The sequence below is a fragment of the Nycticebus coucang genome, chromosome X, assembly GCF_027406575.1.
Source record: "Nycticebus coucang isolate mNycCou1 chromosome X, mNycCou1.pri, whole genome shotgun sequence".
Taxonomy (NCBI): Eukaryota; Metazoa; Chordata; class Mammalia; order Primates; family Lorisidae; genus Nycticebus; species Nycticebus coucang.
The window spans coordinates 31,004,145-31,148,323 of record NC_069804.1 but is presented as its reverse complement, the minus strand read 5'-3'; the positions used below and the strand labels follow the sequence as shown (position 1 = coordinate 31,148,323).

The 144,179-nt window shown below is 42.5% G+C and overlaps 2 protein-coding genes across 9 annotated transcripts; one reads left to right on the top strand and one right to left on the bottom strand.

Annotated features, from left to right (window-relative positions):
• Positions 1 to 40,459: 40,459 nt before the first annotated feature.
• Positions 40,460 to 123,142, top strand: TAB3 (TGF-beta activated kinase 1 (MAP3K7) binding protein 3). 8 transcript variants are annotated; one of them, XM_053579301.1, is made up of 10 exons: positions 40,634 to 41,044; positions 68,918 to 69,002; positions 77,636 to 77,746; positions 81,978 to 82,167; positions 87,443 to 88,889; positions 90,042 to 90,202; positions 99,649 to 99,742; positions 103,342 to 103,425; positions 110,567 to 110,668; positions 119,095 to 123,142. In XM_053579301.1, exons 4-10 carry the CDS (start codon positions 82,066 to 82,068, stop codon positions 119,241 to 119,243), a joined length of 2,139 nt encoding a protein of 712 aa, XP_053435276.1. In that variant the 5' UTR covers positions 40,634 to 41,044; positions 68,918 to 69,002; positions 77,636 to 77,746; positions 81,978 to 82,065; the 3' UTR covers positions 119,244 to 123,142. The 8 variants fall into 8 exon arrangements, with proteins under 8 accessions (XP_053435275.1, XP_053435274.1, XP_053435276.1 ...); XM_053579300.1 differs by lacking the exons at positions 40,634 to 41,044; positions 68,918 to 69,002 and adding an exon at positions 40,460 to 40,605; XM_053579302.1 differs by lacking the exon at positions 77,636 to 77,746 and having other exon boundaries at positions 40,634 to 40,896; positions 81,976 to 82,167.
• On the bottom strand, positions 114,047 to 115,004 carry LOC128577206 (protein SET-like). Its single transcript, XM_053579314.1, has one exon. The coding sequence runs from the start codon at positions 114,911 to 114,913 to the stop codon at positions 114,155 to 114,157; it is 759 nt and encodes a 252-aa protein (XP_053435289.1). The 5' UTR covers positions 114,914 to 115,004; the 3' UTR covers positions 114,047 to 114,154.
• Positions 123,143 to 144,179: the final 21,037 nt, after the last annotated feature.

Below are 144,179 nucleotides of genomic sequence, written 5' to 3'. Positions count from 1 at the left end.
ACCAAATAGAAATATTGACCTCAGTCTTGGCCAAACATTTCCAAACTGGAAAGCAAAAAAAAGAGAGAGAGAAAGGGGATCCACTTTAACTTCTTAGTCAATAAGTCTCTTAAAAAAAGTGTTGTTCCTTTAAAGTCTTCTATTACACAGCTCTGATTAAAAACATTTTATGGGGCCCATTTCTCCAACTCTAGTTCTATAGCACTTAATGTTCCTCCAAAATTGCTTTGGGAAAAGCAATCTCATGTCAGGGAAATGAATTCAAAGTTCTTCCCTACAAGGGGTGAGGGAAGTTCATACACTCATTCCACTACTTGGAAAATAGTAGGCTTTAGTTTGCTTTGGGAAGTTCACAAAATAAAGAAGCTCGATGCTGAGTGAAGTAATCTTTAGACAGTTCACATACGCATTTAGTTTATAAAATTATCATTACCAATATTCTTAAGCAGAATGTACTTGTTATCCAAGTGACTTATTTGAATAGCATGTTTTGTAAGCATTAGCTTTTTTTCTTTGAGACAGAGTCTCATTCTGTCACCTTATGTAGACTGTCCTGGCGTAGCTCACAGCAACCTCAAATTTTTGGGCTCAAGGAATCCTCTTGCCTCAGCCTCCTGAGCTGAAAAAACAGTTTGGCATTGTAGCAGGCTCCTGACAGGGACTACATTATTTCATTATTTTTTTTTTTTTTTTTCTTTTTTGAGACAAAGTCTCAAGCTGTTGCCCTGGGTAGAGTGCTATGGAGTCACAGCTCACAGCAACCTCCAACTCTTGGGCTTAAGCGATTCTCTTGCCTCAACCTTCCAAGTAGCTGGGCCTACAGGAGCCTGGCTATTTTTTGGTTGTAATTGTCATTGTAGTTTGGCAGGCCTGGGCTGGATTCGAATCTGACAGCTCTGGTGTATGTGGCTGGCACCCTAGCCGCTTGAGCTACAGGCACTGAGCCCTAACTGTTTTTAGAGACAGAGTCTCGGGGTCTCACTCTTGCTCAGGCTGGTCTCAAATTCCTGAGTGCATGTAATCCACCCACCTCAGCCTCCTAGAGTGCTAGGATGACAGGTGTGAGCCACCATGCCCAACTGCCTTGAGAAGTTTTGAACACTCTATGTATTTTAACTCCAAGCATGCATAACTTAGTACTCAGCCACAGAATGAAAGGGACTTCTATTTAGTTTTCTGGATCTTTTCTATCTTGTTCTCTCCCCTTCAATGCTTTGCCAAGTATACATATCTCCTTCCACTGGACAATCTTTCTGGACTCATGGACAATGAGGTGTGTTGGGATAACTTGCTTGGCCTTGTGTTCTCTTGGGAACAGACCCTCACAGCCTCTTGCACACATGGCTGTGTTGTTATTTCCTCCAAATGAATCCTTTAGCATAAACCATAGCTTAACACAATTTTAGGGAACACCATTCACACATGTGATCCAGGGTATACCACTCAGAGTTCTGTGATGTCCAGAGTTTATCTCACCCTTCATTTCTTATTTCTGATCACCTGAAATGAATACAGGTCACTTGTTTGTATTCCCCCTAAAGCTGTGGTCTCCATGCTTTATTGTTTTCCCCATCAGTAAGATTTTTTTATTATATTCTTCAATATATATGCATACTTTTATTTATAAAATATATGCACATACGTACATATATAATATATACATATACAGTAAAGAACTGTTTTTTAAAAATCTGTATTTATTTATTAATTTTTTTTAGAGACAGAGTCTCACTTTGTTGCCCTCAGTAGAGTGCTATAGCATCATAGCTCACAGCAACCTCCAACTCTTGGGCTTAGGTGATTTTCTTGTGTCCTGAGTAGCTGGGACCACCTGCCATGAAAGAAAATATTACCATGAGAATGTGACCACTTCTCACTCCCTACCTTAGGAATGTGACCTTTTGTAACTGTTCCAGGAGATAGCCCCAGGAGCTGCAGCAAATATTTGACTGTTAGTCTTGTCTTAAGACAGTTGAATAGTGAACTAGAGTTCTTCTTATCTAGTTAGAGTCCCAGGTGTGTGTATTCTCTCTTACTTTATTAGAGCCCCTGGCATGTCTGCTATTCCCGCCTACTTTGTAGTTTTTGCCTTTATAAGCTTGTAAAAAACTGCTGTGCGGGGCTTGACTTCTCGGCTCCTAAAAGAGTTGTGAGTCAAGTCCCAGTATACTGGAATAAAAATCATCTTGCGTTTTTGCATCAAGCGACGTCTCTTGCGGTTGATTGGGGTGGTCAGAGCTCCGGGCTGAGTGGGGGGTTCTGCCCCAAGTCTTTCAGCCACACCTGGCTTTTTTTTTTTTCTGCAGTTTTTGGTCGGGGCTGGGTTTGAACCTGCACCTCCAGCATATGGGGCCGGCGCCCTACTCCTTGGAGCCACAGGTGCTGCCCCACCTGGCTATTTTTTATTGCAGTTTGGCTGGGGCCGGGTTTGAACCCACAACCCTTGGTATATGGGGCCAGCGCCCTACCCATTGAACCACAGGCACTGCCCAAGAACTTTTATAAGTATGAAATAGAAACTAAATGTAACTTGTAATAATTTTTGAGATGATCAGATTGGATAAAAAAGCAATATATAAATATCCAACTTACAAGAAACCCACTTTGTATTTATAGATGAACATAGGTTAAAAATAAAAGCATGGAAAAAGGGCAGCTCCTGTGGCTCAGCGGGTAGGGCGCCGGCCCCATATACAGGAGGGTGGCGGGTTCAAACCCAGCCCCGGCCAGCTAAAACAGCAGTGGCAACTGCAACAACAACAAAAAAAGTAGCCAGGTGTTGTGGCAGGCACCTGTAGTCCCAGCTACTCAAGAGGCTGAGGCAAGAGAATCGCTTCAGCCTAAGAGTTGGAGGTTGCTGTGAGCTGTGACGCCACAGCACTCTATGGAGGGTGACAGAGTAAGACTCTGTCTCAAAAAAAAAAGCATGGAAAAAAGTATACCATACTAACAAGAGCCAAAATAAAGGTAGAAGCCAGGCGCAGTGGCTCATGCCTATAATCCCAGCACTCTGGGAGGCTGAGGCAGGTGGATTGCCTGAGCTCATCAATTTGAGACCAGCCTGACCAAGAGCTAGACCCTGTGTCTAAAAATAGCCAGGCATTGTGGCAGGTGCTTGTAGTCCCAGCTTCTCGGGAGGATGAGACAAGAGAATCACTTAAGGCCTAGAGATGAGGTTGCTGTGAGCTGTGAAGCCATAGCACTCTATCTACCCAGAGTGACAAATTGAGACTCTCCTCAGAAACAAAAACAAAATAACAAAATGAAGGTGGAGTAGCTTGTGGGGGTCGTGGCAAAACTCCTTTTCCCTTAGGTTGGTTCATTGAAAAGATCAACTCACGGTTATGGTAGATTAAGAAGAGAAAAGTTTATTTCCAAATACCATGTGCATGGGGGGAAGCACAAGAATGATTAAAGTTTCAGTGATGGTCAGTGGCTTATAAAGATGCCTTTTAGAAGGGAGGAGGGAGAGAGAAACTGGAAAGTATACCCTGTAGGGAGCGGTTGCTGGGAGGGGGGCAAGAGTGTAGCTGGGTGGAAACAGATTGATTTGTAAATTAACCTGAGAGACAGGTATTGTGCTTCAAATGATCTTGGAGCCAGGCCTATTAGCATATGACAAGGAGGCCAGCACCCCCTTCCCATTTTAGGGAAGGAAAGTCTTCTTCCAGTGTTTCCTGATCATGAATAGCCTTTAATTCAAAAATAATTTTTTTTTTTTGAGACGGAGTCTCACTATGTTACCTTCGGTAGAGTGCGGTGGCATCACAGCTCACAGGAACCTCAAACTCTTGGGCTTAAGCAGTTCTCTTGCCTCAGTCTCCCAAGTAGCTGGGACTACAGGCACCCTCCACAATGCCTGGCTATCAAAAATCATCTTTATACTAAGAAATCATATTTTGGGGCGAAATTTCCTTAGCTCCTTCAGGTTATATCATCATGAAAGTAGATTTCAGAACAATGAATAATGTCCGATCTATAGAAGGTCATTTCTTTCTTTTTTTTTTTTTTTGTAGAGACAGAGTCTCACTTTATAGCCCTTGGTAGAGTGCCGTGGCCTCACACAGCTCACAGCAACCTCCAACTCCTGGGCTTAAGCGATTCTCTTGCCTCAGCCTCCCGAGTAGCTGGGACCACAGGCGCCCACCACAACGCCCGGCTATTTTTTGGTTGCAGTTTGGCTGGGGCCAGGTCTGAACCCACCACCCTTGGTATATGGGGCCGGCGCCTTACTGACTGAGCCACAGGAGCCGCCCAGAAGGTCATTTCTTAATGATAAAGGAGTTGATTCATGAAGAGCATATAACAATCATAAATGTCTATAAACTTAACAATAGAGCTTCAAAATACATGAAGCAAAAACTGATAGAACTGTAAGGAGAAAAAAGATATTTCCATAATTGCAGTTGGAGATTTAAACATCTCTTTCTCAATAATGAAAAGAACAAGCAAGCAGAAAGTCATCAAGTATATAGGGAACTTGAACAATACTATCAACTAACATGACCTAATTAACATTTATAAATATTCTTTTTTTTTTTTTTTGGTTTTTGGCCGAGGCTGGGTTTGAACTCGCCACCTCCGGCATATGGGACCAGCACCCCACTCCTTGAGCCACAGGTGCCACCTTAACATTTATAAATATTCTGTCCACCAGGAGCAGAATACATTCTTCTCAGCTACTCGTGGAATATTCACCAAGGTAGACCATATTCTGGGCCATATACAAGTCTCAATACTTTTAAAAGGATTCATATTATGCAGTGTGTTCCATAACCACAATGGAATTAAATTAGAAAATAATAACAGAAAAAAAAACCTAAATAATACAACTCTAAATAATGCATGGGTTAAAGAAGAAATAAAAGGAGAAATTGGGAAAAAAATTTAACTGCATAAAACGAAAATATGAGAAACTAAAATTTGTGGAATGCACCTATAGCAGTGCCCAGAAGAAATGCTACAGCACTGTATACCTCTGAAAAAAAAGACAGGTCTTGGCTCCGCACCCATAGCTCAATGGTTAGGGCGCTGGCCACATACACCGGGGCTGGTGGTTCAAACCCAGCCCCGGCCTGCTAAAACAACAATGACAACTACAACAACAACAAATAGCCAGAGCATTCTGGTGGGTGCCTCTAGTCTCAGCTACTTGGGAGGCTGAGGCAAGAGAATTGCTTAAGCCCAGGTTGCTGTGAGCTGTGATGCCATAGTACTCTACTGAGGGGGACATAGTGAGACTCTGTCTCCAAAAAAGAAAAAAAAAGACAGGTCTCAAATCAATGATCTCAGCTTTCATGATGAGCTAGGTATGGCTCTATGTACAAGCCATTTGGATATCTAGTCCTCTGAATTTTCTTTTTAGAGATTCTTGGTCAGATTCTTTTTTTTTGAGAGAGAAAGCCTCAAGCTGTCGCCCTGGGAAGAGTGCTGTGGCATCACAGCTCACAGCAAACTCCAACTCCCAGGGTCAAGCGATCCTCCTGACTCCACCTCCCAAGTAGCTGGGACTATAGGCGCCTGCCACAATGCCCGGCTATTTTTTGGTTGCAGCCGTCAGTGTTGTTTGGCGGGCCCAGGCTGGATTTGAACCTACCAGCTCAGGTGTATGTGGCTGGGACCTTAGCCGCTTGAGCCACAGGTGCTGAGCCTTTTTTTTTTTTTTCTTTGAAACAGTGTCACTACGTCACCCTCAGTAGAGTACTGTGGCATCACAGCTCACAGCAACCTCAAACTCTTGGGCTTAAGCTATTCTCTTGCCTCAGCCTCCCAAGTAGCTGGGACTACAGGCGCCCACCACAATGCTTGGCTATTTTTTTTTTTTTTTTGGTTGTAGTTGTCATTGTTTGGCAGGCCCCCACTGGATTTGAACCCATCAGCTCCAGTGCATATGGCCAGTGCCCTAGCCGTTGAGCCTCTTGGTCAGATTCTTACTTTTTTTTTTTTTTGCAGTTTTTGGCCAGGGCTGGGTTTGAACCAGCCACCTCTGGTGCCTTTTTTTTTTTTTTTTTTTTAGACAGAGTTTCACTTTGTCACCCTTGGTAGAGTGCCGTAGCGTCATAGCTTACAGCAACCTCCAGCTCTTGGGCTTAGGTGATTCTCTTGCCTCAGCCTCCCAAGTAGCTGGGACTACAGGCGTCTGCCACAACGCCTGGCTATTTTTTTTGTGTGTGTGTGGTTTTTGGCCAGGTCTGGGTTTGAACCTGCCACCTCTGGCATATGGGACCCGTGCCCTACCCCTTTGAGACACAGATGCTGCTCTGCCTGGCTATGTTTTTTTTTTTTTTTTTTGAGACTGAGTCTCAAGCTGTTGCCCTGGGTGGAGTGCAGTAGCGTCACAGCTCACAGCAACCCCAAACTCTTGAGCTTAAGTGATCCTCTTGCCTCAGCCTCCCAAGTAGCTGGGACTACATGCTCCCACCACAACACCCAGCTAATTTTGGTTATAGTTGTCATTATTGTTTGGAGGGCCTGGGCTAGATTCGAACCCTCCAGCTCCAGTGTATGTGGCTGGTGCCTTACCCGCTTGAGATACAGGTGCCGAACCAACGCCCGGCTATTTTTTTGTTGCAGTTTGGCCAGGGCCAGGTTTGAACCCACCACCCTCCGTATCAGGGGCCAGCGCACTACTCAGTGAGCCACAGGCACCGCCCCGGATTCTTACTCTTAGCTTCTTTATGTGATTGGTAATGAGAAATGGGCCATATTCCTCCTTTACCTCACTTCCACCCTCTGCTGGAAAAAAAACCCCTACCCCCACTTGCATCCTCTTAGACCAGTGGTTCTCAACTTTCCTACTGCCTGGATGTATTTTCATTATTACAAAGGGGTTGCGACCCACAGGTTGAGAGCTGCTGTCTTAAACACGAGCAGAAACCAGGTTTCAGCTCAGGAGAAAGGCACAAGGGAAAAGCCACTTAGGCCAGTTTCTAGTCAAGGCAAAAATAGTGCTCACTGCTCACTAATGATCTAGTCTGTCTCACCTGGGTTGAGATGTCCATTTAGAGTTTTGGGGGGACAAAACAGTATAGAGAGTTACTTAGTCAGCCTGGGCTGTCATAACAACATACCACAGACTGGGTGGCTTTACAATAGAAATATATTTTCTCATAGCTCTGGAGGCTGAGAAGTCCAAGTCAGGGTGCCAGCTAATTTGGTTACTAGCAAGGACTCTCTTCTTGGGTTGCAGATGGCCAATTCTTGGCACGTCCTCACACAGCCTTTCTCAGTGTGTGCATGTGCAGACAAGTCTCTCTTACTCTTTCTCTCCTGCTGCTTCTTATAAAACCACTAATCCCATTATGAGAGCTCCTTTCTCATAATCTCATCCAGTCTTAATTGCCTCCCAAGGGCCCCATCACATTGAAAGTTAGGGCTTCAATGTATGAATGTTGGGGTTGCACATTCAGCTCAGAACATGGTTTTCTTGCTAAATAGCTCCCTCAGAAATCTGTGACACGGCAAGTTGTTAGTGAAGAATTCTGGACTTTGGTTCCAATCATCATTATTTCCTTCCTGAAGTTCTAGTAACCTGTTATACATTACCTTTCATACTCGAAAAAAAGCCCTTTTGTTAACTCAGAACACATAATGACATTATAGCATTAGTATAATATTCTTTTTTTTTTTTTTGTGAGACAAAGTCTCAGGCTGTCCCTCTGGGTAGGGTGCCTTGGCATCACAGCTCACAGCAACCTCCATCTCCTGGGCTTAAGCGATTCTTTTGCCTCAACCTCCCAAGTAGCTGGGCCTACAGGCGCCTGCCACAATGCCCAGCTATTTTTTAGTTGTAGTTGTCATTGTTGTTTGGCAGGCCTGGGCTGGATTCGAACCCACCAACTCTGGTGTATGTGGCTGGTGCCTTAGTTGCTTGAGCTACAGGCGCCGAGCCAGCATTAGTACAATATTCTTATTTTTTTTTTTTTGTAGAGACAGTCTCACTTTATGGCCCTCGGTAGAGTGCCTTGGCCTCACACAGCTCACAGCAACCTCCAACTCCTGGGCTTAAGCGATTCTCCTGCCTCAGCCTCCCGAGTAGCTGGGACTACAGGCACCCGCCACAACGCCCGGCTATTTTTTGGTTGCAGTTTGGCTGGGGCCGGGTTTGAACCCGCCACCCTCGGTATATGGGGACGCCGCCCTAGTACAATATTCTTAACAAGATCAAAGGGAGGTATGCTACAGAAGGGGATGAGAGGTAGAGAGAGAGCCACAGAGTAGCTGAATGCCAGCAGAGCAAAAATCTGACTTTTTTTATCCAACATGACCTTTATTGAAAAAGACCATTAAGGGCGCGTCTGTGGCTCAGTGAGTAGGGCGCCAGCCCCATATGCTGAGGGTAGCGGGTTCTAACCCAGCCCCGGCCAAACTAACAAAAAAATAGCCGGGCGTTGTGGCAGACGCCTGTAGTCCCAGCTGCTTGGGAGGCTGAGGCAAGAGAATCGCGTAAGCCCAAGAGTTAGAGGTTGCTGTGAGCCGTGTGACGCCACGGCACTCTACCCGAGGGCGGTACAGTGAGACTCTGTCTCTACAAAAAAAACTAAAATAAAATAGGGCGGCGCCTGTGGCTCAGCGGGTAGGGCGCCGGCCCCACATGCTGAGGGTGGTGGGTTCAAACCCGGCCCCGGCCAAAACTGCAACAATAGGCGGTGCCTGTGGCTCAAGTAGTTGGGCACCGGTCCCATATGCCGGAGGTGGCGGGTTCAAACCCAGCCCCGGCCAAAACCCACAAAAAAAAAAAAAAAAAAAACTGCAACAATAACAACAAAAAAATAGCTGGGTGTTGTGGCGGGCGCCTATAATCCCAGCTACTTGGGAGGCTGAGGCAAGAGAATCGCCTAAGCCTAGGAATTGGAGGTTGCTGTGAGCTGTGTGACGCCACGGCACTCTACCAAGGGCGATAAAGTGAGACTCTGTCTCTACAAAAAAAAAAAATAAAATAAATAAAATAAATAAAAGAAAATAAAGAAAAAGACCATCAAGTTTTGGCTCTACCAATCATTAGCTGTGCGACTTTGGTTAGCTTACTCATCTCTCCGAAGCTCAATTTCCACATTTGTAAATTAGGAATAATGATTGAAACCACTTCTCAAATTTATTGTAAGACCAGGAGACTATCTACATGAAGACCTGAAAATGCTTATTTCAGGGCGGCGCCTGTGGCTCAAGGAGTAGGGTGCCGGTCTCATATGCTGGAGGTGGCAGGTTCAAACCTAGCCCCGGCCAAAAAAAAAAAAAAAAAAAAAAAAGGAAAATGCTTATTTCAGGGAGGTGAGGGTGGTGGGTTCAAACCCCGCCTGGCCAAACTGCAACAAAAAAATATCCGAGCATTGTGGCAGGTGCCTATAATCCCAGCTACTTGGGAGGCTGAGGCAAGAGAATCGCCCAAGCCCAAGAGCTGGAGGTTGCTGTGAGCTGTGATGATACAGCACTCTACAGAGGGCTACAAAGTGAAACTCTGTCTTTAAAAAAAAAAAGAAAATACTTATTTCAATATGAACGTTGCCAATCATTTGAATCAGTGTCTTCTTAGCCGTCATCCCTTATCAGAGACACACATCTGAGACACTCTATCACATGATTGTGTTCTCACAGTTCGTGTCCCTCCTCCTTTCTCCGAGTGCACGTATGAATAATCAGACATTAAATTGAGGTGGAATGCCTTTTCACCCAGTAAGAATGCTTTTATGAACATTAATACTTTGAACTATGTAATCCCACCATGCTCTCTCCTTGTCAGAGTTGAAAAAAATAAAACTCTCTTTAGAGTGCTTTAGTCAGATATTTTCCTGTGTATTTTAGGATTAAAGGAAAAATCCATTAATTCATTAATTCTATAAATAATGAGTGTCCACCAAGTACTAGTCTAGACACCAGACATATAGCAGTGAACAAAATAGACAAAAGTCCCTTATATTTCATACTGATGTCAATAATTATAATAAATATAAACTTCTCAAAGTCTGTTGGCTTTGTTCCAGAACTTCTGCTTAGAATGGTCATTGCTTCCATTCTTAAATAAAATTGATGTTTAATTTGTATTTTGACAATGCAAACTAATGAAGATATCTTTAATGCTAGAGATGAAGGAATGTGGAGTGTTACCTCCTAACTCCACCTTGCTAAGGGCTTTCAACACTCCACCTTTAAGACAGGAAGCTCAGCTGAAAGAGTTTAGTAATAACTGCAAAAACCCAGCTGCCCCTTGTAAGCACTCCCCTTAACAGGTGTTGGCTCTTGTGAAATTGGGCTTGTGTTAAGGACTCCTCCTCCCCTACCTAAAGCCCCTTATAAAAGGTTTCCACCCCTGCTTCTAGCGGGGCCAGAGACTTTGGGGCATAAGCCCAGTTCTCAGCCTAGCCGATCAAGATCAATAAAGGACCCTTGCTTAACTTGGACTCGGTGTCCTGGTGTTTCTCTATTCCACTCGCTTCAGGAGTATATTTATCAGATGAAATGAACATCAAGTAAATGAGATATGATAATCAATATAAGAGTGGGAAAATCTCTTTGTGACAATCATTAATTTTTCATTCTCTTTAAAGGATTATTTTATAATGTAAGAAGGAAAGAAACATCATGAGGTATTTAGAATATGTTACAAGCTCCAAGTCCACATTTAATATATCTATAAGAAAATAAAGGAATTTTAGAAGTAATGTCAGCAATCTGACAACCACATTGAAAAACTATAATGGTGTGTGCATTTTCTCATCTTTATAGCTTTTAAAATCAGCAGATAGTGGGTTTGCTAGAATTTCAAAATTAAATTGTTCTTTAGTTTTAGACAAGGCCCAGACAGTTGGTTTTATTGCTAGTTATGAGATAATCCCTAGATATCTGTCCCAATCATATTGAAACTAGCAGAAGTTTAGCTACAACTTTTTTCGGGGGGGGGGGCAAGGGAGGTTTGTCTGGGTTTCCTTTCTATAACAAGTTCTTTTATACTGCACTGTATGGCAATCTGAGGGTGCCAGTTTTCTATTTCACTGGCCACATGCCTTCTACAAAGTTGCTGACTCACTGTATAAAGTAGAATTAAGAACTTGTCCGAATCAATAGGCATTTGTGGCAGAGTGCTAGTTCATCCCCAATATCCATTTTATCTTTCTTCCAAGGAGATAAAAAAATATATATGTGTGTATATATATATATATATATATATTTTTTTTTTTTTTTTTTGCAGTTTTTGGCCGGGGCTGGGTTTGAACCTACCACCTCTGGCATATGGGGCCAGCGCCCTACTCCTTTGAGCCACAGGTGCTACCATATATATATATGTATATATATATATTTTTTTTTTTTTTTGGTGGGGGGGGACAGAGTCTTATTTCCCTCTGTCAGCCTGGGTAGAATGCCATGACATCATTGTAGCTTACAGCAACCTCAAACTCTTGGGCTCAAGTGATCCTCTCACCTCAGTTTTTCTATTTTTTAGTAGAGACAGAATCTCCCTCTTGCTCAGGCTGGTCTGGAACTCCTGAGCTCAAGCTTCCACCTGCCTCGGCCTCCCAGAGTGCTGGGATTACAGGTGTGAGCCACCACACCCAGCAGGAAATAGAAATTTTAGATGGGCACAGCATTAACAGAGGTCAGCAAGATCTTGGAAGCCAACTTACCAGTTGGAAACAATAGCATTGGGATAAATGATGAGAAAGATTTAAGATGTTAGTGAAGTATATGTTGCATCTTAGCACTTCTAGCAACATCCTATAGATGGGGATGGACCCCAGTGAGAGATAGCCAGACAGCAACCAAAAGTGGAAAAGAACATAGCTCTACGAAGAGTACTTCGCCTGTACTTGCAAATTTCAACACAATTGAAAAAGCCATCTAAGCCTGGTGTTGTGGCTCACTCCTGTAATCCTAGCACTCTGGGAGGCTGAGGCAGGTGGATCGCCCAAGCTCATGGTTGGAGATCAGCCTGAGCAAGATGTAGACTCCTTCTCTAAAAATAGCCAAGCATGGGCGGCACCTGTGGCTCAAGGAGTAGGGCGCCGGTCCCATATGCCAGAGGTGGCGGGTTCAAACCCAGCCCCGGCCAAAAACCACAAAAAAAAAAAAAAATAGCCGGGCATTCTGGCCGGCGCCTGTAGTCCCAGCTACTTGGGAGGCTGAGGCAAGAGAATCCCTTGAGCCCAGGAGTCTAAGGTTGCTGTGAGATATGATGCCACAACACTCTACCTTGGGCACAAAGTGAGACTGTCTCAAAAAAAAAAAAAAATGGGCGGTGCCTGTGGCTCAAGGAGTAGGGTGCCGGTCCCATATGCCGGAGGTGGCAGGTTCAAACCCAGCCCCGGCCCAAAACCACACACACACACAAAAAAAAAAAAAAAGGAAGATTTGGCAAGAGATAACACTGTGGCTCCTGAAGCAACCTTCCTTCTTGACCAGTAAATGAATGACAGGAAGAACAGAGGTAAAGATCATATTAAGGATGTCAACTTGGGGTGGTGCCTTTAGCTCACCGAGTAGGACGGCGGCCACATAACCTGGAGCTGGAGGGTTCAAATCCAACCTGGGGCTGCCAAACAACAATGACGACTACAACCAAAAAATAGCCGGGCATTTTCTCAGGCGCCTGTAGTCCCAGCTACTTGGGAGGCTGAGGTGAGAGGATCACTTGAACCCAAGAGTTTGAGGTTGCTGTGAGCTAAGACACCACGTACTCTACCAGGCGTGACCAAGTGAGACTGTCTCAAAAAAAAAAAAAAGACCAGATGCCGATTGTTAGTGAAAGACTTGGGGCAGGACCCCCCACTCTGCCCTGAGCGACGACGACCCCAATCAACGGCAAGAGACGGCACTTGATGCAATCAGCAAGAGGATTTTATTCCAGCATGCTGGGGCTTAACTCGCAACTCTTTTAGGAGCCGAGGAGTCAAGCCCCGAACAGCAGGTTTTACAAGCTTATAAAGGCAAAAACCACAAAGTAGGGAGGGGTAGCAGACATAGCAGGGGCTTTAGGGAGGGGTAGCAGACATAGCAGGGGCTTTAGGGAGGAGTAGCAGACATAGCAGGGGCTTTAGGGAGGGGTAGCAGACATAGGGGCTTTTCCAGATAAGAAGAACTCTGGTTCATTACTCATCTGTCTTAAGACAAGATCAGCAGTTAAACATTTGCTTAGCTTTTTTCTTTCAGAACCAGTGACCGGTTATCTGCTTCAGCTCGGGGCCATTTCCTAGGACAGTTACAAAAGGTCACATTCTTATGGTAGGGGGCGAGAGGTGCTGCTACATGGCTGGTTCCCCCCCCCCCCTTTTTGGATTTGGTAGTACTTTCCTTCATTAGAGGGAATACAAAAAAACCCAAAGCCTAGCTTGAAAACGCCTATGAGGATTAGACCCTCAAGTAATGGTAGGATCCCCAAACTGCTCATAATGAAACATCCTGTAAAAGTTGAGCCGTCCCTAACACAGGCCCATTGCAGATATGGCCATAATAATCAAGGGAAATGAACCTTCCAGAGAGTAGAGATGAGGGCCATGAGGACAATGAACAAGGCACTCTCTTAAGAGAGTAGAGCGAAGGGCTGTCAGATGCAGCTAAGGAATTCAATCCAATGCTGAGGCAAGAAGCTTTTTGCATTTCCAAGTCCACTTCAGGATTTACCATGAAATAATGACTGCTGAGAGGTGCCACTTTTCCCTTTTTGGTGTCAGTGTTTCTGTTCTTGTTACCTTGCTCCTACTCCACCATTATGTTGTGAATGGGACTCAAAACTTGTCTCATTTTTTATAAATCACAGGATCACAAGGAGACACATCTGAACCTGAGATAGTGGGTCACCCATCATTCAGAGATCCTGAACTTGGAGCTGTATGTATAATAATAACAGGATTGTACTTTGGAGTTCTCTTCCTTGGTGAGTGGTGAGTGTATTCTGTATGTGGGAAGAAAGACACACATAGATGCTTGTGTGGCTGGGATAGCAGAATGACAGAATCAGTTTGCCACTTCTTTTATAATAATAGAATTTTAAGCTAAGTATATAGCCACCTAAAATAAAAACTTTATTTCCCAGTCTCCTTGTAATTAGATGTGTGGCACTAAATTCTGGCCAATGGTATGTGACGGGGTATGATGTGTACAACTTTCAGGTTGTGCCCTTAAAGAGAAATCACATCTTTTCCATCCTCCCTTTCTGTTAGCTGAAATGTGGAGGTGATAGAGAGTCATCTTGCATCAGGAGACCATGGCCACATCCTATGGAATAAGGATGAATAAGATAGAAGGAGCCTAATTTTCCTACACTATAGAACACTATACTAGTCCACACTTTTACAGCAGAAACTTTATTTATCTGTCATATACAGTTGCAGGAGCTAAGAAAAATTCACCCCAAAATATGATTCCTTTGTATAAAGAATATTTTCAGTGAAAAGGCCATTTTTGATTAGAAAGTACCAGCCTCTCCTCTATAAAACCTGAGTAACCTGATTTAGAATCAGAAAAGGGGCTTCTGGACTCCTTATCACATGCTAATAGACCTGGCCCTAGGCTCATCTGAAGCACAATACCTGTCTCTCAGGTTAAATTACTGATCAATCCGTTTCCCTCCATCTACCCATCCCCCCTTAGCAACCACTTGCTGCACATATACTTTCCAGTTTCTCTCCCTCCTCCCTTCTAAAAGGCATCTTTCAAAGCCACTGACTATCGCTGAAACTGCAGGAAATCATTCTTGTGTTCCCCCCATGCGTATGGTATTTGGAAATAAACCTTTCTCTTATTAATCTACTATAACTGTGAGTTGATCTTTTCAGCAAACCAAACTAGGGGAAAAGGGCAAGTTTCCCGAAGACTCCCCTTCACAGTCAAACTTATATCATCATTAATAAGTAATTATATTCTATATCAGGGCTGGGTGCAGTGACTCATGCCTATAATCCCACTCCTCCAGGAGGCCAAAGTGACAGGATCACTTGAGACCAGGAGTTCAAGAACAATCTGGGCAATATAGTGAGATTTCAATCTCTACAAATTAAAAAAAAATTATCTGGGTATGTTAAGCCAGGTGCAGTGGCTCACACCTCTAATCATAGCAGTCTGAGAGGCCAAGCCAGATGGATTGCTTGAACTCAGGAGTTCAAGACCAGCCTGAGGAGGAGCTAGACCCTGACTCACTAGAAAAGCCCTGTAGTCCCAGCTACTCGGGAGGCTGAGGCAAGAGAATCGCTTAAGCCCAGGAGATGGAGATTGCTGTGAGCTGTGCGAGGCCACGGCTCTACTGAGGGCCATAAAGTGAGACTCTGTCTCTACAAAAAAAAAAAAACTAGAAAAGCTAGCCGGGCATTGTGGTGGGCTCCCTGTAGTCACAGCTACTCAGAAGGCTGAGGCAAAAGGATTGCTTGAGCCCAAGAGTTTGAGGTTGCTGTGAACATGACACTGCATTCCAGTTTGGGCAACAGAGAGACACTTTGTCTCTAAAATATAAAATTTAAAAAAGATAATAAAATAAAATAATTAATGGTATATCATAATCTAATTCTACAAACCCAGAAGAAAATGGGTATTTTTCAGCTTTGTATGAGAAAGACAATTTATTTAGCTTTGAGCAATTGGAAATATAAAATGTGAAAGGCAGGAATTAATAACTATACCATATTAAGAAATCATTTAAATTTATTAGAAAGATATCTTTTTTTTTGAGATAGAGTCTCGCTATGTCGCCCTAGGTAGAGTACTGTGACTTCACAGCTCACAGCAAGCTTCAACTCTTTTTTTAGTTTCTTCATTTTCTTTTTTTTAATTAATATTAAATCATAGCTATGTACATTAATATGATCATGGGGCACCATACACTGGTTTTATAAACAGTTTCACACATTTTCATCACACTGGTTAACATAGCCTTCCTTGCGTTTTTTTAGTTATTGTATTAAGACAATTATATTCTACATTTACTAAGTTTCACATGTACCCTTGTACACCGCAGGTGTAATCCCACCAATCAGCCTCCCTCCACCAATCCTCCCCCCTCCCTCCCCTCCCTCTACCTCTTCCCCATATGTTTAGGTTATAACTAGGTTACAGCTTTCTTTTTTTTTTTTTTTTTGTAGAGACAGAGTCTCACTGTACCGCCCTCGGGTAGAGTGCCGTGGCGTCACACGGCTCACAGCAACCTCCAACTCTTGGGCTTACGCGATTCTCTTGCCTCAGCTTCCGGAGCAGCTGGGACTACAGGCGCCCGCCACAACGCCCGGCTATTTTTTTTTTTTTTTTTTGGTTGCAGTTTGGCCAGGGCTGGGTTTGAACCCACCACCCTCGGCATATGGGGCTGGCACCCTACTCACTGAGCCACAGGCGCCGCCTAGATTACAGCTTTCATATGAAAGCCATAAATTAGTTTCATAGTAGGGCTGAGTACATTGGATACTTTTTCTTCCATTCTTGAGATACTTTACTAAGAAGAATATGTTCCAGCTCCATCCATGTAAACAGGAAAGAGGTAAAGTCTCCATCTTTCTTTAAGGCTGCATAATATTCCATGGTGTACATATACCACAATTTATTAATCCATTCGTGGATCGATGGGCACTTGGGCTTTTTTCCATGACTTAGCAATTGTGAATTGGGCTGCAATAAACATTCTGGTACAAATATCTTCGTTATAATGTGATTTTTGGTCTTCTGGGTATATACCTAGTAGAGGAATTATAGGATTGAATAGTAGATCTATTTTTAGATCTCTAAGTGTTCTCCAAACATCTTTCCAAAAGGAATGTATTAATTTGCATTCCCACCAGCAGTGTAGAAGTGTTCCCTTTTCTCCACATCCACGCCAATATCTCTGGTCTTGGGATTTTGTGATATGGGCTAATCTTACTGGAGTTAGATGGTATCTCAAGGTAGTTTTGATTTGCATTTCTCTGCTGATTAAGGATGAGAAGCATTTTTTCATATGTCTGTAGGCCGTGCGCCTGTCTTCTTCAGAGAAGTTTCTCTTCAAGTCCCTTACCCAGCCTGCGATGGGATCACTTGTTCCTTTCTTGCTTATATGTTTGAGTTCTCTGTAGATTCTGGTTATTAAACCTTTGTTGGAGACATAACCTGCAAATATTTTCTCCCATTCTGAGGACTGTCTGCTTGCTTTACTTACTGTGTTCTTGGCTGTGCAGAAGCTTTTTAGTTTGATCAGGTCCCAGTAGTGTATTTTTGAAGCTGCTTCAATTGCCCCAGGGGGGTCCTCCTCATAAAATACTCGCCCAGACTGATTTCTTCGAGGGTTTTCCCTGCACTCTCTTAGTATTTTTATAGTTTCATGTCTTAAGTTTAAATCTTTAATCCAGTGAGAGTCTATCTTAGTTAATGGTGAAAGGTGTGGGTCTAGTTTCAGTCTTCTACAGGTTGCCAGCCAGTTCACCCAGCACCATTTTTTAAATAGGGAATCTTTTCTCCACTGGATGTTTTTAATTGGCTTGTCGAAGATCAAATAACGGTAAGTAGCTGGGTTCATCTCTTAGTTCGCTATTCTGTTCCAGACATCTACTTCGCTGTTTTTGTGCCAGTACCATGCTGTTTTGATCACTATCGATTTATAGTATAGTCTGAGGTCTGGTAGCATAATTCCTCCTGCTTCGTTTTTATTTATGAGTAATATCTTGGCTATTCGAGGTTTTTTCTGATTCCATATAAAACGAAATATTATTTTTTCAAGATCTTTAAAGCATGACAGTAGAGCTTTAATAGGGATTGCATTAAAATTGTATATTGCTTTGGGTAGTATGGACATTTTAACAATGTTGATTCTTCCCAGCCATGAGCATGGTATGTTTTTCCATTTGTTAACATTTTCAGCTATTTCTTTTTTTTAGAAACTTTTTTTTTGGCCAGGGCTGGGTTTGAACCGACCACCTCCGGCATATGGGACCAGCGCCCTACCCCTTTGAGCCACAGGTGCCGCCAGCTATTTCTTTTCTTAGAGTTTCATATTTCTCTTTATAGAGATCTTTCAGGTCCTTTGTTAGATAAACTCCCAAACATTTTATCTTCTTTGGCACTACTGTGAATGGAATAGAGTCCTTAACTGTTTTTTCAGGTTGACTATTGTTGGTATATATATATAAAGGCTATCAATTTATGAATGTTGATAGCCTTTATATATATATGTTGTAACCTGAGACGCTGCTGTATTCCTTGATCACTTCTAAGAGTTTTGTAGTAGAATCCCTAGTGTTTTCCAGATATACAATCATATCATCTGCAAAGAGTGAAAGTTTGATCTCTTCTGACCCTATATGGATACCCTTGATCACCTTTTCTTCCCTAATTGCGATGGCTAAAACTTCCATTACAATGTTAAACAGCAGTGGAGACAATGTGCAGCCTTGTCTGGTTCCTGATCTGAGTGGAAATGATTTCAATTTAACTCCATTCAACACGATGTTGGCTGTGGGTTTGCTGTAGATGGCCTCTATCAGTTTAAGAAATGTCCATTCTATACCAATTTTCTTAAGTGTTCTGATCATAAAGGGATGCTGGATATTATCAAAAGCTTTTTCTGCGTCAATTGAGAGAATCATATGGTCTTTGTTTTTTAATTTGTTTATGTGCTGAATTACATTTATAGATTTATGTATATTAAACCACACTTGAGACCCTTGGATAAAACTGACTTGGTCATGATGTATAATTTGTTTGATGTGTTGCTGGATTCTGTTTGATAGGATCTTGTTGAATATTTTTGCATCTATATTCATTAGTGATATTGGTCTATAATTTTTTTTTCTTGTTGGGTCTTTTCCTGGTTTGGGGATCAGGGTGATGTTTGCTTCATAGAACATGTTGGGTAGTCTTCCGTCTTTTTTTTTTTTTTTTGTAGAGACAGAGTCTCACTTTATGGCCCTCAGGTAGAGTGCCGTGGCATCACACGGCTCACAGCAACCTCTAACTCTTGGGCTTATGCAATTCTCTTGCCTCAGCCTCCCGAGCAGCTGGGACTACAGGCGCCCGCCACAATGCCCGGCTATTTTTTTGTTGTTGTTGCAGTTTGGCCGGGGCGGGTTTGAACCCGCCACCCTTGGCATATGGGGCCGGCGCCCTACTCACTGAGCCACAGGCGCTGCCCATAGTTTTCCTTCTTTTTCTACCTTTTGGAACAGGTTGAGTAATATAGGTACTAGTTTCTCTTTAAAGGTTTGGTAGAATTCTGACGTGAAGCCATCTGTTCCCGAGCTTTTCTTTTTAGGGAGATTTCGTATGATTGATGCTATTTCAGAACTTGATATTGGCCTATTCAACATTTCCACTTGATTCTGGCTAAGTCTTGGAAGGTGATGTGCTTCCAAGTATTGGTCAATTTCCTTTAGATTTTCATATTTCTGAGAATAAAGTTTCGTGTAATATTCATTAAGGACTTTTTGAATTTCTGAGGAGTCTGTTGTTATTTTGTCTTTGGCGTTTCTGATTGATGAAATTAGAGATTTTACTCTTTTTTTCCTGGTTAGGTTAGCCAAATGTTTATCTATTTTATTGACCTTTTCTTTTTTTTTTTTGGTTTTTGGCCAGGGCCAGGTTTGAACCCGCCATCTCCGGCTTATGGGACCGGCACCCTACTCCTTGAACCACAGGCACCGCCCTTATTGACCTTTTCAAAAAACCAACTTTTTAATTTATTGATCTGTTGTATAATTCTTTTGTTTTCAATTTCATTTAATTCTGCTCTAATTTTGGTTATTTCTTTTCTTCTACTGGGTTTGGGGTTGGAATGTTCTTCGTTTTCCAGTTGCTTGAGATAGCCCATTAAGTTGTTAACTTCCTCTCTTTCCGTTCTCTTGAGGAAGGCTTACAGTGCTATAACTTTCCCTCTTAGGACTGCCTTTGTGGTATCCCAGAGGTTCTGATAATTTGTGTCTTCATTGTTGTTTTGTTCCAAAAATTTGGCAATTTCCTTCTTGATCTCATCTTTGACCCAGTTATCATTCAGAATAAGGTTATTTAACTTCCATGTTTTTGTGTGAGTATGCAGATTCCTGTTGTTACTGAGTTCAACTTTTATTCCATGGTGTTCCAAGAAGATGCAAGGAATAATTTCTATTCCTTTAAATTTACTGAGGTTAGATTTGTGACCTAAGATGTGATCTATTTTGGAGTAAGTTCCATGGGCTGATGAGAAGTATGTGTACTCAGTTTTCTTTTTATTTTATTTTATTATTATTATTTTTTTTTGTAGAGACAGAGTTTCACTTTATTGCCCTCGGTAGAGTGCCGTGGCGTCACACAGCTCACAGCAACCTCCAACTCCTGGGCTTAGGCGATTCTCCAGCCTCAGCCTCCTGAGTAGCTGGGACTACAGGCGTACGCCACAACGCCCGGCTATTTTTTTGTTGCAGTTTGGCTGGGGCTGTGTTTGGACCCACCACCCTCGGTACATGGGGCCGGCGCCCTGCTCACTGAGCCACAGGCGCCACCCTATTCGGTTTTGTTGGGATGAAATGTTCTGTATATGTCTGCTAAATCCAAATGTTGGATGGTTAGGTTTAAATCTAAAGTTTCTTTGCTCAGCTTCTTATTGGAGGATCTATCCAACACTGCCAGAGGATGTTGAAATCTCCGACTATTATGGAGCTAGAGGAAATCAAGTTGCTCATGTCTGTTAGAGTTTCTCTTATAGATTGAGGCGCATTCTGGTTGGGTGCATAAATATTCATAATTGAAATCTCATCATATTGAGTATTACCCTTAACAAATATGAAGTGATCGTTCTTATCCTTCCTTACTTTTGTTGGTTTAAAGCCTATTGTGTCTGCAAATAGAATTGCAACGCCTGCTTTTTTCTGGCTACCATTTGCCTGAAATATGGACGACCATCCTTTCACCCTGAGTCTATATTTATCTTTTAAGGTAAGATGTGACTCTTATATTCAGCAAATATCTGGCCTGAGTTTTTGTATCCAGTCAGCTAACCTGTGTCTCTTTAGAGGATAGTTTAAGCCGTTCACATTAATGGAGAATATTGATAAGTCTGGTAAAATTTTGGGTATCGAGTTTTTCGAAAGTCCAGTGGACATTTTTAATCCTTTCACCACTGTGGAAATTGGAGTTTGATCAAAAGTTTCTGAGTGAGGGCGGTGCCTGTGGCTCAGTCGGTAGGGCGCCGGCCCCATATACCGAGGGTGGCGGGTTCAAGCCCAGCCCCGGCCAGACTGCAACCAAAAAATAGCCAGGCGTTGTGGCGGGCGCCTGTAGTCCCAGCTACTCGGGAGGCTGAGGCAAGAGAATCGCCTAAGCCCAGGAGTTGGAGGTTGCTGTGAGCTGTGTGAGGCTACAGCACTCTACCGAGGGCCATAGGATGAGACTCTGTCTCTACAAAAAAAAAAAAAAAAGTTTCTGAGTGAGTTTATTTATTTTTATTTTTGAGTTTTTTTTTTTTTTTATTGTTGGGGATTCATTGAGGGTACAATAAGCCAGGTTACACTGATTGCAATTGTTAGGTAAAGTCCCTCTTGCAATCATGTCTTGCACCCATAAAGTGTGACACACACCAAGGCTCCACCCCCTGAGTGAGTTTATTTTTGTGGTAGAGGATTGGGCTGGTCATTATGGAGGATAGGTCTGAGAATATCCTGAAGAGCTGGTTATGGCACATTTCTTCAACATATGAATGTCATTAAAGTATTTAATTTCTCCATCATAAATGAAACTCAGTTTAGCTGGATACAGGATCCAGGGTTGAAAGTTATTTTGTTTTAGGAGATTAAAAGTCGATGACCATCCTCTTCTGGCTTGAAAAGTTTCAACAGAGAGATCTGCAGTCATTCTAATATTCTTCCCTTCGTAGGTAATGAATTTCTTACGTCTGGCGCTTTCAGAATTTTCTCTTTCATATTAACACTAGTGAAGTTAATTATGATATGCCTGGGGGATGTCTTATTCGTATTGAGTCGTGCTGGGGTTCTGAAACTGTCTGCTATCTGAATTTCAAAATCTCTTGGCATGTCTGGAAAATTCTGTTTCATAATTTCATGGAGAAGGGCCTCTGTGATGTGCAAGGCCACTTCATCACTCTCAGGGATTCCAATGAGGCGGATATTAGCCTTCTTTGAATTATCCCAGAGCTCTCTGAGAGAATGATCTGTTTTTGGTCTCCATTTCTCTTCCTCTTTGAGAGTTTGGGAGTGTTCAAAGCTTTGTGTTCAATGTCAGAAATCCTTTCTTCTGCTTGCTCCACTCTGTTACTGAGGGATTCCACTGTATTTTTCAGATCTTTGAGGGCTGCAAATTGTTGCTTCAGTGCATCAAAATCTTTGGTGGTTTTGTCTTTAAATTCATTAAATTCTTGAGACAACTTTTGAATTTCTCCTCGAATTTCTTTTTTTTTTTTTGTAGAGACAGAGTCTCACTTTATGGCCCTCGGTAGAGTGCCATGGCCTCACACAGCTCACAGCAACTGCCAACTCCTGGGCTTAAGCGATTCTCTTGCCTCAGCCCCCCAAGTAGCTGGGACTACAGGCGCCTGCCACAACGCCCGGCTATTTTTTTGGTTGCAGTTTGGCCAGGGCCGGGTTTGAACCTGCCACCCTCGGTATATGGGACTGGCGCCCTACCGATTGAGCCACAGGTGCCGCCCTCTCCTCGAATTTCTAATTCCGCCTTTTGAATTGTTCTTTGAATTTCTACTTCCAAATATTCCTCCATTCTATTAATCTTGTTTGCAATCCAAATTCTGAATTCGATTTCCGACATCTCGGCCAGCTGCTTATGAATGGGATCTTCAGTTACATCTGCCATATCTTTCCTTTGGGGGGGGTTGATCTATTCTGGTTATTCATGTTACCAGAGTTTTTCCACTGATTCTGCCCCATTATTTTTTTACACCGTTTGACTTTTCCCCTGGAGCTTTGTTGATGACCCATACAGTGCTATGGCCTGAGAAACTGGGGACCTATTTGATGTGGTGAGGTTAAGTGGTTCTGTCTTGTTTTCAGCTGGTCTCTGTTCGACCCTAGTAAAACTGTTACTCTGGGTTGAAGTCTCAGCTGTGGAGAAATACTAGCAATTAAGTTACCCCGCCCCCCACAGACAACAATTGGAAAAGGGAAATCAAACCTTCCTTCAACCACACACCCAGGGCACGACTTGAATAGTCCTCAGGAGATTGGCTCAGGTCAAAAGGTCCAAATCAATTGTCTCAGTCAGCATCTGTGTCAGGTGTGAGAGTTTCAAAGGTCTCTGGAAACTGGATCGCAGTGGTCTGGTGACAACTCAAATATGACTTCTTCTGGTGCTCCATGGAGTCCGGAGGACCCACCCAGCAAATAGAGTAGTCTGGGAAGGTTGATGCCTCCTTCCCCACCTTGAACCTCTGTCACACCCAGTCACTGATAGCCCCACAGGGCTGTGACTCAGTTGCCTCCCGTGAGCAGATACTTCAGGACTTTGCATCTGCCTGAATCACAAGGACATCTGTATCTGCTCAGCCAAGCCACTGCTCTCTGCCTCTATCCAGCAGGGGGTGGTGAGGCCTGACAACCTCGGGCGCTTGATGGAGGCTGGGGGATGTTCACTCAGTTCCAGCCCCGCTCCTGATTGATGTTACTGACAGAACCGAACAACTTTGTGGGAATTGTTTCTGTCCATGCTAAATTCCTCTGCAGAAGAGAAGCTGTTTGGAGTTCTCAGAACCTGTGCCTCAGGCCCTGTCTTTACTCCTGCAGGTTTGTATTCGTAGCATGGTCAGCTCTAGCCTCTCACCTTCCTTTGTCTATAGGCTGATGATCCCTGAGGGCCTGAGGGCCGGGTGCATCTTAGGCTCATTAAAGCGTTCCTTTGGGTCAGCCCTGCCCTGGGAATTTCCTGGCTCTGTGCGTTTTCTAGTCCCCATGCTCTACCCAGGCCGGTACTGCTACAGGCAGACCCTTTACTCAGGAGATCTGTGTTTCAGTCCCAGATCTGTTCCGCAGTGGTTGCCTTCTGAGAAGATACCCAGCCTCCTCTGGTTGCCCAGGTTGACAGGGGTTGTGGCTTCGGAATATCCGGGGGTGGGTCGTATTGTTGCCAAAAACGGCTGCTGCTCTGCGCCTCAGGGCACTGCTGCTCCTGTGTGGTTCCCTCTCAGCCGACTGTCATCTCCTCACTCCAGTGCCGCAGAATCAGCACTGATCAGTTGCAGTCCAGGCCCTGTCCACACCCCTCAAGAAATCACCCAAGAATCTGGACTCCTGGGGGACAGGCCTCCAGACCTCAGAGTGAGAGTGGAGGGGAGTGCTGGGAGCTCAGAATTGCAAGTTGAAACACCAAACTCATTGAGACCAAATGAGCAAATAAACAGATAAAAAGGCTACCAGACACACAAGCCCACAAATGCACAAACATTCAGAAACACATAGACATACAGACAACAACAACAATAAACTACAATAAAAATAATGATAATCATAAAATAATTGAGAAAAAAGGGAAAAAAACATACAAACAAAACAAACAAACAAACAAAAAACCCTCTAGAAATCTGACATTAGCACTCTCAGAAACCATAGGAAGGGAAGAAAGGAAGACAGAAGGGAGGAAAAAATAAGTAGTGTTCATAAAAATGTTAGAAAAGAAGAAAGAAAAAATTAAAAATAGAGAAAATAAAAATAAAAAAATATTAAAAAAATAATAAAAATTGACGATAGTTCCTCCAAGAAAATGTGAAAAAAAGCACCCACCACAAAAATATTATTCTTGTATATATGTAGAAATATACATCTATATATATGACGTAGGGATCAACTTTTGTAGGATCGTATTTATAATGCAATATACTTTCTGGACACCAGGTGGTGTTGTGAGTGGTTCCCAGGCTTATACTTCATTCAAAGTTTATACTGTTACCACGGTAACTACCCTACCTGGCTTATGGCTATTTTGGAGTTTCTGTAAAAGTTTTTTTACCTAATTGTTGTGCAACCTCAGCTGCTCTGTTCCACACAGCACTCCTATCCAACCTCCCAACTCAGTTCAGGAGTCCACGCTTCACATATCTTTTCACTCTGCTCCCGCGTTCTGCAAACTGGCAACTGCAATTGGCTGTGGGGGAGGGTGCTGGCTGCCACAGGGTCATTGCCGCTGCAGGTGCGGTGGTGTGGAAACCTTATACTCAGTTTTTGTGGCTCTGGAGTTTTGAGTCCAGCCACCCACCAGTTTGCCGCATAGCCTGAACTGCCAGCCCACACCAATATTCGCCATCAGGAATGGTCCGGTCTATTTAATCACTCCTGTTGTTCTGGGGGAAGGTGCCCGTCATTTCGGATAATTCAAAATGTCTGTTTCCTGGGCGGGATCCCTTTCTTTCAATTTTCCATCAGGTTGCCTAGTACCTTTTGATTCTGAGTGGCTCCCCTTTCGGGTGCCAAACTCTGCTCAGGAATAAATTTTCATCAGTTGGGTTTTGCCAGGAATTGTAAACTGCTGTCCTCCCTGAGGGAGGGGCTGCTGGCCAGCACTGCCAAGCAGGGAAAATCTCTACAACAGAGTCCATGGTTTTAAATTACACCTCATATACAGCAATCCACAAATTCACTGCACGTCTCCAGCTGTCTGTCCACACCAATAATCCACATGGGGAAAAGGTCCAGACCCCCCTTCCTCTCACCTGATGACTTGGGAGAGGTGGGCTACATGTCCGTCCTGTCTGCCATCATGGTCTGTCTCACAACTCTTGGGCTTAAGCGATTCTCTTGCTTCAGCCTCCCTAGTACCTGGGACTACAGGCACCCGCCACAACGCCCTGCTATTTTTTTTTTTTTGTAGAGACAGAGTCTCACTTTATCGCCCTCAGTAGAGTGCCATGGCATCACACAGCTCACAGCAACCTCCAACTCCTGGGCTGAAGCGACTCTCTTGCCTCAGCCTCGCAAGTAGCTGGGACTACAGGCGCCTGCCACAACGCCCAGCTATTTTTTGGTTTGCAGTTCAGCCGGGGCTGGGTTTGAACCCGCCACCCTCGGTATATGGGGCTGACGCCTTACCGACTGAGCCACAGGCGCCGCCCCCAGCTATTTTTTTGTTGCAGTTGTCATTGTTGTTTTAGCTGGCCTAGGCCATGTTCGAACCCGCCACCCTCAGTGTATGTGGCTGGTGTCATAACCACTGTGCTACAGGCGCTGAGCCTATTAGAAAGATATCTAAACCCCACACTTAAGGGAATGAACAATTGTCTCTTGAGAAAATACATATGGCAAAATAAAATCATTTGGAAAATGTTTATCCTATATAGACATCAGTGGAGTGAAAATTAAACTAATCTAGAGATTTCATGTTACAGTGAGTGATTATATTAGCTACTGTTTATTGGAAACCTATTTTGTGTTAGGACCTATGCTATCATTTAATCTTCACAAAAGTTTGCATAGACAAATTGAGACCTTAGGTTAAACAACTTGCCCAAAGCCTTATAACTAGGAAGTGCTTAGATCAAAATTTTAAATCCAAGAATGCTTGACTTGAGTGTCAGTATTCTTAGCTACTAAACCATATTGTGTCTCATGCCAAAGGAGCAACATTTATTTATTTATTTCAGTTTTTATGGCCGGGGCTGGGTTTGAACCCACCACCTCCAGCATATGGGGCCAGTGCCCCACTCCTTTGAGCCACAGGTGCTGCCCAGGAGCAACATTTATAATGATGATAACACACAATGCTGGAAAGGCTGATAAAAGTAATTTACTCATGCCTTATAGTCCACTTTGCTCTCAAGTCCCTGGCTGCCCTTCTACTGTTTTGTCCTATCTCATATGAAACTACATTTCCCAGGTTCCTTTATTCTCTGGCTTCTGGAGAAGTTTGGCCAATGAATAGCTGTCTTAACTCATTTGTGCTGCTTTAATAAAATACCTTAGACTGGGTAATTTGTAAAGAACAGAAATGTATTTCTTTTTTTTTTTTTTTTTTTTTGGCCAGGACTGGGTTTGAACCCACCACCTCCAGCATATGGGACCAGCGCCCTACCCCTTTGAGCCACAGGCGCCGCCCCAGAAATGTATTTCTTACAATTTTGGAGGCTGGAAAGTCCAAGATCAAAGAGCTGGCATGATATCTAATGAAGGCCTTTCTGCTGCATCCTCACATGGTAGAAGGACAAAAGGGATAAACATTGGGTCTTCATATGGCAGAACATATGGAAGGACAAAAGCTAGTTAGATCTCTCCCTTAGTCTAGAGTTGCTAATCCCATTCATGAAGGCTCTGTCATCATGACTTAATCACCTTCTAAAGGCCTCATCTCTCTCTTTTCTTTTTTTGTTATTCAGACAGTGTCTCACTCTGTCACACTGGGTAGAGTGCTGTGGCATCATCGTAGCTCACAACATCCTCAAACTCATGGGCGCAAGGAATCCTTCTGCCTCAGCCTCACAAGTAGCTGGCCCAGCTAGTTTTTCTATTTTCAGTAGAGACAAGGTCTTGCTCTTGCTCTTGCTCAGGTTGGTCTCGAACTCCTGAGCTTAAGCAATCCACCCACCTTGGCCTCACAGAACACGAGGATTACAGTTGTGAGTCACTACGCCAGGCCCACCTCTTAATACTATTACATTGGGGGTAAATTCCAATATGAATTTTGGAGGGGATACAAACATTCGAACTATAGCAAGAGTCCTGGCAGAAGATTGGAGAGCAAGAGAGAAGAGTCTGAAGATTGGAGAGCAAGAGAGAAGAGTCCACAGTATTTTCTTCTCTCTTTCTCTGATTCTTTTTTTTTTTTTTTAAGAGACAGAGTCTCCCTTTGTTGCCCTTGGTAGAGTGCTGTAGTGTCACGGCTCACCTCAACCTTAAACTCTTGGGTTCCAGCTATTCTCTTGCCTCAGCCTTCCTAGTAGCTGGGACTATAGACACCCTCCACAATGCCCAGCTACTGTTGTTTGTTTGTTTATTTAGCAGGCCCAGGACTGGTTTTGAACCCACTAGCTTTGGAGCATGTGGCTGGCGCCCTAACCACTGAGCTACAGGCGCCCCCTTCTCTGTACCTTCTCATATCACATTATATTATACTTGTTTGTGTATTCATCCCCTCTAAAAAGAAAGCTATGGGCGATGCCTGTGGCTCAAAGGGGTAGGGCGCCGCCCCCATATGCCGGAGGTGGTGGGTTCAAACCCAGCCTCAGCCAAACCAAAAAAAAAAAGAAAGAAAGCTATAACCACAGCTCTTTGTTCACTCCTGTGACCCCAGCTTCTAGCATCAGACCTAGCATCACAGAGCCTCCCTACATATTTGTTGAATGAATGAATAAGTAAAAAGTAAAGGTCAGACACAGTGGCTCATGCCTATAAAAAGGTCTCGGAGACCAAGGCCAGAGGGTCTCTTGAGCTCAGGAGTTCAAGATTAGCCTGAGAAGTGAGACCCTATCTCTACTGAAAATAGAAAAATTAGATGGATGTTTGTGGTGGACACCTGTATTCCCAGCTACTCAGGTACCTGAGACAAGAGGATCACTTGAACTCAGGAGTCTGAGGTTGCTATGAGCAAGGCTGATGCCATGGCACTCTAGCCTAGGACAATAGAGTGAGACTTTGTCTCAAAAAAATAAAAATAAAGGCTTGGCGCCTGTAGCTCAAGTGGCTAGGGTGCCAGACACATACACCAGAGCTGGCAGGTTCAAATCCAGCCTGGGCCTGCCAAACAACAACGACAACTACAACCAAAAAATGGCCAGGCATTGTGGAGGGCACCTGTAGTCCCAGGTACTTGGGAGGCTGAGGCAAGAGAATCGCTTAAGCCCAGAAGTTGGAGGTTGTTGTGAGCTGTGATGCCACAGCACTCTACCCAGGGCAACAGCTAGAGGCTCTGAATCCAAAAATAAATAAATAAATAAAGGAAAATAATTTGGTCTCAATGGTAGAATGGCAATTTAATGTAATATTTTAAATAATTATCAACTGGGTGGTGCCTGTGGCTCAGAGAGTAGGGTGCCGGCCCCATATACTGAGGGTGGTGAGTTCAAGCCCAGCCCTGGCCAAACTGCAACAACAATAACAAAAAGTACAAAAATAAATAAACTTAATTAAAAAAAACAAACAAAACAAAACTAACTTTAAAAAAATAATAATTATCAACTTACTTTTGACTATAAATTAAAATGCTTCATTTATAATTTTCTTTTTTGTGTGTGTGGTTTTTTTTTGGCCGGGGCCTGGGTTTGAACCCACCACCTCCAGCATATGGGATCGGCGCCCTACTCCTTGAGCCACAGGCACCGCCCCATTTATAATTTTCTAATCAATATGCTAAAAGGAAGTATTTTCCACTATTATTCCTCAGCCCATCTTTTGGACATTACGCATGTCAACCATATTATGGGTTTCAAACTAGTTTTTGACCCATCCTAGTTCAAAAAATCTTTGTATGTAAGAAAGGAACAAGTGATCCCATCTCAGGGTGGGCAAGGGACTTGAAGAGAAACTTCTCTGAAGAAGACAGTCTCACGGCCTACAAACATGAAAAAATGCTCATCATTCTTAATCATCAGAGAAATGCAAATCAAAACTACTTTGAGGGCGGCGCCTGTGGCTCAAAGGGGTAGGGCACTGCCCCATATGCCGGAGGTGGGGGGTTCAAACCCAGCCCCGGCCAAAAACTGCAAAAAAAAAAAAGAAAACTACTTTGAGATATCATCTAACTCCAGTAAGATTAGCCCATATATCCCAAAACCAGAGATGTTGGTGTGGATGTGGAGAAAAGGGAACACTTCTATACTGCTGGTGGGAATGCAAACTAATACGTTCCTTTTGGAAAGATGTTTGGAAAACACTTAGACATCTAAAAATAGACCTGCCATTCGATCCTACAATTCCTCTACTAGGTACATATTCGGAAGACCAAAAATCACATTATAACAAAGATATTTGTACCAGAATGTTTATTGCAGCCCAATTCATAATTGCTAAGTCATGGAAGAAGCCCAAGTGCCCATTGACCCACGAATAAATGGATTAATAAATTGTGGCATATGTACACCATGGAATATTATGCAGCCTTAAAGAAAGATGGAGACTGGGTGGTGCCTGTGGCTCAAGGGGTAGGGTGCCGGTCCCATATGCCGGAGGTGGTGGGTTCAAACCCAGCCCTGGCCAAAAACCAAAAAAAAAAAAAAAAAAAAGAAAGACGGAGACTTTACCTCTTTCTTTTTTTTTTTTTTTTGTAGAGACAGAGTCTCACTTTATGGCCCTCAGTAGAGTGCCGTGGCCTCACACAGCTCACAGCAACCTCCAACTCCTGGGCTTAAGCGATTCTCTTGCCTCAGCCTCCCAAGTAGCTGGGACTACAGGCGCCCGCCACAACGCCCGGCTAGACTTTACCTCTTTCATGTTTACATGGATGGAGCTGGAACATATTCTACTTAGCAAAGTATCTCAAGAATGGAAGAAAAAGTATCCAATGTACTCAGCCATACTATGAAACTAATTTATAGCTTTCATATGAAAGCTGTAACCCAATTATAGCCCAAAAATATGGGTAAAGGGGAAACAGAGGTAAGGGGATGGGGGAGGATGGGTGGAGGAAGGGTAACTGGTGGGACCACACCTACGGTGCATCTTAGAAGGGTACATGTGAAACTTACTAAATGCAGAATATAAATGTCTTAACACAATAACTAATAAAATGCCATGAAGGCTATGTCAACCAGTTTGATGAAAATATTTCAAATTGTATATAAAACCTGCACATTTTACCCCATGATTACATTAATGTACACAGCTATGATTTAATAATAATAATAAAAAACCTTGGCATGTAATTTATTAGCCACCCCAAGACTATCCCTGTCCAAGGAACATAAAGAGGGTTTACTTTCATGCACAATGATTTAGCATCTCTCGACTATTCCCTTTCAGATCTCTGAGCTCATGAGAATGAGTCAGAAAATTGTAGAATAAGAAGTTTAGGCTGGGTGCCTGTAGCTCAGTGGTTAGGGTGCCAGCTATATGTTCTGGGGCTGATGGGTTTGATCCTGGCCTGGGCCTGCTAACAAACAAACAAACAAACAAAATAGCCGGGCATTGTGGAGGGTGCCTATAATCCCAGCTACTCGGGAGGCTAAGGCAAGACAATCGTTTGAGTGCAAGAGTTTGAGGTTGCTGTGAGCTATGACACCATGGCACTCTACTAAGGGTGACAAAGTGAGACTCTATCTCAATAAAAAAAGAAAAAGAAAAAGAAGAAGTTGTTTAAAAATAAAACAGTTGTTGAGTGTCATCACTTGCTGATTAAAAGCATGAGATTTGGGAGTAAGTAAATGATCCTATTATGTGCAGAAAGGAGAATTTTTTTTTTGCAGTTTTTGGCCGGTGTTGGGTTTGAACCCGCCACCTCCAGCATATGGGGCTAGCATATGGAGCTAGCACCCTACTCCATTGAGCCATAGGTGGCACCCAAGAAAGGAGAAATTTTTAAAAAATTCTTTATAGGGCTCGGCACTTATAGCTCAGTGGCTAGGGTGCCAGCCACATACACTGGAGCTGGTGGGTTTGAATCTAGCCCTGGCCTGCCAAACAACAATGACAACTACAACAGAAAAAAAAAAAATAGCCAGGCGTTGTGGCCAGTGCCTGTAGTCCCAGCTAATTGGAGGCTGAGGGAAGAGAATTGCTTAAGCCCAAGAGTTTGAGGTTGCTGTGAGCTGTGACAGCATAGCACTCTACTGAGGGTGACAGCTTGAGACTCTGTCTCAAAAAAAATATTCTTTATATATCCCAAGTAAAATTAGCCTCTTGGAAAAAAAACTTTGCATAATATCTGCATGGCAAAACTGAAATATTGATAAACTTTGATTTTGAATATTTATTGTCTTATTTATAACAACTGGACATACCTGTGCTCATATTTATTTATTTATTTATTTTTGAGACAGTGTCTTACTATTCCACCCTCAGTAGAGTGCCGTGGCGTCACAGCTCACAGAAACCTCCAACTCTTGGGCTTAAGCAATTCTCTTGCCTCAGCCTCCCAAGTAGCTGGGACTACAGGAAACAGCCACAACATCCGGCTATTTTTTTGTTGCAGTTGTCATTGTTGTTTAGCAGGCCCGGGCAGGTTTGAACTCACCAGCCTCAGTGTATGTGGCTGGCACCATAACCACTGTGCTACCAGCACAGAGCCATTTGTTCATTTTTTTTTTTTTTTTTTTTTAAAGACAGAGTCTTACTTTATCAACCTCAGTAGAGTGCCATGGCATCACAGCTCATAGCAACCTCCAACTCCTGGGCTTAGGCAATTCTCTTGCCCCAGCCTCCCAAGGAGCTGGGACTACAGGTGCCTGCCACAATGCCTGGCTATTTTTTGTTGCAATTTGGCTGGGGCTGGATTCGAACCCGCCACCCTTGGTATATGGGGCTGGCACCCTACCCACTGAGCCACAGGCACCATTTTATTTATTTATTTATTTATTTATTTATTTGTAGAAGACGGAGTTTCACTTTATCGCCCAATGTAGAGTGCTGTGGCATCACATAACTCACAGCAACCTCCAACTCCTGGGCTCAAGAGATCCTCTTGCCTCAGTTTTTTTTTTTTTTTTTTGAGACAGAGTCTCACTATGTTGCCCTTGGTAGGGTGCTGTAGCGTCACAGCTCACAGCAACTTTAAACTCTTGGGCTCAAGCAATTCTCTTGCCTCAGCCTTCCAAGTAGCTGGACTACAGGTGCCTGCCATAGCGCCCTGCCGTTGCAGTTGTCATTGTTGTTTAGCTGACTGGGTTGGGTTTGAACCCTCCAGCCTTGGTGTATATGGCTGGCGCTGTAACCACTGTGCTATGGGCGCAGAGTGGCTACATTCTATTATGCTTGTTTATTTGACATTTTTCTCTGATAAACTAGAAATACCTTGACGCTGGGGACTTTGCCCTATTCATCTCTGTATCCTCAGAATGTGACTCAGAAAATGTATGTTGAGCGATAAATGAATCCCTAAGGCTATGAATAAATGATGCTCACTGTTTGTGGTGTTTCCTGGCAGAGAGATCCTTGCATTTGGAAAGGGAAGGGCTGAATTCCCCTTTTTTTTTTTTGACAGAGCCTCAAGCTGTCACCCTGGGTAGAGTGCTGTGGCGTCACAGCTCACAGCACTCACAGCTCCAACTCCTGGGTTCAAGCAAGTCTCCTGCCTCCACCTCCCAAGTAGGTGGGACTACAGGAGCCCGCCACAACACCCGGCTATTTTTTGGTTGCAGCCGTCATTGTTGTTTGGTGGGCCAGGCTGGATTCGAACCCGCCAGCTCAGGTGTAAGTGGCTGGTGCCTTAGCCACTTGAGCCACAGGCGCCGAGCCTGAATTCCCATCTTGGCTGAACCAGTTACTTATTACCATGAGCAATTATCTTAACCTCAATTTCCATCTGTCAAATGTCTCATTGTACTATTACCTGTTTACTATGAAAAGGACATTCCAGGCGGCGCCTGTGGCTCAGTCAGTAAGGCGCTGGCCCCATATACCATATGGGGTGGTAGGTTCAAACCCAGCCCTGGCTGAACTGCAACCAAAAAATAGCTGGACGTTGTGGTGGGCGCCTGTAGTCCCAGCTACTCGGGAGGCTGAGGCAAGAGAATCGCTTAAGCCCAGGAGTTGGAGGTTGCTGTGAGCTGTGTGATGCCATGGCACTCTACTGAGGGCCATGAAGTGAGACTCTGTCTCTACAAAAAAAAAAAAAAAGAAAAGAAAAGGACATTCTGTGTTTCATTCAGAAAGGCCTCAAGACCAAAGAAAGCTGTTAAAGCAAGCCATTTTTTTCGCCTATTGAAGGGTTGCCTATAGTTTTCCCAAGAGCAAACAACACTCTCAGCTGCAATATATATATTTTTTATTGTTAAATCATAGCTGTGTACATTAGTGCAATCAAGGAGTACGATGTGCTGGTTTCATATACAATCTGAAATATTTTCATCAAACTGTTCAACGTAGCCTTCATGGCATTTTCTTAGTTACTGTATGTAGACATTTGTATTCTGCATTTAGTAAGTTTCGCCTGTACCCATTCTAAGGTGCACTGTAGGTGTGGCCCCACCCATTACCCTCCCTCCACCCTAACCTCCCCCCTCCCTTCCCCTTCCTTGGCCCTTTCCCCATATTCTTGTGCTATAGTTGGGTTATAGCCTTCATGTGAAAGCTATAAATTAGCTTCATAGTAGGGCTGAGTACACTGGATACTTTTTCTTCCATTCTCAGCTACAATATTTTGTAGGCAGTATTGAAACGTAACTCATTTACTTTTGGTGGAGAAGGGTTTATTTATTTTTATTTTTATTATTTTTTTTTTTTGCAGTTTTTGGCCAGGGCTGGGTTTGAACCCACCACCTCCGGCATATGGGGCTGGCGCCCTACCCCTTTGAGCCACAGGCACCACCCTGGAGAAGGGTTTAAATCCTGCTTCTGTCCAAATTCACTGAGTCACCTTAGGCTCAGGTTTCTTCTTAGGCTTGCATTGTAAGAAAGAAGAGCAGGGGGACATGGGACCCTCTCAATGGAACCCAGGGTCAACCTTCAGGCCCAGTGAGGCCTCTGTTAGGCTCAATTAGCTACTACTGGCCCAACCTAACAGGAGCAAGACCAACATTAAGCCCACGGTATGGCACCATTTCTCAAGGATACTGTAAGACAGTCACTTTGGCAGATTTATTACTTTGGATTCTTTGCACATAGGGTGTATGTGAGTGTGGGGCAGCAATTCGTTCTTTCCTGAATTGAAGCATACTCTCAATATGAGTTGGCCTTCCCTATCCAGTTTCCTTGCTAGCACCACCATTCAAAAGTGTAAAAATGGTCATCTAGTGACATGTTATCCCTTATTGCCTAAAACCCATTTTACTACAAAGGAGTGGCACATGACCATGTGAGCCCCTGATCTCATCATATACCTCATCACCCAGAAGCTGCCAGGATCATGTAATTGTCCATAAAGGCCCAGCTAACTTTTTGGTTTTTAGACGAGTGATTTTCAACTGGTGTGCCGCAGCACACTGGTGTGCTCTAAGAGGATCTTAGGTGTGCTGCAAAAATTTTTAAGTTTATTAATTAAATTATTTTTGAAAGAAGTTCAAAGCACAGTAAGAATATTCTTTTTTTTTTTTTTGAGATAGAGCCTCAAGCTGTCACCCTGGGTAGAATGCTGTGGCATCACAACTCACAGCAACCTCCAGCTCCTGGACTCAAGCGATTCTCCTGCCTCTGCCTCCCCAGTAGCTGGCACTACAGGCGCCTGCCACAACGCCTGGCTATTTTTCGGTTGCAGCCGTCATTGCTGTTGGGCTGGATTCGAACCTGCCAGCTCAGGTGTATGTGGCTGGTGCCTTAACCACTTGAGCCACAGGTGCAGAGCCAGAATATTCTTTTTTTAATATTGTTTTTTGATTAATGTAGTTTAAGTGTATTGCAGAAGTTTAACGATAGGTTCAAGTATGCTGTGAGATAAAAAAAGTTGAAAAACACTGTTTTAGATCATACCCTGTGGAGTAGGGGATGACACTGGATGTTGTCATGAAGAGTCTCTATTCTTGTCACCATGAGTGACCCCATGGGAGATCAGAAGAACTGCCCAGCTGAGGCTACCCCAAATTACTGACCTACTGCATAAGGAGCAAATAAACTGATTATTATTTTAGACTATTAGGTTTTCAGAAAGGTTCATCATATGACAAAGGGTTATTGATACAACAGGTGATACAATAGGCCAAAAATATCTCAAATGGCACATAAGATATGTCTGATACAGGTAAAGTCAGAATGCATACTAAGTTCCACCACATTCTAGACAGAGGCCCTTCCCTACAGAACTTGCTAAGAGGTGGCAAAACCAGTTCTATGACTATCACTCAAACACTTCCTCCAGCCTAAATAAGAAAAGACTTACAAGGAAGATGTTCGTTTATTCATCATAGTGTTTGAGGGAGTGTTGCAGATTTTCTCTCCCATTGGGAAAAGGGAAGCTGAGAGAGAGAGATGCCTGGGATTACAGATGCCCGCCACAATGCCCGGCTATTTTTTGTTGCAGTTGTCATTGTTGTTTAGCTGGCCCGGGCCGGGTTCGAACTACTGGTGCACGTGGCCAGCGCAGTAACCACTGTGCTACGGGCGCTGAGCCTTTTTTAAGACAGAGTCTCACTTTGTCACAGTTCACAGCAACCTCAAACTCTTGGGTTCAAGTGATTCTCTTGCCTAAGCCTGCAACGTTGCTGGGACTACAGGTGCCTGCCACAATGCCTGGATATTTTTGGAGATGGGGTCTTGCTCTTGCTCAGTCTGGTGTTGAACTCGTGAACTCGTGAGCTCAGGATTGTGAGCCACCACACCGGCTTTGGAGAGAGAGTTTTTTTTTTTTTTTTTTTGAGACAGAGTCTCACTATGTCACCCTCTGTAGGGTGCTGTTGCGTCACAGCTCACAGCAACCTCTAACTCTTGGGCTTAAGTGATTCTCTTGCCTCAGCCTCCCAAGTAGCTGGGACTACAGGTGCCTGCCACAAGGCCCGGCTATTTTTTTGTTGTAGTTGTCATTGTTATTTGGCAGGCCTGGCCCGGGTTTCCACCAGCCCTGATGTATGTGGCTGGTGCCCTAGCTGCTGAGCTACAGGTGCTGAGCAGGTGCCTGCCACAAGGCCCGGCTATTTTTTTGTTGTAGTTGTCATTGTTATTTGGCAGGCCTGGCCCGGGTTTCCACCAGCCCTGATGTATGTGGCTGGTGCCCTAGCTGCTGAGCTACAGGTGCTGAGCCTGGAGACAGAGTTTTATCTTTTTATTATTTTTTTGTGTGTGTGTGGTTTTTTTTTTTTTTTTTTGGCTGAGGCTAGGTTTGAACCTGCTACCTCTGGCATATGGGACCAGCGCCCTACTCTTTGAGCCACAGGCGCCGCCCAGAGTTTTCTTTTTATTTATTTATTTATTTTTGCAGTTTTTGGTCAGGGCTGGGTTTGAACCCACCACCTCCGGCATATGGGGCCGGCACCCTACTCCTCTAGCCACAGGCACTGCCCAGGAGACAGAGTTTTTTTTTTTTTTTTTGTAGAGACAGAGTCTCACTTTATGGCCCTTGGTAGAGTGCCATGGCATCACACAGCTCACAGCAACCTCCAACTCCTGGGCTGAAGCGATTCTCTTGCCTCAGCCTCCCGAGTAGCTGGGACTACAGGTGCCCGCCACAGCACCCGGCTATTTTTTTGTTGCAGTTTGGCCGGGGCTGGGTTTGAACCCGCCACCCTCGGCATATGGGGCCGGTGCCCTACTCACTGAGCCACAGGCGCCGCCCCAGGAGACAGAGTTTTAAAGAGAGCCCTATATGTCCTTGGAGTTTGGAGGCCTGTGTTACTATAGACACTGCTGTCTGTAGCTTGTCAGAATTCTGAAGGCAGGAAGCTGGCTGGAGCAGCAATGACAGGGCAGCATATCTGTTGTTCAGCATGGCAAGGATATGTAAGTTCCCCACGGATCAGGTGAGTGTCTCAGAAAGCCAAACAGTTTGAGCTGTTTGCCTGTATCCTGTCAAAAGTGCTGCCAAGAGGGTGAGGGGATCTTGGCAGTTAGGAAATGTGGGTGTTCCATAAAAGGCAGAGGCTGAGAAGAAATTAGAAAAGATTGAGTCCAAATCTAAGAATTGTGCAGTGAAGAGGGTCCTGAAGAATTACACCTACCTCATGAGAGCCAGCATTCGGATGCCAGTCACATAGAAGGCATTGACAAGCAAAAGAGGACTCATAGCAGTATTGAAAAGTAAGAGAGATCAGGGGTTGAGGAGATAGAGGCCAGACAGGGGAAAGAGCATCATTTGTGTCCTGGAATATACTATTGACTCTTCACGAGAGCCCATAGAAGAAATCACAAGACAGGCTCAGCACCTGTGGCTCAAGCAGCTAAGGTGCCAGCCACATACAGCTGAGCTGGCGGGTTCGAATCCAGCCTGGGCCTGCCAAACCACAATGACGGCTGCAACCAAAAAATAGCCAGGCGTTGTGGCAGGCGCCTGTAGTCCCGGCTACTTGGGAGGCAGAGGCAGGAGAATCGCTTGTGCCCAGCGATTGCTGTGAGTTGCTGTGAGCTGTGATGTCACAACACTCTACCCAGGGTGACAGCTTGAGGCTCTGTCTCAAAAGAAAAAAAAAAAAAAAGAAAAGAAAAGAAAAAAGAAATCACAGGACAAAGAGCCCATTTTAGGCATCTGCCATGTCCAGAGAGGACAATAACATGACAGGATCAGTAAAGCAATAACTCGCCCACTTTCATTCCTACTTTCTTCGCCCCTAGAGGAGAAGCTGTGGTTAGCAAGATAAAGGGAGAACTAGCAGCCCAAGGGACAGAAAGCCAACTTCCTCCTTGGTTCCAAGCTTCTCACTGGTGGCAGGACCCAACTGGGAGAGAGGACAAGATACCACTTAAAATCAAGTTTTGCATTTTGATTATTTTGTGGAGCTGCTGGTTGTTCCCCCAACCTTTTTTCCAATGTCAAAGAATTTTTAGCTAAGTATAGGACTGCTTAGAACAGTGGTTCTCGACCTTCCTAATGTCGTGACCCACAGGTTGAGAACCGCTGGCCTAGAATAAGGCTACATTGCCCAGTGTCCCTTGCAGGTAGATGCAATAATGTGATTACGTTCTGGCCAATGGGTTGTTAATCTAAGTGATGGGTCATGGCCTTAAAGGAAACTAGTAACTTTCCTCCTGATAACTGGAATGTGATGTGGTGCTGAGTCATCCTGGACTTTATAGATTAGGACAACACTCTAGGGATGGTGGAGCAAGAAGATAGAGGGAAACCAACCTTGGCTCCCTTTGTGGAGCACAACTGCTGTATTAGTCCACTTTTGCTGTATAATAAACAAAAGTCTCAGTGCTATACTATAATAAGCATGCATTTATTTCCCACTCATGGGTTTGTAAGTTGGTTGGGTCTGCTCTGCTTTGTACAAGACCCTGAACCTGAAATAGGCTTTCTACAAATGTTTTAGCACAGTGGTGCCAACTATGTGGGGTGACAGGAGTGAATGGCCCCCTTTCTGACCAACTTCCAAAATGGGTGGCTTTTGATGCTGGATCTGCTCTGCTTCAAGATGTGGATCACGTTTAGTTGTAGTCCGTATGTCATATTCTCATCCCTAGGGTGGAGGGAAATTGGAAGCTTCCAAGGAAAAGTGCACTTTCTTGCCAGAGCAGCAGTTGGCATCCAGTTTCTAGTTTTCCTACACCGGTTTATGAAGCACTTTGTGCAGCAGTGGATGCCACTCCCTTCTCAAAGTTTCGAGTTTTACCTCCACAAGGACCTCGCCCTCTAAATGTCTAAATTGTTTATCTAAATAATTGTATGAATAATCCCAACCTCTACCCTTCCTCTTCCTAGCTTTTGGCATAGTAACTGCTTCCTGTAGTCACTACCTCTGTGACACATTAATTCTTTTCTGGCATTTTCAGTTATCTAATACTCGATTTTTTTAATCTTAAATTGTATTGGTTGAAATAATAGGACTGGTTTGTTTCCAGATAACATCCTGATTCATTGGACTAAATCCTGTCTGTGAGGCGCCTTTCAAGAATTTCTTTGAAGTATTTCATGACATCCTCTTCCCCATATTTGTCACTCCTCCCTGTACTCACTTCTATCATAGAACTTACTGTACTAAACTGTCATTGTTTTTTCTCATCTATCTTCGTCCCAGGCTAATAGCTTCCCTGAAGTAAGAACATACCGTTTCCTTAGTATCTGGCACACAGGAAATTGAACAACACACATTTGAATGGATGAATGAATGAGCGAAGAAAAATAAAAACTGGAAAGGGAATTTATTACTATGGGATGTGGAAGTCTCACGTAGAACCAAAATGAAAGTTAGATGGTGATGTAAGAAACAGGATTGTGTCTGCCAGCTGTGAGTAATGTGAACCAACAACAGGATTAAAAGGGGCAGCTGAGGCTTTGCAAAGAAAACTCGCCGGCAGTGCAGGTAGGACACGCAAAGGATTGGCAGACTCCTGGGAACGCAAATGTGTGTTGGTCGTTAGGGTTCCTGAGGGATGACCAAGCTTTAAGGGACGCTTATCACTTTGACACCTGGTCCTGCCAAGCCCTTCACCGGGTTTCACTCCCAACTCCTCCGCCCTGCTTCTCTAGAGCAAACACTTTCAAAACCGGAGAACCGGGTCTTGAGAAGTTGTTCTGGGCATGCGTCATTCCCAGAGCGCGCAGGCGCAGCAAATTTTCTCGTAACTGGTACTGCCCATTTCCCATATGGGGCGTTGCTGAGGCTACCCTATTTTATCACCTTTCCTGTGAACGCCCGCCCTCCTGTTCCCGTGGGGGAAGCATCGCGAGATTGCCCTCGGCAGTCCCCGGCGACGCCATCTTTGTGCCTGGCGAGCGCCGGCGCCGGGCTGAAAACCTGAATCCGGAGTTTGCTTGGCAAGCTCTCGCCCAGACCGGATCCAGGAAATACGAGGCGGGCCTCGGTGGGAGGGACGCACTGAAGGAGGAGGGAGGGAAGGGGGGCGGCGGCGGCGGCGGCGGCGGCGGCGGCTCACACCGGATTCGGGTCCCGCGCGGCGCGCACCCGAGGGGGGGGTCGGGCAGGGAAGCGGCGCCGGCCCGGACCCCCCGCGGGAGTAGGCGACGGGCGTGAATACTAGGTGGCGGCGGCGGCGGCGGACAGAGAGCAGCAGCTGCCGGGTGAGTGTCCGCGAGGAGTACCCGCACCTGTCCGGGTCGGGACGTCGGAGTCGCTCCTGGGTTCGTCCCGGTGACCCTGCGCCTGGGACAGTGGGCGTGTGAGCTACTGCGGATGTCCCGTGGGTTCGGCTCGGCCTGGAGCTGCGGCGGACACAGAGAACTACCGGGCTGCTGGAGGTCTGCGCAGGGCCTGGCGCGTCCACGCCCGCCCTGGACGCCCTGGGAGGCCGAGGGGAGAGGGAGTGGCCGGGGCGGGGTGGTGTCTTGGTTGGCTTTCGCCCCCCCGGAACGGTGAGGATGATGTCCTTCCTCTCTGGACTCTGGTCATTGCGAAGAGTGAACCTGTGGACTGGCTTTATAAGCTCAGGAAGGTGTTTGGGGATGAGAACTAGCAGCACCAAGGTTGGGGCTGTTGAGCGTGTTGAGAGACGGAGAGAAGGTTAGTAGTGATACAGTAATAATTGTTGTAGCAGAGGTTTGCGGAGCCACTTTGTTGTTGGTGTTGAGTGTGGAAACATTGTCTACGTTCATTTAAAAGATCACATAAGTCCCCTAAGGTTCAACAACAAATAAGTTATTCCCAGTTGGGAGTTCTATAGTTTACTACCGTGTGCAAACTCGTAAGACGAGTAAAAGCAGTATTTGAGGTCTGGGGGCAAGGTGCAGTATAAAGTAAGCGGCATATAAAATCAGAAGTTTGTACTGTTGATGTGTTAGCTTTTTTGTCTTTACTAAAACATAACTTATTTAAATTCTTTAAGAAAACTTGCCACTTTTGGTCCAGACTGGGCTTGTCAGTTCGATGTGTTCTTCGTGACGTTCGTCAGACAGTAATTTTGGCATATATTTATTTATGGTTTGTAAGAGAACAAGAATCAATTGGGGGGGACCAATTTGAGAAGCTGTATTTCTTTCTTTTTTTTTTTTTTTGAGACAGAGCTGCAACCTGTCACCCTAGGTAAAGTGCTGTGGCATCACAGCTCACAGCAACCTCCAACAGCTGGGCTCAAGAGATTCTCTTGCCTCTGCCTCCAAGTAGCTGGGACTACAGGCACCTGCCACAACGGCTGGCTATTTTTTGGTTGCAGCCATCATTGTTGTTCAGTGGGCCCAGGCTGGATTCGAACCTGCCAGCTCAGGTGTATGTGGCTGGTGCCTTAGCCGCTTGAGCCACAGGCGCCGAGCTGAGAAGCTGTATTTCCTTTGCACATTTTTTCATTTTGGAAGGATAAGAGAATTTACTTTTTTCTTTATTTTAGAGACGATTTGCAGTAGTGTCTGAGAACATGTGTAAGAAGAAAAGCCTTTTGATCATGAAACGGTTTTTGAAATAAGTTTAATTTTGCACAGTGTTAAGTTAGAAATGCATTATCACCATGTTAAGTTTTGTGATGGTGGTTTTTCATAAACACTGGGAGAATGCAAGCATATTCGTATGTGTAACTTTAAATAAGCATATGATGTGAATTTTTATGACTTTAGGGATTCCCCCCCTTTTGCTTACAACTAGCTTGCTTAATCAAGGGAAAGTGAGACTTCAGTGAAGGTAAATATTAAATATGATTTTTATCTTTACATCTGCAGAACATAATCTATGTTCAGTCACCCCGAACTTTCTTTCGTATGTTTATTTGAAACCGTCTTCTCCTTAATTATAGATACCATACTGTGCACACTTTGTTTTGGAGCAAACAGCGCTAACATTGATTATATATGGGCACTGGGCTTGGTGGGTAAGGTATGTTTGCATTTAATTCTCATAGCTGCCCTGTGCTAAAGATAATGTTATCCCTATCACACAGGTAACAACACTAACCTCTAGTATTCTTCAGTAACTTCCCAGAGGTTGTAGAGCTGGTAAATTGCAGAGGTAGAAATCAAACTCATGCTTGTTTGATTCTACAGCATGTGTTCTTTCTACCACACTCGGCGTAAGTTTATGTGCTGACTGATAAAAATTCTATGAAAATGAACATTTTTCTTACAAAGAAACCTTTCAGTTCTGTTGGTTATATTGAAAGCGTTCAGTGTGCTTGGCTCAAGACATCTCAGTTTTTTTTTCTTTTCACATGTGTACATTTTCTAGCCAGAGGTAACAGTTGAGCAGTAGTCTGCTGATCCGCTAGTGAACTGTCTGAAATACAGATGTTTTCAGTAACTTTGCCTCCTGTTTTGGCATGCCAAAGACACTTCAAAGATCAAATATTTTGTTTATTTTAGTCCTGAATATACTTCAAATTGCATTATTAAAATGGCAACTGTTTATAGGGTTTGATTTTGCTTTATCAGAGCTTGGAGGTATACACATAAACTTTGACAGCTGACCCTGTTTGCTTCCCTTTAATTTGGTATGAAGGTTTTGGACCCAGTTAATGGTTTGCATAAAATACAGCAGTTATTGTGGGATCCAGCATAATCTCCTGTGAGGCTAGAGACTTAAAAGACCATAGATTCCCAGGCAGTATCTGAGGTGTTAGTGTAACAGCAGGAACATCTTTCCAGTGGTCATTTTTGTCTCCCACTGGTCTCTGCTGTTCTATCTCTGATACACCACTGTCTGCTATCCTGGCCCTTTCCTCTGCTCAAGAGAAAGGCTCTACATCTGGGTAGAGTTCAACTGGAAGAACAACTGCAGAAATCAGGAAAAAAAAGATGCGAAATGCCTGCCATTCATCCTCTAGCAGGTCATTCGGTCAGGTTTACCTGTCTAATTAATTATCTCTAGCTGAAAGTTCTAGAAAGTTACAAAATTTGGGATTTGGGGTTCCATCTTTTAAGAAGTAAATTGTTTGGGGGGGGTCTCCATTTAAGTAGTCATAAGTTCATGGAAATGGAAAAAGAAGTCTGGTGTTGCTCAGTATACATCAGCATGTGTGTGTATTATGTGGCTTGTGGGACTGTGTTTTAAATAATACCTTAGTCTTGAAGGGCAATCTTTGGTCTGAACGAGCAAGTTTTTGATTATGGTTGTACTCCCTAGAGAGATTCAAATATACTTCCTTATGAAGGTAATTACTCATGGTATTTGTGCTAGGTGAAAAAATTGACAAATGATAATGTAACCGAGTGTTTACCAGAAAAAAAAGCCTTTCTGAAATGATTTATATTGCCACTATATAAAGATAAAAACACCAGGAAATTGGCCATTTTGTCGAGACAAGGGGACTGTTTGCTGTCTGTGACGAACATATCTTGCTCTCTAAGCCTCCGTCTTGGTCTTGCTCTGTAAACCTATTTTTCTCTTCCTCAATAAGCCTTATGTCATGCTTGCAAAAAAAAACCCGGGAAATTATCTCAAGTATTTCAAAGTTTATTTTCATACCTTCTTCATAATAAACCTTTAATTAATACCATGGCCACAGATTTTGTCTAAAAGTGAAATGGACCTGATGAAACATTTGGAACTGTCAAACAGATTAATCCTAAATAAGTTATTATAGTTTAATTCATTGACATTTCTACTTATTTGTCCAACTTTGCAATATTCTGCTTCCTACCCTGATTCAAATTTCTCTCCTTCCCTTCCTTCCTCTCTGATGCTGTTCTGCCATTATCTGGAGCCTTTCCTTACTTCTCAGTTGACACCCTATCTTTGACAAGGTGGACACTGACAAGGAGGGCACCAAAACTCTTACAAGTTCATTCTACTTTCTTGAATTCCTTTGCTCTAGGATAGTGTTTTTCTTTCTTTCTTTCTTCTTCTTTTTTTTTTTTTAGAGACAGACTCTCACTTTGTTGCCCTTGGTAGAGTGCCATGGCATCACAGCTCATAGCAACCTCCAGCTCTAGGGCTTAGGCAATTCTCTTGCCTCAGCCTCCCAAGTAGTTGGGACCACAGGTGCCCCCCGCAACGCCTGGCTATTTTTTGTTGTTGTTGTTGCAATTTGGCTGGGGCCGTGTTTGAACCTGCCACCTTCGGTATATGGGGCCGGCACCCTACTCACTGAGCCACAGGTGCCACCCACTTTCCTTTCTTTTAATTGAGACAGAGTTTCACTTTGTTGCCCTCTATAGAGCGCTGTGATGTCATAGCTCGCAGCAACCTCAAACTCTTGGGCTCAAGCAATTCTCTTGCCTCAGCCTCCCAAGTAACTGGGATTACAGACGCCCACCGGAATGCCTGGCTATTTTTTTTTTTTTTTTTTGAGACAGAGTCTCATTATGTTGCTCTGGGTAGAGTGCTGTCACGTCACAGCTCACAGCAACGTCAAACTCTTGGGCTTAAGTGATTCTCTTGCCTCAGCCTCCCAAGTAGCTGGGACTACAGGCACCTGCCACAATGCCCAGCTGTTTTTTGTTGCAGTTGTCATTGTTGTTTAGCTGGCCCAGGCTGGGTTCAAACCCGCTAGCCTGGGTGTATGTGGCTGGCGCTATAACCCTTTTTTTTTTTTTTTTTTGGCAGGCCTGGGCTGCATTCGAACCCACCAGCCCTGGTGCATGTGGCTGGTGCCCTAACCGCTGAGCTAGGGGCGCCCAGCCTAGGATAGTGTTTTTCAACTTTTTTTTTTTTTTTTTTTTGTGGTTTTTGGCTGGGGCTGAGTTTGAACCCGCCACCTCCAGCATATGGGACCGGCGCCTTACTCCTTGAGCCACAGGCGCCGCCCTTCAACCTTTTTTTATCTCATGGTACACTTGAACCTATAGATAAACTTCCACGACACACTTAAATTATGTTGATTAAAAAAAGGAGTGAAAATAGCCGGATGTTGTGGTGGGCACCTGTAATCCCAGCTACTAGGAGGCCTAGGCAAGAGAATCGCTTAAGCCCAAGAGCTGGAGGTTGCTGTGAGCTGTGATGCCCCGACACTCTACCGAGGGCAACAAAGTGAGACTCTGTCTCAAAAAAAAAAAAAAAAAAAAAAGAGTGAAAAAATATATACTTACTGTGCTATGAACTTCTTTCAAAAATAATTTAATTAATGGTCTTAAATTTTTCGGGGTCACCTAAAATCCTCTCACGGCACATCAGTGTGCCACAGCACATTGGTTGAAAATCACTGCTCTAGGAGGTCAAGAGGGATGCAGAAAAAAAACCCTTTGACCCACCCCATTCTGTCTTGAAAAGGAGAATGAGAATAGCAAAAGTGTGGGAGGCAGTGTCAAAAACCTTCCACAGTTTCTTTGTCCTTTCCTCTCTCCTTAAGCATCAAGGAGGGAAGTTTGTAAAAGCCTGAATGCTGCAGGAACAGGCACTGTTCTTTCATCTTCTTTAGCAACTCCTCTGCCCTCCCCCCCACATTTTCCTTGCTCCTTTCAGGTGCCATCTCACCCTCCATCCTTCTCTCCGAAGAAGATCTTGCCACTTTTTTTTTGTTTTGTTTTGTTTTGTTTAGCAGGCCCTAGCCAGGTTCGAACCCACCACACCCGGTGCACGGGGCTGATGCTCTAAGCATTGAGCCGTGGGCACCCAGCCAGATCTTACCTTCTTCATCCCTGATTTTCCTGCCTAGCTGGCCTTGAAGCCCTGGTTGGTGCCTTTCCTCCTGCTCTGCCTTGATCTTAGTAGCCAAGGCCTGTGGTCCAAAGGAAGCTCAGATTCCCTGTTGGGAAGGGGGTGTTTGCATTTCGTATTTCCGGAGCTGAGTTGGGCAGGGGTACTTTACTGTTCTCCTAAGTTAGAATGCTAAATGAATCTTCTCATAGAAACATTACCATGCAGGTTCTGTGTTTTGTTTTACTTCTGTAACTTTATGGACCTTTAGCCTTTTGTGGGCCTGCTTGGAAACCTAGAACATTGATCACTGTTACCTGGGAAGGCAAGTTCTTCCCAGGTTCAGATAGATGATTTAAAAAACAGCTTGTGCTCCAGAAATTGTTGGGGGGGGGGTTACCTGCTTTTTGTTAATTACTCAGTGAGATGGTAGGTAGTACGCTTTTAGCTATCTGAAATTAGATTTGTTATGTGAATCAGATGGCTTTTTTGGGAGATAAACTGATAGGCTTTTTTGATTGTTAATGATGAATTTCTGAATTTAGGCACATTTTTGAACTAAAATTTAAATTGTCCATCTCAGCTTAATGTCTGCCATTAAGGCAGGTCTTACAGTGTTGTTGAAAGAGCAGAGTTTTGGTTTGTCATAAAAGGAAAATCTTGTTCCCAACATTTTTTGCTGCTGATTTGAAACTTCAAAGGTCTTAGAGTTGTTTCAGTTATTTTCCCCTCATTTACTCAGTGATAAACATGGGGAGTATACTTTGTTTTACCTGAAGATTTTATTTTATTTTTTAGAGACAGGGTCTTACAGCCATCCTTCCACATCAGCCTTCCAAAGCAGTGGTTCTTAACCTGTGGGTTGTGACCCACAGGAACTGTATTAAAGGGCCATAGCATTTCTTAGAAAGGTTGAGAACCACCACTTCCAAAGTGCTGAGATTATAGGTGCGAGCCACCACATCCAGTCACCTGAAGATTTTAAAATAAAGTTTTATTAGTCTGTTGAAGTTACTGATGTTTGTGGTGGTCAGTTGTGAGGGATTTGAAAGTGATGTAAGCACAATGAAATACATTTTATTTATTTATTTATGTTTGAGACAGAGTCTCACTATGTCGTCCTTGGTAGAGTGCTGTGGCATTGTAGCTCACAGCAACCTCAAACTCTTGGGCTTAAGCGATTCTCTTGCCGCAGCCTACCAAGTAGCTGGGACTACAGGCGCCTGCCACAACGCCTTTCTATTTTTTTGTTTTTTTTTGGTTGCAGCCGTCATTGTTGTTTGGCAGGCCCGGGCTGGATTCAAACCCACCAGCTCAGGTGTATGTGATTGGCACCTTAGCTGCCTGAGCCACAGGCACTGAGCCTTTTTTTTTAGAGACAGAGTCTCACTTTGTCGCCTTCGGTAGAGTGCTATGGCGTCACAGCTCACAGCAACCTCCAACTCCTGGACTCAAGTGATTCTCTTGCCTCAGCCTCCAGAGGAGCTGGGACTACAGGTGCCAGCCATAACGCCCAGCTATTTTTTTGTTGTGGTTTGGCTGGGGCTGGGTTTGAACACGCTGCCCTTGGTATATGGAGCCGGTCGGTGCCCTACTCACTGAGCCGGCACCACCTTCTCTTTTTTTTTTTTTGTAGAGAGAGTCTTGTTTTGTTGCCCTCGGTAGAGTGCTGTGGCATCACACAGCTCACAGCAACCTTAAACTCTTGGGCTTAAGTGATTCTCTTGCCTTAGCCTCCAGAGGAGCTGGGACCATAGGCGCCCGCCACAAGGCCCAGCTATTTTTTTTTTTTTTTTTTTTGTAGAGACAGAGTCTCACTTTATGGCCCTCGGTAGAGTGCCATGGCCTCACTTAGCTCACAGCAACCTCCAACTCCTGGGCTTAAGCGATTCTCTTGCCTCAGCCTCCCAAGTAGCTGGGACTATAGGCGCCTGCCACAAGGCCCAGCTATTTTTTTGTTGCAGTTTTTTTTTTTTTTTTTTTTTTGAGATAGAGCCTCAAGCTGTCGCCCGGGATAGAGTGCTGTGGCATCACAGCTCAAGCAACCTTTTTTTGTTGCAGTTTGGCTGGGGCCAGGTTGGAGCCCACCACCCTCGGTATATGGGGCCAGTGCCCTACCCCCTGAGCCATAGACACGGCCTGATGATACCTCTTCTGTTCTAGAGGTGGAGGCATGCAAGATATATTTGTTTAATTGATAGTAATTTTTTATTTTTATTTAAATTGACAGTAATTTTTTATTTTTATTTTATTTTATTATTATTTTTTTTTTTTGCTGTTTTGGCTGGGGCTGGGTTTGAACCCGCCACCTCTGGCATATGGGGCCGGCGCCCTACTCTTTTGAGCCACAGACTCTGCCTGATAGTAATTTTTTAATGTAGGGCTTATTGAAGGAGACAGGGAGAACAGTATATTAACTGCTGGATATGCATGCCCACAATTGGTCCTACTTCAGGAAATGCATAGAATATTAAGCTAATTTTTTCCTGCAGTAACACCATTCCTATCATGTTGAGTATAAAGAGCTATACTGCTTTGTTGCATCAATGGAAAAAAAAACCAACTGTAAAATAATTTTAAGAAGGTTTATTTTGAACGGAATATGTGGGACTGTCTGTAGCCTGGAGAGCCACACACGAGAAGCCTTGAACAGGTACTTTCACTGTGGTTGGCTTCCAATTTGATTTTATACATTTCAGGGAGACAAGAATTACATGTAAAGTGGTAAATCAAGACATAGAAGGTGTACATTGGTTTGGCCAAAAAAAGACAGGACATCTCGAAGTAGGGCATTACAGGTTATAGGTGGGTTTAAAGATTCTTTGATTTGTAATAGGATAAAGAAATAGAGCTTTGTCTAAAGCAGTGGTTCTCAACCTTCCTAATGCTGTGGCCCTTTAATACAGTTCCTGTGGGTTGTGACTTAACAGGTTGAGAACTGCTGGTCTAAAGGCTTGGATTGTCTTAAGAAAGTCTGTTAAACAGAGAGAGGCCACTAAACATATATGGATATGTACCCAGACTCAAATGATCTGTTCAGTGAATCGATGACCTGAAGGTGTGATTTAAGCTTTGCCTTGTATAGCTTTAGGCATGTTATTAAGTTCCCAAGGATATCTTTAAGAAAGGGTGGGGGGTGGCGTCTGTGGATCAAGAAGTAGGGCGCTGGCCCCATATACCGGAGGTGGTGGGTTCAAATCCGGCCCTGGCAAAAAACTGCAAAAAAAAAGGGGGGGGGCATGAAGAGGAATGTCTGACCTCCCTTCTCAGGGCCAGCAACTCTGTTTTGGGGTCTTTCTGGGGTCCACTTGGCCAAGAGGGGGGATCCATTCAGTCAGCTGGAAGGGTGCTTAAGATTTTATTTTAGTTCACAGATGTATGAACAAAACTGGATTATATGTGTAACTGTGATGTTTTTAATTATGGTAGCATCTGTAAGTCTAGAATCTACTTGGAGCCTTTTTTTTTTTTTTTTTAGAGACAGAGTCTCACTTTATCACCCTTGTTAGAGTACACAGCTCACAGCAACTTGCAACTTCCAACTCCTGGGTTTAGGCAATTCTCTTGCCTCAGCCTCCCCAGTAGCTGGGACTACAGGTGCCTGCCACAACGCCCGGCTATTTTTTTTTTGTTGTTGTTGCAGTTTGGCCGGGGCTGGGCTTGAACCCACCACCATCGGTATATGGGGCTGGCGCCCTGCTCACTGAGCCACAAGGCGCCACCCCCGCTTTTTTTTTTTTTTTTTTTTTTGATCAGCACCATTTTCCCACAGAAGAATGTTGCATGTGGTGTTCAGATACCCACGCCAGCCCAATGGATCTGAATTTGAATACTGGTAGTACTATAAAAACTAACTTCTATAGCCTGGCGTTGTGGCAGGCACCTGTAGTCCCAGCTACTTGGGAGGCTGAGGCAAGAGAATCGCTTGGGGGCGGCGCCTGTGGCTCAGTGAGTAGGGCGCCAGCCCCATATGCCGAGGGTGGCGGGTTCAAACCCAGCCCCGGCCAAACTGCAACCAAAAAATAGCCGGGCATTGTGGCGGGCGCCTGTAGTCCCAGCTACTTGGGAGGCTGAGGCAAGAGAATCGCATAAGCCCAAGAGTTAGAGGTTGCTGTGAGCTGTGTGATGCCACGGCACTCTACCTGAGGGCGGTACGTGAGACTCTGTCTCTACAAAAAAAAAAAAAAAAAAAAAAAAAAAGAGAATCGCTTGGGCCCAGGAGTTTGAGGTTGTTGTGAGCTGTGAATCCATGGCATTCTACCCAAGGCAACAGCTTGAGACTGTGTCTCAAAAAAAAAAAGTCTTTTCTGCCACAGAAATAACTTTTGGCTATTAGTTATGGATGGCAAAGAAATTAATTTTGAGTTGCTTGTATGAAAATGTTTCGGTTGAATATAATGTGTGTTGAGGGACACTGCCAGTAAACAACCTCTTTTGGTAGGTGGAAATCCCCTAGAAGTTACAGAAAATTGGGAGGGGGTGAACTTAATTAAATAACTTCTATTGTTTGTACTTACTCAGAGCGTCTTATGACCTTGGACAAATCACTCAACTTCAAAGAACCTTAGTTTCTTCATTTGTAAAATTAGGGGGTTTGATTAGATGTATGAATCTCTTTATTAGTTAATTTCAAAGATTTAAAAATCTTCTTGTTTACCAAAAAACCTAACATCAAGTTGCTTGCCTGAAATCTTTAAGAATCAGCACTCCTCACTAAATCTAAACAGTGCCAATTTATCCTATTGGTGGGTTCAAATAGTTTCAAAGCAATGTTCCTGTAAGTTTGAGAATCACTAGTCGATTTGCCAGCTCTTTGAATATTTATAATAATTAGCATATTGCTTTTAAGATTTTTGTTATTTGATTTTGTGCTTTGATCTGAGGCAGTGAACTTCAAACGTTGTTCTTATATTTCCTGAACAATTTTGAAAAATATACTCCTTCATTACTTAGAACAAAAACAAAAAACCTTTAACTGAAGTTGTTCTACCTTGTTGTCCTTTGGAAGCATCTTGGCTATTTTTGGCCCTTTAAACATTTATTTGATTTTAGAATCATCTTGTCACCTTCCTCACCAAAAAAAAAAAAAAAACAAAACAAAAAAAACCCTTATTTTGAATGGAATTGCATAGACTCTGTAGAGCAATTCGGGGAGCATTGATATCTTTATTATTTTCTAGTTCACGAACATATGCTATTTTATTTAGGTCCTCTTTAATTCTTTCAGTAATATTTATGATTTTCTGAAGAAAAACTCACAACTTTTGAGAGTTTATTCCTAGGTATTTGATATTTTTTCATATTGTAAATGTTTATAGACTTTGTTGTTGGTTTTTATATTGACCTTGTATCTAGCAGTTGTACTAAACCAGTGGTTCTCAACCTTCCTAATGCTGCGACCCTTTAATGCAGTTCCTGTGGGTCTTGACCCACAGGTTGAGAACCGCTATACTAAATGTTTATTAATTTTGGTGATATATCTTTACAATTTTTTGCTATGTATTCAACCTTATCTGTTAATAAAATTTTATTCCTTCATTTCGAAATGTTGACTTATAGTTTCTTCTCTTACTATGCTAGCTAGTACTTTGATTAGAATATATATTGAATAGAAGTGATAATAGCAGGCACCACTGTCTTGTTCTTTTTCTCAAAGAGAAACTTTCAACATTTTACTATAATGTTTGCTTTAACTTTTTTCTAGATATTATCAAATTAAGTTTCATTCTGTTCTTAGTTTGCTGGGAGCTTATATCATGAATGCATATTGGATTTTATTAATATTTTTCGTATATTATACACATGTGATTTTATTCTTTAAAGCAAATTATATTGATTTCCTAATGCTAAATCAATTTTGCATTTGAGGAATAAACTCAGCTTGGTCAATATCACATTTTCCTTTTATTTTACTTTGGAATCTTGTGTCTTTGTTCATGAGTGAGATTGGCCCCTAATTTTGTGTTCTTGCACTTCTTGTCAAGTTTTAGTAGCCTTGTAAAATGAGTTAAGTAATATACTGTTTTTTTTTTTTTTTCTTTTTTTCTTGAGACAGAGTCTCACTATATCGCCCTGGGTAGAGGGCTGTGGCGTCACAGCTCACAGTTACCTCAAACTCTTGGGCTTAAGTGGTTCTCTTGCCTCAGCCTCCCCAGTAGCTGGGACTACAGGCGCCCATCACAATGCCCGGCTATTTTTTGTTGCAGTTGTCACTGTTGTTTAGCTGGTCTGGGCCTGGTTTGAACTCTCCACCCTCGGTGTATATGGCTGGTGCTGTAACCACTGTGCTAGGGGTGCCGAGCCATGAATATACCTGTTTTTTAGTTCTCTGGAAGAATTTAGGTTAAGATTGGTTTTATTTCTTCTTTAAATGCATGGTAGAAAGGAGCAGTGAAGCCACTTAGGCCTAGCCTAGGCCTACAGAGGTGTTCAACCTTTTTTCTTCTTTGCTGTAAATTGGAAGAATAAAAGTTGCCTTGGACCACACATTAAATACACAAACACTGACAAAGCTGATGAGCAAAGTAAAAGGTCTGTGCATACTTTTCTTTTTTTTAATTTTATTTTATTTTTGTTTTTATTTATTTATTTATTTTTTGTGTTTTGTGGTTTTTGGCCAGGGCTGGGTTTGAACCCGCCACCTCCGGCATATGGGACCAGCGTCCTACTCCTTGAGCCACAGGCGCCGCCCTGTGCATACTTTTCAAGATATCTGATGCCATAGATAAGCTAAACAGTCCTCAAAAAAAAAAATCAGCTTGTGGCCCATGGGCCAATAGGTTGGATACCCTGGCTAGAGTTTCTTTGTGGGAAAGCATTTAGTTTATGGGTCCAGTTTTTAGAATAATAGTCTTAGTCAGGTTTTTCTATTTTGTTAATATCTGCATTTGTATTTATTATATTGCTCTTTTTCTTTTTTCTTTTTTTTTTTTGCAGTTTTTGGCCGGGGCTGGGTTCGAACCCACCATCTCCGGCATATGGGGCTGGCGCCCCACTCCTTTGAGCCACAGGCGCTGTCCCATATTGCTCTTTTTCTAACTACCTTTTTTTTTTCTTTTGAGACAGAGTCTATGTGGACCTTGGTAGAGTGCAGTGGCATCACAACTCACAGCAACCTCAAACTCTTGGGCTTAAGCGATTCTCTTGCCTCAGCCTCCCAAGTAGCTGGGACTACAGGAGCCCGCCACAACACCTGGCTATTTTTTTGTTGCAGTTGTCATTGTTGTTTAGCTGGCCCGTCTGTGTTCTAACCACTAGGCCTTGGTGTATGTGGCCAGTGCCGGAGCCGGTGCCGGTGCCGTAACCATTGTGCTGCGGACGCCGAGCCTGCCTTATGTATTCTTAATGAGGGCTCACAAAGATATGATTATATACTCTTTTATTTGTCCAAGTCCGTATTTTAGTTCTATTCTTGAAGAATATTTTCTCCTTAGTGGAATACTAGGTTGGCAGTTTTGTTCTTTCTGTTCCTTGGAAGTGTAGAGTCTTTTTAGCTTCCATTTTTGTTGTTGAGAAACACAGCTAACAGTCTAAATGTTGCTTTTTGAAATGGTCTTTCTCCCCCTAGGATGCTTTCAGTTTTCCTTTTTCTGTTGATTTTCAGTGAGGAATTCATTTAGATTTTTAAATCTGTGGTTTGACATTTTTCATCAGTTTTGAAACATTTTCCAAAAATTTGGAACATTTATGCAAATATTGCCTCTGCCCTATTCTCTCTTTCTGGGATCCCAGTTAATTGCTGGATATTAGACCTTCTCGCTGTATCCTTCATGTTTCTTACCCTTTCTTTAGTCTGAGCCCTGCCCTCCACCTACCTTCTGGTTTACTATCTCAGCTGTGTCTACTGGCTTTTAAACCTGTTCATTGATTTCTTAATTTCAGTTTTCGCATTTTTCTTTTCTTTTTTTTTTGAGACAGTCTCACTTTATTGTGAGTGTTGAGGCGTCACAGCTCACAGCAACCTCCAACTCCTGGGCTTAGGTGATTCTCTTGCCTCAGCCTCCCAAGTAGCTGGGATTCCAGGCGCCCACCACAACGCCCAGCTTTTTTTTTTTTTTGTTGTTGTTGTTGTTGCAGTATTTTTGGCAGGGGCCGAGTTTGAACATGTCACCCTCTGTATATGGGGCCAGCGCCCTACTCACTGATCCACAGGCACCACCCAGTTTTCACATTTTTCTTTTTTTTTTTTTTTTGTAGAGACAGAGTCTTGCTTTATGGCCCTCGGTAGAGTGCCATGGCCTCACACAGCTCACAGCAACCTCCAGCTCTTGGGCTTAAGCAATTCTCTTGCCTCAGCCTCCCAAGTAGCCGGGACTGCAGGCGCCCGCCACAACGCCTGGCTATTTTTTGGTTGCAGTTTGGCAGGGGCCGGGTTTGAACCCGCCACCCTCCGTATATGGGGCCGGCACCTTACCGACTGAGCTGCAGGCGCCGCCCAGTTTTCACATTTTTCAATAACAGAATTACTCTGTTGCTTTAAAAAATCTGTTTCCTGGCTCCGTACCTGGGGCTCAAGTGGCTAAGGTGCCAGCCACATACATCTGAGCTGGTGGGTTTGAATCCAGCCCGGGCCCCGCCAAACAACAGTGATGGCTACAACTAAAAAATAGTTGGGTGTGGGCGGCGCCTGTGGCTCAAGGAGTAGGGCGCCGGTCCCATATGCTGGAGGTGGTGGGTTCAAACCTAGCCCCAGCCAAAATAAAAAAAAAAAAAAAATAGTTGGGTGTTGTGGTGTGCACTTGTGGTCCTAGCTACTTGGGAGGTGGAGGCAGGAGAATTGCTTGAGCCCAGGACTTGGAGGTTGCTGTGAGCCGTGATTTCACAGCACTCTACTCAGGGAGACAGCTTGAGGCCCTGTCTCAAAAAAAAAAAAAAAAAAAATCTGTTTCCTTTCTTATGGCTTCTAGGTCATTGCCAAGCTTTTTAAGCTTGGCTTTCATCTCTTTGAACATAGTAAGCATGATATAAAATCTGTGTCTGATATGGGCGGCGCCTGTGGCTCAGAGGGGTAGGGCACCTGCCCCATATGCTGGAGGTGGCAGGTTCAAACCTAGCCCTGGCCAAAAACTGCAAAAAAGAAAATCTGTGTCTGATAATTCTAATACTTGGAGTCCCTGTGAGTCTGTTTTTGTTGTTTGTATGGCTTTTGCTCATCTTTTCTTGTCTCATGTGCCTGGTTGTCTTTAATTGTATGCTGAACATTGTATTTGAAAACTTAATTGAGAAACTATTTGAGACCAAAGAGTATATCTTTCTTTCTTTTTCTTTTGAGACAGAATCTCACTCTGTTGCTCCAGGCTAGAGTTCCCATGATATCTTAGCTCACAGCAGCCTCAAATTCTTGGGCTTAAGCGATCCTCTTGCCTCAGCTTCCCAAGTAGCTGGGACTACAGGCATGTACCACCATGCCCAGCTAGTTTTTCTATTTAGTAATGATGAGGTCTTTTTCTTGCTTTGGCTGGTCTTGAACTCCTGAGCTCAGGCAATCCACCTGCCTCAGCCTCCCCAAATGCTAGGATTACCAGTATGAGCCACTAGTGCCTGGCAAGAATTATATCTTCCACACAGGACTTTTTTGTGTGGTGTTGTGCATCTGTTTGAGGGAATCCAGGATGACGTAATCAAATGTCAGCTTTGGAGATTTTCCTGGACCAACCAGATGACTCAGGTCACATTGCATTCAGTGTATGAATTGATTAATTTCTTTTGTTTTGTTTTTGCAGTTTTTGGGTGGGGCTGGGTTTGAACCTGCCACCTCTAGCATATGGGGCTAGCGCCCTACTCCTTTGAGCCACAGGCGCTGTCCTGAATTGATTAATTTCTTATTCACCCTTATTTCTAAAGTGTTAGCTTTCAGGGTCTTACCTGAAGGTGGAGGAAGAGTGTTTCCCCATTTTTCCTTCTCGCTTATCTGGCTATTGGGTACAGTATAACCTCTATCTTCCCTCTTACCAATTTCTAGCCCACCCCCCCACCCCCCGAATTCCAGTCTTTTAGTGGATCTGAAAGCATTATCCTGTTAGCTCTTTGACACTTTAAAAAAAGTCATTTCTTATATTTTGTTCTGTGGGAGGGTTGGGCCATATTATTTAATGTGCCACAACTGAAATAGGGAGGTCTCTTGGCTCTTTATGGGCAGAATTTACTTACAGGTGATAGTAATTGCCATTTTTTGTCTAATACTGCAGATTCAGCCCCTGTTTAAAGCTCTGTTTTAAGCTACTCGGGAGGCTGAGGCAGGAGAATCACCTAAGCCTAGGAGTTGGAGGTTGCTGTGAGCTGTGTGAGGCCACAGCACTCTACCCGAGGGCCATAAAGTGAGACTCTGTCTCTACAAAAAAAAAAAAAAGCTCTGTTTTATATAGCTGTTCTCACTTGTATAATTATGTGCTTTTTGTAATTAATAGATTGCATTCTCTGTGTGTGTGTGTGCGTAAATATTTTAAGTCTCTTCAACTTGGGTAATTTCTTTCTTTTCTTTGCTTTTTTTTTTTTTTCGAGACAGAGTCTCACTTTGTCATTTTCAGTAGAGTGCTATGGCATCATAGCTCACAGCCTCAAACTCTTGGGCTCGGGTGATCCCCTTGCCTCAGCCTCCCAAGTAGCCAGGAGTATAGGCACCTGCCACAATGCCCGGCTATATTTTTAGGAGATGGGGTTTCGCTGTAGCTCAGGCTAGCCTCAGACTCCTGAGCTCAAGGGATCTATCCACCTTGGCTTGGGCAATTTCTCCAGGGGACCTCAAACTGCGGCCTGCGGGCCACATGAGGCAGTGTGATTGTATTTGTTCCTGTTTTGTTTTTTTACTTTAAAATAAGATATGTGCAGTGTGCATAGTAATTTGTTCATAGTTTTTTTTTTTTAAACTATAGTCCGGCCATCCAGTGGTCTGAGGGACAGTGATCTGACCCCCTGTTTAAAAAGTTTGAGGACCCCTGAAATAGACATGTTGATTGCATTTAAGTTTCAGTTAAAAATAGTGTCTGGAATGACTCTGAGAATATGAAATCCTTCTTAATTGCCATTGAAATTGGGATGCATGAGTGGCTCCTGTGGCTCAGTAAGTAGAGCGCCGACCCCATATACCGAGGGTGACGGGTTCAAACCCGGCCCCAGCCAAACTGCAACAAAAAATAGCTGGACGTTGTGGAGGGCGCCTGTGGTCCCAGCTACTCGGGAGGCTGAGGCAAGAGAATTGCCTAAGACCAAGAGCTGGAGGTTGCTATGAGCTGTGACGTCATGGCACTCTACTGAGGGTGACAAAGTGAGACTCTTTCTCAAAAAAAAAAAAAAAAATGGGTAGCGCCTGTGGCTCAGTGGGTAGAGCACTGGCCCCATATACTGAGGGTGGCAGGTTTGAACCTGGCCCCAGCCAAACTACAACAAAATATAGCTGGGCATTGTGGCGGGTGCCTGTAGTCCCAGCTACTCCGGAGGCTGAGGCAGGAGAATCACCTAAGCCCAGGTGTTGGAGGTTGCTGTGAGCTGTGACGCTACGGCACTCTACCAAGGGTGACAAAGTGAGAGTCTGTCTCAAAAAAAAAAAAGGCTCAGCGCCAATAGCTCAAGCAGCTAAGGCACCAGCCACATACACCAGAGCTGGCAGGTTCGAATGCAGGCTGGGCCTGCCAAACAACAATGACAACTACAACCAAAAAATGCCAGACGTTATGGCGGGCGCCTGTAGTCCCAGCTACTTGGGAGGCTGAGGCAAGAGAATCCCTTAGGCCCAGGATTTGGAGGTTGCTGTGAGCTGTGATGTCATGGCACTACCCAGGGCAACAGCTTGAGGCTCTGTCTCCAAAAAAAAAAAAAATTGGGATGCGTGATATCAACTAGTTAGACTTTTATTTACTATCACATCTTTTGCCTTATATACTATACCAACATATGGGTACTATCTGCCCATAAGAAGAGAAAAAAATGAGGCAGTTCTGCCAAGATTTCTAGATTTACTGTCTTACGAGAGTTATCAAATAACCTAACAAATGAACATGGTGCTTTACCAATTACAGATTTTTTCCATGTGTGTAAATTAATTCCCACATAGCCTTGTGAGGTAAGTATGTGTTAGGTGTGATATTAAGCAAAGGATTATGAAACAGGGCTTAAGAAAGTTTAGGTAACTTGTTTGTAGTCTCACACCTGGTGAATGGTGTATGTTCTTTGTCTATTACTATTACAACATTTTGTTTCAGCTGTTAGGGCCAATTAATTCTTGCCTATAGATGCTCTCTCACTTCCCACTTTTATCATGCTTTGCTTTTTTCTTTCTGTACATTGTATAATATCATGACCCCATGACTCCTGAGGATTGAGACAGTTGTGAGATTATGCCTTCATATCCCATCCTCACTTCCTCCCATCCCTCTCCATTTCTAGAACATGGACCCACTAGCTCTGGAATTTGCCAGCCTCACTGCCCTATTGGAAAGCATGCTCTAGTCCTTTCTTATCCCTATGTGTACAATCCCTTTCCCTTTCTTTAGACATGCCTCGATTTTTTTCAGTTTTAAAAAAGACGCCTTTAAAAAGAAACATAACAATTCATTTGCCATCTTTCTTGACATTGTTAGGACTAAACTCAAACTTCTTTACTAACTCCCTTACTGGATATCTTCTGTAAGACTTCCTTTCTTCTCTAATCACTCTTGATGAAATCCTAGCCAAAATCTTGTTTGCTTTCTCCTTCTGACTGAAGGCAAAGAATTTATCTGCCTTTTGTAATACCTCTTTACCTATACTCTGGTGGTGATTCTGTTTCCCAGTATTCCTCATATCTTGTTTTTGGCATCCTTGTTTCAACATTCAGTAATATCCTGGCTACTCACTTGTAATAATAGCCTTGAACAATGAACCTTACATTAGGTCTATGAATGTCAAATGCCCTTGTTTTTTTTTTTTTTTTTGCAGTTTTTGGCCGGGGCTGGGTTTGAACCCACCACTTCCGGCATATGGGGCTGGCGCCCTACTCCTTTGAGCCACAGGCACCACCCAAATGCCCTTGTTTATTTGTAGTATATTCACTTAGGTGGTATTCCTTCATGTTTTTTGGGTATGAGCATGCCTTCTCCTCAAACTTAGAATTATTCCATTTCTCTTAAGAAATATATATTTTTTTTAGTCTCCATCTAAGGATTCTTTTCTTGAAAGTTCATTCATTAGGTCCCCCCCACTAATCTGTCATGATTTAAAACCAAAAAGACTTTTTTTTTTATGAGACAGAGTCTTACTTTATCGTCCTCAATAGAGTGCTGTGACGTCACAGCTCACAGCAACCTCCAACTCCTGGGCTTAGGCTATTCTCTTGCCTCAGCCTCCTGAGTAGCTGAGACTACAGGCACCCTCCACAATGCCTGGCTATTTTTTTGTTGCAGTTTGGCTTGGGCCAGGTTCGAACCCACCACCCTCGGTATATGGGGCTGGTGCCCTACCCACTGAGCCATAGGCACCCCCCAAAACCAAAATTGTAAAGATTTTTTTCAGGACACTTGTATTCCCCTCTCCCCCTTTTTTGTGGTTTTTGGCCAGAGCTGGGCTTGAACCCGCCACCTCCGGCATGTGGGACTGGCACCCTACTCCTTTGAGCCACAGGTGCTGCCCCTTCTTTTTTTTTTATAGAGACAGAGTCTCACTTTGTTGCCCTGGGTACAGTGCTGTGGCCTCACAGCTCACAGCAACCTCCAGCTCTTGGGCTTACGCAGTTCTCTTACCTCAGCCTCCTGTGTAGCTGGGACTACAGGTACCTGCCACAGCGCCTGGCTTTTTCGTTGTTGTTGCAGTTTGGCTGGGGCTGGGTTTGAACCCGCTACCCTCAGTATATGGGGCTAGCGCCCTACTCACTGAGCCATGGAGCCACCTACCATTTTTCCCCTTCTTTATCTCTTAATCTTACATCTTTTCTGTTGCCTACCTTCATTATTTTTCTTCCATACAATTGCTTTACCTGACCCCACCTCTCCCTTCTTTGTTATCAGGATATAGGGTGTGGTTTATTTTTCCCCCCACTGGCTCAAGAGGAAGAAGCTTCAGGATAGGGCACGGACTTCATATTTTTATGCTTTATTACTTATTAGTTTTCAAGGGTATTTAAAAATAATGGTTTGAGCTTTTTAAAGATTTGCCATAAAGAACAATCATCTGAATTGCCCCTCAGTAGTTTTATATCTGTAGCTGCTTTTTTCTGTGATCTGCACAAAATAATTAAAATCATTATCTTTTTTTTTTTTTTTTTTTTGAGACAGAGTTTCACTTTGTTGCCCTCGGTATAGTGCTGTGGCGTCACAGCTCACAGCAATGTCCAGCTCTTGGACTTAGGCAATTCTGTTGCCTCAGCCTTCTGTGTAGCTGGAACTATAGGCGCCCGCCACAACGCCCTCTATTTTTTGTTTCAATTTGTCCAGGGCCGTGTTTGAACTCACCACCCTCGGTATATGGGGCTGGCACCCTACTCACAGAGCCACAGGCGCTGCCCAAAATCATTAACTTTAAAGTAGTTTTTTTTTTTTTTTTTTAAGAGACAGAGTCTCACTTTGTTGCCCTTGGTAGAATGCTGTGGCATCACAGCTCACAGCAACCTCCAACTTCTGGGCTTAGGCAATTCCCTTGCCTCAGCCTCCCAAGTAGCTGGGTTTAAAGTAGTTTTTTTTTGTTGTTGTTTTGAGACATAGTGTCACTGTGTTGCCCTTGGTAGAGTACCATGGTGTCATAGCTCACAGCAAATTCAAACTCTTGGGCTTAAGTGATTCTCTTGCCTCAGCCTCCCAGTAGCTGGGACTACAGGTGCCGGCTACAACTCCAGGCTATTTTTTTGTTATTGTTGTTGTTTAGCAGGTCCTGGCCGGGTTTGAATCCACCAGCTCCGGTACATGTGGCCAGTGCCCTAACCACTGATCTGTGGGCGTCAAGCCAGTAATATTTTGAATATATTACTTTTTTCTCCTTAAGTCATCTTAATGACTCGTAGTTGATTATTTTTAACTTTATTTGTGAACATTTCCAAATGTATCTGAACGAAAAGTTCCATGAATATGGATGCTACAGTTATCAATGTTTTACTGTACTTGTTTCTTCTCCTTAACCCTCTTTTTTGTTGAGAATTTAAAGCATATCCATAATTTTACCTCTAATTAATGTCACTAAAACACATTTTCTTACGTAATTGTAATTCCATTATCATGTACCACATATCTAATAATAATTCCTTCTTAACATACACAATACAGGCTTGGTGCCTGTAGCTCAGCGGCTAGGGCGCGAGGTTCATACACTGGGGCTGGTGGGTTCAAACCTGGTACTGGTCTGCCAAACAACATCAACTACAACAACAACAACAACAAAAAATAGCCAGATGTGGCAGGCGCCTGTAGTCCCAGCTACTTGGAAGGTTCGAACCTGGTACTGGTCTGCCAAACAACATCAACTACAACAACAACAACAACAAAAAATAGCCAGATGTTGTGGCGGGCGCCTGTAGTCCCAGCTACTTGGAAGGAAGTAAGAATTTTGCTTAAGCCCAAGAGTTTGAGGTTGCTGTGAGCTGTGACTCCATGGCACTCTACTAAAGGTGACATAGTGAGAGTCTGTCTCAGAAGAAAAAAAAACAGGGGCTGCACCTGTGGCTCAGTGAGTATGGCGCCGGCCCCATATATTGGAGGCGGAGGGTTTAAACCCACCCCGGCCAAAACTGCAAACAAACAAAAACAAAAAGAATACACAATACAAATGGCCCTTGAACCGTGCAGGGATTAGAGGTGCTGACCCCACTCTCCCCCCACACACACATAGTCAAAATCCATGTATAGGCCAGGTGTTAGGTCACAAAACTTACCTTATCTCCTTGTCCCAGTTACAGGCTGAAAATTTCAAACTTATGGCCTGCTCCTTAGGGTTCTTCCCGGCAGAGCAGTAACTCCTTATTGGCTATTCTACCATCCCGTCACCATTCTAAGACTTCCCCTAACCAAACCTATATAAAGATACACCTCTCTCTCTCACCCTCTCTCCCTCCCCCCCTCTTGCTCTCTCACTCTCTCTTGCTCTCTTTTTTCTCCCTCCTCCTCGTTTCTCTCTCCTCCTCCGTGCTGCTCTGCAGCATCCCTCCCTCGCCAATAAAGACCTTTCCTACAAGCCTTGGTGGTCTGTGACATCTCTGCCGGTTGAGTGCCCCCCTTTCACCGGGTGCGATGGCTCACGCCTGTAACCCCAGCACTTGGGAGGCTGAGGCAGGTGGGTTGTCTGAGCTCACAGGTTCAAGACCAGCCTAAACCAGAGCGAGACCCCCTTCTCTAAAAAATAGCTGTGTATTGTGGTGTGGTGTGCGCCTGTAGTCCCAGCTGCTTGTGAGGTTGAGGCAAGATGATCACTTTAACCCAAGAGTTTGAAGTTGCTGTGAGGTAAGACACCACAGTACTCTACCGCCCGTGACCAAGTGAGATGTCTCAAAAAAAAAAAAAAAAATCCATGTATAACTTTTCACTCCCCCAAAACTTAATTATTATTAGTCTGTTGACCAATAGCCTTACTGATAATGTGAATGGTCAATTAACATATTTTGTATGTATTATGTATTCTTATAATAAAGTAAGCTAGAGAAAAGGAAATATTAAGAAAATCAAAAGAGACTTGGTGCCTGTACTTCAGCAGCTAAGGGTGCCAGCCACATACACTGGAGCTGGCGGGTTTGAATCCAGCCTGGGCCTGCCAAACAACAATGACAACTGCAACCAAAAAAATAGCCAGGTGTTGTGGCGGGCGCCTGTAGTCCCAGCTACTTGGGAGGCTGAGGCAAGAGAATCGCTTGGAGGTTGCTGTGAGCCGTGACATCACAGCACTCTACTGAGGGCGACAGCTTGAGACTGTGTCTCGAAAAAATCATAAGAAAAATATATTTACTGTTAAGTGGGAGTGGATCATCATAAAGGTCTTTATCTTTATCATCTTAACATTGAGTAGGCTGTGGAGGAAGAAGAGGAGGTATTGGTTTTGCTGTGTCAGGGGTGGTGGAGGAGATAGAAGAGGGGATAGGAGAGGCAGGCACAGGCACACTTGGTGTGACTTTTTTTAGAGACAGAGTCTCACTTTGTCACCCTTGGTAGAGTGCTGCGGCATCACAGCTCACAGCAACCTCCAGCTCTTGGGCTTAGGCGATTCTCTTGCCTCAGCCTTTCGAGTAGCTGGGACTACAGGCGCCCGACTATTTTTTTGTTGCAGTTTGGCTGGGTCCAGGTTTGAACCCTCCACCCTCAGTATATGGGGCTGGCGCCCTACTCACTGAGCCGCAGGCGCCACCCTGCCCTAGTTGTCTTAAAAACATTTTTTTTTTGGGTGGTGCCTGTGGCTCAAGGAGTAGGGCACTAGCCCTACATACAGGAGGTGGCGGGTTCAAACCCTGCCTTGACAAGAATTGCAAAACAAAACAAAACATTTTTTTGATAGTTGGTTTGTTTAAAACAGGGTCTACTCATTGTATTTGGTTATGCCTCTTAAGTCTTTTAGTTCTCTTTTAATTTAAATTTTCATGCTCAGAATTTCTCATTCTGGTGGGATATTGTTAAACTTGTTTCTTTATCCTTTATATTTTATAGAGGCTGGAAATAACAACTATATGCTTAATTAGATTCAGAATGTAACTTGGAGGCATGGGCAAGAGTACTTGCTGTTACTTCATTTTATATCATATCTGGAGGTACATGTCAGGTCATTTCCCTTTAAACATTGTAATAATTGATCTGAGGGTTCTGGTGGTGACAGCTTGATCCCTTCATGAAGGCCAACTTTTCACCTAAAGCTTTTATCATCTGTTGATTATCTGTACATGAATTAGTTATGTAATTAAGCTTTGCAAAATTATGTTCTAATTTGGTCAGTTCTGCCACTATTGGCTTAAATTTTTCTATATGGAAGAACTTTTTCCTCTTTCACTAGGGCTGTTTGGTTAACTGAAATAAATAGTCACTTCTTGAGTTGTTAAAAAAATCCCTAGCTGGGAGCCAGGTACAGTGGCTCACACATATAATCTTAGCACTTTGGGGGGGCTGGGGTGAGAGGATCACTTAAGACTAGAAATTCAAGACCACCCTGGGCAACATAGTGAGACCCCAACTCTACAAAATTTTTTTTAATTAGCTAAGTGTGGTGGTGTGTCCCAGTTATTTGGGAGGCTGAGGTAGGGGGATCCCTTGAGCCCAGGAGTTCTGGATTATAGTGAGCTATGGTTGGGCCACTGTACTCCGGCCTGGGTGACAGAGCAAGACCCTATCTGTTACAAAAAAAAAAAAAAAAATCCCCGTGCGGTGCCTGTGGCTCAGTCGGTAAGGCGCCGGCCCCATATACCGAGGGTGGCGGGTTCAAACCCGGCCCCAGCCAAACTGCAACCAAAAAATAGCCGGGCGTTGTGGCGGGCGCCTGTAGTCCCAGCTACTCGGGAGGCTGAGGCAAGAGAATCACTTAAGCTCAACTCCCTAGGAGTTGGAGGTTGCTGTGAGCTGTGTGAGGCTACAGCACTCTACAGAGGGCCATAAAGTGAGACTCTGTCTCTACAAAAAAAAAAAAAAAATCCCCAATTGTGGAACCAAAGACTCTGCTTCCTTCTTCTTCTTCTTTTTTTTTTTTTTTTTGAGACAGAGCCTCAAGCTTTCTCCCTGGGTAGAGTGCTGTGACATCACAGCTCACAGCAACCTCCAGCTATTTTTTTTGGTTGCAGCTGTTGTTGTTTGGTGGGCCCTGGGCTGGATTTGAATCTGCCAGCTCAGGTGTATGTGGCTGGTGCCTTAGCCACTTGAGCCACAGGTGCTGGAGCCACTCTGCTTTCTTCTTTAACAAAAACTTGTGCTATTGTTTTACTAAGTTTTTTTTTTTAGAGACAGAGTTTTTGTTGTCCTCAGTAGAGTGCTGTAGTGTCACAGCTCACAGCAACCTCTAGTTCTTGGGCTTTGGTGATTCTCTTGCCTCAGCCTCCTCAGTTGCTGGGACTACAGGCGTCCGTCACATTGCCCGTGTATTTTTTTTTTTGCAGTTTTTGGCCGGGGCTATTTTTTTGTTGTTGTTGCAGTTTGGCCGGGGCCAGGTTTGAACCTTCCACCCTCGGTATATGGGGCCGGCGCCTTACCGACTGAGCCACGGGCGCTGCCCTGTTTTACTAAGGTTTATGATAAAGTGATATTTTTCCTTTTTGAGCAAGTTAAAGTTATTCTTGAGTGATGGGTTAGTGATTTCTCCCAGTCTTCAATGAGTAGGTCTAATTCTTTTGAGAATAGGTAAGGTAGCAGGGAAAACAACAACAACAACAAAAAAAACCAGAAAAAAGACCACATATTCCTTCACTGCTGCAAGATTGCAATGAGGGTATGGTGCTTGCTTTTTATGTGGGAATTTTAAAAGTTCTTCTTCTTTACCAGAGTCTAAATTAGACTCACCATGGAGTCCTTTAAATTTTAAAGACCTAAGGCCCTAAAAGGGCCTCAGCACAGTTTTGTAATCAAATTCATTAAATTTTAATGACTAGTATATCTTGGGAAGCTACAGGGACTCCTGATGGTTTGCCACGGATGCAACTTAAGCTCTTCTTGCTAGCTTTCTCTGAAGCCAAAATGTCAGGAAAGCTTGGTTCCTCCCTTCTACTTTTGTGAGTTCTGCCTTAGGCACTAGAGGTGCTTGAGGAGGGAGTAGGGTGGCTCAGGCCATCAGGAGAACTTTCTCTTATATTAATTAAACATCAGCTTCATTTACTGAGATTTCATGTAGTAATGGACTACATGCTTTTTCATGACCTTTTACTCATACACTGTATTACATGCTCACACTATCTTCTTTAAACACCTCCCGGTTTGAATCTTACCTCTCCGACCTTTCTTTTTTTTTTTTTTTTTTTGTAGAGGCAGAGTCTCACTTTATTGCCCTCGGTAGAGTGCCGTGGCATCACACAGCTCACAGCAACCTCCAACTCCTGGGCTTAGGCGATTCTCTTGCCTCAGCCTCCCGAATAGCTGGGACTACAAGCATCCGCCACAACACCCGGCTATTTTTTGTTGCAGTTTGGCCGGGGCTGGGCTTGAACCCACCACCCTAGGCATATGGGGCTGGCGCCCTACCCACTGAGCCACAGGTGCCGCCTCCGGCCTTTCATTTTTTAAGGACAGTGTCTTCAGCCTTTTTCAAGTTTTTCACTGTGAATTGTAGTGTGTCAAACTGGGCACGGTATCTTAGTTGAAGTTTCACCAGTTGAAAAATTGGAGGTAAGGAGTGTGTTTCTGTTTTGAAAACAAATCTGTATTGCTGTTAACATCTTTATCCCATGCCCTCAGTGCATTTTTTTTTTTTTTTTTTTTGGTGGTTTTTGGCCGGGGCTGGGTTTGAACCCGCCACCTCCAGCATATGGGACCAGCGCCCTACTCCTTGAGCCACAGGTGCACCCTCAGTGCATTTAAGAGCAAAGATGAGAAAATAAAAGCTGTCCAGGTGATTTTTACCTGTTTATTGGGTTTAGGCTCTAAATCTAGACCCTAAGGAGCTACTATTAGCTGTTAGCAGTGGGAGTTGCAAGTTCTTGGGATAATCCATTTGCTGTTAGAAACCTCACTTGTGGCTCGGCGCCTGTGGCTCAAGCGGCTAAGGTGCCAGCCACATACACCTGAGGTAGCAGTTTCAAATCCAGCCCAGGCCTGCCAAACAACCAGGGCTGCAACCAAAATATAGCCGGGCGTTGTGGCAGGCGCCTGTAGTCCCAGCTACTTGGGAGGTAGAGGCAGGAGAATCGCTTGAGTCCAGGAGTTGGAGGTTGCTGTGAGCTGTCATGCCAGGGTACCCTACCCAGAGTGACAGCTTGAGGCTCTGTCTCAAAAAAATAAAAAAACCCCAAAAACCTCACTAGTGAAAGGAAAGGTAAATTACCAGTTGACTGGAATAAAAGGGGCTAATGCTATCCATGTGCCAGATCCTTAGGACTGGAGCTGGTAGAGATCGAAAGACCTGCCCCAAGGAGTAACTAGATATGTGTGGATATGCAGTTTTTTATAATTTTTCTCATTCTCAAATCCATGTTTAATAACTGAGTTGTACAGTTGGTAAATCTAGTATTATGAGCAAATAAAGGTACATTTTAAAAAATGGTATTGTAGCCATAATTCTTGCTTTGAGCCATTGGTAGACTATATCAAGAAAAACTATATATTAATATCAGCTTCGATCTTCAGATAATTTGTCTTTCTGTCTTATGAGCATGTTCCCACTTTTTTGAACATGTCTCCTAGGATAACAACATATGGTGAATGTGGTGTTGTAAATTGAACAGTGGACAAGATATGAGGCCTGTTTAAAATCTTTAACACTTTTAGCCTTCAATTCTTGGGTAAAACAAGGGTTTATATTGGGTTGAGTTTAGGTTCCTCAGCTTCTGCACTATTGGCATCTTGGCCTGGATAATTTTTTGTTGTCAAGGGCTGTCTGGTGCACTGTAGGATGTTTAGTAGCGTCTCTAGCCCCTGCCCACGGATGTCAATAGCACCTCTCCTTAATATGACAACCTGACATGTCTCCAAATGTTGCCAAATGTTCTTTGTAGGGCAAAATTGCCCCCAGATGAAAATCAACCAGTCATTCCAGAAAAGATTTCCAAAATTGCTTTGAAGGGTGGACTAGGTGCTAGCGTCAGTGCTTAGCTTCTAAGGGGAGTACTTCAAAGGTGACTGTAGTGATACTTGGCAGTGAGGTATGTAGGACTTTTTCTAGGATGAATTCACGATCTTAATTGTCAGACCTCATATAAATAGCCCTTCCTAGAACAGAAGTAGGTTATACGATGGTCAGCATTTAAAAAAACATTATATATACTATTTTCAGCTATGCAATTAAAACTTAGATGCATGCTTCATAGGCCCCAGCTTAGTTCTTTTTTCTCTAAATAGAATGGAGGGCTCAGGATGGCAAATCATGACAAGGTGTACTACAAGAGCCCTAAGAAAATAGCAGTGGACTATCTTTTTGTCTTTTTGAACTGCTGCTCTCTTCTGTGGAATAATGTAGAATTTAATTACCGTTTTTTATATATATGTAATTTTTTTTTTTTTTTTGAGACGGAGTCTCACTTTGTTACCCCTAGTTGAGTGCTGTGGCGTCATAGCTAACAGCAACCTCAGGCTCTTGGGTTCAAGCGATTCTTTTGCCTCAGCCTCCCAAGTAGCTGCCATAACGCCTGGCTACTTTTAGAGGTGGAGTCTTGCTCTAGCTCAGTCTGGTCTCAAACTCATGAGCTTAACCCATCTGCCTGCCTTAGCCTCCCAGAGTGCTGGGATTACAGGCATGAGCCACTGTCCCTGGCCATAGAATATATTTTTGATCTAAAAGTAAAGAAGAGGGCAGCGCCAGTTGCTCAGTGGGTAGAGCACTGGCCCATATACCGAGGGTGGCGGGTTCAAACCCAGCCCCAGCCAAATTGCAACAAAAAGATAGCCAGGTGTTGTGGCGGGCATCTGTATTTGCAGCTACTCAGGAGGCTGAGGAAAGAAAATCTTCTAAGCCCAGGAGTTGGAGGTTGCTGTGAGCTGCGTGACACCACGGCACTCTACTGAGGGCAATAAAGTGAGACTCTGTTTCTACAAAATAATAATAATAATAAAAGTAAAGAAGATTCAGCTTAGGAAAGAGTACCCTGCCTTAAAAGTGTGGTCAGAGAGACCACACAAGATGTCAATGGCACCTGTCCTTAATATGACAACCTGAAGTATCTCCAAACGTTGCTAAATGTTCTTTGTAGGGTAAAATTTCCCCCGATTGAAATCACAGCTACCCTTATTCCTCCAAGGCACTAGAAGTCTACTACTTTTTGTCACTTTCCTTTAAGTTGGAAAATTAGCAAAAGGATAACCATCTTTTCATTTTTCTCAGATTTCTGGGCTACTGAAAAGAAGGTACTTTCAGAATTGGAGATGTGAATAAAACTCCTGTGCCAGGGCTTATAAACCATCTTGAGGTATTTTTTTTTCTTCTAATTTTAAATGGACATTATTTTTTAGAATGGTTTTAGTTTTGTAGAATAATTGAGAAGACAGTATAGAGTCCCTGTGTATGTGCCTTGCTCCCAAGTTTCCCGTGTTATTAACAGCTTACGTTAGCATGAGGCATTTGTTGCAATTAATGAATTAATATTGAAGCATTATTATTCATATTAACTGAGGTCCATAGTTTATTCAGATTGCCTTAGTTTTTTTTTTTTTCTTTTGAGACAGAGTCTCAAGCTGTCACCCTGGGTAGAGTGCTCTGGCGTCACAGCTCACAGCAACCTCCAACTTTTGGGCTTAGGTGATTCTCTTGCCTCAGCCTCCCGAGTAGCTGTGACAACAGGTGCCTGCCACAATGCCTGGCTATTTTTTTTTTTGTTGCAGTTTGGCTGGGGCCAGGTTTGAACCCGCCACCCTCGGTATATGGGGTTGCTGCCCTACTCACTGAGCCAGAGGCGCCGCCCCACATCATGTTTTATTGTTATGTCTCCTTAGGCTCCTCTTGGTGGTGACAGTTTCTGACTTTCCTTGCTGTTGATGACCTTGACAGTTTTGAGGAATGCTGATGGGGTATTTTATAGACTGTCACTCACTTGGGATTTGTCAGATATTTTTCTTATGGTTAGGCTGGGGTTATGGATTTTTGAGAGGAAGATTGCAAACATAAAGTGCTATTCTAAGATTCTCATCACCTTATAACAAGAGTACATACTATCACTGTTGAAGTTGAGCTTGATCACCTAGCTGAGAAGGTGTTTGTCAAGTTTCTCCACTGTAATCTTTTTTTTTGTTTTTGTGACAGTCTTACTTTGTTGCCCTCTGTAGAGTGCAGTAGCGTCATAGCTCACAGCAGCCTCAAACTCTTGGGCTCAAGTGATTCTCTTGCCTCAGCCTCCCAAGTAGCTGGGACTACAGGCGCCTGCCACAACACCCAATTATTTTTAGAGACGAGGTCTTGCTCTGGCTCAGGCTGGTCTTGAACCTGCGTGATTGCCCAGGCAATCCACCTGCCTCGGCTTCCCAGAGTACTAGGATTACAGGTGTGAGCCACCATGCCTGGCCTTCCACTGTAATCTTTTTTTATTCCCCTTTCTGTACTGCGATGTTTGGAAAGAAGTCATTATCTGCAGGCCACATTTAAGAAGTAGGAGGTTATACTCCATTTCCTTGAGAGTGAATCATCTACATAAATTATTTGGGATTCTTCTGCATGGGAGATTTGTTCCCCCTCTTTATTTATTTATTCATTCAGTCATTTCTTTATATCAGTATGTGCTCATGGATATTCATTTTATACTTTAGGTCATAAGATCATAATCCAGTACTTTTTTTTTTTTATTTTGGTGTTCAAATTTTTTCAGCCTTGGCCATTAGAAGATCTCTAAGTTGGTTCCTCACATGTGTCATTTTCACATGGGCCCATCATCATGGGATATTTTTGTTTGAGTACTTCCTTACTTTCTGGCACTATAAGATGCCCCAGGTTCATCCTGTGTGTTCCCTTCCCCAGTTCTAGAATCAGCTATTTCTTCATAGGGCCCTAGTTCCTTATATTAAAGAAAGAAGAATGCTATTAGAAATCAAGATTGAGGCTCGGTGCCTGTGGCTCAAGTGGCTAAGGTGCCAGCCATAGTATACAACTGAGCTGGCAGGTTTAAATCCAGCCCAGCCTGCCAAACAACGAGGGCTGCAGCCAAAAAATAGCTGGGCGTTGTGGTGGGCACCTGTAGTCCTAGCTACTTGGGAGGCGGAGGCAGGAGAATTGCTTGAGCCCAGGAGTTGGAGGTTGCTGTGAGCTGTGATGCCATAGCACTCTACCCAGGGTGAGAGCTTGAGGCTCTGTCTCAATAAAAAAAAAAAAAGAAAAGAAATCAAGATTGAATGCTAGTTGTGCTTATTGATTGCTATTGGGATGTCGTTGATTCTGGGCCCTCTCATCTGAAATTCTGTGTATGTGGTCTCTATGTATTTATGTGAATTTATAAATATTTCTGTGTATAGGGGGCAGCTGACAAACATTCTTTGGGAGGATGTTAAGTTTAAATTAAATACGAGTATGCTTCTGTTTGTTTCTAGGGGCTATATTTAACTTGAAAATATTTTTGATTATTTTAATATATTGTTTTGATCGCTCTCTCGCTCTCTTTTTTTTTTTTTTTTTTAATAGAGATAGAGTCTCACTTTAACGGCCTGGGTAAAGTGTTATGGTGTCACAGCTCACAGCAACCTCCAGCTCTTGGGCTTAGGCGATTCTCTTGCCTCAGCCTCCTGAGTAGCTGGGACTATAGGCACCTGCCACAACACCCGGCTATTTATTTTATTTGTTTTTTGGATTTTATTTATTTATTTATTTTTCAGTTTTGGCCGGGGCTGGGTTTGAACCCACCACCTCCAGCATACAGGGCTGGTGCCCTACTCCTTTGAGCCACTGGCGCCGCCCACGTCTGGCTATTTTTTGTTGCAGTTTGGCCGGGGCCGGGTTTGAACCCGCCACCCTCGGTATATGGGGCCATTGCCCTACTCGCTGAGCCACAGGCGCCGCCCTGATCTCTTAGTATATTTTTCAAGACTGTAACAGACCATGAGATAGATGGAGTTAATATGTGGCTATTTAAAAGTGGTTTCCACTTAACAAAAATCCTGTAGCATGATTGTTCTATAAATTATTTGGAAAGTTCATTTAGGGGAAATAATAACTATCATATTCCTATCTTTTCCTTGTTATTTAGTAGCACTTTTTTTTTTTTTTTTTTGAGACAGAGTTTCATTATGTCGCCCTTTGTAGCATGTCCTGGCATCATAGCTCATAGCAACCACAATCTCTTGGGCTTAAATGATTCTCTTGCCTTAGCCTCCAAAGTAGCTGGGACTACAGGCGCTGACAATGCCCAGCTATTTTTTTGTTATAATTGTCATTGTTGTTTTGCAGGCCCAGCTGGGTTCGAACCCGCCAGCTCCAGTATATGTGGCTAGCGCCCTAGCCACTGAGCTACAAGCACCAAGCCTACTAGCACTTTTCTATATGTGAATGAAAAATCCTGAAACTGGTACTCTTACCTCTGCCAGTAGATCATTTGTTATGTTCTAATATCAGTCACTTCTTGTTGCCGTTTAGCTTGAAGAATTCACACTCTAGTACAAAAACTTTTCTGTTTTATTATTATTTTTATTTTTTATTTATTTTTTTTTTTTTTGTAGAGACAGAGTCTCACTTTATGGCCCTCGGTAGAGTGCCGTGGCCTCACACAGCTCACAGCAACCTCCAACTCCTGGGCCTAGGCGATTCTCTTGCCTCAGCCTCCCAAGTAGCTGGGACTACAGGCGCCCGCCACAACGCCCGGCTATTTTTTGGTTGCAGTTTGGCCGGGGCAGGGTTTGAACCCACCACCCTCGGCATATGGGGCCGGCGCCCTACCCGCTGAGCCACAGGCGCCGCCCAAAACTTTTCTGTTTTAAAAGCAAGGTTTGCTTTAAGCTGTTAGGCGTTATATCATCATATCTTCAGAGCCTGAACCAGTACCCGGCAGTACAGGATAGTAATGATTGAGAGCATAGACTTCAAGTTTGTCTCCTCGCTTTGCCACTTGTTAACTGTGTGACTGTTAACTGTGTGACTGTAAGCAAATGCTTTACCCTCTCTAAAGTTTCCTCATTTGTAAAATGTGTGTGATAATATCTCTCATGGGATTATTTTGGAGATTAAATATGGCTCAATAAATATCTAAAATCAAAACCTCCAAAGCATTAAGAAAATGGATGAAAGTTCCAAAGCTTTATGCTGACATACATACTTTTTGTTCAACAGTTATTACTGTCAGACCAGTCAGAAAAATGAGTACTTCCTTTATTTTTTAATTTTAAAAGTCCTTTTAAGACTTGTCTAACTTTCTTCAAACCTGGGAAATGCTCAACTTCACCAGTCTGAACATGCTAGCCGTGACTGGCAGCCTGAGATAGTATTGTCTTTCTAGAGGTTGCTTGGGGGTGGTGGTGGTGCAGAATGCTAAATACCTTTCTTGCCTGGGACAATCTTACATGAAGAAAAATTATTGTACCTCATATTACTGAATCAATGGTATGCCATTGAAACACAATAGAGTAGACTGATACTTAGGGCAACTATCTTTAGACCTCTTTCTAGAACCCATTTTAGGTGTCTCAAACCCAGCAGACATTTAAATAAGTGAAGCCTGGCTGGGCCTCAGTAACTGGGACCCCCTCCAGAGTGTAGAAGAACTAGGCAAACTGTCCCTTCTAAAAGGAGAATGGTACTTTAGCTTCAGCCAGTTGTTGCCTAGATCATCCGATTTTCAGAGAAAATGTAGTTATTAATATCTAAAATTTTATGTGAATTCTCCCTATTTTAAATGTAGTTAAGCTTTTTTTTCTTTAAACACTGCTTAGGCCAAAACAAGCAGATTTGTGGGCTGGATTCAGCCCACAGACCAGTGGTTTGCAACCTCTGATATCATTATTTTAGGAAGTAAGCTAAAATTCTGGCAGAGGTAAAATGCTCTAGGCCATAAAGGTACCACCCTGTATAATTTGCTGAACTCAGAAAAGACTGTGGAAACAAAACAGTAGGTGTCACTTTCTAGAGTGTGGGGAATTGTGGCATCAAAGCAGAGCTCTACAGGAACTTTTCTCTGATTGGGAGGAAGAATTCTATTGAGAGGAATCCTAGCAGCTGCTTTTTCAGGAACAGAACCCACTGTGCCTTGTGGTGTCAGCACTCCTGAATTAAGGAGGTAGCTGCGCCACTGAAGGAAGCCTCAGTGATTCCACTTCTAAGCATAGCATTTGGGCCCCTTAGTCACTGTCTTATCTTTAAAAGAGGAGTCCTCACAAAGCTGACAGGCAGTAAAGGCTTCACACTAGAGTTTCCTGGTTCATGTGGCCCCTGGCCTTATGTGATTGTAGGGTTTATACCTTCAGTATTTATTCTTTCTTAATCTAAGGTTACTGCCTACACAATTCCACAATCCACAGCTGTGGCCATCTGGGCTGTAGTGGGGGAGTTTCAAGGGTGTCCCAGGAGTTTGGTCACATCTGAGCCTAGCCTGTACAGCTAGTACAACTTAGATATTCCTTGAGTCCTCTGTCTGGTTTTATTTTATTTTATTTTTGAGACAAGAGTTTCACTCTGTCGCCCTGGGTATAGTGCTGAGTCGTCATAGCTTACAGCAACCTCAAACTCCTGGGCTCAAGCAATTCACTTGCCTCAGTCTCCCGAGTAGCTGGGACTATTGGAACCTGCCACAACACCTGGCTTTTTTTTTTTAACATCTGGCTATTTTTTAGGGATGGGGTCTCACTCTTGCTCAGGCTGGAGAACTAAGCAGTCCATCTACCTTGGCCTCTTGGAGTGCTAGTATTACAGGTGTGAGCCACTGTGCCCGGTTTCTGTCTGGTTTTAAAATGTCAAAAAATTGGGCGGCGCCTATGACTCAGTCGGTAAGGCGCCGGCCCCATATACCGAGGGTGGCGGGTTCAAACCCGGCCCCGGCTGAACTGCAACCAAAAAATAGCCGGGCGTTGTGGCGGGCACCTGTAGTCCCAGCTACTCGGGAGGCTGAGGCAAGAGAATCGCTTAAGCCCAGGAGTTGGAGGTTGCTGTGAGCTGTGTGATGCCATGGCACTCTACCGAGGGCCATAAAGTGAGACTCTGTCTCTACAAAAAAAAAAAAAATGTCAAATCATTAGGGTGGTGCCTGTCGCTCAGTGGGTAGAGCGCCGGCCCCGTATACCGAGGGTGGTGGGTTCAAACTCAGCCCTGGCCAAACTGCAACAAAAAAATAGCCATGTGTTTTGGTGGGTGCCTGTAGTCCCAGCTACTCGGGAGGCTGAGGCAAGAGAATCGCCCTAAGCCCAGGAGTTGGAGGTTGCTGTGAGCTGTGTGACGCCACGGCACTCTACCGAGGGCGATAAAATGAGACTCTGTCTCTACAAAAAAAAAAAAAAGTCAAATCATCATTCAGTACCTTAATATTGTATAAAAAGTAGCAGCCCTGGGTGGTGCCCTTTAGCTCAGTGGGTAGGGCGCTGGCCACATGCACTGAGGCTGGTGGGTTTGAATCCAGCCCCGGCCAGCTAAAACAACGACAACTGCAACAACAACAAAAAATACCTGGGTGTTGTGTGGGCGCCTGTAGTCCCAGCTACTTGGGAGGCTGAGGCAAGAGAATCACTTCTGCCCAAGAGTTGGAGGTTGCTGTGAGCTGTGACGCTACAGCACTCTATCCAGGGTGACAGCTTGAGACTCTGTCTCAAAAAAAAAAAAAAAAAAATAGCAGCCCATTATAATATAGTAAAACCCCCATAATTGACCACCTCCTTAACTTGACCTAATTTTCATAGACCGGACATGTACTACGTGTACATACCAGTACAGTAGCCTAGTCCCTTATGTTGATTACCTCCATATGTTGATCAGTTTACAGATGTTCTACTGTAATTCTCAAGAAATGAAGTCATTGTATATTTTGCATAGTAGTTGCATACATTGATATATATGGACAAGAATAGAGTGTATGTTTTGAACTGCATTATAGCTACATTTATAATATGATACGACAGTATATGGCAATGTTTTTATTTTATTTGTTTTCTATGGGATTAAATACAAAAATACATTATAGTACTTTAAGTGTTTTTAAAAGAAACTGACTAACCTCATTGGCTAGAATATTTTCTGTTTGTAAACTATCTATTGGCTTAGCCTTCCAGTGAGCAAAAGGGAAATTGCTTTTTTTGTTTTTTTTTTTCCTTTTTCGGTTTTTGGCTGGGGCTGGGTTTGAACCCGCCACCTCCAGCATCTGGGGCCGGCGCCCTATTCCTTTGAGCCATAGGCGCCGCCTGGGAAATTGCTTTTCTTAAAAGAAATATTTTAATATTATTACTATGAAATACTGAATGATTTTCCTCGTCAATTATTGCTCACGTGAGTGAATATTTGTAAAGCACAGAGTGCTCACCACTATTAAAATTACATGTGTAGGGCAGCCCCTGTAGCTCAGTGAGTAGGGCCCCGGCCCCATATACCAAGGGTGGCAGGTTCAAACCCAGCCCCGGCCAAACTGCAACAACAACAATAAAAAATAGCCTGGTGTTGTGACGGGCGCCTGTAATCCCAGCTACTCGGGAGGGTAAGGCAAGAGAATCGCCTAAGCCCAAGAGCTGGAGGTTGCTGTGAGCTGTGATATCACAGCACTCTACCAAGGGCAAGAAAGTGAGACTCTGTCTCAAAAAAAAAAAAAAATTACATGTGTAATCCCTTAAAGAGAATTATGATTTTATCAGTTTAGATTTCTTTTTGTTGTGATAAGTTGGTCCACCATTAATCATCTTTTTGGATGGTAGCCATTTTGGAGGGGGTGGAAGCTATTGGCTTCGTTGTTTTTTTGTTTGTTTGTTTTTTCAGAGACAGAGTCTCACTTTGTTGCCCTTGGTAGAGTGCCGTGATGTCACACCTCACAGCAACCTCCAGCTCTTGGGCTTAGGCGATTCTCTTGCCTCCGGAACAGCTGGGACTACAGGCGCCTGCCACAATACCTGGCTGTTTTTTATTGCAGTTTGGCTGGGGTCAGGTTCGAACCCACCACCCTAGGTATATGGGGCCAGCACCCTACTCACTGAGCCACAGGCGCTGCCCTAGCTGTTGGCTTCTATTTGAAAGATGCTTTAATCTGTTTCTTCAGAGGCAAGCATTTATAACCATTAAAGGGGGGTGGTGGGGACTTTTTCCATCTAGCTTTGCTTCTTGTGTGTTCTAAAACCGCTAACTTATTTATACAAGGATTCTTTTCCCCCCATAGTCCTTCACCTCACACACCTTTAGCTCCCTCTTTGAATGATAAACTGGATGAGGGTTTGCTGTCTTTTTTCTTAGCCAAAGAAAGGCACTCATCACTAGGATTATCTCCCAGGAATGTCCTTGGTACCTACCAGCGACACAGTGGAAAGAAGACAGACCTTGGAGAAGGCAGGCTTGGATTTGAGTCACAAAATTCTGCCATATGCTCATTTTTTCAGTTCATTTTATTTATAAAATGGAGATAATCATAACTACTTTTGAGGGCATTTTCGTTAAATGGTAGCTAATAATAGTGGTAGAATTTGGTGATAGCTTTGAACTCAATAGCACCTGAGGTCTCTAAAGGCTAACAAAACTAGCCGAGAACTGGCAGCTCCAAAAAGCACTTGAAATATATGAATGCCCATGCTCTTTATATCTGAAACCTGTCTGTTCTTGTTGATCCTTGTTGCTTTTTCTTCTGTCTCATAGAAAGATAATTGTATTGCCCTCTTATTTTAAAGACTTATAATTGGGGTGGGAAAACAAAACCATGTTTTGAGCCACTAGAAAAGTTGGAATTAAAATTTTAGGTGCTTCAGTGTTGGGTTCAAACCCAGCCCCGGCCAAACTGCAACAAAAAAATAGCTGGGCGTTGTGGCGGGTGCCTGTAGTCCCAGCTGCTCGGGAGGTTGAGGTAAGAGAATCGCCTAAGCCCAAGGATTTGGAGGTTGCTATGAGCTGTGACACCACAGCACTCTATCGAGGGCCATAAAGTGAGATTCTGTCTCAAAAAAATTTTTTTTCTTTTAGGTGCTTCAAAAGCTCTTTATTGAAGAGTGATTAGCCGTGAAGTGTTCTGAATGTAGCCTCTCAAATATTAAGGGATCATTTCCTGGTAGAAAGCTGCCACCATTTCTTTAAGTACTAGCAGATTTGATTAGTTAAGGTCATCTCTACCATTAAATTTTTTTTTTTTTTTTTTTTTTTGAGACACAGTCTCACTTGGTCACCCTTGGTAGAGTGCCATGGCGTCTTAACTCACAGCAACCTCAAACTCTAGGGTTCAAGTGATCCTCTTGTCTCAGACTCCCATGCAGTTGGGACTACAGGCACCTGCCACAATGTGTGCCTGGCTATTTCTTTAGAGATGGGGGTCTTGCTCTGGCTCAAGCAGTCCACCCGCTTTAGCTTCCCAAGTGCTGGGATTATAGGCATGAGTCTCCACGCCAGGCCTTTTACCGTTAAATTGAATGAATTCCTTTGTTTTCCCCCTGTTTCCCCTAATGAGTATTGAACATCTATTCTGTGCTAAGCAGTGTGCCTAGTCAGTTGTATACCCTCAAAGGAGATACGGAATTAAGGAATCTAGGAGTTGCAGATCTTAGACTGTTAGTTAAACACAGATCCTAAGGCTTACAGTTCATTGTCTACTAAAGTAGCTACTATGGGTAGACTACTGAGCACTGGTGATGGGGTCAGTCTGAATTGAGATGTACTGTCAGAATAAAATATACACTGGATTTCAATTGAAAAAATATGTAAAATAAAAAAAATTTAAAAAAGGCCAGGCGTGGTAGCTCACGCCTGTAATCCCAGCACTGTGGGATGCTGAGGCTGGAGGATTGCTTGAGCTCAGGAGTTTGATGCTTATCTGAGCGAGAGTGAGATCCCGACTCATGAAAAAAATTGACAAACCCAGCCAGGCCCCGCGGCTTCAGAGGCTGAGGCAGCAGGATGTCCATAGCCTGAGTCTTGAGGTTGCGGTGAGCTACGATGCCAGTGTACTCTATGCTCAGAGCATAGGGTAGAACTCTGTCTCGACAAAAATAAATAAATAAATAAAAATTAAAATTAAAACATAAAGAAAGGAAAAATATGTAAAATAGCAATGATTTTTATATTGATTACATGTTAATATTTTTGATGTGTTGGGTTAAATAAAATATGTTAAAATTAATTTTACCTGTTTCTTTTTACTATTTAATGTGGCCACTGGAATATTTAAAATTATACATATGACTTGCATTATTTTTATTGGACAGTGCTGCCTAAGAGCTTTAGTGACTTATAAGATTAGTCATATGCTAGGGCTCCTTTGGCTAGTGTAATTTGTAGATAGCTTTACTGTGAAAATGGCAGGTAATGTTTGTTTTGATTATAAAAAGATGGATAATTCAAATCTTGTTTCAGAAAAAAGTTAAATTACCGGGCGGCGCCTGTGGCTCAAGGAATAGGGTGCTGGACCCACATACCGGAGGTGGTGGGTTCAAACCCAGCCCAACCAAAAACTGCAAAAAAAAAAAAAAAAAGTTACCACTAAGGGCTTTGAAATAATTTACATTTTAAATTAAGGCCTAAATTGTTAATCTGGTAGAATCTCTTAGCATTTGAAATTTGGGGTATTTTCAAAGGGACAAATTGGAAAACTGTACCTATTGATTTAATAACCTAAATCTATTTTTCTTTCGTAAGTATTCACAAGTTGCACTTATAGGCGATCTCTGCTTACCCAATATATGTGGGGGTAGGGGACTGGAAGAAGGTAGGGAGGACAAGATTCATCTAAAAGGTGTATCAGGCTTGGTGCCTGTAGCACAGTGGTTGCACTGGCCACATGCACCGAAGCTGGCGGGCCAGCTAAACAACGATGACAACTGCAAAGCAACAACAACAAAAAAATAGCTGGGTGTTATGGCTGGTGCCTGTAGTCCCGGCTACTTGGGAGGCTGAGGCAAGAGAATTGCTTAAGCCCAAGGGTTTGAGATTGCTGTGAGCTGTGACGCCACAGCTTTCTACTGAGGGCAACATAGTGAGACTCTGTCTCAAATAAATAAATGGTGTATCTATTTTTATGAATATGAATAGTGTTTTGTCCAAATCTATCTAATTAGGTGATTGGCTCAGCATAGTAAAATTGATTCATCATTTAACAGATATTTGAGCAGACACCAGCTTAAGGCTCTGGAAATGCAGTGGTGAATGAGGCATAGACCTTGAATAAAGCTACAGGCTTTTGTTTGGTCAGTTGGTTTTTGGTTTTATTTTTACTTTTTGTTTGGAAATAATTTCAAACTTACAGAAATTGCAAGAATAAAAACAGGACAAAGAACACTATATACCCTTTATTCCAATTCACCTACTGTTAACATTTTTCTGTTTGCTTTCTAGTTTGCTCCCTGTATTCCCTGTATACACACATAGGTATGCATGTACATGCATGTTTGTGTGTACACAAACATATATATAGATATTTTTTCCTCACCTATTTTAAAGTAAGTTGCATGCCCTTTACCCCAAAGTGCTACATCATATAATTCCTAAAAATAGGAACATTCTTGTGTGTAACCACAATTCAGTAAACTTACTAGATTCACTACACTAAACATTAATGAAATACTTCTAATCTATCTTCTACATTTCATTTTTGTGATTTGATCCATTGATTTCTTTTATAGCATTTCCCTGCTTTAGGATCAAATTTAGGATCAGGTATAAGATTTAGGTGTTGGCTTGGCACCATGGCTCAAGCCAGCCATGGGTAAGGTGCCAGCTACATACACCTGAGCTGGCGGGTTCGAATCCAGCCCGGGCCCACGAAACAACAATGACAGCTGCAACCAGAAAAAATAATCGGGCGTTGTGGCGGGCACCTGTAATCCCAGCTACTTGGGAGGCTGAGGCAAGAGAATCGCTTAAGCCAGGAGTTGGAGGTTGTTGTGAGTTGTGATGCCACAGCACTCTACCCCGGGTGACAGTTGAGGCTCCTGTCTCAAAAAAAAAAATAAAAGAAGATTTGGGTGTTATGGCTCTATCTCCTTTAACCTGGAACATTTTTCTAGCCTTTGTCTTAATAAAACATTGACATTTCTAAAGACGATATTCCTTTTCCCCCCCCATCCCCCCTTTTTTGAGACAGAGCCTCAACCTGTCACTTTGGGTGGCACCTTAGCCGCTTGAGCCACATGCGCCGAGCCCTTTTGCTCCCTTTTTAATAGGACATTTCTCATTTAGGGTTTGTCTATTTCCTTATGATTAGTTTCAGTTTATTCATTCCTGATTGTAATTTGTAAAGCAGTGCTTCTCAACCTGTGGGTCACGACCCCTTTGAGGGTCGAACGTGACTCTTTCACAGGGATCGCCTAAATACATCCTGCATATCAGATATTTACATTACTATTCATAACAGTAGCAAAATTACAGTTATGAAGTAGCAACGAAAATAATTTTACGGTTGGGAGGTCACCACAACATGAGGAACTGTATTAAATGATTGCGGTATTAGGAAGGTTGAGAACCACTGTTAGAGTGATGTGTACTTCTCAGGGTATCATATCTGTAGCTGTATACAGTTCCTCTGTCCCTCTTGGGTGATGTTCATCTTGATCACTCAGTTAAGGTGATGTTTGGTTTATCCACTGTATAGTTAAATTTTTCCACCTTGCAACTAATAAGCTTTGAGGAGACACTTGTAAGACCATGCATATATCCTACTCTTCATCCAGATTGCCCCCTAGGTTTAGTATCCATTGATGATACTAACTTGAAACAGTCTGTACAATGATGGTTGCAAAATGATTTTCCCAGCTCCAGTGTTCCCTGCACATTGACCAGTTAGATTGTACCGCAAGAAGGGGACCCTCTTCTTCTGTCCCAGTTTTGTTTGTATGTATTTAGGTATTTATTATCGGTATGGGCACATGACTTCCTCTTTTCTACTGGCTTATAATTCATTACTGATGTTTATTATTTTGGTGTTCAAATTATTGCACATTTGGGCAATGTGAACCTCTTTGACTCCACTCCCAGGTCCTTATAACATCTTAACTTCAGTACTTCCTCACTCTGCCTAATAATGACATGTTCCACGTAGAGCTAGAGGTTTTTATATGAGAGACCTTCAGGTACACATATGGTTTCAGTATAGTGTCTTTAGTGTTCCCATAAGGGTAAGTATAGCCTGCTGTGGCAGCATAGTGGAGGGTCCTCTAGCCTATGTAGGTGGAGGAGAGCCAGGGCCGAAGGACTAAGTGGGAGGATGTCAGTGGGAACCTCCTTAGAGGAGACACTACCAATATTGACATGTATAGGATCAATAGGAATAAAGTAAAATACATAATTAGACTTAACCATACTTTAATTTCTTTTGATAGAAAATGACTGTGATGTTAGAAGATTGTTACTCTTGGAAGGCTGGTTAACATTCATTTCCTAAGAGAAACTTGACCACCATTTGCTCTGGCATGGCGCAAAGCAATCCACAACTTGATATTCAGGTTCTCCATGATCTTCGACAACGTTTCCCTGAAATTCCAGAGAGTGTGGTGTCTCAGTGCATGTTACAGGTAAGTTATCGGCCAGTGATAGGGATATTAAGTTATAGTTTTGTTTTTATTTGTTTTTTTATTAAATCGTAAAGAGGTAGATCATGTAGACGTTAATGCATTTATGGGGTACAATGTGTTGATTTCATATACAATTTGAAATGCTTACATCATACTGACTGGTTAATATATCCCTCACCCCATATACAGTTTTTATTAGAGCTGGGTTTGTGTTGTAACTAGAACTCAGTTACATTTGCATGTGTGTGGCATGGGGGAACTTTTAGAGCAAGATTTCTCAACCTAGGCACTGTCCCATATTTGGGACTGGATAATTCTTTGTTGTGGGAGTCTGCCGAGTGCATTGTAGGATGTTTAGCAGCATTCCTGGCCTCGACCCACTAGATACAAATAGCATCCCTGCAGTTGTGGCAACTGAAAATGTCTCTAGACATTGCCAAATGTCCCATGGGAAGCAAAATCTGTCCCCATTTAGAACCACGGATTTTAAGAAAAGAGTAAAGACCTGTAGCAAAAAGAGAAAAAGATTCTCCTTACATTTTCAATTTTTGAAAGTTTTTGGATTCTGTCATCAGTCCCTAAATCCTTATAGTTGAATTATGAATCTCAATTTTATCATTTTAACTTAACTACACTACACTTTTTTTGAGACAGTTGCATTATGTCACCCTCGGTAGAGTGCTGTGGCGTCACAGCTCACAGCAACCTCAAATTCTTGGGCTTGAGCAGTTCTCTTGCCTCAGCCTCCCAAGTAGCTGGGACTATAGGCGCCCACTACAATGCCCAGCTATTTTTTTGCTACAGTTGTCATTGTTGTTTACCTGGCCTGGGTCGGGTTCGAACCCGCCACCCTCCGTGTATGTGTCTGGAGCCATAACCACTGTGCTACAGGCACCAAGCCTACACTATACTTTTAAACCTCTTTTTAAAAGTCTGTAGGTCATCCACTCCCTTTCTTTACTGTTTTTCTGGTTGGGAAAGCCTTACTAATATCCAATTTTTTTTTTTTTTTTTTTTTTGAGGCAAAGCCTCAAGCTGTCGCCCTGGGTAGAGTGCCGTGGCATCACAGCTCTCAGCAACCTTCAACTCCTGGGCTTAAGCAATTCTCTTGCCTTAGCCGCCCAAGTAGCTGGGACCATAGGCGTTAGCCACAAGGCCTGGCTATTTTTTGGTTGTAGTTGGCATTGTTGTTTGGCAGGCCCGGGCTGCATTTAAACCCATCAGCTCTGGCATATGTGGTTGGCGCCTTAACTGCTTGAGCTATTGGCACCGAGCCAATATCCAATTTTAAGTGTAAGCCCACCTTCTTTAGTTCAGTCACATTCCCTTTTTGTCTTGTCTTACATTGAAATAAATACTTCATCTCTGAGAGAGAATGTGTCTTGCTACTCAAGAGGTAACAGGCCTGTCACTCCTCCTGTTATTTTTTGGATTATAGCACTTTTCTATCTGGTTCACTTTTCAGAGCAGTACTTCTACCTTGCCCACTGGTCATCCTCACACACAGTAGTGTTCATGTTCAAACTCTACCTTACTGCAGTGTGAGCAGCTCAGTATATAACCTAAACCTATATGCAGGTGAGGTTAATTACAAATAGAGACTGACAGAGCAATGGTGGTAACAGGTACTACTAGGTCTAGACCTCTGGGTTTATGGAATGTGAGTTATAGTTTGCCTTTGTTTTCTCTAACTCCACATTCCCAATCTGAATCTCAGCTCTTTACTTTGGCCCCATTTTGGTCTCTGGTAGAGCAAATGTACTAGAGGGGAACCAAACAGAAGTGAGGCTCTTAGTTTCAAGCACTTCCCAGTCACTTGCCTCACCTATCCTAGGGTGCCCCCTAGCTCTGACCTTGTTTTATTTTGCTTAGCCCTTTATTACCTACATTTTTTCATGGCTACTTAACTAAACTGAAAGAATCCTTTAGCTCAATAAACATTTGTTGATACTTACATTGTTTTAAGTCTTTCACTCTTTTCTTCTTTTGGGATTTAACAGAGTATATTGGTATGGAGACTTAACACCTACTGGCTCTGGAAAGTTTCTTTGTTCACATGAAAATATATGAGACTCAGTAGTTAGCATTTAATGGATAAGCCATAAGCCTCTTTGTGGCCTGTCATCCCTCAATTTAGGATTACTTTTTAGGAGTATGATGTTTTTTTGCCTTTGTCCTTGTGAGAGTGTTCATTATATGTCTTCTTCTTTTTTTTTTGTAGAGACAGAGTCTCATTTTATGGCCCTCGGTAGAGTGCCGTGGCCTCACACAGCTCACAGCAACCTCCAACTCCTGGGCTTAAGCGATTCTCTTGCCTCAGCCTCCCGAGTAGCTGGGACTACAGGCACCCGCCACAACGCCCGGCTATTTTTTGGTTGCAGTTTGGCCGGGGCTGGGCTTGAACCCGCCACCCTCGGTATATGGGGCTGGCGCCCTACCGACCGAGCCACAGGCGCCGCCCCATTATTTGTCCTCATAAAAAAATTTTTTTTTTTTTAGACAGAGTCTCAAGCTGTCAACCTGGGTAGAGTGTTGTGACATCATAGTTCACAGCAAACTTAAACTGCTGGGCTTAAGCAATTTTCTTGCCTCAGCCTCCCAAGTAGCTGGGACTACAGGCGCCTGACAATGCCCAGCTATTTTTTGGTTGTAGTTGTCATTGTTGTTTGGCAGGCCTGGGCTGGATTTGAACCCACCAGCTCTGGTGTACGTGGCTAGTGCCCTAGCCACTGAACTATAGGCGCTGAGCCTGTCTTCTTAAAAATTTTGACCTCTTTATCCAGCCAAATTTTGATTTCTTTAACTATTCCTTATTTTGACTGTTAAATAATTTTATGCTGCAGTCTGTTAAGTGTTCAATTTTTTTTTTCTTTTTAAGACATTTATCAGGTCAGATATGACACTTGAATCTATTCTAGTGGGATATTTACAATACTTTTATAAAGACAATCATTTATTATCTTGTATTTGTGGTTTAAAGTTTTTTTCATGGGAAAATTTACTTGTCACCATAGACATGCTGACAAATCCAACTTTTAAATCATTTTAATTTGGATCTTTTTTGTGATGATGCTAAATAAGCTACCTAATTCAATGTTAAAAACATGAAATTTCAGGATTATTAATAAAAATATCAAATGGCAAAGTGTCTGTGACTGTTTTAGTTTTCAAATAAAACTATAGAGTTTTTGTTCTTCCCTATTCCCTAGGTTTATAAAAACCTTGAAGGAGATATTTTATTTTCACTTTGCATGGCTTTTTCCTTCAGATATCTGTCAGTAACACATTCTAGTTGGCATTTTATCTCAGTCTTTTGGTTCCAAATTTGCTTTCGGTAGCTAGCTTCCTTGCTCAGCATGATTTCCAAGTAGGATAAGAAAAATTGGAGTTCTAATTTTCTTCTTAAGCTTCAAATAATACTTGTTTCTGTGACTCACAGTATTTTTTAAAGTTATCTGAATTTTAGTATCAAACTTTCTATAAGGAAAAGGATAAAAATTATCTATAGAGTTTTGATAAAGCCAGTTATTTAAATTTCTGAAAATTCATTTTGCAAAGGTTTGCTTGAGTGAATGTTTTTTTACTTCCTAAAGCTCCAGTTTAGTAATGTCCTTTTGGCCAAACATCCTCTTTCTTGAAATTACTGTGTGGAAAGAGCACTGGGACTCAGGAGACCAAGAATCTAGAACTGACTCTTCAGTTAACTAGTTAAGTGCCTGTTGTCAAGCCATGTAACTTCCCAGGCATCTCTTTGCTCATCTGTAAATGTGAGTTGAGTTGGAGTAGATGAACTCTAATAAGAGTTCTCCTGACTCTAAGATTATAACATTTTATGCTGTTTTTCGGTTTAACCTATTTGGTTCTCAGAAGTGAAGTGTTTCCTTTCAGTCTTATATAAAATATACTTTTCCCTAAAATAAATATATAGTAATATGTATATATGTGCACATCTCTAGGTGTATTTATGAGCTACAAAGAAAGTCACAATAATTGAGAAAATTTCATGGATTGTTTCAAAAGCAGTGAATAATGTGTGCTTTATGCTAACAAAATAGTTTAGGATTCTGTATTTTGATAGAAAACTGCTTTATGATGTCTTAAAATTTTAAAAAGGGAGACCCTTTTAGTTAATTACTATCAGTTATAATTTCTAAAATGTCAATTTGCTGCTACTGTTTTTGTGTGTGTATAACTCAAAAAATTCAAATCCTTCAGTGATCTTTTTTTTTTTTTTAATTAGAGACAGAGTCTCACTTTGTCACCCTTGGTAGAGTGTCGGGGCATCACAGCTCACAGTAACCTCCAGCTCTTGGGCTTAGGCGATTTTCTTGCCTCAGCCTCCCAAGTAGCTGGGACTACAGGCACCTGCCACAGGGCCCGGCTATTTTTTTGTTGTTGTTGTTGCAGTTTGGCCAGGGCTGGGTTTGAACCCGCCACCCTCGGTATATGGGACCAGTGCCCTACTCACTGAGCCACAGGCACCGCCCAATCCTTCAGTGATTTTGGAAATATACTAAGCCATCTTTCAGTGAGTAAAAACTTTTGAGGCTGGGCATGTGAATTAATTGTATTAAGGCAGTTTGAGACCATGTTTTTTAGTTAAGTTATTATAGTGTGTGAATTAATTGTATTAAGGCAGTTTGAGACCTTTTTTTTTGGTTAAGTTATAACGCTACCAAAATCATGGAGTCAATAGTTCAAAATGTGGACTCATTTTTTTCCTCATTTGTTTCATTTAAACAGTTGATATTATATAGGGATAAATTTGGGTAAAAAAAAAGTGAAGGCTGCTTTAGAATTGTTTTAACTCTTTAGGAATTTTAATTTTTCTTCTCCTTTTGTGGTTTCAGTGTGTTTTGAAAATGAAAGCATTTTCATATTATCAGCTTAAATATTAATGATGGATATTACTTTATATATTGCAGCAATTGTGGTGAATTCAAGATTAGCCCAACATTTTAATTTGTTGAGCTGCAACAAGTAGAAAATGAGTCCTCGATTTGGAGTGAGAAAACTTGGGGTTGAGTCACAATGTTCATTAGTAGGTACTTTACATTTCTGTAGCAGTAGCAGTAGTGGTAGTACTAGTATGTAAGCTAAATGTTTATAAAATAACGTGAATTGTTTGGGATCTTTTCAGGATAAATGATCATGAAACTTTTTTGGTTAAAATACCACTCTTTAGTCTGTAACAGTAGTATGTAACTCTCAAAGCCTTCCACTGTTAGTGTTTGTTCATTTTGCCAATATTACTTTTATCATTTTTCTCCCCTAGAATAACAACAATCTTGAAGCCTGTTGCCGAGCCCTTTCCCAGGAGAGTAGTAAATACTTATATATGGAATACCACAGTCCAGATGACAGTAGGATGAATAGAAATCGCCTTTTGCATATTAACCTGGGTATCCATTCTCCTAGTAGCTACCACCCAGGAGATGGAGCTCAACTTAATGGTGGTCGAACACTGGTCCATAGTTCAAGTGATGGACATATCGATCCACAGCATACAGCAGGTAAACAGCTGATATGTTTAGTTCAGGAACCACACTCAGCTCCAGCTGTTGTGGCTGCCACTCCCAACTACAATCCATTTTTTATGAATGAACAGAACAGAAGTGCAGCTACTCCTTCACAGCCACCTCAACAACCATCTTCCATGCAAACAGGAATGAATCCGTCTGCTATGCAAGGGCCTTCACCACCACCACCGCCACCTCCTTCATACATGCACATACCTCGGTATAGTACAAATCCAATTACTGTTACAGTATCCCAGAACCTCCCTTCTGGACAGACTGTACCAAGAGCTTTACAGATTCTTCCACAAATTCCAGGCAATCTCTATGGGTCTCCTGGCTCTATTTATATTAGACAGACATCTCAGAGTTCATCAGGAAGACAGACTCCTCAGAGTACACCATGGCAGTCCTCACCACAGGGCCCAGTGCCTCATTATAGCCAACGTCCTTTACCTGTTTATCCACACCAACAGAACTATCAACCTTCTCAGTATTCTCCCAAACAACAGCAGATCCCACAATCTGCATACCATTCACCACCTCCTTCTCAATGTCCTTCACCCTTCAGCTCTCCACAGCATCAAGTGCAACCTTCTCAGTTGGGCCACGTCTTTATGCCACCTAGTCCTTCAACTACTCCACCCCATCCATATCAACAAGGACCTCCTAGCTATCAGAAACAGGGAAGCCACTCAGTAGCCTATCTCCCATACACAACATCAAGCTTACCCAAAGGTTCCATGAAGAAGATAGAAATTACAGTTGAACCTTCTCAAAGACCTGGGACAGCAATTACTAGGAGTCCTTCACCCATCAGTAGTCAACCATCTCCACGGAATCAGCACTCACTGTACACAGCTACCACACCACCTTCAAGTTCTCCTTCAAGAGGGATATCTACTCAACCAAAACCTCCATTTAGTGTTAATCCTGTGTATATTACATATACACAGCCAACTGGACCTTCATGCGCTCCTTCACCATCTCCTCGGGTGATACCAAACCCAGCTACAGTTTTTAAAATTACTGTAGGCCGAGCTACAACTGAAAATCTTTTAAATTTAGTGGACCAAGAAGAGCGCTCTGCTGCACCAGAACCTATTCAGCCCATTTCAGTGATACCAGGCTCTGGGGGAGAAAAGGGAAGCCACAAATATCAGAGGAGTTCTAGTTCTGGATCAGATGACTATGCCTATACGCAAGGTAAATTTTAACCCTTTTATGAAAGTTAATCTGTGCAGTGAGGCCGCAATCTTTTATTCAAAATAAAAAATATTAGCTATTTAGTTTTACAAAATGTTTAGTATTTATTAAATGTTGGGCAGTAGTACTACTATTGAGAATAAGACTTCAGAATTGGGTGGCGCCTATGGCTCAAGGAGTAGGGCGCCGGTCCCATATGCCGGAGGTGGTGGGTTCAAACCCAGCCCTGACCAAAAACCACAAAAAAAAAAAAAAAGACTTCAGAATTATCTACAGACTTTGTTTTAAAATATGAAAGTATAGCTTCTCAGTCTTTTGGCTTAGATCAAGTGTAAAATATGAAAGTGTAGACATGATGATAGTGACCTAATAATACTTTTTAAAGAAAAAACATTCCTTGCATTAGGAGAAAAATACAAGCAAAATGGATACTATCAAAAATACAAACTACAGAGTAGGGAAAAGAGATTCATAGAGGGTAGACTAAAAGTTCATCAAATGAAAGAATTTGAATCTTTTCTATTCTAAAGATAGCCCAAAGGGCATATTTATAAGTAATATATAAGAAGTAGAATTAGTAATGAAGAATGTTGTTAGATTAGTTAATAGTAGACTAGTATAAAGGAGAATAAAGTTTTTGTTTTTATTTTTATTGTTGGGGAATCATTGAGGGTACAGAGAAACAGGATACACTGTTTGCATTTGTTAGGTCAAGTCCCTCTTATAATTGTGACCTGCCCTCAAGAGGTGTGTCACACACAAGAATAAAGTTTTTTAAGCGTCTATTCAGATTATTTCATTATACCTGAGAATTTTGTATTCTTTCAATATATAAGAAGGGACATAATTATAATTGTAATTCAGTATGTCTGGTAATGAGCCTGTTCAGGGCACATACGCAAGTATAAAGAGGATCTTAGGGAAACTAAGGATGACAGAATAAGAGGGATGTACATGTGATATCACTTTGGGTACCAGTTAAAAGAGCCAAATTAAAGCAGATATGGAGGCAGTATAGCATTAGAAAGGTGAGAGAGAGAGTAAATGCCAATCTCCAAGTTGGATGAGTGTTCTATATATTAGTAATACATACAGAAATTTTCCAATAACTTAATGTTATTTTCTGCAACAACTTTATCTGTAATGCCATAGCCTTGCTGTTACATCAGCGAGCAAGGATGGAGAGGTTAGCAAAGCAACTGAAACTTGAGAAAGAGGAGCTAGAGCACTTGAAGGCTGAAGTTAACGGTATGGAGCATGACCTGATGCAAAGACGGCTCAGAAGAGTCAGCTGCACCACTGCGATCCCCACGGTAAGTGATCTGTTAGGATGTGTTGATAGGGGGTTTGGACACAGCTGTCTAGACCATTTGTTTTTCTTTTAGGTTCTGTTCCTGGCAGAATTTGGGGGTTTTTTGTTTGTTTGTTATTTTTTTTTTAAACAATGGATGAAGAACTTTTGCCTTCAGTAGTTCTCATCAGAATAATTTTTTTTTTTTTATTAAATCATAGCTGTGTACATCGATATAATCATGGGGCATCATTCACTAGCTTCACAGACCGTTTACCAAGTTTCACATATACCCTTGTAAGATGCACCACTGGTGTAATCCCACTAATTCCCTTCCCTCTACCCACCTCCCTCATCAGAATAATTTGATGCATTATTTATTCCTATGTACAAATTCCATAGGCTCATCAGTATTTTAAAATGCTGACAACATAATCAAGGTATAGCATCTCATTTATTATAAACTGCTAACTGTCAAAATGGAAATGAAAAGTATACATTGACCAAAAGTTTTATAGGCTGTTATTCTCTGTATTTTTTTTTTTTTTTTTTTTTTATTGTTGGGGATCCATTGAGGGTACAATAAGCCAGGTTACACTGATTGCAATTGTTAGGTAAAGTCCCTCTTGCATATTCTCTGTATTTATTCTTTTAAGCACATGATATATAATTTTTAAACATTTAAAATGATTTTTCTAAGTACATTAATTCAAATGAGTTAAAATAACATAAGTATGATATTTGGGCACATGTCGAGTCTAGAATATTTTAAGGCAGAGCAGTTTCATTAAGTATAAGTAATTTTAGAAACTGAAATAACAGTATTAACCAATAGCGGTCGTAAAGGGGGAACTGCCGTAATGAAAAGTTTCAGATAAAAAACAAAAAAGAAAAGTTTCAGATAATACATTTTTTTTTTTTTTTTTTTTAGAGACAGAGTCTCACTTTATCACCCTTGGTACAGCGCCATGACATCACAGCTCACAGCAACCTCCAACTCCTGGGTTTAGGCGATTCTCTTGCCTCAGCCTCCCCAGTAGCTGAGACTACAGGCACCTGCCACAACGCCCGGCTATTTTATTTGTTGTTGCAGTTTGGCCGGGGCTGGGTTTGAACCCACCACCATCGGTATATGGGGCCGGCGCCTTGTTCACTGAGCCACAGGCGCCACCCCAGATAATACATTTTTTAACACGTTTATTAACGTACCTGAGTTCTAACGATCTGAAACAACTGTGAAAATTTTGAAACACATTTCCTAAAATCTTTTGACTTCACAAGCTTTCTATGATCCATTGTATCGTTTTACCTTTCAACATTTATGTATTCAAGAAGCATTTCTTTTGTGTAGTTTATGAACATGACACTTTTTTTTGTAGAGACAGAGTCTCACTTCATGGCCCTCGGTAGAGTGCCGTGGCCTCACACAGCTCACAGCAACCTCCAACTCCTGGGCTTAAGCGATTCTCTTGCCTCAGCCTCCCAAGTAGCTGGGACTACAGGCGCCTGCCACAACGCCCGGCTATTTTTTGGTTGCAGTTTGGCCGGGGCCGGGCTCAAACCCACCACCCTCGGTATATAGGGCCGGCGCCTTACCGACTGAGCCACAGGCGCTACCCTGAACATGACACTCTTGATAGGTGCTTAGTACATACCTACCAGTAAGAAAAACAGGTCAACAGATAATTATAACAGAGAGTGGTAAGTTCTATATATGCTAACAGATAATGAGAGAACTTTTTTATCAACTAGTTTCTGTATAGATTCAGCACACTTCTACATTCTTATATTGTCCTTCTGCCGGAATGCCTTTCTATAAGCTCTGCATGTATAAATCCTATCTGTTCAAGGCTCGGCTTAATCTCTACTTTTTCCATGAAGCCTTTCCACATTGTCCTGCTGTTTCTAAACTCAGGGTAATCTCTCTGAGTTTACAGGTTTAGAGAAATGGGTATAATTGTCTGTTCCCTACAGTCAGCATGTCTGCAGCTACTTCTTCTTAGAGAATTTTTTTACTTGGGATTCCTGGGTCTGTGAATTCAATGAAATGATGTGCAGAGTTTTCATGTGTGTTTGTATGGGAAGCAGATCTATCATAGCTTTCATCTGATTTTCATGAGGTTATTAGATTAACCTCATGAAAATCAGGGTAAGGAATCACTCCCTAAATGGTAGGCAGAGAGGAAAGATGAAGGCATTTTTAGAAGGTAAAGCTGGGGTAACAAAGGCTTGAAATCAAGACAGAAATTGACTTTCAGGAGACAATAAATTTAGTTCCCTGTTGTGAGCATGAGATTTCTGATGAGTTAACACAGGTTAATGTGCATAGGGAGAGTACGACTTAGACTTTGAATGCTAGGTTAAGGTTTTCAAACTTTATTCTGCTGTTACCAGATAACCAGTGGAAATTTTTGAGAAATAGGCATATCAATAATTTAATGAAATTTTCTAATACCGTCTATATTTTTCAGTTTACCCAATATTAGAAGAATTTTAATTACTTAAAAAACTTCAAAGATTGCATAGCCAAGCGTTGTGGTGGTGGGCGCCTGTAGTCCCAGCTACTTGGGAGGCAAGAGAATCGCTTGAGCCCAGGAGTTGAAGGTTGCTGGGAGCTGTGATGCCACGGCACTCTACCCAGGGCGACAGCTTGAGGCTCTGTCTCAAAAAAAACAAAACAAAAAAAACTTAAAAGATTGCAAAGTTATCTTTTTTTTTTTTTTTAGACACAGAGTCTCACTTTGTCACCCTCCGTAGAGTGCTATGGTATCACAGCTCACAGCAACCTCCAGCTCTTGGGCTTAGGCGATTCTCTTGCCTTAGCCTCCTGAGTAGCTGGGATTACAGCTGCCCGCCACAATGCCCGGCTATTTTTTGGTTGCAGTTTAGCTGGAGCTGGGTTCGAACCTGCCACCCTAGGTATATGGGGCTGGTGCCTTACTCACTGAGCCACAGGCGCCGCCCAAGATCGCAAAGTTATCTTTAACTGAAAGATGACAAATATAAATTGAATTTCTGCTGTATTTTTTCCATTTGAAACCTGAATGGAATCTTGTGATTGAGGAAGATATTAAAGGCTGTAATCCATATGGGAATCCAGCTGTGGTAATTGGGCACTTTGGAGTCCTTTAGGTCCCTGTAAAGTACAAACAAATCTTCTTAGCATAGAAGTCATTTTCTTTAGAATAACTATGTAAGTTTTATTTAGCAACTACTTGCTATGTGATAATGCCTGCCAAGTAAAGCCTTAATGATTTTTCTTTTTATTGGATGTAGAGAACTGTCTGATAAAGTATGGGCTAGTGTTCCAAAAAAAGGCGTAGATTTTAGATCACTTTTATTAATGAGTCTTCTTTAGAAAGGAAAAAAAGAGAAGTTGGTGAAACTGCTGCCCTGTGGTTTAACATATTATAGAAAATTTCAAAGATACATAAAGTAGGTAGAATAGTAAAATGAATCCCCAAGTAGCCATCCCCCAGTTTCAGAAATTGGTAGTTCATACAGGTGATAATATCTGAGAGAGCAGACGTTTGAGTGTGATTTCCATGTGTTTTCACTGCCAGGCCTAGAGTAAAATGGAGGACAGTTGAGAGTGGACAGCGAAGGGACAGGTATACATGGTGTTGAAGGCAGTGAGTGGACTTTCAAGTCAGGTGCAAATTTGAATCCTACTTCTGCTATTTGTGTTACTCATGCATCCTTGGATAAGTAACTTTCTCTATGCTTGTTTTCTTATCCATAAATTGTGTAGTAGAGTACCCATCATATGGGATTTTTATTACGATTATATAAGATAATAGATGTGAAATAATTTACACAATGCCCAACAATTAGTATTTTTTCCTTTTTTTATTAAATCATAGCTGTGTACTTTGATATATTCATGGGGCATCAATAGTAAGTATTTTTAAAAAATAAATGTTGGTTGTGAAATACTGGAAAATTTGCCGATATATAAATACCAACACAAATCTGAAGCATTTTTTAGAATTTTGATTTCCCTTTAACTTTAGGAACATAAACATGATATAAAGGTATACTTAATGTAGGAAATTAAGAAATTATCATTTAGGGCGGCGCCTGTGGCTCAGTGAGTAGGGCACTGGCCCCATATGCTGAGGGTGGCGGGTTCAAACCCTGCCCCAGCCAAAACTGCAACAAAAAAATAGCCGGGCGTTGTGGTGGGCGCCTGTAGTCCCAGCTGCTCGGAAGGCTGAGGCAAGAGAATCGCGTAGGCCCAAGAGTTAGAGGTTGCTGTGAGCCGTGTGACACCACGGCACTCTACCCTAGTGCGGTACAGTGAGACTCTTTTTTTTTCAAAAAAAGAAATTATCATTTAGTGAGAATTCTCCTTTTGTTCATTGAGCCATGACATAGGGGAAAGGTTTGGGAGTGAGAACACCTGGCATTCACTGGCTTTTCTCTGTATTTGATTTTTCCTGCATGTAAAAGAGAATTATAGCAGGTACCTGATATTGTCATCAAGATAAAAAGACAGTGTATGTAATGTACCTGGCGTAGAGTAGGTGCTCAGTAAGCAGCTGTCCTTATCTTGCTCCACGTGTGTGTAGGAATACCTAGTAGAGAATTGATTTTTTTGCTACTGAGCACATACTGCTATGTTCAGATTTTCAAACAAATCAATTTCTTCTCTTTTTTTTTTTTTTTTTGAGACAGAGTCTCACTTATTAACCCTCGGTAGAATGCCAGGTTGTCACAGCTCACAGCAACCTCCAAATCCTTGGGCTTAGGCGATTCTCTTGCCTCAGCCTCCCGAGTAGCTGGGATTACAGGTGCCCACCACAAGGCCTGGCTGTTTTTTTTGTTGCAGTTTGGCCGGGGCCGGGTTTGAACCCATCACCCTTGGTATATGGAGCCGGCGCCCTACCCACTGAGCCATCGGTGCCGCCCCAAATTAATTTCTTATTAAGCAATGTGTAAAACTTGTATAAGGGTACTTGCCCAAAGATAATAGAATGTACATTTGTGACTAGCTTTGTGTGCAGTTGCAGAAACTTGGAGTAGCAGTGAAATAACCTTTTTCTAAGGAGAACAGAAGTACAAGATTAATGATGGTGTCTTTTCCTTCAATCATCTCTTAAAGAGATCTATATGTAAAAATATGTATTATCTGTCTGTGAATTTACATGTATTTGTGTGTGAGAGAGAAAAAGATAATGTAAGATAATAAAGTATAAATGTTGACCAGCTAAATGATACCAATCAATATTAAATATTTTAAGAATTCTCAACATAGAAATGTTAGCTTTTTCCCCGTAGGATTTGCAGATGAAAGTTTCATGGAGGAGTGGGAAATTTAAATTTGACCTTGAACATAAGTAAGATTTTAATAGGCAGAGAGCTGCCAGTTGTCCCCTTCCCCAGTTCTTCCTGTTCTAACTGGGATTTTGGACTACCCGACAGCTTGTCTAGGTGCATAATTGGGCCCAAGTCCCCTAAAACATCAGAGGTCTTTGATGTTGATCTCTATCAGACAACTTTTTAAGGAGCCAAAACCGTTGACTTAAGGTGTTTCTGCCACTTTTTCGAAAAAGCCTAGAATTTTTCATTGTGAAGCATCAGAAACAAATATCCTGTTATCTTAGAAACAATTCTAAATTATACATAGCCATTCTTGAATCGCTCCTCTATGAAAACAGTATACTTTTGACAAGTGGCAGTAACTTTTCAGAAACAGCCTTTTCCCTCAGTTTAATCAGAAGCTGTGTTGCCAATAAACCCTTAGTTTAGTGGCTTTACTATCCTTGGAAATGAGCCTGTTGATAAGCATATATTTTAATTTTTGTTATAAGCAAATGTACAGTAGCCTCTTAGCTATAAAGTATATTTTCTTTTCTTTTCTTTTTTTTTTTTTTGTAGAGACAGAGTTTCACTTTATTGCCCTCAGTAGAGTGCCATGGCGTCACACAGCTCACAGAAACCTCCAGCTCCTGGGCTTAGGCGATTCTCCTGCCTCAGCCTCCCTAGTAGCTGGGACTACAGGTGCCCGCCACAACACCCAGCTATTTTTTTGTTGCAGTTTGGCCGGGGCTGGGTTTGAACCCGCCACCCTCGGTATATGGGGCCGGTGCCCTGCTCACTGAGCCACAGGCACCACCCAATATTTTCATATTCAAGGCTTCACTATTCAGGGCCATCATGGCTGAAGCATTTCTCTCTTTCTCTTCCCCCAAAATATATAAGAAGTATCAACTTCTTTGGGTATTTCACTTTTTTTTTTTTTAAAGACAGTCTCACTATGTTGTCTGGGTAGAGCGCTGTGGTGTCACAGCTCACGGCAACCTCCAACTCTCGGGCTTAAGTGATTCTCTTGCCTCAGCCTCCCAAGTAGCGGGACTACAGCGCCCACCACAATGCCGGCAATTTTTTTGTTGTAGTTAATGTGCACAATGCTTACTCCTTGCCTACCAGTCTTTTTTGTTGTTGTTGTTGTTTTGAGAGAGTTTCACTATGTTGCCTGTGGTAGAGTGCCGTGGCATGGTAGCTTATAGCAACCTCAAATTCTTGAGCTCAAGCGATTCTCTTATCTCAGCTTCCCGAGTAGCTGGGACTATAGGCACCCACCACTTTTTGTTTGTTCAGCAGGCCCCGGGCTGGAATCGAACCCACCAGCCCCAGTGTGTGTGGCTGGCACCCTATGGGCACCGAGCCCAGTTGTCATTGTTGTTTGGCAGGCTCCGGCCAGGTTCTAACCCACCGCCCCCTAGGCTGGCACTCTAGCTGCTGAGCTACAGGCACCAAGCCAGTATTTTACTTTTCTACAAAGAAAAGAATGGGTTTTTTGACATAGCATCACTCTTTGGAGGCCTTAATTAGGTACATTATCTTTAAGGTAATTGCTTACTATGTGTTTTAAACTGGTTTAATATTGCCTGGTAGGCCAGGAGTCAGCATTGTGCACATTAACTTTACATACTTTTTGCCCATTGGAATTAGAAACTAAAAGCAATTCCTAACATTCCTAAGTGAGTTTCTAGTTCCTCTGGCATTCTATGGAATCATAGCTCTTATATTCTGCCTTTTATGTCACTTAAATGTTTTGACTTTTGATACCCGTGTATTTATTTTATTTTATTTTTTTGCAGTTTTTGGCCAGGGCTGGGTTTGAACCCGCCACCTCTGGCATATGGGGCCAGCGTCCTACTCCATTGAGCCACAGGCGCTGCCCGTATTTATTTATTTTTGAGACAGTCTCACTCTTTTGCCCTGGGTAGAGCGCTGAGGTATCAACATAGGTCACGGCAACCTCAAACTCTTGGGCTAAAGTGATCTTCCTGCCTCAGCCTCCCAAGTAACTGGGACTATAGGCACCCACCACAACACTCAGCTTGTTTTTTTTATTTTTAGTAGAAACAGGGTCTCTTTCTTGCTCAGGCCGATCTCAAATTCCTGAGCAACTGGAATAAACACTATCTTTCCTAACATGAACGTTACAGCTATGTAAGTATTTGAGTTTCACTTTGAGACACAGTTATAAGATTTCACAAGTTTGCAGCTTTAAATCAGTTTGAACATTCTCAGTTATCCTGATATGCCTTCTCTAACACCATAACATCTTACATTTTTGTGAATTAAGACATTCTTTATGCTCATTTTTCTTCACTGTTATATTAACGTTATTTATTTTTTAGCAAAAGCACATGTTGTTAAAAGTAGGATTTTGTTTTATGTTCCTGTAGTAGCACATATTTCATTTTTCACTTTATATAGGTAAAATCATCTAAGTAATTGAATTAATACCTGAGGTGTACTGAAAGATACAGTACTTAAGCCTCTAAATTCTAAATGTTGACTTTATTTTTTACTGTACGTATATATAAATAGTAAAGAAATAAAGAATAGTGTGGGAAGTAAAGGTTTCCAAAAAGCTTGATTTAACTGAAGGTTAGGACTCTACATTTCAGCACCTAATATGTCCTGAAAGGCATAAGGAGTGGCTGGTCTAGAAAAATTGAGGCAGGAAAAAAAACAAAATTGGAGAAGGACAGTTCATTTGTTCATTAGTTCATTTGTTTCTGAAATTTGCATGTACTAGATTAATTGCTTCCTTTGATTTAGAAAAAAAGTTTTGTTTTTTTTTTTTTTTGAGACAGAGTCTCAAGTCATTGCCCTTGATAGAGTGCTGTGGTGTCACAGCTCACAGCAACCTCAAACTCTTGGACTTAAGTGATTCTCTTGCCTCAGCCTCCCAAGTAGCTGGGACTATAGGCACCTGCCACCATGCTCAGTTATTTGTTGTTGTTGTTGCCATTGTTGTTTTAGCTGACACCGGGCAGGGTTCAAACCCGCCAGCCTTGGTGTATGTGGCCAGCACCCTACACACTAAGCTATGGGCATTGCCCAAAAAGACAAAGTTTTCCATATGAATTTGACTTTTATATAAATCTTGTGTACCAATCACTAGCTTTATAACTGCGAGAAAGCTATATAACCTCTTTGTGCCTCAGTTTCCTCATTTATAAGTTGGGCACAGCATTAGTACTTAGTTTAAAAGATTTAGAGCAGTGGATGGTGCCTGTGGCTCAAAGGAGTAGAGCACCAGCCCCATATACTGGAGGTGGTGGGTTCAAACCCAGCCCTTGCCAAAAACTGCAAAAAAAAAAAAAAAAAAAAGATTTAGAGCAGTGGTTCTCAACCTTCCTAATGCTGCGGTCCTGTCGTGACCCACAGGTTGAGAACTGCTGATTTAGAGGAATGTCTCAGCACCTGGTGCCTGTAGCTCAGCGGCTAGGGCGCCAGCCACACACACCAGAGCTGGCGGGTTCAAATCCAGCCCAGGCCTGCCAAACAACAATGACAACTACAACCCAAAATAGCCAAGCACTGTGGTGGGCACCTGTAGTCCCAGCTACTTGGGAGGCTGAGGTAAGAGAATCGCTTAAGCCCAAGAGTCTGAGGTTGCTATGAGCTATGATGCCACAGCACTCTACCCAGGGTGACAGCTTGAGATTCTGTCTCAAAAAAAAGAAAGATTTAGAGGAAGGAATGAGGGAATTCTGGTAAACACAGTGCCTGATACTCAGTAAGCAGTAATTAAAATTAGGACTGTTATAATTCTTACTAGGCTGATTAAGATTAAAATCATGGACATTGCTTGTTTAAAAGGTTGATTCTCACAGTTTCCCTTACCATGAAAACACAGAAACAGAATATTCTCAGTGCTCTGTGATTAAAATGATAGTATCTTGTATGATACAGTACAGTTCAGTATTGTAACCTGACACTTTCTATTCAGATTTTGTTTCTACTTGGCCATTTTGATGTCCCCATTTTACCTGACTATTCTTTTAAAAGTATTCACATAGGACTTTTAAAAACATGCCCCTTATGGATGGAGGCCATATTATTGGTGATACCCAAACAAAACGATTAACATGAAACAGTTCTTAAATGTTGGGCTTGATAATGACTTTCCCACAATTGCTATTTTGGGTCCTTTCTTACTAGCCTGAGGAAATGACAAGATTGAGAAGCATGAACAGACAACTCCAGATTAATGTTGACTGTACACTGAAAGAAGTTGACCTTCTTCAATCTAGAGGTATAGACTTGATTATTTGGTAAACCATAAGTAATAGTGTGGTATTTTAAACTACTTAAATAGCAATAATTTTGGTTTTATAGATTTAAGAGACAGTTTTTTTAATTATAAGATTATAATCCTGGTAAAAAGATCACCCTACCCCTTGGTCATTGATCAGATTTGGGGGATCAAAAAATAGTCTTACTTCAGCAGTTTCATCATAAAGTTCTTGTCATTTAAACAGTTCTGTCTTGTTACAAGATCATTTTGTCATTCACTGTGAATACTTTATAAATTGATGGGTTTTAATTCTAAAACTTAGTGTTCATATTATGTAATAGTCACCTAAAGTATCTGTAAAAAAATGGAGATCCCCAAATCAGAGTATCAGATCTCTCCATTTTAAAATAAATAGTATATGCCATTTTTATGTTATCTGTTACGTGAAAATGTTCAGCTATAATCATACTTTTAGATTTTTGGATTCTTTTACAGAAGAATACTACAGTAGAAGCTCTCTTAACTGACTTTTATTTACCCAGCTCACCAGAATAGGATGGTTTTCCTTTTTCTTCTGGAAAAGGTTCTGACTCATGTCCCCAACTATAGCATACCCTTGACTAGTTGGATACTTTCTGATTAATTTCATGTGCTATGGCTCCCATGGGTTGAACTTCTGCTTACCAAGGGTCAGTTGTATCCCCAGATTTGTTTATGCCAGTTACTGTATTTCTGCAACTTAAATGTTTCATAAACCAACATGTAGGAGAGAGCTGCTCTTTCTGTAAAAAAAAAGACAAATCACTAAAAAAAAGTCAGGGACTATGAACTAGATATGGGTGAAAAGAACTGAAAAAGGTTAATGGGAAAAACCTTAGTTCTCTCTTGTTCCATTCTAAAGAAATCAACACAGAAAATTATACATCAGGTTCCCCAAACTAGGGTTTTTGTAAATCAAAGTTTTAGTGGAATGATAGCCGTGCCCATTTGTCTATGGCTCCTTTTTGTGCTTCAACAACACAGTTGTGTGCTTCTATAGAGCCTATATTACAGGTCCACAAAGTATTTAAGTTTGCTGGCTCAGCACTTGTAGCTCAGCTACTAGGGCACCAGCCACATACACCAGAAGCTGGCGGGTTCAAATCCAGCCCGGGCCTGCCAAACAACAATGACAACTACAACTAAAAAATAGCCAGGTGTTGTGGCGGGCACCTGTAGTCCTAGCTACTTGGGAGGCTGAGGCAAGAGAATCACTTAAGCCCAAGATTTGGAGGTTGCTGTGAGCTGTGATGTCACAGCACTCTACCAAGGGTGACATAGTGAGACCTTGTCTCAAAACAAAAAAAAGTTTGCTGACCCCTACTTTAGGTCATCATGAGTATGGTGTATGTAAAAAAAGACAATGTGGAATTTTAGTTATCAGACACACAAAGAAATGTCCTTTGTCTAACATTAAAATATTACCATATTCAAATATGTTGTTACATTAAAATTGACACACTTTTTTCAAACAATTTTGTGTTTTAATCAGCCTTCCCATCCCCTATCCCCATACTTACTTTTCTTAATTATGACAGCTAAGAGAGCTTCTATAGTATTTTAAGAATATATAATAAATTATCCCATTGCCCTTTTTAGGCAAGAATAAACAGTGGAGGCAGACAAACCCAAAAGATAGCAGCATTATCTGAACAGTAGAAGCACATTTGAATGTGAAAATTGAGCAATCTAGTCAGGTACCCTTAAAGTTACTTTCATTAGCCTAGTTACTCTGTAGTGGACCATCTTTAAGCAGTGAAAGAATTACTACACACAATGTGGGGAGTTCTACAAACTTTTATTTTCTACAAACTTTTAGAGGATTGTATCTTTTTTTATACTTTTGTGGTCTTTGCAGCAAAACAAGAAACACCAACTCAATTGGCTCTACTATAGTAAGCCTATGGAATTGAGAAATTAGGTCATCAGCAGTAACTTAAGTGTTAAATATATTAATTAGATCTTTTTATGCTTTATGGTATTAAATATTATGTGGCTTTTATTAGCTATCATGGCAATTTGTTTTCAGAATATTATCTTAAAACAGCATATTCAAATGGACAAAACATTTGTAATAGGGCCTAAAGGAGACCACTATTAAGGTTGTATGTAGTATTAAGCAAAGAACTGATTTTGGTCTGTATTTGGCAATGACCTTACAGTGAGCTTTTTGGCACTTGGCCATTTCTAAATCTCTTCTTAAGGAATATAACTACATCCGTTTTGTACTAAATTCTATTCTTCCACACTCTAGAAAACTTTATACTGAGTTTCCGATCTAAACTTTTTTTTTTTTTTTTGTAGAGACAGAGTCTCACTTTATGGCCCTCGGTAGAGTGCCGTGGCCTCGCACAGCTCACAGCAACCTCCAACTCCTGGGCTTAAGCGATTCTCTTGCCTCAGCCTCCCGAGTAGCTGGGACTACAGGCGCCCGCCACAACGCCCGGCTATTTTTTGGTTGCAGTTTGGCCGGGGCCGGGTTTGAACCCGCCACCCTCGGTATATGGGGCCGGCGCCTTACCGACTGAGCCACAGGCGCCGCCCCCGATCTAAACTTTTAAGCTAATGAAGGAATCTAAACCTTTTTCAGAGTTGATGCAAATCAGCACATGATTTGATAAAAAAACAGCTTTATTGTTGATTTTGGTAAGGAAAATTCCTTGGGGAGACATGACTGGAAATCGAGAGATCAAATATATTTAAACCGTCACTACTATACAAGCACCTTCTATAAATAACTATGGGTACAAGTTAAAAACTTTAACTGGAATTGTTTAGATCCAGCAGAGCAGAGTTCATAGAAGTGAAGGTAAGACTCTAAACTGGCACTGGATAAATACTGGCAGGAGATGTGGCTGAAAAGACACTAGATCAGGCAGTGAACATTTTAACAGAGGTGAAAATGTTGTAGCAAGACAAAATTCTCAGGGATGGTTCTGTCTGTTCTGAAATTGACACTTTATCTTTTATCATTGCTAAATCTGTAAGCAATATTTAACATTAAAGATTCTAATTTTCTTAAAAGTAGGAATCCATGAACCATAGGCATGTATTTCATTTATCAGGGTTGCTTAGATATATCGAACTACAACTTGATTAATGTTTACAAATTTATATATTTGGCTTCTTCCTTAGTTGAATTTGCAATGGATAAATTCAAAGTAAATTATGAAAGACCTGAAAGTGAGCTTTTGCTATTTAAGTCTTCTTTCTTATGGTTTGTTCATTAAAATCAAAACAAGCAAAAAGGGAAAATAGTTTAGCCATCCTTTCATTTCTCTTCTTCAGATGTCCCATATGCCTAATCCTACTAAAGTGACTAGCCTTACAGTTAGAGAAATATTCCTTTAAGTAGTACATTGTAGAAGTATGGTATAGAATGGTGGTCTTCTTGGATCTGTTCTCAGAGATGAAACAGAATTTCATTGGAAGTAGGATAGGATTATATAATGAGTTTTGAGTTTTCAAACCCTGGAAAACATTTTTCCCTTCTTACATGTTTACATATTTTCTTTTAAAAAATTAAATATAATTAGAGAAAAAATTGTAAATGCCTGGTGGTTTTATTTTCTTTATAGGAAACTTTGATCCAAAAGCCATGAATAATTTTTATGACCACATAGAACCTGGCCCAGTTGTACCACCCAAGCCATCTAAAAAAGGTGAGTAGGGAATGATAGAAATATCAAAATCCTCTGGGAGTTTACTTTGCACTATGAATACTACAACCCTAAAATAGTAGTCCCCAGGCTGGGTGCAATGGCTTACACCTGTAATCCTAGCACTCTGAGAGGCCAACATGGGTGGATTGCATGAGTTCAGCAGTTCGAGATCAGCTTGAGCAAGAGCAAGACCCTGTCTCTAAAACTAGTGGAAAGCTGAGGAGGAGGCTGAGGCAGGCGGCTGAGGCAAGAGGATTGCCCAAGAGTTTGAGGTTGCTGTGAGCTATGACGTCATGGCATTCTACCCAGGGCAACAAAGTGGGACTCTGTCTCAAAAATCAAACAAATGAAATAAAATAGTAGTCCCCAACCTTTCTAGCACTAGGGACTAGCTTTATGGAAGACAATTTTTCCACAGATAGTGAGAGACTGGGGTCTATCAGGAGGCAGAGCTCAGGCAGTGTTGCCAGTGATAGGGAACAGCTGTAAATACAGACAATGCTTTGCTTGCTTGTTCACTCACCTTCTGCTGTGCAGCCCTGTTCCTAACAGGCCACAAATGAGGACTGGTCTATGGTCCAGGGGTTGGAGACTGCAGCTCTGAAAGATAATTCTCATAGAATAATGAGGATTTAAAGGTCTAATTTTAGAATTTGTCTGGTAGGTTAGATTTGCAGTAGATCTAAGATTATTTTTCATGTAAGAAAAGAATTCTTATGTACTTAAAAGGTGAGCATAACAATTAGGTAGGAATTACGTGTTTTCTCATTGTGGACAAAATAAATCCTATATAACCATGGTTTGGAGGAATCACTTTTGGATGATTGTTAGGTGGAAATGATTTAATATCAAAAGCATCAAATCTGTTCTCATTTTTATGTACCAAAGGTTAAATTGGCATTTCATTATCTTAAATTATTTTCAATTAACTTTAAATGTTGAGGCTTGGCACCTGTAGTCCCAGCTACTTGGGAGGCTGAGGCAAGAGAATCACTTAAGCCCAAGAGTTTGAGGCTGCTGTGAGTGAGCTGTGATAACCATGGCACTATACCAAGGGCAACATAGTGAGACTGTGCTTAAAAAAATATATAAAAATAAATGTAAATGCTGACTCATTGAATGTAGATTAATTTTTTCTGCCCTGTTGTTAATAGTCTGTTTTATAATTCTCAAGACTGAACTAAAGTACGCTTCTACTATTTTAGTCCTTTTTGTTTTACGCAACTCTAGATTGATTAAGAAGACAGAATGGTGAAGAATGTCTTATTTTAAAATCCCAGACCTAATTAGGGAATGTATAAATTTTATCTGAAAAACAATGTTACCTGACTTAAGCTCAGTTTTATTTATAGGGTTGCAGTACAGTATGTTTTTTTTATTTTTTTTTTCTTTGAGACAGAGTCTCACTTTGTCGCCCTCAATAGAGTGCTGGGGCGTCACAGCTCACAGCAACTTCAAACTCTTGGGCTTAAGCGATTCTCTTCCTCAGCCTCCCAAGTAGCTGGGACTACAGCTGCCTGCCACAACGTCTGGCTATTTTTTGTTGCAGTTGTCATTGTTGTTTAGCTGGCCTGGGGCGGGCTCGAACCCACCAGCCTCGGTGCATGTGGCTTGTGCTGTAACCACTGTGCTACGGGCGTGGAGCCAGAAAATTTATGGCTTTAAGCATTCTTATAAGACAGTAAGATCTGGCTGGGTGCCATGGCTCATGCCTATAATCCTAACACTCTGGGAGGCCAAGGAGGGTGGATCGTTTAAGCTCAGGAGTTCAAGAGCAACCAGAGCAAGATTTCTCTACTAAAAATAGAAAAACTAGCCAGGTGTTATGGTGGGAGGATTGCTCAAGCCCAGGAGTTCGACGTTCCTGGGAGCTATGATGATGCCATGGCACTCTACCCAGAGCAACAGAGTTGAGACTCTGTCTCAAAAAACAAACAAACAAAAAAAACAAAACAGACAGTAAGATCTCAAATCAGTGACCTACAATTCTACCTTAAGAATTATTGAAAAAAGAACAAAGTTAGTAGAAGAAAGGAAATGAGATAGAAAACAGAACAGAGAACCTTAAAGCCAAAAGTTTGATCTTTGAAAAGATAAATAAAAATTGAACTCCAAGATAGACTAATGTAGAAAAAAAAGAGGAAGAACACAAATTACCCCAATCAGAAGTAAAAGATCATTTACCCATTAAAATAAGCTTGACACCTTAGATAAAATGGACAAATTTATTGAAAAATACTACCTACCAAAACAACAAACAAGATGAAATAGTAAATGTTAATAGCTGTGTATATGTATTAAGGAAATTGAATCCAGGGGCGGCGCCTGTGGCTCAAAGGAGTAGGGCGCCAGCCCCATATACTGGAGGTGGCAGGTTCAACCTGGCCAAAAACTACAAAAAAAGAAAAAAAGAAGAAGAAGAAGAATTAAAAAAGAAATTGATGAGTAGGGCGCCGGCCCCATATGCCGAGGGTGGCGGGTTCAAGCCCAGCCCCGGCCAAACTGTGATAAACAATAGCCGGGCGTTGTGGCGGGCGCCTGTAGTCCCAGCTGCTTGGGAGGCTGAGGCAAGAGAATCGCGTAAGCCCAAGAGTTAGAGGTTGATGTGAGCCGTGTGACGCCACGGCACTCTACCCGAGGGCGGTACAGTGAGACTCTGTCTCTACAAAATAAAAAAAAAAAAGAAATTGAAGCCGGGCGTTGTGGCGGGCGCCTGTAGTCCCAGCTGCTCTGGAGGCTGAGGCAGGAGAATTACTGAAGCCCAAGAGCTAGAGGTTGCTGTGAGTCCTGTGACATCATGGCACTCTACTGAAGGCGGTAAAGTGAGACTCTGTCTCTACAAAAAAAAAAAAAAAAAGAAATTGAATCCATTATTAAAAATTTCCCACAACAAAAACTCCATATCCAGATGGCTTCATGAGTAGGTGAATTGAATTTTCTGACTGGAATATAGGAATGGGGATGTTAATATCATCCTGCCTAATGTCTTTGGGACTAACACGATGTATTTGGTATCTTCAACAGCTGGGAATTGTGCACAGGCTTTCATTAATATTCCATGATGTCTCAATATCAAGCCTCATCTGGCTTTCCACTAAAAAGAATCTTTTCTATGGCCTTTTTATAACTTTTTTTTTTTTTTTTTGGAGACAGAGTCTCAAGCTGTCACCCTAGGTAGAGTGCTATGATGTCACAGCTCATAGCAACCTCCAACTCTTGGGCTTAGGTGATTCTCTTGCCTCAGCCTCCCAAGTAGCTGGGATTACAGATGCCCGCCACAACACCCAGCTATTTTTTTGTTGCAGTTGGCTGGGGCCAGGTTTGAACCTGCCACCCTTGATATATGGGCCAGTACCCTACCCACTGAGCCACAGGTGCCGCCCTCTTTGTTGCAGTTGTCATTGATATTTTTGTAACTGGCCTGGGCTGGATTTGAACTCGCCAGCCTTGGTGTATATGGCCGGTGCCCTACCCATTGAGCTACAGGTGCTGCCACTATGGCCTATTTAATTAAAACAAAATTTGCTGAAACTGATACTGGATAGTCCCTTATAGTTTTATGATGGGATTCTAGTTACAATCAATTTCTTAAATGTGTACCTATAAGTTATATAAGTTGATGCTTGATGCTACAAAAGGGAAGACATGACTTCTATCCCAAACAGTTAATATTCTACATGTATACAGTTTTAATAAAGAGTAGACCATAGAGCCATCTAAAACATCTTCACTATAGGCTGGGCAAGGTGGCTCACACCTGTAATCCTAGCACTCTTGGAGGCTAAGGTAGGTGGATTGTTTGAGTTCAGGAGTTTAAGACCAGCGTGAGCAAGCGTGAAACCCCCCTCTACTAAAAATAGAAAAAACTAGCAAGGTGTGGTGGTGTACACCTGTAGTCTCAGCTACTTAAGAGGATGAGGCAAGAGAATTGCTCAAGCCCAAGAGTCTGAGGTTGCTGTGAGGTATGACACCATGGCACTCTATCCAGGGTGACAGTGAGACTCAGTCTCAAAAAAGAAAAAAAAGGTTTAACATAAATGAATTTTTATTTTAGAAATTTAATTGTGCTTTCATTGTATATATTGTTGATGAGAGTTATAAAATGATACTATTATAAACAATAAGACTTCATTAAATTCTGTAATTTGTTAGTAAGCCTTTTCATCAGATTTATAAAAACTATTTGGTTATGGGGGCAAGACATGATTGCAAGAGGGACTTATCTAACAATTGCAATCAGTGTAACCTGGCTTATTGTACCCTCAATGAATCCCCAACAATAAAAAAAAAAATTGAAGAGCAAAAGAAAAAAAAAAACTATTTGGTTTTCTCTATGAATTCAAATTTGTTTTCTTTTTTTTTTATGGAGACAGAGTCTCACTTTATCGCCCTCAGTAGAGTGCCATGGCATCACACAGCTCACAACAACCTCCAACTCCTGGGCTTAAGCGATTCTCTTGCCTCAGCCTCCCGAGTAGCTGGGACTACAGGCGCCCGCCACAACGCCCAGCTATTTTTTGGTTGCAGTTCAGCCGGGGCCGGTTTGAACCTGCCACCCTTGGTATATGGGGCCAGCGCCCAACTGACTGAGCCACAGGCGCCGCCCCAAATTTGTTTTCTGTTAGCCACCCGTAGAGTCTGATTTTGTTTTAATGTAAATCAGCCTTTTCTAAAAGTACAGATACTTTAGAGCAAATTGGCTTGCAGTATCTTAAAAAAAAAAGTAAAATGCAAATAGCTGTTAGAATTGGTATACACCAGAAACCCAAGTGGAATGTGGAAGTTTATCTGAATGAGTGTGATAGAGAAAGAATGTGTATGTGTGTAGGTGAAAAAGAAACAGAAGGAAAGACAGGGAGACAAAGAGAAACGTTTTGGGATTGGACTTTGTAGTTAAGTAATACAGTGTGTGTGAACTCTCTTCAGGTCACTCAAAGTCATACAGTGGCAAGTGCAGACCTTGGGTCCCATGACCTGAGCAGTTGTCCTGATCATCTTGGCCACCTGACCTTTTTCAAATTCGATCTATGCACCACAGAGAAGTGATCTAGCCAAATACTCACTTGTGTATTTTACAGGCTTGTAAGAGTCAGTGAGATAAGGGTATGTAATGCTTTTGTACTTTGCAGATCTAAGAAAGAACTTTACCTTATTCTTTGGAGCCTATGCAGATGTTTACTTGGCTTTCATTACTCTGATAATGGAATATTTATAAGTGTCTAAGCACCATGCTATGAGGTCTGCCATTTTTATTTTATTTTAATTTATTTATTTAGAGACAGAGCCTCAACTTTGTTGCCCTTGGTGGAGTGCTGTGTAATCACAGCTCACAGCAACCTCCAGCTGTTGGGCTTAGGCAATTTTCTTGTCTCATCCTCCCAAGTAGCTGGGACCACAGGCACCCACCACAACGCTCGGCTATTTTTTGTTGCAGTTTGGCCAGGGTCGGGTTTTTTTTTTTTTTTGTAGAGACAGAGTCTCACTTTATTGCCCTCAGTAGATTGCTATGGCGTCACAGCTCACAGCAACCTCCAACTCCTGGGCTTAGGCGATTCTCTTGCCTCAGCCTTCCAATGAGCTGGGACTACAGGCGCCTGGCTACTGGGGCTGGGTTTGAACCCGCCACCCTCAGTATATGGGGCCGGCACCCTACTCACTGAGCCACAGGTGCCGCCCCCATGCTCAATACTTCTAAATAAATTCATTGTGACTCTTAATTTGTCTTTCCTTAATGCTAGATAAGCTCAATAGTGTTATAGAAGAATCCCCAAACAGCTGACAGTTTCCCACCTTCCTCACCTCCTAAATTGAGAAAATTACAAATCTGTGTTTAAAGAACCCACCACCCTCAGTACATGGGGCTGGCGCCCTACTCACTGAACCACAGGCACTGCCCAGGTCTGCCATTTTTACATAATACAAAGGTTTGCTTATGAGTAACCTAATGGAAACAATTTTCTAACAATAAAAAGTCAGATAGTTCTTGTCCATGTTGCAAAGTGTCTCCTGGACTTCTACACATGTAGGTAATTGGAATTCATGAAATGATTTGGAAACACATTTGTCAGTATATAGTATCATTTTGAGTTGGTTCAGATTTTTTAAGTACTGCTAATGCTTATAATTTAAAAATTCTGTAGTTTTGGGCAGTGCCTATGGCTCAGTAGGGCGCTGGTCCCATATACTGAGGTTGTCGAGTTTGAACCCAGCCCCGGCCAAACTGCAATAAAAAAATAGTCAGGTGCTGCGGTAGGCCCCTGTATTCTCAGCTACTCGGGAAGCTGAGGCAAGAGAATCGCCTAAGCCCAGGAGTTGGAGGTTGCTGTGAGCTATGACGCCACAGTACTCTACCAAGGATGACAAAGTGAAACTGTCTCAAAAAAATAAATAAAAATAAAAATTCTGTAGTTTTATTTTGCCATTATTATAATAGTTAGCCTTGCATGGATAGTGTATTTCCAGCCCATCATTTTTTTTTTTTTCTGAGGCAGAATCTCATTCTGTCACCCTGGCTAGAGTGCTATGGCCTCATAGCTCACAGCAACCTTAAACTCTTAGGCTCATACAGTCCTCTTTCCTCAGCCTTCTGAGTTGCTGGTACTACAACTGTCTGCCACAGTGCCCAGCTAGTTTTTGTACTTTTGGTAGAGATGGGGTCTCACTCTTGCTCAGGCTGGTCTCAAACTCCTGAGCTCAGGCAATCCACCTGCCTTGGCCTCTCAGAGTGCTAGGAGTAAGCCATCACACTGTTTTGAAATGGCTATTGCTTAATCAGAGATTAAGATTACTTGCTAAAGTATAATCTCTTAAATTTTCCTTTTATGTTGACATTTAATTGCTATCACTGAGTTTGTACCCCATATCCACTAAAAAGTAGGAAACTGGTAAAGTAAGGCATTTGTTCCATATACTTGGAGAAGGTAAAAAAAGTCTTAAGAGCCACTACTCTGTATATGGTATAAAAAGCAGCATTAAACATAGCACTTGCCCTCACAAAAGAACTGAAGGTAACATGAAGTAATAGGAAGGGTAAATGCACTCATCTCTGGGGGATTGCACGAGCCATCCTTATGAGCCAATGAGTATTTACTCTTACTAATAAATGTATTATTTGTTACTGGCTTTCCTTCTGCTTTTACAGACTCTACAGACCCCTGCACAATTGAGAGAAAAGCCCGAAGAATTAGTGTGACTTCCAAAGTACAGGCAGACGTCCATGATACCCAGACAGCAGCTGTGGATGGTTTGTACTTGTGTGTCCTGCGTTTGTGTAGAATGTCCAAAGATACATCATAAGACCTTTATTTTTTGCTTTAAAAATTATTCTATAATGAGTTTCTTAGGCTGTTCTGTCCAAGAGAAATATAATGTGAACCACATACATAATTCAAAATTTTCTAGAAGCCACTTAGTTGTATTTAATACGGTATATAAAAATATTTCAGGGCGGCGCCTGTGGCTCAGTGAGTAAGGCGCCGGCCCCATATGCCGAGGGTGGCGGGTTCAAACCCAGCCCCGGCCAAACTGCAACCAAAAAATAGCCGGGCGTTGTGGTGGGCGCCTGTAGTCCCAGCTACTCGGGAGGCTGAGGCAAGAGAATCGCTTAAGCCCAAGAGCTGAAGGTTGCTGTGAGCCGTGTGACGCCACGGCGCTCTACCGAGGGCGGTACAGTGAGACTCTGTCTCTACAGAAAAAAAAAAAAAAAAAAAAAAATATTTCAGTATGAAATCGATGTAAAATTATTAATGAAATATTTTACTTTACTGGTAGTGCCTGTAGCTCAGTGGGTAGGGCGCCAGCCACATACGAGGCTGGCAGGTTCGAACCTGGCCAGCCAATTAAAACAACGACAACTGCAACTGCAACAACAACAACAAAAAATAGCCAGGCGTTGTGGTGGGTGCCTGACGTCCCAGCTACTTGGGAGGCTGAGGCAAGAGAATCGCTTAAGCCCAAGAGTTTGAGGTTGCTGTGAGCTGTGACGCAATGGCACTCTACCCAGCGTGACAGCTTGAGACTCTCGTGTCAAAAAAATTTTTTTACTTTTCTTTACTAAATCTTTAAAATTTGAGGTATATTTTACTCTTAAATTGCATCTCAGTGGTTTTTTTTTTGAGACAGAGTCTCATTTTGTTGCCCTTGGTAGAGTGTGTGGCATTATAGCTCACAGCAACCTCAAACTCCTGGGCTCAAGTGATCCTCTTGCCTCAGCCTCCTGAGTAGCTGGCACCACAATGCCCAGCTATTTTTAGAGACAGGGTCTCACTTTTGCTCAGGTTGGTCTTAAACCCTTGAGCTCAAGCAGTCCACCCACCTTGGCTTCCCAGTGTGTTAGGATTATAGGCATAAGCCACTGCTCCCGGCCTTCACATCTCAGTTTGAACTGGCTACATTTCACATGCTCGGTAGCTGCATGTGGCCAATGGCTAACCATATTAGATTACCTCTAAGTTAATAGTAAAGAGAAAGCAAGGCCAAATAAGTTATTAAATAACTTGAAAGCTCTGGATTTTATAACTTCCTACTGAAGCGTTCTTATGCTTTTTTAACTTTAGAAATGAGTTGAAATGAAGTTTCTAAAAATGTCATGGATGTTTGAATTTGTGCAACCATTCTACTTGATATTTCTTAAATTCCCCTGAATGTGTGAAGAAAGTAGAAAAATCCCATTCTAGGCTCAGCGCCCACAGCACAGTGGTTACGTTGCCAGCCACATACACCGAGGCTGGCAGGTTCGAACCCTGCCTGGAGCAGCTGAACAACAATGACAACTGCAACAAAAAATAGCCGGGCGTTGTGGGCACCTGTAGTCCCAGCTACTTGGGAGGCTGAGGCAAGAGAATCGCTTAAGCCCAAAAGTTAGAGGTTGCTGTGAGCTGTGACACGACGACACTCTATTGAGGGTGACATAGTGAGACTCTGTATGAAAAAACAAAAGAAAAATCTCATTCTAAGAACAAATAAGCAGCATGAGAGTACCTTATACTTCATAGTTAAAAAAATGTTTACTGTTGATATATTTCATTTTTCTTTGAAACTTATGTAGAAAATATTTTCTACAAGGCCTGAAATATTTAGCTTTTTAAGTATGCCATAATAAAGAAAAGGTTGCATACCTTTAAATCAAATGAGAACATATATCTAAAATGCCTTTGGGTTTTACCTGCTTTTATATATATATATATTTTTTTTTTTTTTTTAGATTTTATTTTTTGATACAGACTCTCACTTTGTTGCCCTTGGTAGAGTGCTGTGGCATCATAGCTCACAGCAACCTCAAACTCTTGGACTCAAGCAATCTCCTTGCCGAGTAGCTGGGACTACAGGTGCCCCCCACAACGCCCAGCTATTTTAGAGGTGCAGTCTCATTCTGGCGCAGGCTGGTCTCGAACTCATGAGCTCAGGCAATCATCCGCCCAACTTCGGCCTCCCAGAGTGCTAGGTTTACAGGTGTGAGCCACTGCACCCAGTCTAGATGCTTCTATTTTAATAATACTTCTCTCTGATGAAATGAGCAGTGTCTTTTTGGGAAAACTAAAAATAATTCTAATTTAAATGTTTAAAAAAATTTTTTTTTTGTACATTACTTCAGAGTAATTATTACAAATTAAATTGTCATAGTACGAAACACTTAAAACAGTCCTGAGGTCCTGGATTAGTTAGGTTAAAAGAGGTTTTTAAATTTTTTATGTAGTTTTAGCAAAAAGGCATTTGAGAAACTTTTTTTGTGGGTACACAGTTTTATTGTAACAAAGCAACTTGTACACTTTTAATGTTTAAAACTGAGCATCATTTTTCCTTTCCAGAGAAACAAAAATAATTTAAAAATAAACAGGAACAAAATTACAGTAGAGAATGTCAATTCCAAATAATATCCTATAGGTTCTGCCCATTCTCCCATTTGAGGGCTCAAATCATCATTAGGAAATTATTTTAAAAGTGTCATCTTAAATTGCAAGGATATCCATTAAACATCACAATTAAACATGCCAATTTAAATGTCAAATGCCCACTTAACCATCTCAAACCCACCCTCTGCTGACCTTCTATATCTCATTTTTAAAAAATTTTTGTTAAATCATAGCTGTGTACATTAATGCAATTATAGGGTACAATGTGCTGGTTTTATATACATTTTGAAATACTTTCAGCAAACTGGTTAATAGCCTTCACCGCATTTTCTTAGTTATTGTGTTTAGACATTTATATTTTACACTTAGTAGATTTAACATGTGACCTTGTAAAATGCACCATAGGTGTGGTCCCACCAATTATACCCCATTTTTTTAAAGGCTTTTTTAACAAAAGTAAACAGATACATACTGGTAAATGCTAACTGTCCATATTCACAGAGACACAGTGCACTCTCTGAGCCCAATATACAGAGAAAGGAAGAGAAAAGCTAGAATTCTATGCATTACTCACAGGGGCCCAGCACAGCGAAGGGAGCAGGTTTTTCTTTTTTCCCCACAGAGTTTGGCGGTGTTAAGTCCACACAATTTTTGTTGAGACGAAAAACTAATTTGTAACAGAAACTGGTAGAGTCTTTTTCCATTGCATTCTGTTCCATTTGCTATTTCCTAGCAAAATAAGTTGAGAACCATGGTGTAGAGAAAAGAGACCTCAAGAACAGGGCAACTAAGCACAAGAGTTTCAAAAACAAAGACTGCAACTTGCTCCCAGGAACTGGAGAAAATTTTTTAAAAGGTTGGAATCCATCAGTGTTCTGTTAGTCATCTTTATCCGCCTGTTCTTCCTTGCCTGCGTCATCACCTTTAACACCTCCATCCTCATCTTCATCATCCTCCTCCAGCTCAGGAGCCAAGTAGTAATGTAATGGATTTGGCCAAATATCTTCTTTGATGAGCTCTCCTAATTCATCTGGACCTGCATCAGGATGGTCAGTAAACCAGGTAAAGAAGCTCTTTGGTTCCTGACGCTTCCTCTTCCTGCTGGCTTGACTCTGCGTTTGACCGGAACGCTTTGTCAAGTCCATTTCAAATTTCCATTTGATTTCAGTGGACTTTGTAGATTCATCACCATTCTCATCCAGATGAAATTCTTTGGAGAGAACTTTATTTTCAAAGTAAGGGTTTTCATCAAAATAAAAGTCTATTCTGTAAGCTGATTTATCATCTTCAAATTCGATCACTTCAACTCTGGTCAAATAATGCAGTGCCTCTACCTCCTCCTCCCCAAGCAGCTGGGACACTTGTGGATGGCAGACAAATGTTGTTACCCAAAACTGTGGGATTTTGGCGATCAGTTCTGATCTCTTCTCAAAAAATGGTTGGCGGAGTTTGTTATACGTCTGTTCTATTTTCAAAATCTCCTTAGCGGCTTGTTCATTAAGTCCGTCTATTTCAGTTTGTACTTCGTCAGCACGGTCAAGTAGTTCCTGCTTTTCTTTTTCTGCCTTCGTGTAGGCCTCATCGTCTTGGATGGAGCTGAGCTCCTTTTTACCGACTTTGGCCACAGGCTCCGACATGCTGCTGCTCTGTGTTGGTCAAGGTGGAAGAAGCGGGGAGAAGGAAAGGCGAAGAGGGCAGGCAGGCGGCTTCCCCTCAGGCTACTCACGCCACAGCCACCAAAATGCCGGAGCGGGAGGGAGCGGGAGCTCGATAGGTCGGGCCACCTCTTCTGGCGCTTGCAAGCGCTGGCTTACTCTTGCGCATGCGCTGTCCTCACCGCCCAACTAGGGGAGGGGGGGGAGGCTCCTGCTTACAGAGGGGAGGCGTTGCTCAGCTCTGCTCAACTCACTCACGCTCTGTGCTCCTGGTCGTTCCTTAATGCAATTTTTATTTGTAATTTAAGTTCTCTTGATCAACCACTTTAAATACCAACACATACTTCTCTACTCTTCTGAGACACCCCCACTAAATGAATTTAGGTAGTCTAATGTCTTTGCATTTGCTAAGTTTCGTGACAGATTGTTTAGTACCGCCTCTACTAGAGCAAAGGTTCATTTTCTACTGTACGTTTCTTCTCTTTAATAATTGAGCAGTGGCTTGGCGCCCACAGCAACAGTGGTTACGGCACCAGCCACATACACCGAAGGTGGCAGGTTTGAGCCCAGTCCTGGCCAGCTAAACAACAACAAAAAAAAATAGGGCGGCGCCTGTGGCTCAGTGAGTAGGGCACCGACCCCATATGCCAAGGGTGGCGGGTTCAGACCCGGCCCCAGCCAAACTGCAACAAAAAAATAGCCGGGCGCTGTGGTGGGCACCTGTGGTCCCAGCTGCTCGGGAGGCTGAGGCAAGAGAATCGCTTAAGCCCAGGAGTTAGAGGTTGCTGTGAGCCCTGTGACGCCACGGCACTCTACCGAGGGCAGTACAGTGAGACTCTGTCTCTACAAAAAAAAAAAAAAAAAAAATAGCGGGCGTTGTGGCGGGCGCCTGTAGTCCCAGCTGCTCGGGAGGCTGAGGCAAGAGAATCGCATAAGCCCAAGAGTTGGAGGTTGCTGTGAGCCGTGTGAGGCCACAGCACTCTACCGAGGGCGGTACAGTGAGACTCTGTCTCTACAAAAAAAAAAAAAAAAAAAAAAAAATAGCGGGTGTTGTGGCGGGCGCCTGTAGTCCCAGCTGCTCGGGAGGCTGAGGCAAGAGAATCGCGTAAGCCTAAGAGCTGGAGGTTGCTGTGCGCCGTGTGACGCCACGGCACTCTACCGAGGGCGAGGAAGAAAGACTGTCTCACAAAAAAAAAAATAAAATAATTGAGCAGAACAGTAATACCTTCAAGTGTGTATCTTGGCCTCTAGGTCATCAGGCTTGTGCTAACCTGACTGCGGGCTCTACATGATGACTGCTGGCATATAATGGCTCATGTCTAGTGACGAGGGTTTTGTTTAGGGTTTTTTTTGTTTTGTTTTTGGTTTCTTTTTTTGAGACTGTCTCACTGTGTCATCCTGGGTAGAGTGCCGTGTGGCGTCACAGCTCACAGCAACCTCCAACTCCTGGGCTTAAGCGATTCTCTTGCCTCAGCCTCGCGAGTAGCTGGGACTACAGGCGCCCACCACACACCTGGCTATTTGGTTGCAGTTGTCATTGTTTAGCAGGCCTGGGCCAGGCTGGAACCCTCCAGCCTCGGTGTATGTGGCCGACGCCCTACTCACTGAGCTACAGGCACCAAGCCTAGGGTTTTTGGTTTTTCTAAAAAATAGGGTTCTGCTTGTAAGTGGGGAAACTAAAAGACTGTGCATGTGAGTTAGGGGTGGCACTTCTGGCTGCTCCATTTGATCTTGCTATGTGCTGTGACTGGCACAGTTTTGCTCACTTTCTCCTTGGTTGTAACTGTGTCAGGAAGGGAAGGAAAGCGCTTGTCCCTAGGAGACGTGGTAGAGAGAGGAATAGCTAATGAGGAACCTCTGGAGGGTCTCTACAGAGCAGCTGTATCATGGTAAGGATCACGCTTCTGATTCTTCACATGATCCTTACTGCTCTTAAATAAGACAATAACTCTGTTCAAGAGATGCCAAGGAGACAACCAGCCTGGAAAGGATGAAGATGCTTTCTTCCACAGGGTGAGAGAGGAAGCAGTCTACCTGATATGGGCAAGGATCTTATTTGCAAATGTAAACCGCACTCAGGCTGAATCCATAGAGATACCACTGGTCAGCAGGAATGCCACCTCCAAAACAGACTTGAAGGAGACACTGATGGAGTGGGCTTGCCTTGGCCTTTCATTTTGACCTTACTGTGTTCTTCAATCTCATAGTTAAACTTCTTTATTCCATTTCCTGCAAGTGCATCTCCACAGTGACACCATCAGTTTGGACAACTTTAAGTTCCTCTACCTGTTTGTTCAACTTCTCTTCTTTTCACATCACATGGAAAATGTACGCCAGGTAAAGAGTTTGGACATAAGACACAAACATGATCTTGTGTCTGCATTTAAGTACAACTCCATGGGCTCCTTCACCTATAACCCCAAGGGTCTCAGATTTGTTCATCACATTATCAATGTTAGGAATCTTCATGATAAACTTCTCTTTTGATGTAAGCCGCAGAACATGGCACCAAAAAAAGGGACTTCTGAGAAAGTTGTACAGTAAGAACAAAAAATGTCCAAAGGAAGAAATTCTCAATGGTTGGCAGGAATTTTCACATATTTGTTCAAAAGTGCCTTATTAAATGACTCTCCAAATCCCCCCACCTCCAGCAGGGTACCCCACAGCTCCTGAGGCCACTGGTCACTTCTGAGAAACCATTTCATATTAAATATTTGCACTACCACAACCTAAAACTGAAGACTACATTTGGAATTAACATAGAAAATGGAATCTAAAGAGTACAATATCTTAGATTTTACTATAATGATTCATAAAATAAAAAGTTACCTATTCTAGAAAAGGATAATTTTGAGTTTTTAGAGCCTAATAAAAGCCAACAGCACTAAGGTAACTTTTTTTTTACGAATCTAGGACTGTTTTAATAATCAAACACCTTGTAAGATACACTCATATACCCTCTCTTCCCACCCCAAAGAAGTAATATTTATATAGTTCTTATAGTCATGGGTTTGGGGACCTGGTCACTTGGATTCAAATCCAAGCATCAATTACTTATTCATTACATAACCTTGGACAAAGTTACTTAACTTTCCTTGTTTCCATTTCCTCATCTGTGAGGTAACTTTTTTTTTTAGTGATAACTTTTGAGGCATGTTGTTCTTTTGTCTTTTAATTTATTTTTTGTAGAGAGAGAGTCTCACTTTATCGCCCTCGGTAGAGTGCTGTGGCATCTCAGCTCACAGCAGCCTCCAACTCCAGGGCTTACGCAATTCTCTTGCCTCAGCCTCCCGAATAGCTGGGACTACAGGCACCTGCCACAACGTCCAGCTGTTTTTTTGTTGTTGCAGTTTGGCTAGGGCTGGGTTTGAACCCGCCACCCTCGGTATATGGGGCCGGCACCCTGCCCACTGAGCCACAGGCGCTGCCCTTCTTTTGTCTTAATTTTTTTTCCAGACAGTGTCTCATTTTGTTGCCCCCGGTAGAGTGCTGTGGCATAGCTCACAGCAACCTCAGACTTTTGGCCTCAAGCTATCCTCTTGCCTCAGTCCCAGCTACTTGGGAGGCTACAGACACCTGCCACAACACCTGGCTTTTTTTTTTTTTTTTTTTTTTTTTGGTTGCAGTTATTTAGCAGGCCTAGGCCAGGCTCGAACCCGCCAGCTTTGGTATATTGCCGGCCCTACTCACTGAGCTTTAGGCCCCGGGCCTTTTTTTTTTTTTTTATGAGACAGGGTCTCACTTTGTCACCCTGGGTAGAGTGCTATGGTGTCATGTACCTGGAACTATAGGCACCCAGCTATTTTTAGAGATGGGGGGTCTCACTCTTGTTCAGGTTGGTCTTGAACTCCTGAGCTCAAGCAATCCATCTGCCTTGGCCTCCCACAGGGCTAGGATTACAGGTGTGAGCCACCGTGCCCGGCCCTATATCCATCTTCTTATAATAAAAATAAATTGATTAGAGCAAAGTAGATTATGTATCATAAACTTTGTGTTGAATTATGCATTTCTAATAGGTATGTTTACTAATTGGCCTACACATTAAAGTAGGAAATTACTTCCCTTGCTTTTTGTAGTGTTTCCTATTAGTTTGAATTATTCTTGGATACAATTTAATGTTTTTCTCCCCTCCCCCCTTTCTCTTTAATCCTAACTCCCATCAGAGCATCTACCTGGCTCTAAACAGAGTCCTCAGACACAGCCTCGAGATGAAGACTATGAGGGGGCTCCATGGAATTGTGACAGCTGTACCTTTCTCAACCACCCGGCACTAAATCGCTGCGAGCAGTGCGAGATGCCACGGTACACTTGAATTCGGAACAGTCCGCACCAGGCTGAGAGTGAAATGTTAAGCACCAACAGAAGAAAGGGAACCCGTGGGAATCTGTTCATCTGCCCAGCCTTTCATTTCTGATTGCACAGTGGGGAGGAGGAATGGCACTGTGGCCACTGTGCTCAGGAAAGGGAAAATGGGGAGGTTTCTTTTTTTTCCTTTCTTAACTTCTGTTGCAGAATGAGAGAGAGAAAGGGATACTTGAAACTAGGAAAGGATTCACTCCTGAAAGAATGTACATAGAGCAGTCAAGAGCTCTTCTGTGGAATCCCAGTTGTTAAAGTTACTGCTGAGTAGCCCTTATTTTATAAACTAGAACTTTCAATCATGGTAATGTTACAGTTTATGCAGACAAACTGTGAATCCCAGAGCAGACTTACCTAGTCGCGGCTCTCTGGAAACCAAGGCTCCCTTATGCTTCTTCCTGTTGCTTCCTTCTAAAGAGAAGGACAGGAAAAAGCACCCAGAATATGATTTTTTGGGGGGGCGGGGGGGACAGGTAAAATAAAGGTATTTGTAATTGCTGCTTTTTTTCAGGGGTAATTTCCAACATACATAGATATACATAAACAATATGTTTTAAAATGTGAGTTGTAGCAGTCAGGAATTAGGCATGTCGTGCCCTTTGTTTGAAAGTACAATCAGAGGTGATAAGATCCCTTTTGCTTGTATAGTGATTCATCAAGCTGTATCAACACTGGTAACTAAGACTTACTTATGCCACATAAGAGATATATTTTTTAAGTTACTGCATGCTTTTATTAAGCCATCAGTTTTAAAAATAACAAAGTCCTTACAAAGTATGACTTTATAAATGACATTCTCATAAAACTGCACTTTGCCAATAGCACAGTGAATGTATGCCAAATTCAAGTCCATTCCAAAATTCATTTGGAAATCGAAGTTAGCTGTGGTTCTTAAGAAATGTTTATTTCCTCCTTTCGATTTTGTGATGGATTCATGATGTTTACAGCACAGATAGTACTTTGTGCCATAATTCTAATTTAGCTGAGAAAAAAAATCAATATTAGCTGTTCAATAAAGATTTGCACATATGTTAATAAACCAAAATGTGAGGGAAATTACAGTTGGCCAATAAAAGTTGCACACTGCATTATTTGGGAAGAAAAGGATAGTCAAGAAATAATAAGAGAAAGAAACACAGAGGACTTTGAAACAAAGAACTTTTAATATAACTGCATTCAGAGGTCATTTGAATTTGTGCAGGCAGTTCAGCTAACAAAGCACTCCTATGAAACAGAACTTCAGGGTGTGGATAACTGAAGAGATGTAAAATCATGTGACTCACTAGGGTGTATCACTGGAAAATAGTAGCTCATTTAAGGTCTCTGCCATTGTTGAATTTCTTTCATAGCTCAGAATTGTATTTTGGAATTTCATTTTGGTGAACATAAACAGCAATAAAGTTGGTAGGTTTTTCCCATTCTGGAGGATTTTGAAGTTATAACCTTAGAAATATCCACTTGCTTATACAGGTGACCCACTGTATAGACACACATATACCATTCATGTTGTCATTGTATTATTTAGCAGTAATCTCTGGCAGACCTGGATAAATAAGCTGCTCTTAGTAACATAATGAAACCAAAGGCGTAATAACTCATCATAGTTTTCCATTAAAGTCATAATTTCACACTCTGCCTACAGCTTTGAAAACATTTTTTCATATGTGAAAAATTCCCCAAAATACATCTTCTTGTCTTCCAAAGTAAGCATAGTTATGTAATTATACTGATAAAACATCTTTCATGTAACAACTGTGGCAAAACTGTGAAAATAATGGTGAGCAAGCAGATGGGCTTGAAAGCTGGGTCCTGAAAACAGCATTCTTTAAAGGCTTTTGAAACACTGATCTCTGTCAGTCTCTACTAATAGTCTGGTCGTCTTGCTGTTCTATAATATGCCTTTGCCTTTGTATGGTTTCATATCTCTTCAATGATGGTTAACCCCACTTGGTTTTAAGTTACAATTTAGGGGAATAATCTACATACTGCTTGATGTTCTAGCTGAAAGGTTTATCAGTATTTGTAGTGGTATGCTGAAGTGGCAGCAATTGGCAGGTGTCAATTGAGAACCAAAGTAGCATCTTTGAAAAGTCTGATGCTTTATTAAAACCATGTAGATGACTTTAAAACTATCGCATGAAAATACATCAAGGTTAATAAGCTGTTATACAGTAGATACATGGTTTCAGTCCTTTGGTGATATATCTAGGGAATTATTGTTTTCACCAATTTGGGGGGTGGGATAGAAAACAGTATTTGATAGGTGTAGAGGGTGGGGTATGAGACAGCAGAGATTGAAGGAAGTTTAAGTACACCTTAATTTGTAAGTTTCATATGCCAACATAGGCTATATTCAGTTTTTAAAATAGGCAAAATAATTTGACACTGATAAATTTGGTATGTTTAACTATGTCCCATATGTATTGCTTCTTTGCCTGTGACCAGTTTAAACAAGAATTCACCCAACTTTAAAGGTGCCTTTTCAAAAAGGTCTCCTAGCCAGATTGGTACGCACAGTTGGCACGCGAGTGATAGGATATAAATTGGATGATGCCTGGCTGATGTGGCTATGTACTTTGGATCAGCCGGTGTACTTCTTGTTTCTTGTAGGTGGTTTTTTCTTAAAATTTGACTAATTTGACGTAGCTGGTGAATTATAGACCTGACTATACATTTTATATTATTTCACTGTTTTATAAACTGGGTTTTTAGAAGCACGTTGGCCATTCTGTTGCCCAGTTAAAGTACATTGCCCCCTTAAAAGCGTTTAACGTGGTAATAGAGGAGCCAGAAACTTTCTAAGTGTAAAGTGTTTTGCTATTGACCTTGTTTGAGAGAGTAGCAGCAGGGGTTTCAGAGAAACATGTTGTAAAAATGTAGTTTTAGAGCAGATTAATGATGATGGGGAAAGTCTTGTTAATTTGTGTTTATTTCCCTGGAAGAAATGGGAAGTGTGATAAGCAGTTTAATTTTTAAGGAGCTGGTCTCAATTTTAGTACTTTTTAATTATTAAAAGAAGTCAATGTTTCCTTAAGTTTTGTCTTTGCTTTGTCACAGTTTTCTAGGGTTAATATCCAAATTTCTGTGGCAACTCAATTTTATATAGTCTTTTAAAAGGTAATTGTAATGTCTGACAGTATAAACAAAAACAAGAATAAAAGGCATAGAAGAATTGTCCTTCAAAATATCAATGATGCATCCTGGAGTGTGACAATGTCCCTTTATAGTTAAAAATTTAATATTATGCCATCATTAGACCTGGAGTGAGTCCATGTTACAGTGTGTCTGTATACATGTAGAGAAGGAAAAATGACAACTGAAATGTTGCTTTTAAAAATCAGAATTGGGCACTGTCTGTGTTGCACCACTACTGTATCTTTTTGAAAGAATTAATAGCATTTTCCTATGTAAAAGTTTTCTGATGACATTTTCACATTCACCAGTTTTTTCCTGTATTATTTGCATCCCCAAGTATTTAATACAAATAGATTTTGCATGGCTTGGGCATTCAGAGATTAATAGAATGACTCAATTTTAATTTCTAAAGCCATGAAAAGTTGCTTTAAGACTGAACAATTCTGAATTCTTATTTATAATGACACCCAGTGTCTATGTTTCTTTCCCTACTGTAAAAGAATTGATCAGTTTCTTCATTAAAGCAGCAAGAACTTAAGTCTTGTAAATATCATGTCTCTCTTAAATTTCCATGTATGCTGTGAATGAAGTTATTTTGAGATGAGATTGTACAAAGGCATTTTAAAAGGCTATGCATGCATCGTACCTCCAAATAGTACATATTCGGAAAATCAAAGGTTCCTGCAAAATAAATTAATAAACTAAAAGCAAACACTACATTCTGCATCTTTTCTGTGTAATTGGAAATCATGTATAATATCAAACTAGTTCCAGTTCCAACACCCATTTCTGAACTGAAATATATTCTCACAAACCTAATCATCACATTTTTCTTATTTTATTAGAACATGTAGTAGGGTATCAAGTATTCCTTACTCTTATTTGAAAATTTGATAAAAGTAAATGTATAATCAGGTCTTACATAAAAGTTGGAATATGTTAGGAACTTATACTTTTCATTCCACTTCAATGTGGAATGAAATGAACAAGTAATTATTTTTAAATATTTGTTATTTCAAAGGCAATCAGGTTCTAACACTCATCTTGGTGGGGTCTGTACTAAACCTTCCCAACTCTTGCACAGAAATCACAAGTAGTAGATAACCTTTAGTGATTAATCGCCTTTAAATTCAAAGTCATTGCTACTACATTTTTTTAACACATGAAAAATTGCAAACATATACAAGTACAGAAAAGTTGTTTGACGATCCCCATTTACTCATTACTCAACTTATAAAATTATCCAGGTATTGTTGGGTTTCAAGGCGGCTGCCTGTCTTCTCAGCTGTCAGGGTCAGCTGCCTGAGTCCTTGGTTCTTAGAATGCTCTTGGTCAAAAAATGACCAGGCATCCTAAAGTAAGGCAAGAATGAAACAAAGTTTACTGAGGAAGAGAAAGGTAGGTGTACAGAGTGAGAGCAAGGTACGTTCGCTGTGGGCAGCAAACGGGCCTGTATTGCCAGGGCAAGTAGGAAAAGAGGTGAAGGTTTGAGCAGTGCTTCTCTTACGCCACCTGGGTTCAGGCCTACCTCATGGTTCCAAGGTCACCTTGGGACCAGAGTCTTACTGCACAGGCAGACCTTCCATGAGAATCTGAGTACCGCATGGGGGTGGGGAGCTTGTGATAATTAGTCTTAAGGCTATGTGAGGTCACCTTCAAATCTCTATTATACCTGTTAGGCTATAGAGTCATCTACATCCTTTTGCAGTTGGCAGGCTAAGTTCTGATTGGTAGATTGGTAGGGTGCTCCTCCACATGTGTGAGCAATCACTAGGGACAAAATCAAGGTGGGTGGCACTGGGATCCACTGCCCCCTTTCCCTGGGACATCCTTTTTAACAGGTAGCAGCATTCCTTTTTTTTTTTTTTTTTTTTTTTTTGGCAGTTTTTGGCCAGGGCTGGGTTTGAACCCACCACCTCTGGCATATGGGGCCAGCACCTTACTCCTTTGAACCACAGGTGCTGCCCAAGGTAGCAGCATTCCTTTTTCTTTCTTTTTGGCCAGGGCTGGGTTTGAACCCGCCACCTCTGGTATATGGGGCTGGCACCCTATTCCTTTGAGCCACAGGCGCTGCCCGGTAGCAGCATTCTTATCTATATTCTCAACTTTCCCAACCCTTGGCTTATTTTGAAACAATTCTGAGATATCAATTCATTTTTATTTATTTTATTTATTCATTTTTTTGGCCGGGGCGGGGTTTGAACCTACCACCTCCTGTATATGGGGCCAGCGCCCTACGCCTTTGAGCCACAGGTGCCACCCGAATTCATTTTTAAATAAACTTTTAACATAAGCACAATATACTCATTACACCTTAACAAAATTAATGTTTTTAATGTTAAATATCAAGGGTTAAAATTTCTCCAGTATTCTCATGTATTTTTATAAGCTTATCCAAATTAGAGCCTAAACAGTACTTTAAATTGATTTATGTCTAAAAATCTTTTATCTACCTATGCATTTTCATGCTATCAGAAATCCAGTTGTTTATTAACCGGATTTTTTTTTTTTTTTTTTTTTGAGACAATACTCTGTGTCACCCTTAGTAGAGTGCTGTAGCGTCACAGCTCACAGCAACCTCAAACTCTCGGTCTTAAGCAATTCCCTTGCTTCAACCTCTCAAGTAGCTGGGACTACAGGTGTCTGCCACAATGTCCGGCTATTTTTTTGTTGCAGTTCTCATTGTTTAGCTGGCCTGGGCTGGGTTCAAACCCACCAGCCTCGGTGCATGTGGCCAGCACCGTAACCACTGTGCTACAGGCACTGAGCCTAGATAACTTTTAAAATATCTTGGGTTGTCCTTTTTAAATGATTTAATTACTTCAAATCTGTTTGGTTACCATAATAGTGTTCACCATAGTGCTTATTTTCATAGACATGTGTGAAGACTAATGTGTAATTCCACTGCTAGTATACTGATTTTGCTTCAGGTACTGACCAGCTCAGTTTTCTATACTAAAGACTGGGGACTGGGCGGTGCCTGTGGCTCAGTTGGTAAGGCGCCAGCCGCATATACCGAGGGTGGTGGGTTCAAACCTGACCCCTGGTGAACTGCAACCAAAAAATAGCTGGGCGTTGTGGCGGGCGCCTGTAGTCCCAGCTACTCGGGAGGCTGAGGCAAGAGAATCGCTTAAGCCCAGGAGTTGGAGGTTGCTGTGAGCTGTGTGATGCCATGGCACTCTACCGAGGGCCATAAAGTGAGACTCTGTCTCTACAAAAAAAAAAAAAAAAGACTGGAGACTGTTGTGTGGGGGTGCCCCTGGTCTCCCACTGCATTCAGCCAAAGACTTCCTTGACTGTGTTGTGTTCTAGTGGCCTTTTTCTAGGACATTGACCAGGTAATATTTTATGATGGAGATTTCAAAGAATATTAATAGGATATGAAATAAGTGGGTGAGATTTCACAAGTTCTAAATTCTTTTTTTTTTTTTTTTTGCAGTTTTTGGCCGGGGCTGGGTTTGAACCCATCACCTCCGGCATATGGGGCCGGTGCCCTACTCCTTTGAGCCACAGGCGCTGCCCAAGTTCTAAATTCTTAGAGCAGTCAAACCATCTATCTCACTTGTTCTATCTCTTGAAGATTAGTGGGTGTACTTCAGACCACCTTTTCATAACATGACAGTGGTGATAAATGCATATTGCAGGAAAAGTGAAGTGATGCAGCCTAGCTTTAGAGTTTTGCATTGTGATTTAAGGAAAAAATTCTAATTCCTACAATGTATATTACTTTCTCTATGGAACTGAGGCAGTTTACTTGGTCAAGAACTGCTAACATACAGAGCCATTTCTAAATTCCATCCTCCAATCCTGCTTTTCTTTAAATTACTAAGAATACTTTGATTTGGGTGTGCATGATTCAAGAAAGATCTTCATTTGAAAGGTATATGGGAAATAGATGGGCCTTTGTGGCAGGCGCCTGTAGTCCCAGCTACTCGGGAGGCTGAGGCAAGAGAATCACCTAAGCCCAGGAGTAGTTTTGTAAAACACCACCCTGGTACCTGCTTACTGAGTGTCTGAAAAATACTTAGAAAAGCACTGAACTCCCCAATCCTTCCAAGACTTAAGTAACTTTCAACCAAGAAAAAAAAGACTACAGAAGAAAAGTAGATGGCTCAGCACCTGTTGCTCAGTGGTTAGGATGCTGGCCATTGGGGCTGGTGGATTCAAACCCAGCCCAGATCTCCTAAACAACAACCACCACCACAAAATTGCCAGGTGTGGTGGCAGGCATCTGTAGTCCCAGCTACTTGGGAGGCTAAGGCAAGAGAATCGCTTAAGCCCAGGAGTTTGAGGTTGCTGTGAGCTGAGATGCTGATGCAGGACAAGGCAGCACCATGACCTGCTGCCTTAGCCTTGGAGGTGTTGATGCTCCTGCCAATGGAGGAACCAGCTTGCTGCAAGGGCCAGACACCTGCTCGGGAGATGCTGGCACCCTGCTGTCTTCTCCACCTGCACTCCTGACTGGTGGATTTCCTGTCAGTTTCCAAGGCCTGAGAGTTCATTGACAGCTGGCTGTAACTGACAGGACTCACACCCTAGCAGAACAACCCCTCTGCCACTATATAACCCCCTGAGCAGAGCGCCCAAAGACAGACGTCCAGGAAGGAGCAGGAGAGCTTGTTCCCCTCCCGGGTTCTCTCTGCCAGGAGGTTTGGTTTTTGTAGTTGTTGTAATTTTTGTTTCTGTAAATAAATCCTGACTTACCACTGATCCTGTGGTCCATCAATTTATTCATCAATTCGCTGCGACCAAGAACCTGAAATTCTGGTATCAACGCCACGGCACTCTACTGAGGGCAACATAATGAGACTGTCTCAAAAAAAAAATTATTTTTTTCTTTAAAAATCAAACATATGGGCAGCGCCTGTGGCTCAAAGGAGTAGGGCGCCAGCCCCATATGCCAGAGGTGGAGAGTTCAAACCCAGCCTCAGCCAAAAACTGCAAAAAAAAAAAAAAACATGGAAAGATGTAGCACTCTGAAAAATGAACTCCATTCTATAGAATCAGAACAGACATAAAACTTTAATTTTGTTTGTTTGAGACAAGGTCTTGCTCTGTTGCCCAGGATATAGTGCAATAGCATCATCATAGCTCAGTATAGCCTCAAACTTCGGGGTTCAAGTGATCCTCCTATCTCACCCTCCCCCATAACTAGGACAACAGGTGCACACTACTAAGCTTGGCTAATTTTTTTAAGGTTTTTTTTTTTTGTTTGTTTGTTTTTTGAGATAGTCACTTTGTCGCCCTCGGTAGAGTGCTGTGGCATCACAGCTCACAGCAACCTCCAACTCCTGGGCTTAGGCGATTCTCTTGCCTCAGCCTCCCGAGTAGCTGGGACTACAGGTCCCCGCCACAATACCTGGCTATTTTTTTGTTGCGGTTTGGCTGGGGCCGGGTTTGAACCCACCACCCTCGGTATATGAGGTCGGCGCCCCACTCTCTGAGCCACAGGTGCCACCCAATTTTTTTTAAGTTTTTATAGAAATGAGGTTCTCCCTGTGTTGCTCAAGATGGAAGCAAACTCTTGGCCCCAAGCAATCCTCCCACCTTAGCCTCCCAACTTGCTGGAATGAAGAGGCATGAACCACTGTGCCTGGCCTGAAAACTGTGATTTCTGTTTTGAATTCCAAACTATTTACAATCACATATCTTCAAAAAGGAACGATTAGGGCAGAGGGAGATTGTTTGAGCTCAGGAGTATGAGACCAGCCTGACCAAGAGTAAGACTCCCATCTCTACCAAAAAACTAGCTAGGTGTGATGGCAGGCAATTATAGTCCCAGCTACTCGGGAGGCTGAGGCAAGAAGATTGCTTGAGCCCAAGAGTTTGAGGTTGCTGTGAGCTATGATGCTATAGCACTCTACTGAGGGTGACAGAGTAAGACTGTCTCAAAAAAAAAAAAACAACAACAAGGCTTAGTACCTGTGGCTCAAGAGTCTAGGGCGCCAGCCACATACACTGCAGCTGGCAGGCTCAAATCCAGCCCAGGCCCGCCAAACAACAATAACAACTACAACCAAAAAAAAAAAATAGCTGGGCGTTGGGGCAGGCACCTGTAGTCCCAGCTACTTGGAAGGCGGAGGCAAGAGAATCCCTTAAGCCCAAGAGTCAGGTTGCTGTGAGTTGTGACGCCATAGCACTCTACCAAGGGTGACATAGTGAGACTCTCTCAAAGACAAAACACAAAAACAATTAGCTCAGGAAAGATAGCTTTCAAATGAAAACTAATTTTTAGGCTCAGCGCCTGTAGCTCAGTGGTTAAGGCGCTGGCCACATACACCGAGGCTGGCAGATTAGAAACTAGCCCAGGCCTGCTAAACAAAAATGACAACTGCAACAGAAAATACCCGGCATTGTGGCGGGCACCTGTAGTCCCAGCTACTTGGGAGGCTGAGGCGAGAGAATCTTTTAAGCTCAAGAGCTGGAGGTTGCTGTCATCTGTGATGCTATATCACTCTACCCAGGGCAACAAAGTGAGACTCTGTCTCAAAAAAAAAAAAAAAAAAAAAAAATTTCTGAGGAAACTGATAATGAGATGAAGGTCTCACACATAATAAATGAAAACTCTAGACTTAGGAGATACAATAAGGAACATCAGAAAAAAACATAGCAGCTAAGAGAGAAGCAAGAAATAAAGATACAAGAAATGTCGGCAAGAGGATGGAAAAATATTATCTACAAAGGCAAACAATAAAGAATAAAGGTAGGGTGGTGCCTGTGGCTCAAGGAGTAGGGTGCCGGTCCCATATGCCGGAGGTGGTGGGTTCAAACCCAGCCCCGGCCAAAAAAAAAAAAAAAAAAGAATAAAGGTGACAGGCGGTGCCTGTGGCTCAAAGGAATAAGGCGCTGGCCTCATATACCGGAGGTGGTGGGTTCAAACCCGGCCCCAGCCAAAAAAATTGCAAAAAAAAAGAATAAAGGTGACATTAGAATTCCCCTGAATCTCTGTGTAAAACTTGAACACAATTAATTCGACATGCAAAATAGACAGTGAATATTTATGCTCCACTTGGCTAAATCTCTATATAATAAAACTTCATACTGCATAGGAACTAAAGGTTCTTTAAAATCTTCAAATATTTACCTGTCTTCCTGAAAGAATTAAGAAAACCTCAATTAAAATTTTTTTTTTGTGTGTGTGTAGAGACAGAGTCTCACTTTATGGCCCTCGGTAGAGAGCCGTGGCCTCACACGGCTCACAGCAACCTCCAACTCCTGGGCTTAGGCGATTCTCTTGCCTCAGCCTCCCGAGTAGCTGGGACTACAGGCGCCCACCACAACACCCGGCTATTTTTTTTTTCTTGTTGTAGTTGTCATTGTTGCTCAGCAGGCCCTGGGCAAGGTTTGAACCCGCCTGCTCCAGTGTATGTGGCTGGCACCCTAGCTACTTAGCTATAGGCGACAAGCCAAAAAAGTTCAATTTCTAAAAACAGAATTATACATACACTTTTCTGACTGCAAGGCATTAAAACTAAAGATCACGAAAACAAATCAAGCCACCTGAAAATGTAAAAATTTCTTCTAGGCTCAGCGCCCATAGCTCAGTAATTACGGAGCCAGCCACATAACACCAGGGCTGACGGATTTGAGCTGGCCTAGGCTTGCTAAACAACGACAACTACAATAAAAAAAAAAAAAAAAAATAGGGTGGGGCCTGTGGCTCAAGGAGTAGGGCGCCGGTCCCATATGCTGGAGGTGGCGGGTTCAAACCCAGCCCAGGCCCAAAAAAAAAAAAAAAAAAAAAAATAGCCAGGCATTGTGCCAGGTACCTGTAGTCCCAGCTACTTGGGAAGCTGAGGCAAGAGACTCACTTAAGCCCAAGAGTTTGAGGTTGCTGTGACACCATGGCACTCTACCAAGAACGACATGATAAGACTCTGTCTCAAAACAAAAACCTCAGGTTTAGTTCAGGCAAATCCTCAACAACAGACTTTAACAAAGACATCCCAAACTAAAAAGATTTTCAGGAAGCAGTGCTGGATTTTATCAAATACTTTTTCTGCACCTATGGAGATAATATGTTTTTGGCTAATTCTGTTTATGTGGTGAATTACATTTATTGATTTGTAGATGGTGAACCGTCCTTGCATCCCTGGCATGAAACCCACTTGATTATGACAAATTATCTTTTTGATGTGTTGTTGAATTCGGCTTGCTAGGATTTAGCCAAAGATTTTTGCATCTATATTCATAAGGGATATTGATCTGTAGTTTCACTTTTTCGTTGTGTCCCTCCTGCTCTCCTGTCAGGGTAATACTGGTTTCATAGAACAAGTTAGGGAGGATTCCCTCCTCAGTGTTATGAAATCATTTCTGTAAGCAAGGTGGTAGAATTTGGCTGTGAATCCATCTGGTTGTAGGCTTTTTTGCTTTTGTTTTGTAGTTCAGAGATTTTTTTATTACAGTTTCAATCTCACTACTCATCATTGTTTGGTTCAGGACTTTTATTTCTTCTTTTTTAGAGACAGAACCTCACTTTATCGCTGTCGGTGGAATGCTGTGGCATCACAGCAACCTCCAACTCCTGGGCTTGGGCGATTCTCTTGTCTCAGCCTCCCGAGTAGCTGGGACTACAGGTGCCCACCACAATGCCTGGCTATTTTGTTGTAGCTGTCATTGTTGATTTTAGCTGGCCTGGGTTCAAACCCTCTAGTCTGGGTGTACGTGGCAGGCACCCTACCTACTGAGCTATGGGTACCACCCTGAGATCTGTTTTTCTGATGTAGGTATTTTTTGAGACAGAGTCTCAAGCTGTCGCCCTGGGTAGAGTGCCATGGCATCACAGCTCACAGCAACCTCAAAGTTTTGGGCTTAAGCAATTCTCTTGCCTCAGCCTCCCAAGTAGTTGGGACTACAGGCACCTGCCACAATGCCCGGGTATTTTTTGGTTGTAGTTATTGTTGTTTGGTGGGTCGGGGCTGGATTTGAACCTGCCAGTTCCGGTGTATGTGACTGGCGCCCTTGCTGGTGAGCTACAGGTGCCGAGCCTGATGTAGGTATTTAATGCTATGAAGTTCCCTCTTAGCACTGCCTTTTTTTTTTTTTTTTTGGAGACAGAGTCTCAAGCTGTTGCCCTGGGTAGAGTGCTGTGATGTCATAGCTCATAGCAACCTCCAACTCAGGCTCAAGTGATCGTCTTGCCTCAGTTTTTTTATTTTTAGTAGAGACGGGGTCTCGCTTTTGCTCAGGCTGGTCTTGCACTTCTGAGCTTAAGCAATCCACTTGTCTGGGCCTCCCAAAGTGCTAGGATTACAGGTGTGAGCCAGTGTGCCCGGCCACTTACCACTGCTTTTGCTGTATCCCAGAAGTTTGAGGGAAGCTTATGTCACCTTGGCATGCACTTCAAATAATTTAGATTTTTTTGTTTTGTTTTTGTTTAGCAGGCCCAGGCCAGGTTTGAACCCACCAGCTCCAGTGCATGTGGCTTGCGCCCTAACCACTGAGCTATGGGTATCCAGCCATTGATTTTGACACTGACACAAGGATCTTTCAGCAGCAGGTTATTTAATTTCCATGTATTTGTATAGTATTGAGAGTTCCTCTAGAGCCTGGCATGGTGGCTCATGCCTGTAATCCTAGTACTCTGAGAGGCTGAGGTGGATAGATTGCTTGAGCTCACAAGTTCCAAGGCAGCCTGGGGAAGAGTGAGACCTTGTCTCTACTAAAAATAGAAAAACTAGCCAGGTGTTGTGGTGGGCACCTGTAGGCCCAGCTACTCGGGAGTCTGAGGCAAGAGGACTGATCAAGCCTAAGAACAGCGGTTCTCAACTAGCGATCCACAGGAACTGTATTAAAGGGCCGTGGCATTAGGAAGGTTGAGAACCACTGACTAAGAAGGATAACATCGTTACGAGCCACAGCACTCTAACCAGGGTGACAGAGAGAGACTGTCTCAAAAAGAAAAAAAAAAAAAAAAAAGAAAAGTTCCTTGTGGAATGATTTCTAGTTTTATTCCCCTGTGGTCTGAAAAGATATATGGTATGATTTCAATTTTTCTAAATTTGCTGAGACTTGGTTTTGTGGCCTAACATGATCTATCTTGGAAAATGTCCCATGGGCTCATGAGAAGAACGTATATTCTTCAGTTTGGGTAAGAATGTTCTATAAATGTCTTTCAGTTCCATTTGTTCTACAGTCCCATATTTAAGTTTAGGGTTTCTTTTTTTTTTGTAGAGACAGAGTCTCACTGTACCGCCCTCGGGTAGAGTGCCGTGGCGTCACACGGCTCACAGCAACCTCTAACTTCTGGGCTTAATAATTCTCTTGCCTCAGCCTCCTGAGCAGCTGGGACTACAGGCGCCCGCCACAACGCCCGGCTATTTTTTGGTTGCAGTTTGGCCGGGGCTGGGTTTGAACCCGTCACCCTCGGCATATGGGGCCGGCGCCCTGCTCACTGAGCCACAGGCGCTGCCCAGTTTAGGGTTTCTTTGTTGATCTTCTGCTTTAATCTGCCTAGTTCTGTCAGTGGAGTCATGAAATCCCCTGCTATCATGATATTGTTGTTTCTTTCTTTCCTTAGATATAGTAGAATTTGTTTTGTGAATCTGGGAGCTCTGATGTTAGATACATATATATTTAGGACTGGTAATTCTATTTTTCATTTATTTATTTTTTTTGAGACACTATGTCACCCTTGGTAGAGTGCTGTGGCATCACAGCTCACAGCAACCTTAAACTCTTGGGTTCAAGCGAGTCTCTTGCCTCAGCCTTCCAAGTAGCTGGGACTTACAGGCGCCCGCCGCAACGCCCAGTATTTTTCATGTTTTGAGGAAACTCTATACTGTTTTCTATAATGACTGTACTAATTTGTATTCCCACAAACGGAATGCAAAAGTTCCCCTTTCTCCACATCCTCACCAGCACTTATTTTTCATTGGTTTGATAATGGCTATTATAACAGTTGGAAAGCAATATCTCATTGTGGTTTTTTGTTTTTGAGACAGAGTCTCACTATGTCACCTACGGTAGAGTTCTGTGGCATCACAGCTCACAGAAACCTCAAACTCTTGGGCTTAAGAAATTCTCTTGGGCGGTGCCTGTGGCTCAGTCGGTAAGGTGCTGGCCCCATATGCCGAGGGTGGCGGGTTCAAACCCGGCCCCGGCCAAACTGCAACCAAAAAAAAAATAGCCGGGCATTGTGGCGGGCGCCTGTAGTCCCAGCTACTCGGGAGGCTGAGGCAAGAGAATCGCTTAAGCCCAGGAGTTGGAGGTTGCTGTGAGCTGTGTGATGCCACGGCACTCTACCGAGGGCCATAAAGTGAGACTCTGTCTCTACAAAAAAAAAAAAAAAAAAAAAAGAAAGAAATTCTCTTGCCTCAGCCTCCCGAGTAGCTGAGACTACAGGTGTCTACCACAATGCCTGGCTTTTGTGTGTGTGTGTGTGTGTGGCAGTTGTCATTATTGATTTTAGCTGGCCCAGGCCGAGTTTGAACCTGCCAGCCTCAGTGTATATGGCCGGCACCCTACCCACTGAACTACGGGTGCCGCTATCATTGTGGTTTTAATCTGCATTTCTATAATTAGTGATGTTGAGCCTTGTTTCTTAATGCCTGTTCACCATTGCATGTCTTCTTTTAAGAAATGTTTATTTGGGTCCTTGGCCCATTTTTAATTTTTTTTTTTTTTTTTTTTTTTTTTTTTTTTTTTGGCCGGGGCTAGGTTTGAACCCGCCACCTCCAGCATATGGGACCAGCCGCCCTACTCCTTGAGCCACAGGCACCGCCCCCATTTTTAATTTTTAAATGGATTATTTGTTTTCTTGCTATAGAGTTGCTTGAGTTCATTATATGGAGTGTCCATAAAGTTCTTGTGCAATTTACTATGTTAAACTATTTTAAATTGCACACGAACTTTATGTCCACCCTGTATATTTGAATATTAATCCCTGATCAGATGTATGGTTTTCAAATATTTACTCCTATTATTTAGTTGTCCTTTTACTCTGTTGATAGTTTTCTTGGCTGTGCGGAAGCACCTTTTAGTTTGATAAAATCTTATTTGTCTATTTTGCTTTTGTTATCTGTGCTTTTGGGATCATATTCAAAAAGTCACTGCTCACAGGGCCAGGCGCAGTAGCTCACACATGTAATCCTAGCACTCTGGGAGGCTGAGGCAGGTGGATTGCCTGAGCTCAGGAGTTCGAGACCAGCCTGAGCCAGAATGAGACCTCATCTCTAAAAATAGCCGGGCACGTTGTGGTGGGTACCTGTAGTCCCAGCTACTTGGGAGGCTGAGGCAAGAGGATCCCTTACTCAAGAGTTTGAGGTTTCTGTGAGCTGTGATGCCACAGCACTCTACCAAGGGTGCCAAAGTGAGAGTCTATGTCAACAACAACAAAAATAAATAAAAAATAAAGTGGTTTTGAAAAGTAAAGATATTGTGCCAGGCACGGTGGGTGGCTCACATCTGTAGCCCAGCACTCTGGGAGGTCAAGGCTGGCAGATCCCTTGAGCTCCAAAGCTTGAGACCAGCTTGAGCAAGAGTGAGACACCCATCTCTACTAAAATTAGATAAATCAGTTTGGCACTATGGTGGTTAAGGCTGAGGCAAGAGGATCTCTTGAACCCAGAAATTTGAGGTTGCTGTGAGCTAGGCACTCTGGCCTGGGCAACAGACTCTGTCTCAAAAAAAAAAAAAAAAAAAAAGTAAAGATACTGGTATTCTTAGCTCTTGTAATCCATCTGCATGGATAAGCTGCTTTGTCAAAATATTTATATGTGCTTTAGTTAAGCAAATATCAAATAGTTAAAATGTTTATATTATTAATGTGGGCGGCTTCCGTAGCTCAGTGGGTAGAGTGCCAGCCACATACACCAAGGCTGGTGGGTTCCAACCCAGCCCCAGCCAGCTAAACAACAATGACAACTGCAACAAAAAAATAGCCAGGTGCTGTGGCGGGTGCCTGTAGTCCCAGTTATTTGGGAGGCTGAGGTAAGAGAATTGCTTAAGCCCAAGAGTTTGAGGTTGCTGTGAGCTGTGACACCACGGTACTCTACCCAGGGTTACAGCTTGAAACTGTTTCCAAAAAAATAAATAAAACATTACTAAAAAATATATATATTACTATGTGAGAATATTAGATTTTAAACTGTTCTAACTTCTAGAATAGTAGAATTCATTCTACAGAATTAAATATATAATGATGTGACTTAAAGATTGTCAAGTTAATTACAGGCAACTGAATATAGAAGATTTTTTTTTTTGTAGTTTTTGGCCAGGGCTGGGTTTGAACCCGCCACCTCTGTCGTATGGGGCAAGTGCCCGACTGCTTTGAGCCACAGGTGCGCCATATATAGAAGATTTTCAACTAAAATTTTGAGGATATACGAATTTGTAGACAATCAAGGTTGATTAGTTAACCATTATGTACTATATTAAATTTAAAGCAAATGTTCTTAAGCAAATCATATTCTAGAACTAATGAATAGTTCTCTTACATACACAAATTACCACCTTACATGATTAAAAGCTATTTATGCTAAAAAAACACACCACTTTTTTTTTTTTTTTTTGAGACAGAGCCTCAAAGCTGTCGCCCTGGGTAGAGTGCCATGGCGTAACAGCTCACAGCAACCTCCAACTTTTGGGCTTAAGCGATTCTCTTGCCTCAGTCTCCCAAGTAGCTGGGACTATAGGCACTCACCAAAATGCCCAGCTATTTTTTGGTTGTAGTTGTCATTTGGTGGGCCCAGGCTGGATTCCAACCCGCCAGCTCTGGTGTATGTGGCTGGTGCCCTAGCCTCTTGAGCTACAGGCACTGAGCCCACCATTTTTTTATGCAGGCTTATTTGATGGAGTCAGATTAAATTAAATATGAGATGAAAATTATTTGGCTTATCCATTTTCTTAATGTTACAAACCTGGAATGAACTTAAAACCATTTTAATATAAAACACTATAATATGCTAAAGTCATATAGGATATCACCTTTGGAAGAATTGGGTGAAGGGCTCATGGGATTCTATGTCCATTTTGGCTACTTTCCATGAATCTATAATTATTTTATTTATTTATTTGCAGTTTTTTTTTTTTTTTTTTGGCTGGGGCCAGGTTTGAACCTGCCACTTCCCGTATATGGGGTCAGTGCCCTACTCCTTTGAGCCATAGGCACCACCCCATAATTATTTTAAAATAAAAAAGTTTTAGCTGAGCATGGTGGCTCACACCCGTAATCCCAGCACTGTGTCAGGCTGAGGCAGGTGGATTGTCTGAGCTCAGGAATTTGAGACCAGCCTGAGAAAATTGAGACCCAATCTCTACTAAAGATAGAAAAATTAGCTGCCATTATGGCGGACACCTACAGTCCCAGCTAGCTACTCAGAAGGCTGAGGCATGAGGATCACTTAAGCTCAGGAGTTTTTGTTTTGTTTTGTTTTGTTTTTGTTTTTGTTTTTTTTTTTTTTTTTTTGAGATAGTCTCAAGCTGTCACCCTGGGTAGAGTGCAATGGCGTCATAGCTCACACCAACCTCCAACTCTTAGGCTTAAGTGATTCTCTTGCCTCAGCCTCCTAGGCCTGGCTATTTTTTTTGTTGTTGTTATTGCAGTTGTCATTGTTTTAGCTGGCCAGGGTTGGGTTCAAACCCCCCCAGCCTCAGTGTATGTGGCCGGCGCTCTACCTACTGAGTTACAGGCACTGCCCTAAACTCAGGAGTTTGAGGTTGCTGTGAGCTATGATGTCACGGCGCTCAACCCTAAGGTGACTGAGTAAGACTCTCCCTCAAAAAAATAAAAAAATAAAAAGTTTTAATAGCCAGGAGTTGTGGTGGGTGCCTGTACTCCCAGCTACTTGGGAGGCTGAAGCAAGAGAATTGCTTAAGCCCAAAACTTTGAGGTTGCTGTGAGCTGTGACGCCACAGCACTCTACTGAATCTGACTCAAAAAAATAAAAATAAAAATAAAAAGTTTTAAAATAATAAAGTTTTGTTAAGACATCAAAGTATCTTAGGCAACCCAAAACATAGCCCTACTCTCAAAAGTGTTTTATTGAATGTTGCATCCAGATGAATTTTTCTAATTTTTCATGATACTGCTGCAAACCCTCATTTACAGGAGGGTGCTCTGTAATGCTAACTTTCAGTGATCTAAATTAGACCTAATTGAGTCTCCTGTTAATAGGCTGGCTTGCCTGAGCTCAGGAGTTTAAAACCAGCCTGAGCAAGACTGAGACCCCATCTCTAAAAATAGCCAGGTGTTGGACAGGCAGGGTGGCTCACACCTGTAATTTCAGCATTTGGGAGGCTGAGGTGGGTGGATTTCCTGAGCTCACGAGTTCAAGACCAGCCTGAGCCAGAGCAAGACCCTGTCTCTAAAAAATAGCCGGGCGCTGTGGCAGGCACCTGTAGTCCCAGCTACTTGGGAGGCTGAGGCAAGAGAATCACTTGAGCTCAAGAGTTTGAAGTTGCAATGAACTAAGATGCCATGGCACTCTACCAAGGGTGACCAAGTGAAAAATGTCAAGAAAGAGAGAGACAGAGTGAGAGAGAGAGAAAGGAAAGAAAGAGGAAGAAAGAAAAAGGGAGAGAAAGAGGAAGGAAGAAAGAAAGAAAAAGGGAGAGAAAGAGGAAATGAAAGAAAATATTACCATGAGAATGTGACCACTTCTCACTCCCTACCACAGGAATGTGACCACCTCTCACTCCCTACCATAGGAATGTGACCTTTTGTAACTGTTCCAGGAGATAGCCCCAGGAGCTGCAGCAAATGTTTACTATTAAGCAAATATTTGACTGTTAGTCTTGTCTTAAGACAGTTGAATAATGAACCAGAGTTCTTCTTATCTGGTTAGAGCCCCAGCTGTGTCTATTCCCTCTTACTTTATTGTTAGAGCCCCTGGCATGTCTGCTATTCCCGCCTACTTTGTAGTTTTTGCCTTTATAAGCTTGTAAAAACTGCTGTGCGGGGCTGGACTCCTCGGCTTCTAAAAGAGTTGTGGGTCAAGCCCCGGCATGCAGGAATAAAAATCCTCTTGCGTTTTTGCATCAAGCGACGTCTCTTGCGGTTGATTGGGGTGGTCAGAGCTCCGGGCAGAGTGGGGGGTTCTGCCCCAAGTCTTTCAGAAGGAAGAAAAAAGAGAAAGAGAAAAAGAGAGGGAGAAGGAAAGGAAGAGAAAGGGAGAGATAGAAAAAAAAAGACAGACGGAAAGACAGAGACAGAAAGATGGAAAGACAGAAGGACAGACAGAAGGACAGACTGCCAAAGACAGAAAGATGGACAGAAAGAAGGACAGATAGAAAGACAAAGAGAAAAGACAAAGACAGACAGGTACATAGACAGGCAGGCAGGCAAAGACAGAAGGAGGGTAGCGCCTGTGGCTCAGTGAGTAGGGTGCTGGCACCACGTACCAAGGGTTCAAGCCCGGCCCTGGCCAAACTGCAACAAAAATAGCTGGGCAATGTGGCGGGTGCCTTTAGTCCCAGCTACTCAGGAGGCTGAGGTAAGAGAGTCCCCTAAGTCCAAGAGCTGGAGGTTGCTGTGAGCTGTGATGCCACAGCACTCTACCAAGGGTGATAAAGTGAGACTCTGTCTCTACAAAGAAAAAAAAAAAAAGACAGAGACAGAAAGATAGATGGACAGGCAGAAAGAAAGATGGACAGAAAGACAGGACAGACAGACTGACAAAGACAGACAGATGGACAGACAGAAAGATGGACAAACAGATGGACGGACAGAAAGACAGACAGAGACAGATAGAAAGACAGGCAGACAAACAGAGACAGAAGGAAAGACAAAGACAAAGAAAGACAGAAAGACAGACGGATGGACAGAAAGACAAAGACAGAAAGAGACAGAAAGATGGACAGAAAAACACAAAGACAGACAGAAGGACAGACTGACACAGAAAGACAGAAGGACAGACAGAAAGACAGAAAGAGAAGGACAGACAGACAGAAAGACAGACGGACAGAAGGACGGAAAGAGACAGAGTAGAGACAGAGTCTCACTTTACTGCCCTCGGTAGTAAAGTGAAAGAAAGAGACAGAAAGACAGAAAAAGAAGGACAGAATGGACGGCGCCTATGGCTCAGTGAGTAGGGCACCGGCCCCATATACCGAGGGTGGCGGGTTCAAACCCAGCCGGGGCCAAACTGCAACAACAAAAAAAAAGTAGCCGGGCGTTGTGGTGGGCGCCTATAGTCCCAGCTACTTGGGAGGCTGAGGCAAGAGAATCGCCTAAGCCCAGGACTTGGAGGTTGCTGTGAGCTGTGTGAGGCCACGGCACTCTACCGAGGGCAGTAAAGTGAGACTCTGTCTCTACTAAAAAAAAAAAAAGAAAAGAAAATAATCCAGAACAAACTTTTTAGGATGGCTCCTATGGCTCAGTGAGTAAGGCGCCGGCCCCACATACCGAGGGTGGTGGGTTCAAACCCAGCCCCGGCCGAACTGCAACAAAAAAATAGCCGGGCGTTGTGGTGGGCGCCTGTAGTCCCAGCTGCTGGGAGGCTGAGGCAAGAGAATTGCCTAAGCCTAGGAGTTGGAGGTTGCTGTGAACTGTGACGCTACAGCACTCTACCCAGGGCAATAAAGTGAGACTCTGTTTCTACAAAAAAAAAAAAAAAAAGAGAGAGAGACAGACAGACAGAAATAAAGAAAAAGAAAGAAAGAAAGGAAGGTGTTGTGGTGGGAGGCTGAGGCAAGAGGATTGCTTGAGACCAAGAGTTTTAGGTTGCTGTGAGCTATGACGCCATGGCAACTCTACTAAGTGTGACAAAGTGAGACCGTCTCACAAAAAACAAAACAAAAAAAAAAACACAATGGAATTATAATCTAATTTCTACTTTAATTTCTAAACTTAGAGATTTCTTCAACATCATACTAAAAATAACTGCTCAGTTACTCCTTTCTAAGCCAAAGGAATTTTTTGTTTTTTTGCAGTTTTTGGCCAGGGCTGGGTTTGAACCCACCCCTTCCGGCATATGGGGCCGGTACCCTACTCCGTTGAGTCATAGGCGCCGCACCCAAAGAAATTTTTTAAGAACTTTGGAGTTGGGCGGTGCCTGTGGCTCAGCGGAGTAGGGGGCCGGCCCCATATGCCGGAGGTGGCAGGTTCAAACCCAGCCCCACCCAACTGGCCAAAAACTGAAAAACAAAACAAAACAAAAAAAACCTCTGGAGTTAAATTTGCAGTTGCATATATAAATATATAAATCTTTACTCATTCATAGAGAAATAGAACTCAAGAGGGATGAATTTAAGATTGTGTGTCTTGACAAAAATCCTTATAGACCATGCCTAACTTCCCCAATTGGAAATTAATTCTTCCACATACCCTCTCTCCCAGGGAGCTAATGTGAAGTAAATGAAGCAAAGTATGTCGTAGATGTTAAGAGTACATGTAGGGCTGGGAGAGGTGGCTCACGCTTGTAATCCCAGCACTTTAGGAGGCTGAGGTGGGTGGATTGCCTGAGCTCCCGAGTTTGAGAGCAGCCTGAGCTAGAGTAAGATCCCTTCTCTAAAAACAGCTGGACATTGTGGCAGGCGCCTATAATCCCAGCTACTTGGGAGGCTGAGGCAAGAGAACTGCTTGAGTCCAACAGTTCGAGAGTGCTGTGAGCTGTGATGCCAGAGCACTCTACTAAGGGTGACAAAATGAGACTGTCTCAAAAAATAAATAAATAATAAAGTATATGTATACGCGTTAGCAAATGCTATCAATTATCAATACAATAGTCCAATTTTAAGGGTCATTTGAGTTGTTTCGCCAAAAAGCTATGTTTAGAATTCTACACTAGGGGTATAGTCCGTGGTTTTAAAACCAAGCTAAAAAGAACTGTGTACAAAAGGAAAATCGGATAGGCTTTGGCAGCAGATGAGTTTCACAACTATACAGACTCAGGACTGTTTTTTTTTTTTTTTGAGACAGAGCCTCAAGCTGTCACCCTGGGTAGAGTGCTGTGACATCACAGCTCAGAGCAACCTCCAACTCCTGGGCTCAAGCCATTCTCCTGCCTCCACATCCCAAGTAGCTGGGACTACAGGCGCCCGCCACAACACCTGGATATATTTTTGGTTGCAGCCGTCATTGTTGTTTGACGGGCCAGGGCTGGATTCGAACCCGCTAGCTCAGGTGTATGTGGCTGGCGCCTTAGCCGCCTGAGCCACAGGCACCGAGCCTTTTTTTTGTTTAAGAGACGGAGTCTCACTTTATTGCCCTCGGTAGAGTGCCATGGCATCATAGTTCACAGCAACCTCCAACTCCTGGGCTTAGGCGATTCTCTTGCCTCAGCCTCCCAAATAGCTGGGATTACAGGTGCCCACCACGACGTCTGGCTATTTTTTTGATGCAATTTGACCGGGGCTGAGTTTGAACCCACCACCCTCGGTATATGGGACCTGCGCCCTACTCACTGAGCCACAGGCACCGCCCCAAAGTCAGGACTTCTAATTAACTCTTTTATGCTTGAGAGTTCAATGTAACTCTCACAAGCCGGTATTTTGTCAAAATCACTTGATTTCATTTCTTGTTTGCTCTGAGGGAGTCCCATATCTTGTCTCCAGCAATGGAATGGAACTTGCCTATCTTTGCCAAAGCAACTTGATGAGATGGACTTTTATAGCCAAGTTTTTTTTTTTTTTTTTTTGAGCCAGAGTCTCACTGTTGCCACAGGCTAGAATGCCATGGCATCATAGCTCATAGCAACTTCAAACTCCTGGGCTCAATCGATCTTTTTGCCTCAGCCTCCTGAGTAGCTGGGACTACAGCATCTGCTACAACACCTGGCTAGTTTATCTATTTTTAGTAGAAATGGGGTCTCTCTCTTGCTCTGGCTGGTCTCAGACTCCTGAGCTCAAGCATTCCACTTCCTTCAGCCTCACAGAATACTAGGATCATGGGTGTAAGCCTAGTTTTGAACAGATGACCTTTGTCCTTGGTTTGGTCCTTAAGGACATTTGCCTAGAGCATTGTTCTTGAGAGTCCCCTAAGATTTCTAGAGATATCGAATGGCAACTGATGTATGAATTGTGTGAGAATCTGTAGTTGTCTCAAAAAGTATAGTTAAAAATTTAAAGACAAGAAATTTAAAAGGGAAAAGAAATAATGATACTCAAAGTGGAACAGAGGGGTAGAAGGTATTTTAAGTTGTCTCTTTAATCCCCCACCCCCACCCTTTCTGGGAATTAAAACTGCATTCCTGCCTGAGGCCACTAATCAAAGGGGCAAAAAAATATCTTTGTTCTTTGTCTTCTGGTATCTTGAACCAGAGGAGATGGTGCAACAGAATTGTCCGGAAGTCACAAGATTATCTTCTCCAGAGATAAGGTCAACCAAAACCACAAACTATGCTTAAACAACAATGGCCCAAAGCAATGACATGTGACACTGGTAACATAGACCAAATCCCAACCTCTGAAAACTCCCCCTTTAAGAAGCCTTGCATCTCTGCTTAAAGGTGGGACCATGGTCTTTTGAGATGCTAGTCTACTGTCCTCCTCCTTTGCCAGCAAATTAATATACTTCTCTTTCCTTTTTCTCAAACTACTTGTCCTTGTTGTTTGGTTTCATTGATTCAGGCTCAGGGACAAGCACCAAACTTTTGGTAACAAAATGTTGATAATGCTACAGATACAAGATTTGACAATTATAGATCATATTAACAGAGTTTCCTTGGCCTAATTGAAATTGTAAAGAAAAGAAACTATCAAGTATTTTTCAGAGTAATAAGGAATACGGCAATTAATAGGTAATATAACCAAGAGACTCAATTATACAAAAGCATAGAATGAAAGTGTTCCTTTCTGGGCTGCACCCATGCTCAGTGGGTAGGTGCCAGCCACATGCCTTGGGCTGACAGGTTCAAACCTGGCCCGGGCCAGCTAAAAACAACAATGACAACTACAACAACAACAACAAAATAGCTGGGCATTGTGGTGGGTGCCTGTAGTCCCAGCTACTTGGGAGGCTGAGGCAAAAGAATCACTTAAGCCCAGGAGTTGGAGGTTGCTGTGAGCTGTGACGCTATGGCACTCTATCCAGAGTGACATAGTGAGACTCTGTCTCAAAAATAAATACATAAATAAAGTCTTCCTTCCCCTTGTCCCTCACCTGTCCAGTTTTCCCCAGTGATACTCTCATCACCAGTTTTGGAAGGAGTGCTATAATTTAATTTAGAGACAGAGTCTCACTCTTTCATTCTGGATAGAGTGCTGTAGTGTCATCACAGCAACCTCAAACTCCTGGGCTCAAGTCATTCTCTTGCCTCAGCCTCCTGAGTAGGCGAGACTATAGTTGCCCACCACAATGCACAGATAGCTTTTCTATTTTTAGTAGAGACAGGGTCTCACTCTTGCTCAGACTGGTCTTGAACTCCTAAACTCAAGCCATCTACCCACCTCGGCCTCCCAGAGTACTAGGATTTGAGCCACTATACCCGGCCCTAGACATTAAAGGCAATGGAATAAAGTAATGTGAATCCATGAATCAAATCTTTCTTTGATGACTAAGTTAATGACATGCTCATTCTTGGGCTCGATATTGTTTTGTGTGATAAACTGTGATTCACTCTCACAATGGCACCATTTCTTTTCTACCTCTGGGATTTCACATTTTTCATTATCTTCCCTATTTCTCCACTGGCTCCTTTTTCCTCGTATGTTTAAGGCTTCCTTATCCTTAAATCTCCTGATTTCCTTACAAATAGCTCATTACTTAACAAAGGAAAGAAATAGTGAAGGAGACAAAAGTAATTTCTCCCCCAAATAATGAGAATTAAGTAAAAGACACTGAAAAGGCAGGAGAACACTCTGCCTCAGCCTCTAT

Excerpts from the sequence above, each read along its gene's own strand:
- TAB3 (XM_053579299.1), top strand. The coding sequence starts at position 82,066 with ATGGCGCAAAGCAATCCACAACTTGATATTCAGGTTCTCCATGATCTT. Across the intron at positions 90,203-99,648 it reads GCACCACTGCGATCCCCACG|CCTGAGGAAATGACAAGATT; the intron begins GTAAGTGATCTG and ends CTTTCTTACTAG. Across the intron at positions 99,743-103,341 it reads TGACCTTCTTCAATCTAGAG|GAAACTTTGATCCAAAAGCC; the intron begins GTATAGACTTGA and ends TTTTCTTTATAG.
- LOC128577206 (XM_053579314.1), bottom strand. The coding sequence starts at position 114,913 with ATGTCGGAGCCTGTGGCCAAAGTCGGTAAAAAGGAGCTCAGCTCCATC.